General features: G+C 47.0%; 8 protein-coding genes across 9 annotated transcripts in view; all 8 read left to right on the plus strand.

Moving 5' to 3' along the window:
• Positions 1–10,797: 10,797 nt before the first annotated feature.
• KRT6A (keratin 6A) lies at positions 10,798–16,488 on the plus strand. The gene is made up of 9 exons (XM_058742675.1): positions 10,798–11,415; positions 12,614–12,828; positions 13,175–13,235; positions 13,393–13,488; positions 13,610–13,774; positions 14,271–14,396; positions 15,256–15,476; positions 15,697–15,731; positions 15,843–16,488. The coding sequence occupies exons 1-9, from the start codon at positions 10,876–10,878 to the stop codon at positions 16,094–16,096; spliced, it is 1,713 nt and encodes a 570-aa protein (XP_058598658.1). The 5' UTR covers positions 10,798–10,875; the 3' UTR covers positions 16,097–16,488.
• A 10,764-nt stretch (positions 16,489–27,252) lies between these two features.
• LOC131519550 (keratin, type II cytoskeletal 6A) lies at positions 27,253–32,924 on the plus strand. The gene is made up of 9 exons (XM_058742683.1): positions 27,253–27,849; positions 29,050–29,264; positions 29,611–29,671; positions 29,829–29,924; positions 30,046–30,210; positions 30,707–30,832; positions 31,692–31,912; positions 32,133–32,167; positions 32,279–32,924. Exons 1-9 carry the CDS (start codon positions 27,310–27,312, stop codon positions 32,530–32,532), a joined length of 1,713 nt encoding a protein of 570 aa, XP_058598666.1. The 5' UTR covers positions 27,253–27,309; the 3' UTR covers positions 32,533–32,924.
• A 15,289-nt stretch (positions 32,925–48,213) lies between these two features.
• Positions 48,214–53,069, plus strand: LOC131519551 (keratin, type II cytoskeletal 6A-like). Its single transcript, XM_058742684.1, has 7 exons — positions 48,214–48,807; positions 50,031–50,245; positions 50,578–50,638; positions 50,796–50,891; positions 51,013–51,177; positions 51,667–51,792; positions 52,639–53,069. The coding sequence occupies exons 1-7, from the start codon at positions 48,268–48,270 to the stop codon at positions 52,891–52,893; spliced, it is 1,458 nt and encodes a 485-aa protein (XP_058598667.1). The 5' UTR covers positions 48,214–48,267; the 3' UTR covers positions 52,894–53,069.
• Positions 53,070–72,116: 19,047 nt separating this feature from the next.
• Positions 72,117–82,955, plus strand: LOC131519552 (keratin, type II cytoskeletal 75). Its single transcript, XM_058742685.1, has 9 exons — positions 72,117–72,727; positions 73,243–73,457; positions 74,581–74,641; positions 74,997–75,092; positions 75,939–76,103; positions 77,989–78,114; positions 78,257–78,477; positions 79,825–79,859; positions 82,247–82,955. Exons 1-9 carry the CDS (start codon positions 72,230–72,232, stop codon positions 82,483–82,485), a joined length of 1,656 nt encoding a protein of 551 aa, XP_058598668.1. The 5' UTR covers positions 72,117–72,229; the 3' UTR covers positions 82,486–82,955.
• Positions 82,956–84,419: 1,464 nt separating this feature from the next.
• On the plus strand, positions 84,420–98,671 carry LOC131519564 (keratin, type II cytoskeletal 5-like). Its single transcript, XM_058742698.1, has 9 exons — positions 84,420–85,091; positions 86,896–87,104; positions 89,811–89,871; positions 90,947–91,042; positions 93,077–93,241; positions 93,966–94,091; positions 94,763–94,983; positions 95,546–95,580; positions 96,848–98,671. The coding sequence occupies exons 1-9, from the start codon at positions 84,612–84,614 to the stop codon at positions 97,048–97,050; spliced, it is 1,596 nt and encodes a 531-aa protein (XP_058598681.1). The 5' UTR covers positions 84,420–84,611; the 3' UTR covers positions 97,051–98,671.
• A 2,033-nt stretch (positions 98,672–100,704) lies between these two features.
• KRT82 (keratin 82) lies at positions 100,705–112,665 on the plus strand. Its single transcript, XM_058742690.1, has 9 exons — positions 100,705–101,146; positions 103,127–103,335; positions 105,623–105,683; positions 106,365–106,460; positions 106,818–106,982; positions 108,746–108,871; positions 110,409–110,629; positions 110,853–110,884; positions 111,430–112,665. The coding sequence occupies exons 1-9, from the start codon at positions 100,742–100,744 to the stop codon at positions 111,669–111,671; spliced, it is 1,557 nt and encodes a 518-aa protein (XP_058598673.1). The 5' UTR covers positions 100,705–100,741; the 3' UTR covers positions 111,672–112,665.
• Positions 112,666–120,752: 8,087 nt separating this feature from the next.
• On the plus strand, positions 120,753–128,877 carry KRT84 (keratin 84). Of its 2 annotated transcripts, XM_058742688.1 has the most exons (10): positions 120,753–120,979; positions 121,115–121,329; positions 122,510–122,718; positions 123,323–123,383; positions 123,868–123,963; positions 124,889–125,053; positions 125,225–125,350; positions 125,455–125,675; positions 126,130–126,161; positions 127,815–128,877. In XM_058742688.1, exons 1-10 carry the CDS (start codon positions 120,778–120,780, stop codon positions 128,156–128,158), a joined length of 1,671 nt encoding a protein of 556 aa, XP_058598671.1. In that variant the 5' UTR covers positions 120,753–120,777; the 3' UTR covers positions 128,159–128,877. The 2 variants fall into 2 exon arrangements, with proteins under 2 accessions (XP_058598671.1, XP_058598669.1); XM_058742686.1 differs by having other exon boundaries at positions 120,753–121,329.
• An 11,285-nt stretch (positions 128,878–140,162) lies between these two features.
• The window catches only part of LOC131519557 (keratin, type II cuticular Hb5), an 8,110-nt gene continuing 7,846 nt past the window's right edge, over positions 140,163–140,426 (plus strand). The window contains exon 1 of the mRNA XM_058742692.1: positions 140,163–140,426. This exon is cut by the window's right edge and continues 242 nt beyond it. Within this exon, the coding sequence (XP_058598675.1) occupies positions 140,249–140,426 (178 nt within the window). The 5' untranslated portion in view covers positions 140,163–140,248.

Raw genomic sequence — 140,426 nt, forward strand, 5'->3', positions numbered from 1 at the left:
GAATTAATGAGTGAATTTATCAAGGTTACCAGAAAATTAATATAAAATCAATTGTATTTCTATATATTAGCAAGAAACAATTAGAAAACAGAATTTAGAAGATCCCATTTTTAGTAGCATCAAAAATATCTGTTACAGGGGCGCCTGGGTGGCGCAGTCGGTTAAGCGTCCGACTTCAGCCAGGTCACGATCTCGCGGTCCGTGAGTTCGAGCCCCGCGTCAGGCTCTGGGCCGATGGCTCGGAGCCTGGAGCCTGTTTCCGATTCTGTGTCTCCCTCTCTCTCTGCCCCTCCCCCGTTCATGCTCTGTCTCTCTCTGTCCCAAAAATAAATAAAAAAACGTTGAAAAAAAAAAAATAAAAAAAAATTGTTTTTAAAAAAATATCTGTTACATAAGAATAAAGATATGCAAAACTTATACACAGAAAACTACAAAACCTTATTGAAAATGACTAAAAACTAATAAAGCAAGGTATATACAGTATTCATGGATTGGAAAACTCATTATTGTAAATGTGTCAATTTACCCTAATTTAACTATGGATTCAAAATCAACAATAGTGAAATTATGGAAAGAGCACAAATGTCCATCAACTGATGAATGGATAAAGAAGATGTGAGATATATATATATATATATATATATATATGTGTGTGTGTGTGTGTGTGTGTGTGCGCACGCAATGGAATACTACTCAGCAATGAAAAAGAATGAAATCTTGCCATTTGCAACAACATGGATAGAACTAGAGGGTATTATGCTAAGAGAAATAAGTCATTCAGAGAAAGACAGATATCTTATGACTTCACTCATATGTGGAATTTGAGAAACACAACAGATGAACAAATGGGAATGCAAAGGAAAATAAGATAAAAACAGAGAGGGAGGCAAACCATAAAAGACTCTTAAATACAGAAAACAAACTGAGGGTTTCTGGAAGGAAGGTGGGTAGAGGGATGGGTTAAATGGGTGATGGGCACTAAGGAGGGCACTTTTGGGGATGAGCACTGGGTTTCGTATGTAAGAGATGAATCACTGGGTTCTACTCCTGAAACCAAGACTACACTGTATGTTAACTAACTTGAATTTAAATAAAACAAACAAACAAAAAACAAAGCAATTTCAATCAAATTTCAGCTGGTATTTTGGGGAAATTGATAAACCTATTCTAAAATTTGTATGGAAATGAAAAAAATCTAAAATAGTAAAAAAAAAAAACCTGAAAAAGACAAAGTTCTTATAGTTCCAGATATTGAGACTTTTATAAAAATATACTAAATAAGAGTGTAGTGTTGTGAAAATGACTGAAAAATGGACCAGTGGAACAATATATGGAATCTAGAAACAAACCACATAGGGACTCACTTGATTTAGGACAATGTTGCCATTGCAGTGCAATCAGGAAAGAGTGGTTTTGCACAACAAATACTACAAAGTCAGTTGACTCTCCATATGGCAAAAAAAATGTATCATGAGTCTTAATTCAGATCATAAACAAAACTCAATTTTAGCTGTATTATATTGTCCTATATGTGAAAGAGAAAATGATTGTTTATTTATTTATTTATTTATTTATTTATTTATTTAAAATGTTTGTTTATTTATTTTGAGGGGGGGAGAATGCAAGCAGGGAGAGGGGCAGAGAGAAAAGGAGATAAAGGGATAAATTCCCCAAGAAGATATTACAATCCTTAATGTGTATGCACCCAACAAAAGAGCATCAAAATACATGAAGCAAAAACTGATAAATGACACAGAGAAACAGATGACTCTACTATTGTAGTTGTTGACTTTAACAACCCTCTATTATTAATTGAGAGATCTAGTAGGCAGAAAATCACTAGGACATAATTGAACTCAATAGCACCATCAGTCATCTGGATATAATTGACATCTATCAAATACTTCATCCAACAGCAGCAGAATACACATTCTTCTCAAGCTTACATGAAACATTGGCAGGATAGAAAGAATAGAAATCATACAATCTATGCTTTCAAACCACAGTGGAAGTAAATCAGAAATGAATGACAGAAAAATAACTGAAAAATCCCCAATTATGAGGAAATTAAACAACGCACTTCTAAATAACACAAAAGTCAAAGAAGAAATATCAGGAGAAATTTTAAAAATAATTTGAACTAAGTGAAAATAAAAATACAACTTACCAAATTTGTGGGATGCTGCAAAAGCAGTGCATAGAAAGAAATCTATAGAACTGAATGCATACGTTAGAAAAGAAGAACCATCTAAAAATCAATAATCTAAGCTTCTACCTGTAGAAAGTAGAAAAAGAAGAGCAAATTAATTTCAAAATAAGCAGAAGAAAATAAATAATAAAAACTATAGCAGAAATAAATGAAGTAAAAGCAACAAATTAATACAAAAAAACTCAATGAAACCAAAATCTCGTTCTTTGAAAAGTTCAATAAAATTAATATGCTCCAGCCAGCCTAACTAAGGAGAAAAAAAAGAGAAAAGACACAAGTTACTAATATCAGAAATGAATGAGTGGACATCACTATGGATCCCATGGACATTAAAAAGATAATAAAAGAATACTATGAACAACCCTATGTCCACAAATTTTATAACCCAGATGAAATGGACCAATTTCTTGAAAGACACAACCTGCCAAAATTCACATAAGAAGAAATAGACAATGTCAATAAGCATCTACCTATTAAAGTAACTGAATCAACAATTCATAATCTTCCAAAATAAAAACATCAGGCCCAGATGGGTTCACTAGTGAATTCTATGAAACTTTTAAGGAAGAAATTATACCAATTCTCCACAGTGTCTTCCAGTAGAAAGAAGCAGAAAGAATACTTCCTAACTCATTCTATGAGGCCAGCATTGTCTTCATATCAAAACCAGACAAAGACATTACAAAATAGGAAAACTATAAATCAAAATCTCTCATAAACATGGATTCAAAAATCCTCAGAAAAATATTAACAAGTTGGATTATAACAAAAAGAATTATAGACCATAAGCAAGTGGGACTTATTCTAGATATGTAAGGCTGGATAATTATCCAAAAATCAAGGACTGTAATTCATCACATCAACAGACTATAGAAGAAAATCACATGATAATGTCAGTAGATGCAGAAAAAGCATTTGACAGAATCCTCCACCATTTAAGATTAAAAACTCTCAGCAAGCTAGAAATAGAGAGTAACTTCCTCAACTTGATAAAGAACATCTACAAAAAATCTACAACTAACATCACAGTTAATGGTGAGAAACTAGAAGCTTTTCCACTTCTTAGTGGAAACAAGGCAAAGATGTCCCTTCTCACCACTCCTTTTCAACATTGCACTGGAGTTCCTAGCTAATGTAATAAGACAAGAAAAGCAAATAAAAGGTATATAGACTAGGAAGAAATGAAACTATCTTTGTTCACAGGAGACTTAATTGTTTATGTGAAAATTCAAATGAACTGACAAAAAATAATCCTGGAATTAATAAGTGATTATAGAAAGATTGCAGGATATGCAATGAATAACTGAAATTTGAAATGAAAAACCAAACTCCATTTACATTAGCACCTCCAAAACTGAACTACTTAGGAATAAATCTAGCAAAATGTATACAAGATCTATATGAGGAAAACTACAAAATTCTAATGAACAAAGTCAAAAAACTAAATAAATGAAGAGACATTCCATGTTCATGAATAGAAAGACTAAAAAATTTCAAGGTATCAGTTCTTCCTAACTTAATGTATAGATTCAATGAAATCTCAATCAAAATCACAAGTCATTTTTGGATATTGACAAACTGATTCTAAAGTTTACATGAAGAGGCAAAAGAACTGGAGTTGTCAACATAATATTGAAGGAGAAAAACAAAGTTGGAGGATGGACACCATCCAACTTTAAGACTTACTATAAAGCTATGGTAATGAAGACCATGTGTTATTGGTGAAGGAATAGATAAATAGATCAACAGAATAGAACAAAGATCCCAGAAGTATACTTGTACAAATAAAGTCAACAGGTCTTCGACAAAGCAACAAAGGCAATATACAATGGAGAGTCAGACTTTTCAACAAATGGTGATGGAACAACTGGACATCCATAAGCAAAAAGTGAATCTAGATATAGACCTTATGTTTTTCACAAAAATTAACTCAAAATGCATCATAAACTAAAATGTAAATGCAAAACTATAAAACCCTAAAAGATAAAATAGGAGAAAATCTAGATAATCTTGGCAATGACTTTTTAGATACAACACCAAAGGCATGATTCATGAAAGCAAGAATTGATCAATTGGACTTCATTAAAATTAAAAACTATTGCTCTGCAAAGACACTGACAAGAGAATGAGAAGTCAAGCCACAGACTGTGAGAAAATATTTGCAAAAGACATATCCAATAAAAAAAAAGACTGTTGTCTGAAATATAAAGAGCTCTTAAAACCCAACAATAAGAAAACTAATAACCCAATTAAAAAATAAACTAAAGATCTTAACAGACAGCTCAGATACAGATGGTAAATAAGATACACAGATTTCATGCTTTCATAAGCATATGAAAAGATGCAGATGGTAAATAAGATACACAGATTTCATGCTTTCATAAGCATATGAAAAGATGCCCCTACCATATGTCATTAAGGAAATGCAAATTAAAACAATGAGATACCACCACGCACCTTTTAGAATAGTGAAAATTCAAAACTCTGACAACACCAAATGCTGAGGAGGATGTGGAGCAACAAGAATTCCATTCATTGTTAACGGGAATACAAAATGATACAGCCATGTTGGAGACAGTTTGGCGGTTTCTTACAAAATTAAACACACTCTTAACTGTATTATCCAACAATCACCCTCTGCAGTACTTACCCAAATGAGCTGAAAATTTATGTCCATACAAAAACCTGCACTTAATGTTTATAGCAGCATAGATTCACCAGCTGTAGCAAACGTACCCCTCTGGTGAAGGATGTTGATAGTGAGGGAGGCTAAGTCTGCGAGGGCTCAGGGAGTACATGGGAACTCTGTACTTTCTGCTCAATTTTGCTGTGAACCTAAAACTCCTCTAAAAAATTACAGTATATTTTTAAGAATGGTACAATCATTTTGGAAAACTAAAATGTATTTACCATGTCAGGGGGGAAGGAGTAGGGGAAGGGTACATGTGAGATGTGCCTGGCTGGGCTGGCTGTACATTCCCTCTTGATGCAGCAATTCTATTTGTAGCCATTTATTTATGTAAAATGAAAACATATGTCCACACAAAGCCTCATGAGTATGTTGCTAACTGTTTTATAGATGGTAATAAACTGGAAATAGTTTAGGAACCTATCAGTCAGAATGGCTAAAGAAACTGTGGTATATTCATACAATGGCGCATCACTCAGCAATAAAAAAGAACGAACTATTAATTAGCAATGAACTATCACAACAACGTGGATGAATCTCAGAAACATTTTGCTGATTAAAAAATCCAGACGCACACATATAAATGACATATAAATATATAAAATAATAACAAATAAATATATGTATTTTTAAAGTGTATACTGTTTGGTTCCATTTATATAAAGTTCTAAAATAAACACATTAATCCAAGGTGGAAAAAATCTAAAAATAGTGATTGCCCAGGACAGCGGGATTATAGGAAAAAGGACACAAGGGAATGTCCTAGAATAATGGAAATGTTCTTTATCTTGATATTGTATGGATTATGAAAGTGCATGAATTTGTCAAATTTGATTGAACTCCACACTTAAGATCAGTGCATTTCACTGTATGTAAATTATGCCTCAATTAATTTAAAAACATTTTACAAGAAAGAATATTCCACCCTTCAAGTTTTCTATAGTGGATATGGGAGAGAAAGAAGGGAATTGGGAATGGAATCTAATTTACCCAATCAACAGTTTCTGCCACAGGGTCCAAGCATTCCATATTGAATGTTCTTCTTTGTCCTTCTGGAAAAATTCAGGCTGTTTCTGGAAGCAGCTGAGGAAAGGGCAGAGGAAAATGGGAAGGAAGTTAAATTTATCAGATCCCCTTGAGGTCTCCTTTGCCTCATAAATTCCATGGACTTGTGCCAGAATATTGATCTGTCACTAATCCCAACCCTAGGCTTAAAGTGAGATTACAAAGGATTAACAGATGAAGTTGCCACTAAATGCCAAGAAATCTCAGAGGAGAACGTTTGAGCTATGTTTGCTCTCTAGCATATTCACACTAAGACTCGGCTGATTTTGAGATGAGTTTTTTGGGTCAGAATTACTCCAAATTATCCTGAATTGGGGATAAATTAATTACCCAATGTATTCATCATTAACTAGACATTCTGCCTTTGCTGATATATGATCCTGTCACTGTGTTCTCTGCCAAAATCGTGTGTATAAACCTTGAGAAATACAAGGGAAGTCCTACAGTTTAGTGCATACTGTATGTTCACAACAGCCTAGTAACTAAGTAATAACAATTTTGAAAGTTTCAATACAGTCTGAACCTCTGTGTGGATCCTAGAAGGCTGCACTCTCTACTCCAACTTTGGTGCTACTGCCTACAATCTTTATGCATGTGGCTGCATGTGTTTTTTTCAGTGGGTCCTCTGTAGGTATGGGACTGGGTCTGTGGGATTCCCTCTGAACAGCATCATTCTGCACTGAGGCTTGCAGGATTAGGCACTTAGTATTAAACTTCTGATGGATTATGACAATATTGTATCCCTCAGTCTCATCTGCCAGCTCTCCACCCAAGGAGTCAGAAAGACAAGGCAGACTTTGCATGGGCTCCATCTTCAGGACTTCCCTCTTGCCTTCCTCCATGCTGGGAAAAATGCAAGGAGTACAAGTTAACCCCTGGGCCCCAGAACAAAGGCCTTCTTCATTCCATGATGATCAGAAGGCACCACGGAAGGGAGGCTGTCCTGGCAGAAAGAAGAGGCTGGGTTCAGCAGCCTGCTGGGGAGGAGGCTGACTGTCATCGGCGTTACTCAGGTTGCTTGCTTTAGTTTCTCTCACATAGTTGCGTGAACTATCACCCTTTGTTTGACTCTTGTTATGAAGGTCTGGCCTTCTCCACCCTGCTTCTCTGGGAAAACATAACTCCCCTGAGCTTCACCATGGGACATGATTCAGGAACACTGGGGAGGTTTCATTGAAGAAATCCATTTCTAACCACCCTGTGGGTCCCCACTACCTATGAACACAGCCCTCTCCTGAGAGTGGAAGCAAGAGGAGAGGGCAGAGGACAGGACTCTAGAGGAGAAAAAAAGCACAGCTTAGACCCAGGGCGGCAGTCTAAAAGTGGGTTCCAGAACACAGGACACCTCCTTGCAACCAAAGATATAAAGAATCCAGGGCAAATGAATCAAGTACAAACTTGACATTTTGAGTGTGGTGGGATTAGAAAAGAGTGAAATCACAAGGGGACTCACCATGGGGTCCCTTCTGTCTAACTCGCCCACCTCACTGTCACAGGAACCTGTGGCAGCTCTCATGAATCTTTCTCTAGCTGACATCACTCATGGTCAGGGTCACCAGAATTGATTCCTGGGGCATTATTCCCTGGCAGGTAGTGATGACAAATTTTGGGAAAGAGATCTTTAGATATATTAGAGAGAATATAATATAATATAATATAATATAATATAATATAATATAATATAGAATGTCTTATCAATCTGTAAATAGGAGAAATACTTGTGTTGGGAAATGAAACATAGTACTTTATACTGCTGGTGCTATCTGGTGCACATGGCAAGCTGGGAAGTTGATAATATGTTCAAGTTAAACCATCCTCTGACAGGCTAAATAGTTGAATGTAAAGTTCCTGCTGCAATTGAATTATACCCCATATTCAGAGATGAGTCTGCTCCTACGCTGGAAAAGCTATATAGTCAGTACCAAAGGAGGCACTGATCTGGTCACATGTGCTGCTTGATAGCAGCTTGTCCCTGCGTTCACAACCCTGAGGACAGAAGAGGACCGACCCAACAGCAGGTGGCTCAGAGGAGACTGACTCCATAGGACAGAGAAGGCAGCTTGCTGGGCTCCCACCAAAGACCCAGATCCTCCTTTTTTCTGGCCACAGTTTCCTTCCAGCCATTTGGGTAAGGAGCTGCTTCCACCCTGGAGCAGAGCTTTCCCCTGTCCTGCTGCTCTGAGTACCAACAAGCTTGCAAATCATACTTCTGCTACTGTTGCTCTTCTGGTTTCCATGGCTCTGAGTGGCTTCTAGGAAGAAGTGCAAATTCCACCTGTGACTTCCAGATCCTTACCAATATGACACAAATCTGCAATGCTGTTATCATTTTTTTTCATCCCCGCCCCCTCTGCCACACACACAGCTGCATCTGTGTTTCAGTTCTTGAAGATTCTCATGAGTTCCTGAACTCATCAAGCTTCTTCATACTTCCATTATAATAATGGTATTAGCTCATCTTCATTGAGGAATTCTGTGCAGGCACTGTGCTAACGCCTTTATGTTACTTCCTATAATCCTCACAACACTGTGAAGTAGGTACTATGTTCACCCCCAGGTTACAGCTGAAAAATGAAAGTTTTCAAAAACACATAGGAACCTAGTTATGAACCTGAGCACTCTGTCTCCAGAGCTCATGCTCTTTTTTAAAAAAAAATTTTTTTAATGTTTATTCATTTTTGAGAGATAGACAAAGTGCAGAGGGGCAGAGAGAAAGGGAGACACAGAATCTGAAGCATACTCCAGGCTCTGAGCTATCAGAATAGAGCCTGGTGTGGGGCTTGAACTCACAAACCGTGAGATCATGACCTGAGCCAAAGTCAGACGCTTAAATGACGGAGCCACCCAGGTACCCCTAGAGCCCATGCTCTTAACCAGGGGTTGAACAACTTTTTCTTTAAAGGGCCAAATAGATCTACTATTAGTACTACTAAAAAGTAGATCTTTTAGTATTTGCAAGCCATACATTCTCAGTGGCAACAACCCAACTACACCATTACAGTGTGAAAGCAGCTCTAGACATAAATATTGGGCAAAATGCATGCTACTGCCACCTGACTTGCCAACCCTTCCTACCCTTCCTGGCATCATCTGGCATTTTTTTTTAAATTTCAAAATCGATTTTATTGCAACCAAAACAGTGGAATTAACTGTACATAATAAACTATTATATATATATACACATTTTAAGTTATAGGGAATAAAGTTTATTTTGGCAGATAGTGTTAACCAAAATTAAAGTTGCATACATTAGTAACATAATTCAACATCCTTAATTTGGTATAAGTGTGACACATTTTCCTGCTTTCCTGTGTTCTGCTAAATCACCATAATCTGCCAAGCCTAAAGCCTTTATCCCAAGAGAGTAGAGCAGATCAGAACACTGCACCATGGGAAGGAACACATCTTTCCCAGAACTGGGTGGAAGCACATTTCTTGGTCAGCCATTGTGCAACCAGGGTGGAGAGAAGGGAGCCATTTCCATCATCTTGAGAAGGTATCTCTTTCCTGAAAGATGCTCAGATAGCACCTCCTTTGATATTGTGCACCCAAAAACACTGGGGAGATGGGACATTTATAAGATAGCACCAGGAGATTTACTCAGGTCATCTCAATGTGCAAGTTTCTCTTTTCTCTGCTGGTTGCCATTTCACCCTGTGTTTCTCACGGAATGCCCGCAATTGCTCTCAACACTCCTTGGGCTCAGTGCTTACTCTGTGGACCTCATTCCTCTCCAGACCAAATACCACACTCATTTCACAGCCTTATTTCCCTCTGAGGTGTGTAGCCAGTTCAGGTTGCAAGTGCTGAGATTAGAAATATAAATTTTGAATTTACTTGTGACATCATCACACATGTAAGGACACATTTGTATGATTCACTGTTTCTATATGCCCCTCAACTTTCTGTACACACCCCATTAAGGAGTCTGCTTCTTGATTCCTAAGAAATGTCAAAGTCTGTTGGAATCAAAATTCAGTGATTCCTCAATGATTTTTGTCCTTACTCACTTTCAATTCCTTAAGTTAAGCTCTAAGTGAACATTTCAAAACAGGACAGAAAAGGTGTCTATGGATTCCAGTTGGAGAGAAAATTTTGCATAATAATCAGATCAGTGGAAGACCAAGCATTGGGGAGACGGGTGCAGAGGTCAGGCCTCTGGGCAGAGTGGCCCTTGGTGATGTCTCCTGTCCTTTCAGGAAACTGCCAGTTGGGCAGCTTATCACACAGGACAGAGACAAAATGCTCATCTGGCAGTGTAAAAACTCAACTCTCCAGTTCCTTTGCCTTTCAAAGGGAGTTATGTCCCCAATATAGCCACCATTTCCATGCCCAGGCCATCAGGAGGAACAGCCAGAAGCTCCAGAGAGACAGGTACAAACATGGTGAAAAAACACTGCAGGCCACTTCTTGCTCAGGCCTCTGGGCAAATGCCTATAAGAACTCAGACAGTCGCAACCTGATGGGAAGGGTGTTGCTGGTAGAGGAGAAAACCTGTGTGGGAAGGGGGCACACAGAGGAGTGTCTGAGTAAGCAGAAGGAAGGGACAATTATCACAGATCAGCTCCTTGTCTCCTTTGTTTGAGAACATGACTAATTCCTGACTTCAGTGAATTCATACGCAGCCTTATTGTGTTGGGATCATCAAGACTGGAAGGCAGGAGAATTTCTCCATGACTAAAGGAAGCCAAAGAAGCAATCTTCATATTTCATACCTTTAAGAGGCTGGGAGTGATCTCACTATTTGTAAAGATCAGCCCTTCCCAATCTGCAAGCTCACCTTCCAGGACGGAGCCCAGCCCATTTTCACCATATATAAACTGCTGCCGGGAGGCTCATCTCACAGATCTGCTCCTCTCAGCTCTACCCTCCAGCCTCTCACGCTTTCTTCAGCCTTCCCGCTTCAGGAATCATGTCTAGCAAATCCACCGTGAGGAGCCAAAGCGTCAGCCACCGTGGCTTCAGCACCAGCTCAGCCAGAGTCCCAGGGGTCTGCCGCTCTGGCTTCAGCAGTGTCTCTGTGTCCCGCTCCAGGGGCACTGGTGGCCTCGGTGGAGTGTGTGGAGGAGCTGGCTTTGGGAGCAGGAGCCTCTATAGCCTGGGCGGCTCCAAGAGGATCTCCATCGGAGGGGGCAGCTGTGCCATCAGTGGTGGATATGGTGGCCGAGTTGGAGGTGGCTTTGGCTATGGAGGTGGAGCTGCCAGTGGATTTGGTTTTGGTGCCGCAGCTGGTGGTGGCTTTGGGCTCGGTGGTGGAGCTGGTTTTGCTGGTGGCTATGGGGGCTCTGGCTTCCCTGTGTGCCCCCCTGGAGGCATCCAAGAGGTCACCATCAACCAGAACCTCCTCACTCCTCTGAACCTGCAAATCGACCCCACCATCCAGCGGGTGAGGACTGAGGAGCGGGAGCAGATCAAGACCCTCAACAACAAGTTCGCCTCCTTCATCGACAAGGTGAGCCAGGAAGACCTGCCTCCACTGGGATATCAGGCTCCCCAGACTAGACAATCAATGAATGTCCTACTGGGGTGAGATTCAGGAGGGAGGGAGAAGGGGACTCAGAGGAGCTCTCCCCTGGGATGTCAGATGGCCTCCATGTTGACAACAGGCAGAAGGCGATGGAAATCACTTGAAACCACTGGGTCTCTTAAATGTCCTTCAACCCAGCCAGGGAACAATACTCAACTTGTGTTATCCATGAAGCAAAATAAGGCAATGAGAGAATAGAATCAGTCAGCTTTACCTGCTGAATATTCTAAGAGATTAAATAATAATTCCAGTGGAAAACTGTTCTAGGGCTCTGGACATGAGGAAAAAGGTGAAAGAAAAGAAAAAGATTTCTGAATGAATTTAAAAAAAGGGTCAGAAATATTTAGATAAAGATAGAAATAAGAAAAAGATTTCTGGCTGAATTAGAAAAAAAGTCTCACAAACATTTACATAAATATAGAAATGCAAAATGTGTAGAAATAGAGCATGACCATTAGGGCATTTGTTATACAGGGCAATCATGCACTAAAGCAGAAGTTAATGGAATCCAGTAATTAACTGAATTGGATTAAATCACTAGTTTCTGCACATTTAACAGTCCTTTACCTGAGGTACAATTTAAATATAACTTTCCACTTTGTAACAGAGAAATACTATGTTTTTAAATGTCTATTTAAGTATTTTGAGAGAGAGAGAGAGAGAGAGAGAGAGAAACTGAAAGAGAGAACAGGAGAGGGTTACAGATAGAGAGACAGCACAGAGCCTGACAGGGGCTAGATCTCACAACACAGAGATGATGACCTGAGCCCAAATCAAAAATCAGAAGCTTAACTGAATGAGCCACCCAGGCACCCCAGAAATATTTTTAACTAGATGTGTGGTTGTGCTTTTCAATAAAAAGAGAAGAAATGTTGAAAGATGCTGATAGGCCAAATAGCTTAGTTGGTGAGAAGATGTCACAGGTCCATGGAAGAGTTTCACACTAAGACCAGTGAGGTTGGAACGAAATAGGGTTGGGGGTGCAACACTGTCAGCCTGACCCTCTGTACGTGGTCTGTAATAGCCCAACCTGGGCGACTACCCAAAGTGCGTGGGCACCTGTCAGGTTACATCTCTTTCTCCCTGGCTTTCTCTGGCAAATAACAATCTTGTCTTCTTCCAGGTGCGATTCCTGGAACAACAGAACAAGGTCCTGGACACCAAGTGGACTCTGCTCCAGGAGCAGGGCACCAAGACCGTGAGGCAGAACCTGGAGCCCTTGTTTGAGCAGTACATCAACAACCTCAGGAGACAGCTAGACAGCATCCTGGGGGAGAGGGGCCGCCTGGACACAGAGCTCAGGGGCATGCAGGACATGGTGGAGGACTTCAAGAACAAGTGAGCACAAGGACAGAAAGGGCTCCATTCCCTGAAGTGCACACATCAAGACTATTGGGTGACTAGGTCAAGATGTGGGCCTGATTCCATAGCAAAACATGTGCATGGAAATGAAACTCACAATTGTTGCCGAAAACAACCCCGAATAGCAAAAAGGCCATAGAGGTGCATGGGGAGAGAAAAAGATAAAAACAATTTAGGGACCCCCAAAAATCATTTTTGTGGCTCACTGGCAGGAAGCTCTTTTTGGGTATATCTCTTTTATGGAAAGTTGGGATTCCAGGACACTTTTTCTGTATCATCCTTGCCACTGGCTCAATTATGTCTTACCCTCTTCTGTGTCTAGATACGAAGATGAAATCAACAAGCGCACAGCAGCAGAGAATGAATTTGTGACTCTAAAGAAGGTGAGCTGCTGAAGATCAGGGGTTCATGATCCTTTCTAGAAAGAAAGGACTCTTGGCCCCTGCACACATCCAAGAGGGGAGTAGATGGGGAGACTAAAAGGTGTTCAGACTGGGAAGGAAGGCTCAGCTGACTCCAAGGTGTTGGCTTGTTCCCCAGGATGTGGATGCTGCCTACATGAATAAGGTTGAATTGCAAGCCAAGGTAGATGCTCTCATGGATGAGATCAACTTCACCAGAGCCTTGTATGAAGCAGTAAGCATCCCCACTCCTCTTTTTTTGTTGTGATGGGGCTCTGCCAAGGGTGGAGGATCCTGGAGTGGGGTATGTCTGTAAGGCCAAGGGAAAGATGATCTGATGATCTTATGCTCTGCAGGAACTGGCTCAGATGCAAACCCACATCTCAGACACTTCCGTGGTCCTGTCCATGGACAACAACCGTAACCTGGACCTGGACAGCATCATCGCTGAAGTCAAAGCCCAATATGAGGAGATCGCTCAGAAGAGCCGGGCTGAGGCTGAGTCCTGGTACCAGAGCAAGGTGAGCCTTGAGTTGACAGGTGCCCAGGATTGCCTGTGTCCTCTTCCTAGACACCAGCAAGCCTACCCCCTTCGCTGGGAAAATCACCTCAAGGAAGCTGATGATTTCTCACAGGTGTGAACCCTGCACTCACAGAGCAGGCATTCACAGAATTTATGTGCTTTTTGAGTAAGTCAAAGAACCCCGCTGCAGGAGGCTAGCTACAGAGATAGGGATCTAGTGATCCTTGCTTTTGTCTTCACCCTGAGTCGGCTCCCTTGGAAACATAATACAGAACATTGAGGGCCTCCAACTGAACTAGGCAGCCAGCATTGCATGAAAAAGAGGGGCTGTGATCAGTGTACAGTATTCAGTGACCTTGCCCCGTCAACTTTCTCTAAAATGCCTTGGTGAGAAGTCACTAGCTCTGGGTGTGTTAAATGCCAGATTGAGAAGTCAGGTCACCATTAGCATGTGAAAACCCACATGCACCACCTTCTCTCCCTCTGGACTCCAGTATGAAGAGCTGCAGGTCACCGCAGGTAGACACGGGGATGATCTGCGCAACACCAAGCAGGAGATTGCTGAGATCAACCGCATGATCCAGAGGCTGAGATCCGAGATCGACCATGTCAAGAAGCAGGTACGGTGGGGGCTTCTGGAGAAGACAAGCATCGCTTCCTCACTCAACCACCAGGCAGCCATCAGCCACCATTTGGGAAATGCTGGGAATTGGGGGAAGAGCAAAGAGAGGGGTGCATGTGGCTCCCACCCTCAGTGAGTTCCCACATATGAGGACAGATGAGTGCTAACCCTACAGAATGACACAACCGCATGACAAGAGCAATCCCAATTAGTCAGAGTGTAGAAAGATCATCCAGGGACTTTTGAAAGAGATTACTTAAGGAGAATGCTTGGTTTAGGAATACAAGAAACAAGTGAGGAAAGAAAAGGGGAGGTCCAAAGTGGGGGGGGGGCAAGATTGTTCTAAATCTGCTCAACATCGAATTGAAACAGAAGTTGAGCAGTGACCCAGGATGAAGATCAGTGTTGCCCAAGCATGTTAGAAGACCTTAGGAGTGAGGAGGACAAGATCTCAATGGCCAGAAATGAAACTCATAGCTTTAAGTGAAGATGTTGGTAATTTTGTATAAATTAGGGGGCATCCACATGAATCATGAGAAAAGGTTCTGGTCTGGCTTTGGAGACAGCACTCAAAACAAACTGAGTGGGTCCATTTCTTTCAACTATGCTGGTATTTGGTCTAGTATAGGGTCTCCCACCCAGCCCTCAGAGAAGGTGGTTTAAAAAAGGCATATATGTCCTCATGTGGCTCCCAGACTACATAAATTGTGCAGAACAGACAAAGACTGGGAAAAAATGTGGTAGAAGTCCCTTACCATCGTATCTGGGCTCTGGAACTGTTCCTCACTAGAAAGAAGTATGGCTACTCTCCTGGAGAACTACATTACGAGTTCCTTCTGCCTATCTTCTTGCTCTAGTGTGCCAACCTGCAGTCCGCTATTGCTGATGCTGAACAGCGTGGGGAGATGGCCCTCAAGGATGCCAAGAACAAGCTGGCTGATCTGGAGGATGCTCTGCAGAAGGCCAAGCAGGACATGGCCCGGCTGCTGAAGGAGTACCAGGAGCTGATGAATGTCAAGCTAGCCCTGGACGTGGAGATTGCCACCTACAGGAAGCTGCTGGAGGGCGAGGAGTGCAGGTGAGTAACTCACACAAGCTCCTCAAACCTCTGAATACATGTCCGTGATGTCTGGCCATGAGCACAAGTTGAAGGCATTCTAGTTATGGCCACAATCATGACTCTCAGAGAATCTTAAAAGGCAGTTTGCTCATGGGTTATCCTCACATCGAGGCTTCCCACTCTGGTCCAGTGGTGGCTGTCTGAGGTCTCACGGTCCCTGTGTTTTCTCCCTTCCTAGGCTGAGTGGGGAAGGTGTTGGACAAGTCAACATCTGTAAGTACTTGGCTTGCCCCTCTCCCTTGCCCTTAGCCCTTCTGACGAGACTCAGACTGGCAGAATGAGCTCACTGTGTCCTATGTGTCCTTGTCTCCCTCCCCTTCACAGCTGTGGTGCAGTCCACCGTCTCCGGAGGCTATGGCAGCGCTGGCGGCTATGGCAGTGCCAGCGGTGTGGGCAGTGGTGCAGGCCTGGGTGGAGGCAGCGGCTACTCCTATGGCAGTGGCCACAGCCTGGGAGCTGGCTTCAGTTCCAGCAGCGGCAGAGGCATTGGGGGTGGCTTCAGCTCCTCTGGGGGCAGCAGTTCCACCATCAAATACACCACCACCTCATCCTCCAGCAGGAAGAGCTACAAGCACTAAGTCCTGCCATCAGCCCTTGGCCCCACGTTGTCCCATCTGCAGCTGGATTGCCCTCTCTCAGGCTGCTTCTCCTCTCCCGTCTCTGATTTCTCTTACTCTCTGAGCAGAACCTGCTGAGTGCCTTCATTTCTCATCACTGCCTATACCTGCTCCACCTGAGCTTCCACTACTCACCATCCAAAGGTCACTGCCTGGGTCCTACTCCAGGACACAGCAACTTCTTCTTGCTTCCACGGGCCCATGAATTCCCCATCTCTCAAGTAGTGAGGCCTTCCCTCACAGTGCTTGTGAAAGCATAAGTGATCAGCTCTATGATAAACAGGGTTTGTGTCCCTGTCATGTGTTCTTCTCCTTGCTCTCTTCCAATGCAATAAAGCAGATTTATAATATAATTCATGGTGGAGTAGTGACTTGCTTCATTACCTTTGGGTCCTGAGTGTTTTCATCAGCCAAATGCCTTATCATGTGAAAAATACTCCCAATCCCCAGTACTTACTCCCATCCTCTAGACTGCTTCATCAAACCTCAGTCTCGCATCCTGATGCACAGGATTCCTTGCCAGATTAGACTCCATGTAAATGCTTGTCAAGTGGAGTGGCAGGCATCTGGTTTACCATCAATGTAAAGTGTTTGCACTGCCTGTATTTGGGAGTAGCATCTTAGCCTCTTTGACTTGGTCTGTAAGATTCTCTGCCACCTGCTCAAGCAGCCACCCATAATGCCCAGAGAAATATAGTACTGTCCAGTTATAACCAAAGAATAGTGACAAGGGAATAAGAGGTTAGATTTTACTTGCAATTGCCTTCATGGCCCAGAAACGTGCCTGACAATAGCAATTAATATGTGTATACTGCTGAACCGGAAGTATACTTCTAGCAATATATCTTAAGAAACTAGTACAAATTCAGGAGGTTATATGTACACGGATGTGAATTCCAATAATCTTCACAACATGAAAAACTTGAAAACACTAGATTGGAGCAATTAAGGATCTACAAACTCAGGCACAAATCTCAGATGCTGACCTCTTGAAGTCTGAAGACAAAACAAGAATGGAATCTCCCTATTCCTTACCTCCTAGACCTCTTAACAGAGGCTCAAAGAAGTCAAGTTCTGTGCTCCGATGAGATGATCTTGCATCCCCTCTAGCTGTGCCCTGGCCTGCTCTGGTTTCTAAGAATGGTTAAGGGAAAACTCAGGATACAGTGCAAGGATGGTCTGTTAACTTCTGCTTCCCAACCACCAGTCACCGTTTTCAGTCCCTGTTTTCCCCATGCCCCTAACCCCAACTCAGCACAAGGGAAATTCTCATGGATTGGCTAATTTATAAAGATGTTTCTGGATCCTACTATATCAGTACCCTGCTGTGTTCACTTGTAACCATTCCCGCAAGGAACAGTGTCAGCCTTTCATTTTGACATAACTCCCTGCCCAGAATTTAATTAATACCAGATATGTGATGATTGCTTTCCAAAATCTAATCCCACTCACCACACATACTAATATTCCCATGTGGAATAATGGAAAGTAAAATAATTGACAAAGAAATTTATCTAGGATATAGGAATACACAAAAAGAGGATAAAGCGGTTCCTGGGTGGCTCAGTTGGTTAAATGTCTGACACTTGGTTTTGGCTCAGATCATGATCTCAAGGATTCATGCATTCAAGCCCAGTGTCAGGTTCTGCACCGTCAGCACAGAGCTTGCTTGGGATTCTCTGTCTCCCTCTCTTTGCCCCTCTGCACTAGCATTGTCTCTGTCTCTCTCAAAATAAATAAACAAACTTAAAAAAAATTCTTTTTAAAAGGACACTAAAAACTATATGGATTTAAATTAAAATTTTCTGATGCCTGGACATCAAAATTATAATCAAGAAAAACTCCAACAAACTGTATACTTACAAATTTGATAATTAAAAAAATTTTATATGTTTATTTATTTTTGAGATAGTAGAGACAGAGCAAAAGCAGGGGAGCGGCAGAGAGAGAGAGGGAGACACAGAATCGGAAGCAGACTCCAGGCTCTGAGCTGTTAGCACAGAGCCTGATGCAGGGCTTGAACTCAAGAACTGTGAGATCATGACCTGAGCTGAAGTAAGACACTTAACCAAATGAGTCACCCAGGTGCCCCATAAATTTGATAATTTAGATGAATTGGGCCAAAATAGAAATACAGAAAAGTGCTGAAGCTTACACAAGGAGAAATTTATAATCAGTATAGCCTTGAATCTATTAAAGAAATTGAATGAATAATATATAAGCCTCCAAAAAAGAAAGCACAAGTTAGGGGTGCTTGGGTGGCTCAGTTGGTTAAGCTCCAGTCTTCAGCTCAGGTCATGATCTGACAGTTCATGGGTTCCAGCCCTGCATTGGGCTCTGTGCTGACAGCTCAGAGCCTGGAGCCTGTGTCAGATTCTGTGTCTCCCTCTCTCTCTGCCCCTCCTCCACTCATTCTTTCTTTCTCTCTCTCTGTCTCTGTCTCTCTCAAAAATAAGTAAACTTTTTAAAAAATTTTTTAAAAAGCACAAGTCCTGGATATTTGCATTGGTTAATTCTACCAAACAATTAAAAAAGAAATGGTACTAATAAAATTAAAAATAAATAAATAAAATAAAACAAACACGCTAAAAAATAAAAAAATAAAAAAAAATAAAAAAGAAATGGTACCAATTCTTGACAATCTGTTATAAAAAATAGAAGCAGGAGGAACACTTTCTAACTCATTCTATGAGGACAGCATTACTCTAATACTAAAACCAGATAGAGAAACTCTATGATCTCTTATGACCATGGATACAAAAGTGCTCAACAAAATATCATCAAATTGAATCCTACGATGTATAAAGAGTTATACACCACAATGAATGGGATTTATTGCAGATACGCAAAGCTGATTCAACATTCAAAATCATTCAATGTAATTCGCCATATCAAAATTTTGAAGGAGAAAAATCATATGATTGTATTAGTTAAAGCAGAAAAAATTATATAATGCAATCCAACATCCATTCATGATTAAAAAAAAAAAAAAGGAAAAGACTCTCACCAAACAAAGAATAGAGGACAAGTTCCTCATCTTAGAAAAGAACATTAAGTTGAAGAGCCTGGGTGGCTCAGTCAGTTAAGTGGCAGACTTCAGGTCATGATCTCAGGTCATGATCTTGCAGTTCACGAGTTTGAGCCCCACGTCGGGTTCTGTACTGACAGTTCAGAGCCTGGAGCCTGCTTCAGATTCTGTGTCTCCCTTTCTCTCCCTATCCCTCCCCCACTCAAGCTCTGTCTCAAAAATAAATAAACATTTTAAAAAACTTTTTTAAAAAAGAACATTTAGAAAAAATCCTATAGAGGTGCCTGGGTGGCTCAGTCAGCTAAGTGTCTGACTTCTCAAGTAATGATCTCACAGTTGGTGAGTTCGAGCCCCGCATCAGGCCCTGTGCTGACAGCTCAGAGCCTGGAGCCTGCTTTGGCTTCTGCGTCTTCCTCTCTCTCTGCCCCTCCCCAGCTTGCACTCTGTCTCTCTCTGCCTCTCTGTTTCTCTCTAAAAAAATAAATAAACATTAAAAAAATTTTTTAATAAAAAAGAAATCCTATAGCTGTCATCACACTTACTGGTGAGATACTGGACCCTTTTCTTCTGAGGTCAAGAATAAGATAAGCGTGTATTCTCTCTCCATTTTTATGCAACAGTGTACTGGAAGCTCTAACTAGTGCAATAAGATGAGAGAAAGCAATATAAGTGATACAGATTAGAAGTGAATAAATAAAGCTCTTTATTCTCAGATGAGATGATAGTCTACGTAGAAAATCTAAAAACCTCCTCAAATAAACAAGTCAGTATAGCAAAGTTGTGGTACACAAGATCACTACCTAAAAAATCATTTGCTTTTTTATAGACCAGTAGTAAAGAACTGAATGTTGAAAATTTTTAAAGTATCATTTATAATAGTATCAAAATATTAAATTTACTTGGGCATCCATCTAATAAAATGTGAAGAGGATCTATGTGTGCAAAATCATAAAATATTGATATTGATGAAAGAAGTCAAAAGTGTAAATATATGGATAGATATTGCATATTCATGGATTAGAAGATTTGATATTATTAAGATGTCATTTCTTCCCATTTTGCTATATAGATTCAACATAATCTCAATTGAAATTTTAGCGAGCTTTGGGGCGTCTGGGTGGCTCATGCAGTTGGGCGTCCAACTTCAGCTCAGGTCATGATCTCACGGCTCCTGGGTTCAAGCCCCACGTCAGGCTCTGTGCTGACAGCTCAGAGCCTGGAACCTGCTTCGGATTCTGTCTCCCTCTCTCTGTGCCCCTCCCCCACATGCACATTGTCTCTCTCTCTCAAAAAATAAACAAACATTAAAAAAATAAAAATTAGTTTCTTTTTGTATATATATATACATATGTGCATACAAAAGTCACACATGTATATACAAAAAAGATTTATTTTAAGGCTCATGTGATTATATACATTAAATAATAAAACATTTATTTATTTATTATAGATTTATGATCTATATAATTATATGTATGTATTTAATTATATGTATTGTATATATCATAAGTCTACAATGATTTTTTGTACACATACGTATATACGTGTGTGTGTGTATACATATTTTTTCTGTCTCCTTGGTTCTATTTCTTTGGAAAACCCTGACTAATACCATTAGGAATTAAGAAGGCTCCCTGGAGAAGTGACTGATACTAGGACTGGGGTGGGAAATACACAAGATAATGCTATAGCATCTTTCAGTGACAAAAATTTAGGAAATAATCAAAAAGCCCACTGAAAGAGCTCCCAGTGGCAAAATTGGAATAATTTGTACCACGAAGGAAAGACAGAGGGAAGGAAGGAAGGAAGGAAGGAAGGAAGGAAGGAAGGAAGGAAGGAAAGAGGGAAGGAAGGAAGAGAGGAAACATGGAATCCTGAACATGTCCCAATGCATGGAATCACATCTCATGGTGAGGCAGGGGTGCAGCACAGTCAGGGGAGGGAATGTTTCAGAGAGGGGTTAAGAGCATGCTGCTCTTCTCTGCTCTGCTCCATGCCCCAGGAAGCAATCCCTACAGACTTCCTTGCTTGCTAACTAGTCATTGTATTTGGCCTTATGAAAAACTGGCAGTAGATCCAAGGATGAGAGGACAAAGAGTTTGAGGTGTCCATCTCTGGAAGTAGCTGTATCCCTCTTTGACCATGACTCCTGTTGGGCAGTTCCTTCTCAATGCTTTCACTTACTGGACTCCCTTTGACACTAAAAAGTAGTCACGGGGCAGGAAAACCATCCTCTTTTGGTCTTGGAGGCTCCACTCAGAGGCTCCATTTCCCCCAACACTGTTGCAGTCCCCACTCTCCTCATGCCCCTTTAGCAGCCCCTTCTGTAAGGCCGCTGTCATCTGTATCTGTATTCCTTTCACCTAAGAGACTCAGCTCCATCCATTGTGATAATGGAGGCCCTTGTGTTCCTGCTTCTGTCTGAAACTGCCAGCCTAGAATTTATCTGAATGCTCATGAAAGTTTTCTTTCACCACTTTCTCTCCATGCCCTTTGCCTAACTTGTTTTTCTTCACAGCACTTGGAGAAAGTAGTCACAAAGAAATCTTAACCTGTATTCAGTAGACTTAGTTTTAATACTAACATTGATATTGTTCTTTTGATACTACCATAGGTATATTGCAGGATAAAGCAAATACGTAATATATTTATGTCATTCAGGGCCAAGATTTCAGTGTGAGAAATAATAAATAAGGTATAAAACCATTCTTTAACGTTCTTTTTAAATTGAAAATATTAGCATAACTTCTGATTTGTTTTTTTAATATTTTTTAATGTTTATTTTTGACACAAAGAGACAGAGTGCGAGTGGGGGTGCAGAGAGAGAGAGAGACTGAATCTGAGGGAGTCTCCAGGCTCTGAGCTGTCAGCATGGAGCCGAACAACACAGAGATGGACAGCATGGAGCCGGATGTGGGGCTAGAACCCACAAACCATGAGATCATGACCTGAGCCGAAGTTGGAAGCTCAATCGACTGAGCCACCCAGGCGCCCCAGCTTCTGATTTGTTTTTAAATATATTCTTACATCTTTCCTAGTTCTGACCATTGAAACGACATCAAAGCAAAGACAACCCAGTAAAAGTGAGTACTCTTTTCATCCAAATTGTACTTTATGAATATTATTTCCCAATATAAGGAACTGGAGCTATTTGGCAGAATGATTGGTCCCATGTCAGTGACAAGGTAAGTACAAGGTAAGCTGGAGACAGATCGCCTCAGAAAACAAGGAAGCTGTAGAAGCTGAATGGGTCCTGTAAAAAGAACACAGAAGCCAATCTGAAGAACTCCCATTGGCTTAAGATGGGACAATTTAAGCACCCAAAGAACTAATGGCTGCAATGGACAAAAACATATCAAATATATAGATATTTTAAACTGTGAGTTTATAATTATACCAAAAATTCAAACAAAACAAATGACCAAACTAAAAATCTTGATTACATTTCTAATTGCTAAACTCTGAATCCGTTACTCTAAAAAGTGATTTAAAAGGGGAAAGGATGGGGGCCACTGGGTGGCTCAGTTGGTTGTGTCCAACTTCAACTCAGGTCATGATCTTGGGGTTCGTGGGTTTCAGTCCCGAGTTGGGCTCAGTGCTGACAACTCAGAGCCTGAAGCCTGATTCAGATTCGGGGTCTCCCTCTCTTTCTGCCTCTCCCCCCTACTTGTGCTCTGTCTTTCTCTCTCTCAAAAATAAATAAACATTAAAAAAAAAACAACAGGGAAGGATCAAGAACTTTGTTTGACTCTCCTGAATGAAGTTAGTATTAGGTTACCTAAAAAGTAAACATTAAGATTCCTTCTTTATAGATGAGTACTGACTAACAAATGCAGACACAGGATGATAAAATTGGAAAGGTGCCATTTTGCAACCCCTAATGAAATAGTGAGTCTAGGAAGTGCTCAATGAATATTACAATCTTAGATGAAATTTTATCGTGTACCTTTCAGTGGAGGGGTGGGGCTGAACCACAAAAGTCCCCTGATCTGTCTTAACATCACTAAGAATTAGACAACTAGCATTATGTACCTCGTGATACAATGCACTCAGGAGTACAGAGCACAGCCAGAATGCCTCTTGCTTGAAATAATGGAAGTAAATCTAATCAACTCAATACAAACTCTAGTACACAGAAAACCAAGGATGGAAGAAGTTATGTGATGCTGATGGGACACAACGAGACATGGCCTGGAGGTAGACATTCTGTAGAAAAAATAAGTTCTCCACAAATAAGTGACACATAGAAAAGGAAGGAGTTTCTTATCAAATAGAAGAATCTTAAGAGACATGCCTGTTAAATGCAATATGTGAACCTAGTTAGGATGTTGCATCAAGCAAACCAGGATTAAAAAAACATCTTTGAGATGACCTGAGAAATTCAAATACAAGTGGGTATTAGATATCATTAAAAAAAAAAGCTGTTTCTTAGGAAAGCTATAGTAGTGTTATGCAGTTGGATTAAAAAGTCATTATTGCTTAGACACACCTGCAAATATTTACAAGTGAAATGACTTGCTGTCTGGGTTTCCTTTAAGTCACTTCAACAAGAGTAGTAGAGGATTTAGATATAAAAAGTAAGGGATTAGATGAAACAATCATGAGAAAATGTTAATAAATGTTTAATCTGGGTGATTGGTACATGGTGGTTTATATGCTATTCTCTGCAATTGTATCCACTTGAAATGTTCAAGGATACAAATTTTGTTTAAAGTATTAAGTAAATCATCACACCGAGGAGAGCATTTAATTGAGGATTACATTTCTACTGACAGTAAATGTGATGTCTTCCAGAAAGCTTTCAGATGACTCCCAGCATGGCTCTAGAGTAGAGAGGCCCTTAGGACGAGGACATCTGCTTAGAATAAAATTGTTTTCATTAAGTGTGAGAGAGGAAAAAATAATATTTTAAATTGATTAGCTTGATATTTTAGTTTGTATGATATTTTAAATATAAATGTGTGAATGGGAGCCTTCTGAACTTAATTGTAGAGACAAATGGGAAGCACTTCCTCCTTCTCAAATACCCAAAAATGAGAAGAAGAAGAAGAAGAAGAAGAAGAAGAAGAAGAAGAAGAAGAAACAAAAAAGTAAACTCCACCTTCAACCACCAACATGAAACAATCTAAAATCCATTAAAAAAAAGGAGCATGTGGGCGGCTCACTCAGTTGAGCATCTGATTTCTGCTCAGGTCATGATATGGTTTGTGAGTTTGAGCCCCACATGGGTCTTGCTGCAGCCCAGAGCCCACTTTGGATCCCTTGTCCCCTTCTCCCTCTGCCCCTCCCCCTCTTGCACCCTCTCAAAATATATAAACCTTAAAAGAAATAGAAGAATATTCTCACAGACATAGAAAAATGCAAGACAGTTGTTCAGAAACTCAGAGAGAAGATGCCCACAGTTGCAAATCTCAGGGAAGAACACTCAACACCAACAAATCCAAACCAAACAACTCAATAACCACGAAGGAACACCAAACAAAGCCAACACAGGTTTTCCTACGTGCCAGACACTGTTGACTCACTGCACTGCTGCTAAGTCCCTGTAAAGGACACTTCATCAGGTGCACATCCAAGAATCCGTTGTTTGCAACAATCAGAACTGGGTGTGTGGGCTGGACCCCATTTGTCATGAAGTTTCACAAACCTGTGAAGGCTGGGCTGAATAAGGAATCCGTCCAGGCTTATTGGCAGCATTTTGTTGGTGAAGCAAAGAAAGCAGAGACGAAATTGTGAGCCACTCTGTGGTGACCTTTGTTGGCTTGTCAGAGTTAAAGCTTAGAGGAATTATTCACACAGCCCTGTGTCATAATGAGAAATCCTATTCGCCTGGATATGGCCCTGGCCCCCCTCCCAGAATACCTCCTGCAAATGGCAGGGCCAGAAAGGGCTTGCTTCATTCACAGATGAGCACTGGTCAGAAAGGAACCATTCCAGGGAGCCTGGGTGGCTCAGTTGGTTAAACGTCCAACGTCAGCTCAGGTCATGATCTCACGGTTCATGGGTTCCAGCCCCGTGTTGGGCTCTGTGCTGACAGCTCAGAGCCTGGAGCCTTCTTTGGATCCTCTGCCTCAGATTCTGTGTCTCCCCCTCTCTCTCCGCTCCTCTCCTGCTTCTTCTCTCTCTCTCTTCTCTCTCAAAAATAAATTAACACTCATTAAAAAACAAAGGCAGAGATAAAGGAAGCATTCCAGGATCACAATAGGCACCTTCCATTAAGTAACACAGGGACAAACAAGAGGCATGTGAAAAACACTCAACAGAAAAAAATTCCAATAGTATATTTCCCAAAATTCAATGAAATAGACACCATGATAAAATCAGAGAACAAATGGGGCAATTGAATGAGATAATAAAGGAGAAAATGAACTGGAGGAGCTCAGAAAAGGAGCCAAGAAACAAGACAAAACCACACTAGAAATGAAGGCCATGCTGAAAGCAGACAGGGAGGTGAAGGCATTGCTGAATGGGCAGTAATGGACATGGAAAGGGAGGTAGACAGAGGGGGAGAAGAGCTTGCAGGCATGAAACAGCCATCACTGAACATTAAAGGAGGACGAGGAGAAAACACATAAGAAATACAACACAGGCGTAACTGAAAAGAGGATATAAAGGTGGATATTATACAAACATGGATATGCATAAAATATATACTTTTTAACAATATGGGCACCCTCTGTACATATACACTCGCCCCAATATCTCTCTCCACCTCTTTCTTCTCTCTCTCTCTCTCTCTCTCTTTCTCACACACACACACACACACACACAGACACACACACACACACACACACCACATACCCCAGGAAAAACACAGAAACACCCAAATGAGGATACTACAAAGATACACAGGAACTGAGAACACCGCTTGAATCCATATATAGGAATTGGCTGCTTGGGGAATGACCTTGAATGTATATTTTATTCCTTGAACGTCTTCAACATTCTCCTTCAACGTCTAAACATTGAAGCAAGTGTGTAAGTAACAATATTCAATATATGAGTAGGCAGTCTATACATCTACATCTGGAATGTTTAAACAGATAGCACATTAAGTTTCTAGCTTTACCTATCACTTTACAGGATATACAAAGGACACAGTAAGATGTTCAATGAGGCACCATGAACATGCAACTAGAAAAATCCAAGGAATGAAACACTGCACCTGACAAAGAACCCAGTCTCTTTAACAAATAAATTGTATGGAAAAAATGAAGGAGGATATACTGACTTACAAGATTTAAAAGACATTGCACACACATATAATATGGATTGAGCTTATTTGGATCCTGATTTGGACAACCAAAATATAAAAAATAACACCAACAGGTATATTTGAAAATGGAATAGACACTTGGTGACATTAATGAATATATGTAAATTTTCAAGATAAGAAAATGATATTTTGGTTATATTTTTGAGTCTCTCGTTCAGACATAAATACAGAATTATATACAAACGAGACAACATGATCTCTGACATTTATTTTCCGATAATTTACAGTCGTTATGGAATAGAGTAGGAATATGGAAGCTATCATATTGGTCGTGAGATAATGCTGTTTATATAGCTGAGTGATAAGAATATAGGGACTGATTATGTTGTTATGTTACTCCTTTATGTGGGTGAAATTTCAAGTAAAAGCAAAAAAAGTCATATTTAACTATTGTAATAAAGCAAAAGAATGAGAATGTTACTATGAAGGCATATGAAATAGATTATTTCAGTCTCCTATCTCTGCTGGGTACAACATAAGTGGAGAGGAGAGCACTTAACTTCTGATACACATGCATAACATGCAGATCCTTTGTTTGAGACAGTGACTAACTCCTAGCTCAGTGAATTGAGAATAGTCTCATTGTATTGAGATCAAGTCAAAGCTGGAAGACAGGAGATATTTTCCCTGACTAAAGGAAGCCAAAAATGCAATCTTCGTTATTTCATAACTTTTCTAATAATCCAGATGTGACATCACTGTTTGTAAAGCCCAACCCTTCCCAATCTGCAAGCTCACCTTCCAGGACGGAGCCCAGCCCATTTTCACCATATATAAACTGCTGCCGGGAGGCTCATCTCACAGATCTGCTCCTCTCAGTTCTACCCTCCAGCCTCTCACGCTTTCTTCAGCCTTCCCGCTTCAGGAATCATGTCTAGCAAATCCACCGTGAGGAGCCAAAGCGTCAGCCACCGTGGCTTCAGCACCAGCTCAGCCAGAGTCCCAGGGGTCTGCCGCTCTGGCTTCAGCAGTGTCTCTGTGTCCCGCTCCAGGGGCACTGGTGGCCTCGGTGGAGTGTGTGGAGGAGCTGGCTTTGGGAGCAGGAGCCTCTATAGCCTGGGCGGCTCCAAGAGGATCTCCATCGGAGGGGGCAGCTGTGCCATCAGTGGTGGATATGGTGGCCGAGTTGGAGGTGGCTTTGGCTATGGAGGTGGAGCTGCCAGTGGATTTGGTTTTGGTGCCGCAGCTGGTGGTGGCTTTGGGCTCGGTGGTGGAGCTGGTTTTGCTGGTGGCTATGGGGGCTCTGGCTTCCCTGTGTGCCCCCCTGGAGGCATCCAAGAGGTCACCATCAACCAGAACCTCCTCACTCCTCTGAACCTGCAAATCGACCCCACCATCCAGCGGGTGAGGACTGAGGAGCGGGAGCAGATCAAGACCCTCAACAACAAGTTCGCCTCCTTCATCGACAAGGTGAGCCAGGAAGACCTGCCTCCACTGGGATGTCAGGCTCCCCAGACTAGACAATCAATGAATGTCCTACTGGGGTGAGATTCAGGAGGGAGGGAGAAGGGGACTCAGAGGAGCTCTCCCCTGGGATGTCAGATGGCCTCCATGTTGACAACAGGCAGAAGGCGATGGAAATCACTTGAAACCACTGGGTCTCTTAAATGTCCTTCAACCCAGCCAGGGAACAATACTCAACTTGTGTTATCCATGAAGCAAAATATGGCAATGAGAGAATAGAATCAGTCAGCTTTACCTGCTGAATATTCTAAGAGATTAAATAATAATTCCAGTGGAAAACTGTTCTAGGGCTCTGGACATGAGGAAAAAGGTGAAAGAAAAGAAAAAGATTTCTGAATGAATTTAAAAAAAGGGTCAGAAATATTTAGATAAAGATAGAAATAAGAAAAAGATTTCTGGCTGAATTAGAAAAAAAGTCTCACAAACATTTACATAAATATAGAAATGCAAAATGTGTAGAAATAGAGCATGACCATTAGGGCATTTGTTATACAGGGCAATCATGCACTAAAGCAGAAGTTAATGGAATCCAGTAATTAACTGAATTGGATTAAATCACTAGATTCTGCACATTTAACAGTCCTTTACCTGAGGTACAATTTAAATATAACTTTCCACTTTGTAACAGAGAAATACTATGTTTTTAAATGTCTATTTAAGTATTTTGAGAGAGAGAGAGAGAGAGAGAGAGAGAGAAACTGAAAGAGAGAACAGGAGAGGGTTACAGATAGAGAGACAGCACAGAGCCTGACAGGGGCTAGATCTCACAACACAGAGATGATGACCTGAGCCCAAATCAAAAATCAGAAGCTTAACTGAATGAGCCACCCAGGCACCCCAGAAATATTTTTAACTAGATGTGTGGTTGTGCTTTTCAATAAAAAGAGAAGAAATGTTGAAAGATGCTGATAGGCCAAATAGCTTAGTTGGTGAGAAGATGTCACAGGTCCATGGAAGAGTTTCACACTAAGACCAGTGAGGTTGGAACGAAATAGGGTTGGGGGTGCAACACTGTCAGCCTGACCCTCTGTACGTGGTCTGTAATAGCCCAACCTGGGCGACTACCCAAAGTGCGTGGGCACCTGTCAGGTTACATCTCTTTCTCCCTGGCTTTCTCTGGCAAATAACAATCTTGTCTTCTTCCAGGTGCGATTCCTGGAACAACAGAACAAGGTCCTGGACACCAAGTGGACTCTGCTCCAGGAGCAGGGCACCAAGACCGTGAGGCAGAACCTGGAGCCCTTGTTTGAGCAGTACATCAACAACCTCAGGAGACAGCTAGACAGCATCCTGGGGGAGAGGGGCCGCCTGGACACAGAGCTCAGGGGCATGCAGGACATGGTGGAGGACTTCAAGAACAAGTGAGCACAAGGACAGAAAGGGCTCCATTCCCTGAAGTGCACACATCAAGACTATTGGGTGACTAGGTCAAGATGTGGGCCTGATTCCATAGCAAAACATGTGCATGGAAATGAAACTCACAATTGTTGCCGAAAACAACCCCGAATAGCAAAAAGGCCATAGAGGTGCATGGGGAGAGAAAAAGATAAAAACAATTTAGGGACCCCCAAAAATCATTTTTGTGGCTCACTGGCAGGAAGCTCTTTTTGGGTATATCTCTTTTATGGAAAGTTGGGATTCCAGGACACTTTTTCTGTATCATCCTTGCCACTGGCTCAATTATGTCTTACCCTCTTCTGTGTCTAGATACGAAGATGAAATCAACAAGCGCACAGCAGCAGAGAATGAATTTGTGACTCTAAAGAAGGTGAGCTGCTGAAGATCAGGGGTTCATGATCCTTTCTAGAAAGAAAGGACTCTTGGCCCCTGCACACATCCAAGAGGGGAGTAGATGGGGAGACTAAAAGGTGTTCAGACTGGGAAGGAAGGCTCAGCTGACTCCAAGGTGTTGGCTTGTTCCCCAGGATGTGGATGCTGCCTACATGAATAAGGTTGAATTGCAAGCCAAGGTAGATGCTCTCATGGATGAGATCAACTTCACCAGAGCCTTGTATGAAGCAGTAAGCATCCCCACTCCTCTTTTTTTGTTGTGATGGGGCTCTGCCAAGGGTGGAGGATCCTGGAGTGGGGTATGTCTGTAAGGCCAAGGGAAAGATGATCTGATGATCTTATGCTCTGCAGGAACTGGCTCAGATGCAAACCCACATCTCAGACACTTCCGTGGTCCTGTCCATGGACAACAACCGTAACCTGGACCTGGACAGCATCATCGCTGAAGTCAAAGCCCAATATGAGGAGATCGCTCAGAAGAGCCGGGCTGAGGCTGAGTCCTGGTACCAGAGCAAGGTGAGCCTTGAGTTGACAGGTGCCCAGGATTGCCTGTGTCCTCTTCCTAGACACCAGCAAGCCTACCCCCTTCGCTGGGAAAATCACCTCAAGGAAGCTGATGATTTCTCACAGGTGTGAACCCTGCACTCACAGAGCAGGCATTCACAGAATTTATGTGCTTTTTGAGTAAGTCAAAGAACCCCGCTGCAGGAGGCTAGCTACAGAGATAGGGATCTAGTGATCCTTGCTTTTGTCTTCACCCTGAGTCGGCTCCCTTGGAAACATAATACAGAACATTGAGGGCCTCCAACTGAACTAGGCAGCCAGCATTGCATGAAAAAGAGGGGCTGTGATCAGTGTACAGTATTCAGTGACCTTGCCCCGTCAACTTTCTCTAAAATGCCTTGGTGAGAAGTCACTAGCTCTGGGTGTGTTAAATGCCAGATTGAGAAGTCAGGTCACCATTAGCATGTGAAAACCCACATGCACCACCTTCTCTCCCTCTGGACTCCAGTATGAAGAGCTGCAGGTCACCGCAGGTAGACACGGGGATGATCTGCGCAACACCAAGCAGGAGATTGCTGAGATCAACCGCATGATCCAGAGGCTGAGATCCGAGATCGACCATGTCAAGAAGCAGGTACGGTGGGGGCTTCTGGAGAAGACAAGCATCGCTTCCTCACTCAACCACCAGGCAGCCATCAGCCACCATTTGGGAAATGCTGGGAATTGGGGGAAGAGCAAAGAGAGGGGTGCATGTGGCTCCCACCCTCAGTGAGTTCCCACATATGAGGACAGATGAGTGCTAACCCTACAGAATGACACAACCGCATGACAAGAGCAATCCCAATTAGTCAGAGTGTAGAAAGATCATCCAGGGACTTTTGAAAGAGATTACTTAAGGAGAATGCTTGGTTTAGGAATACAAGAAACAAGTGAGGAAAGAAAAGGGGAGGTCCAAAGTGGGGGGGGGGCAAGATTGTTCTAAATCTGCTCAACATCGAATTGAAACAGAAGTTGAGCAGTGACCCAGGATGAAGATCAGTGTTGCCCAAGCATGTTAGAAGACCTTAGGAGTGAGGAGGACAAGATCTCAATGGCCAGAAATGAAACTCATAGCTTTAAGTGAAGATGTTGGTAATTTTGTATAAATTAGGGGGCATCCACATGAATCATGAGAAAAGGTTCTGGTCTGGCTTTGGAGACAGCACTCAAAACAAACTGAGTGGGTCCATTTCTTTCAACTATGCTGGTATTTGGTCCAGTATAGGGTCTCCCACCCAGCCCTCAGAGAAGGTGGTTTAAAAAAGGCATATATGTCCTCATGTGGCTCCCAGACTACATAAATTGTGCAGAACAGACAAAGACTGGGAAAAAATGTGGTAGAAGTCCCTTACCATCGTATCTGGGCTCTGGAACTGTTCCTCACTAGAAAGAAGTATGGCTACTCTCCTGGAGAACTACATTACGAGTTCCTTCTGCCTATCTTCTTGCTCTAGTGTGCCAACCTGCAGTCCGCTATTGCTGATGCTGAACAGCGTGGGGAGATGGCCCTCAAGGATGCCAAGAACAAGCTGGCTGATCTGGAGGATGCTCTGCAGAAGGCCAAGCAGGACATGGCCCGGCTGCTGAAGGAGTACCAGGAGCTGATGAATGTCAAGCTAGCCCTGGACGTGGAGATTGCCACCTACAGGAAGCTGCTGGAGGGCGAGGAGTGCAGGTGAGTAACTCACACAAGCTCCTCAAACCTCTGAATACATGTCCATGATGTCTGGCCATGAGCACAAGTTGAAGGCATTCTAGTTATGGCCACAATCATGACTCTCAGAGAATCTTAAAAGGCAGTTTGCTCATGGGTTATCCTCACATCGAGGCTTCCCACTCTGGTCCAGTGGTGGCTGTCTGAGGTCTCACGGTCCCTGTGTTTTCTCCCTTCCTAGGCTGAGTGGGGAAGGTGTTGGACAAGTCAACATCTGTAAGTACTTGGCTTGCCCCTCTCCCTTGCCCTTAGCCCTTCTGACGAGACTCAGACTGGCAGAATGAGCTCACTGTGTCCTATGTGTCCTTGTCTCCCTCCCCTTCACAGCTGTGGTGCAGTCCACCGTCTCCGGAGGCTATGGCAGCGCTGGCGGCTATGGCAGTGCCAGCGGTGTGGGCAGTGGTGCAGGCCTGGGTGGAGGCAGCGGCTACTCCTATGGCAGTGGCCACAGCCTGGGAGCTGGCTTCAGTTCCAGCAGTGGCAGAGGCATTGGGGGTGGCTTCAGCTCCTCTGGGGGCAGCAGTTCCACCATCAAATACACCACCACCTCATCCTCCAGCAGGAAGAGCTACAAGCACTAAGTCCTGCCATCAGCTCTTGGTCCCACGTTGTCCCATCTGCAACTGGATTGCCCTCTCTCAGGCTGCTTCTCCTCTCCCGTCTCTGGTTTCTTACTCTCTCTGAGCAGAACCTGCTGAGTGCCTTCATTTCTCATCACTGCCTATACCTGCTCCACCTGAGCTTCCACTACTCACCATCCAAAGGTCACTGCCTGGGTCCTACTCCAGGACACAGCAACTTCTTCTTGCTTCCACGGGCCCATGAATTCCCCATCTCTCAAGTAGTGAGGCCTTCCCTCACAGTGCTTGTGAAAGCATAAGTGATCAGCTCTATGATAAACAGGGTTTGTGTCCCTGTCATGTGTTCTTCTCCTTGCTCTCTTCCAATGCAATAAAGCAGATTTATAATATAATTCATGGTGGAGTAGTGACTTGCTTCATTACCTTTGGGTCCTGAGTGTTTTCATCAGCCAAATGCCTTATCATGTGAAAAATACTCCCAATCCCCAGTACTTACTCCCATCCTCTAGACTGCTTCATCAAACCTCAGTCTCGCATCCTGATGCGCAGCATTCCTTGCCAGATTAGACTCCATGTAAATGCTTGTCAAGTGGAGTGGCAGGCATCTGGTCTACCATCAATGTAAAGTGTTTGCACTGCCTGTATTTGGGAGTAGCATCTTAGCCTCTTTGACTTGGTCTGTAAGATTCTCTGCCACCTGCTCAAGCAGCCACCCATAATTCCCAGAGAAATATAGTACTGTCCAGTTAGAGCCAAAGAATAGCAACAAGAGAATAAGAGATTAAATTTGACTTGCAATTGCCTTCATGACCCAGAAACGTGCCTGACAATAGCAATTAATATGTGTATACTGCTGAACTGGAAGTATACTTCTAGAAATGTGTCTTAAGAAACTAGTACAAATGCAAGAGGTTATATGTACACGGATGTGAATTCCAATAATCTTCACAACATGAAAAACTTGAAAACACTAGATCTGAGCAAATTAAGGATCTACAAACTCAGGCACAAATCTTAGATGCTGACCTCTTGAAGTCTGAAGACAAAACAAGAATGGAATCTCCCTATTCCTTACCTCCTAGACCTCTTAACAGAGGCTCAAAGAAGTCAAGTTCTGTGCTCCGATGAGATGATCTTGCATCCCCTCTAGCTGTGCCCTGGCCTGCTCTGGTTTCTAAGAATGGTTAAGGGAAAACTCAGGATACAGTGCAAGGATGGTCTGTTAACTTCTGCTTCCCAACCACCAGTCACCGTTTTCAGTCCCTGTTTTCCCCATGCCCCTAACCCCAACTCAGCACAAGGGAAATTCTCATGGATTGGCTAATTTATAAAGATGTTTCTGGATCCTACTATATCAGTACCCTGTTGTGTTCACTTATAACCATTCCCACAAGGAACAGTGTCAGCCTTCCATTTTGGCACTAACTTACTACACAGAATTTATTTAATACCAGATACGTGATCCCAGATCATGGATATGCAGGGCACCAAAGTATCATCAAATTGAATCCTACAGTGTATAAAAAGTGTTCTACACCACAATCAATGAGATTTAATGCATATAAGCGAGGCTAATTCAACATTCAATATCAGTCAATTTAATCCGCAATTTCAAATGGCTAAAGAAGAAAAAATCATATGATTGTAATAGTTTATGCAGAAAAAAATTAAATAACATTATCCAATATCCATTCATGATTAAGTGAAAAACTCACCAGACAATGAATAGAGGCAAATTCCTCATATTTGAGAATAATATTTTTTTAAAAACATGTAGCTAACATCACACTTACTGATGAGAGACTGGACACTTCACTTCTTTTTGTTTATGTTTACTTTTTTTTGTGTGTGTGAGAGAGAGTGAGCATGAGCAGGGGAGGCGCATAGAGAGAGGAAGACACATATTCCAAAGTAGGTTCCAGGCTCTGAGCTGTCATCACAGAACCCGAAATGGGGCTCCAATCCACGAACCCTGAGATCATGACCTGAGCTGAAGTTAGACACTTCACCAACTGAGCCACCTAGGCGCCCCTGGACCCTTTAGTTCTGAGGTCAAGAATAAGATTAGCATGTGTTCTTCTCTCCACTTTTATTGAACAGTGTACTAGAAGTTCTAACTACACAATAAGATGAGAAAAAGCAATATAAGTTATACAAATTAGAAGTGAAGAAATAAAGCTCTCTTTATTCTCAAATGACATGACAGTCTATGTAGAACATCTGAAAACCTCTTCAAATAAACAAGCCAGTATAGCAAAGTTGTAGTACACAAGATTACTACTTAAAAAGTCATTTGCTTTTTTATTTTTGTTTTGTTTTGTTTTGTTTTAATATAATTTATTGTCAAATTGGTTTACATACAACACCCAGTGCTCATCCCAATAAGTGCCCTCCTCCATGCCCGTCACTCATCTTCCCATCTCCCCCAAACCCCACACACCCTTGGTTTCTGTATTTAAGAGTCTCTTGTGGTTTGGCTCCTTACCTCTCTGTTTGTAACTAATTTTTTCCCCTTCCTTTCCCCCATGGTCTTCTGTTAAGTTTCCCAAGATCCACATATGAGTGAAAACATATGATATCTGTCCTTTTCTGACTGACTTATTTCACTCAGCATAATACCTTCCAGTTCTACCCATGTTGCTGCAAATGGCATGATTTCATTCTTTCTCATTGCCAAGTAGTATTCCATTGTATATATAAACCACATCTTCTTTATCCATTCTTCAGTTGATGGACATTTAGACTCTTTCCATAATTTGGCTATTGTTGAAAGTTCTGCTATAAACATTGGGGTACACGTGCCCCTATGCATCAGCACTCCATATCCCTCCGGTAAATTCTTAGCAGTGCTATTACTGGGTCATAGGGTAGATCTATTTTTAATTTTTTGAGGAACCTCCACAGTTTTCAAGAGCAGCTGCACCAGTTTGCATTCCCACCAAGAGTTCAAGAGTATTTCCATTTCTCCACATCCTTGCCAGCATCTGTAGTTTCCTGATTTGTTCATTTTAGCCACTCTGGTGTGAGGTGGCATCTCAGTGTGGCTTTGAATTGTATTTCCCTGATGATGAGTGACATTGAACATCTTTTCGTGTGTCTGTTGGCCATCTGGATGTCTTCTTTGGAAAAGTGTCTATTCTTGTTTTCTGCCCATTTCTTCACTGGATTATTTGTTTTTTGGGTGTTGAGTTTGGTAAGTTCTTTATAGATTTTTGGATGCTAGCCCTTTATCTGATATGTTATTTGTAAATATCTTTTCTCTTAATGTTGAAATTTTTAAAAATTATCATTTATAAGTAGTACCAAAATATTAAATATACTTAAGCATCAATCTAATAAAATGTGAAGAGAACCTATTTGTGGAAAATTATAAAATATTGATATTTATGAAAGATACTGCATATTCATGAGTTAGAAGATTTGATATTATTAAGATGTCAATTTTTCCAATTTTGCCTTATTGATTCAACACAATCTCAACTGAAATTTTAGCAACCTGTTTTTTAGATTATCAACAAGTTGATTCCAAAGTTTATAGGGAAAGGCAAAGACTTTTGCAAGGTTAAGTAAGTGTACACAGAAGGACTTTAGTCCTGTTTGATACTGCAATGGTGTATTCATGAAACTCTGAATTTGTCAAATCTCACAGAATTTTGTAGCACAAGACTGAACCTTAATATGTGAAATTAAAAAGGAATAATTCTTGGGGCACCTGGGTGGCGCAGTCGGTTAAGCGTCCGACTTCAGCCAGGTCACGATCTCGCGGTCCGTGAGTTCGAGCCCCGCGTCAGGCTCTGGGCTGATGGCTCGGAGCCTGGAGCCTGTTTCCGGTTCTGTGTCTCCCTCTCTCTCTGCCCCTCCCCCGTTCATGCTATGTCTCTCTCTGTCCCAAAAATAAATAAAAAACGTTGAAAAAAAAATTTAAAAGGAATAATTCTTAAGATTGAGGAATCCTAGGTTGGAAGGTAGAATTTAAAAAAAAACTACTGTATTACAAATGTATGAAACAACCTCACGGAAAGGAATGGGGATAAAAAAGGCTGACCGAAGTAACTTTGGAAATGAGTGGAATCTGTAAGACTAAAGGCAACAGGAACTGTACACAAACATTGTAGTTGATAAGGTTGATTCCCACAGAGGTATGGTGTAATACTTGGGATACCACTATACACATACACAGTGATTGGAAAATCAAGTAAGTGGATGGCAGATGGTTGGAGCCTGGTTTCTCACTGTTGGTGCAAGTTTACATATAAGCAAAAGTTAAAAAGGTCCTTGTGATATTGAATTGGAACTGTAGACATCAACATGAGCTTATGGCTAGTTTAGGATAGATACAGATGGTTTTACATATGGTCACATTTAAAGATGTGTGTATACACAGGGAGGGGCTAGAATATATACATCGGTTTTCTGCTCTATCACCTAAGGGCACCTAGAAACAATGACACTCCAGGAGCAGTGAGCACATCTAGCACCCAGATCTTGGTTTCTAATACCGTGACCCAATATTAGTGTGATGGTTAATTTTATGTGTCAACTTGCCTAGGCCACAAGGTAGCCAGTATTTGGGCAAAAATTATTCTGTGTGTTTCTGTCAGGACTTCAGATGAGATTATCATTTACATTGGTCCTTTGTGTAAAGTAGATTGCCCTCCATATTGTGGGTGGTCCTCTCCCAATCCGTTGAAGACCTGCAGAGAACAAAAGGCTGACCCTTCCCTAAATAAGCAATTCTCTTGTTTTGATGGCCTTCGAAGTGGGACATTGGCACTTCCTGGCTCTGCAACAGCCTGGCTGCCCTCAGACTTGAACTGGAACACAGCTATGCAGATTTTGGACTTGCCAGCCTCCATAATCACACAAGCCAATGCCTTAAAATAAATTGTTTTTTGTATATATATACATGCATACAAAGGAAATATATATATACAGTTATTTATTATAAATATTCATATTTATTATAAGGAATGTTTATGTATTAGAAGATTTATCATAAGTAATTGGCTCACCTGATTATATATCATATATATAAAACTATTTATTTATTATAGATTTATGATATATAATTATTATGTATTTATATGCTATTATATATTGTATATATTATAAATCCATGGATGTTTATATATATATAAATATATATATATATATATATATGCACATATATGTGCATATAAATATATTTTCTTGTCTCCTTGGTTCTTTTTCTTTGGAAAACCCCAAGTAATACAATTAGGAACGAAGAAGTCTTCCTGGAGAAATAACTGATTGTAGGACTGGGGTGGGAAATATACAAGATAACCCTACTGCATCATTCAGGGCCAAATTTAGGAAATAATCAAGAAGCTCACTGAAAGAGTTCCAGTGGCCAAACTGGAACAATTTATGCCAGTAGGAAGGAAGGAAGGAAGGAAAGAGGGAGGGACAGAAGAAGGAAAAGAGGGAGGAAGGAAGGGAGGGAGACTGGGTTGTAATGCAAAATATAAAATAAATATTCATAAGCCCATACTGATATGAATCAATGATTAGATTTATTAGTGAAGGAAGCTAGACTACTCTTATGCAGAAGAATTCCCAATTATTTTCCTACATGGTCCACCCTCCAGCAGGTAGTGAATAACTCCTCCCCTCCCAAGTGGAGACTGGGCATAATAACTTTGTTCCAAAGAGTATAGAGGAGGAAATGGGTGGAGGAAGATGGCGGCGTAGGAGGATGCTGGGCTCACCGCATCCTGCTGATTGCTTAGATTCCACCCACATCTGCCTAATTTACCCAGAAAACCACCAGAAGACTAGCAGAATGCACTCTTCAGAGCAAAGCATAGACGAGAGGCCCACGGAAGAGGGTAGGAAGGGTGAAGAGGCAGTGTGCGCTACACAGACTGGCGGGAGGGAGCCAGGGTGGTGGAGGGGCAGCCAGCCCACCTGGCAAGGCAGAGCCCCCAAGTCTGGCTTGCAAAAGCGGAGGGGCTGGACGGAGTGTGTTCTGACAGCCAGTGGGACTTAACATTTGGAATGTTGTAAGTCAACAGCTCTGCTCGGAGAGCAGGAGGACTAAAGGACAACGGGAGGGAGAGTTGTTGAGCCCCGGAAGACAGAACTCAGCTTGGCAGGGAACAAAGGCACTGGGAAGTGCCATCTCCCTTGCCCATCCCCCAGCCAAAATCCCAAAGGGAACCAGTTCCCGTTACGAACTTGCTTGCACCGCGCAAACACCCAATGCTGTGCTTCTGTGGATACATCCCTCTGACGGGTCTGCCTCCCTCCCGGTGCCACAGGGCCCCTCCCAAAGCGCACCACCAAAGGCAAAGCGAGCTGAGCCTGTGCCTCCTACCCCTGTGCACCTCGTGGTTCCACCCGGCTAATACGCCAGATCCCATCGAAGCAACGCCACAAGCCTGGCAGTGTGTAGGTAGCCCAGACAGAGGCCACACCACTCCACAGTGAGTCCTGCCCCTGGGAGAGGGTAAGATAAGGTACACACCAGTCTGGCTGTGGCCCCAGCGGTGGGCTGGGGACAGACATCAGGTCTGACTGCGGCCCGCCCACCAACGCAAGTTACTCCAAACAGCACAGGTGAAGAGCCCTGCAGTTCCCCCGCCACTCCAGGGATTATCCAAAATGACAAAACGGAAGAATTCTCCTCAAAAGAAACTCCAGGAAGTAGCGACAGCTAATGAACTGATCAAAAATGGTTTAAGCAATATAGCAGAAAGTGAATTTAAAATATTAGTCATAAAATTAATTGCTGGGCTTGAAAAAAGTATAGAGGACAGCAGAGAATCTATTACTACAAAGGTCAAGGGACTAAGAAACAGCCAGGAGGAGCTAAAAAATGCTATAAATGAGCTGCAAAATAAAATGGAGGCAACAACAGCTTGGATTGAAGAGGCAGAAGAGAGAATAGGTGAATTAGAAGATAAAATTATGGAAAAAGAAGAAGTTGAGAAAAAGAGAGATAAAAAAAAAATCCAGGAGTATGAGGGGAGACTTAGAGAACTAAGTGACATAATTAAACGAAATAATACATGCATAATTGGGATTCCAGAGGAGGAAGAGAAAGGGAAAGGTGCTGAAGGTGTACTTGAAGAAATCATAGCTGAGAACTTCCCTGAACTGGGGAAGGAAAAAGGCATTGAAATCCAAGAGGCACAGAGAACTCCCTTCAGACATAACTTGAATCGATCTGCACGACATATCATAGTGAAACTAGCAAAATACAAGGATAAAGAGAGAATTCTGAAAGCAGCTAGGGATAAACGTGCTCTAACATATAAAGGGAGAATGATAAGGCTAGTGACGGATCTCTCTACTGAAACTTGGCAGGCCAGGAAGGAATGGCAGGAAATCTTCAATGTGATGAACAGAAAAAAAATGCAGCCTAGAATCCTTTATCCAGCAAGTCTGTCATCTAGAATAGAAGGAGAGATAAAGGTCTTCCCAAACAAACAAAAACTGAAGGAATTCATCACCACTAAACCAGCCCTACAAGAGATCTAAGGGGGATCCTGTGAGACAAAGTACCAGAGACATCACTACAAGCATGAAACCTACTGATATCACACTGACTCTAAACCCATATCTTTCTATAACACTGAATGTAAATGGACTAAATGCTCCAATCAAAAGACACAGGGTATCAGAATGGATTAAAAAAACAAGACCCATCTATTTGCTGTCTACAAGAGACTCATTTTAGACCTGAGGACACCTTCAGATTGAAAGTGAGGGGATGGAGAACCATCTATCATGCTACTGGAGGTCAAAAGAAAGCTGGAGTTGGGGCGCCTGGGTGGCGCAGTCGGTTAAGCGTCCGACTTCAGCCAGGTCACGATCTCGCGGTCCGTGAGTTCGAGCCCCGCGTCAGGCTCTGGGCTGATGGCTCGGAGCCTGGAGCCTGTTTCTGATTCTGTGTCTCCCTCTCTCTCTGCCCCTCCCCCGTTCATGCTCTGTCTCTCTCTGTCCCAAAAATAAATAAAAAACGTTGAAAAAAAAAATTAAAAAAAAAAAAAAAGAAAGCTGGAGTGGCCATACTTATATCAGACAAACTAGACTTTAAATTAAAGGCTGTAACAAGAAATGAAGAAGGGCATTATATAATAATCACAGGGTCTATCCATCAGGAAGAGCTAACAATTATAAATGTCTATGTGCCAAGTATAGGAGCCCCCAAATATATAAAACAATTACTCACAAACATAAGCAACCTTATTGATAAGAATGTGGTAATTGCAGGGGGCTTTAATACGCCACTTACAATATTGGATAGATCATCTAGACACTTGGTCAATAAAGAAACAAGGGTCCTGAATGATACACTAGATCAGATGGACTTGACAGATATATTTAGAACTCTGCATCCCAAAACAACAGAATATACTTTCTTCTCAAGTGCACATGGAACATCTCCAAGATAGGCCACATACTGGGTCACAAAACAGCCCTTCATAAATATACAAGAATTGAGATCATACCATGCATACTTTCAGACCACAATGCGATGAAGCTTGAAATCAACCACAGGAAAACATCTGGAAAACCTCCAAAAGCATGGAGGTTAAAGAACACCCTACTAAAGAATGAATGGGTCAACCAGGCAATTAGAGAAGAAATTAAAAAACATATGGAAACAAATGAAAATGAAAATACAACAATCCAAACGCTTTGGGATGCAGCGAAGGCAGTCCTGAGAGGAAAATACATTGCAATCCAGGCCTATCTCAAGAAACAAGAAAAATCCCAAATACAAACTCTAAGAGCGCACCTAAAGGAAATAGAAGCAGAACAACAAAGACACCCCAAACCCAGCAGAAGAAGAGAAATAATAAAGATCAAAGCAGAAATAAACAATATAGAATCTAAAAAAACTGTAGAGCAGATCGACGAAACCAAGAGTTGGTTTTTTTGAAAAAATAAACAAAATTGATAAACCTCTATCCAGGCTTCTCAAAAAGAAAAGGGAGATGACCCAAATAGATAAAATCATGAATGAAAATGGAATTATTACAACCAATCCCTCAGAAATACAAGCAATTACCAGGGAATACTATTAAAAATTATATGCCAACAAACTGGACAACCTGGAAGAAATGGGAAAATTCCTAAACACCCACACCCTTCCAAAACTCAAACAGGAAGAAATAGAAAGCTTGAACAGACCCATAACCAGCAAAGAAATTGAATCAGTTATCAAAAATCTCCCAACAAATAAGAGTCCAGGACCAGATGGCTTCCCAGGGGAATTCTACCAGACATTTAAAGCAGAGATAATACCTATCCTTCTCATGCTATTCCAAGAAATAGAAAGGGAAGGAAAACTTCCAGACTCATTCTATGAAGCCGGCATTACTTTGATTCCCAAACCAGACAGAGACCCAGTAAAAAAAGAGAACTACAGGCCAATATCCCTAATGAATATGGACGCAAAAATTCTCAATAAGATACTAGCAAATCAAATTCAGCAACATATAAAAGAATTATTCACCGTGATCAAGTGGGATTCATTCCTGGGCTGCAGGGCTGGTTCAACATTCGCAAATCAATCAATATGATACATCCATCACATTAATAAAAGAAAAGATGAGAACCATATGATCCTTTCAATCAATGCAGAAAAAGCATTTGACAAAATTCAGCATCCTTTCTTAATAAAAACCCTCGAGAAAGTCGGGATAGAAGGAACACACTTAAACATCATAAAAGCCATTTATGAAAAGCCCACAGCTAATATCATCCTCAGTGGGGAAAAACTGAGAGCTTTCTCCCTGAGATCAGGAATAGGACAGGGATGTCCACTCTCACTGCTGTTGTTTAACATAGTGTTGGAAGTTCTAGCGTCAGCAATCAGACAGCAAAAGGAAATCAAAAGCATCAAAATTGGCAAAGATGAAGTTAAGCTTTCACTTTTTGCAGATGACATGATATTATACATGGAAAACCCGATACACTCCACCAAAAGTCTGCTAGAACTGATGCATGAATTCAGCAAAGTCGTAGGATACAAAATCAATGTACAGAAATCAATTGCATTCTTATACACTAATAATGAAGCAACAGAAAGACAAATAAAGAAACTGATCCCATTCACAATTGCACCAAGAAGCATAAAATACCTAGGAATAAACCTAACCAAAGATGTAAAAGATCTGTATGCTGAAAACTATAGAAAGCTTATGAAGGAAACTGAAGAAGATATAAAGAAGTGGAAAAACATTCCATGCTCATGGATTGGAAGAATAAATATTGTTAAAATGTCAATACTACCCAAAGCTATCTACACATTCAATGCAATCCCAATCAAAATTGCACCAGCATTCTTCTCGAATCTAGAACAAGCAATCCTAAAATTTGCATGGAACCACAAAAGGCCCCGAATAGCCAAAGTAATTTTGAAGAACACCAGAGCAGGAGGTATCACAATCCGACACTTTAGCCTCTACTACAAAGCTGTAATCATCAAGATAGCATGGTATTGGCATAAAAACAGACACATAGACCAATGGAATAGAATAGAAACACCAGAACTAGACCCACAAAAGTATGGCCAACTAATCTTTCACAAAGCAGGAAAGAATATCCAATGGAAAAAAGACAGTCTCTTTAACAAATGATGCTGGGAGAACTGGACAGCAACATGCAGAAGGATGAAACTAGACCACTTTCTTACACCATTCACAAAAACAAACCCAAAATGTATAAAGGACATCTCTTTAGGGGAAAAACCTCTCTGACCTCAGCCGCAGCAATTTCTTACTTGACACATCCCCAAAGGCAAGGGAATTAAAAGCAAAAATGAACTATTGGGACCTCATGAAGATAAAAAGTTTCTGCACAGCAAAGGAAACAATCAACAAAACTAAAAGGCAACCAACGGAATGGGAAAAGATATTTTCAAATGACATATCGGACAAAGGACTAGTATCCAAAATCTATAAAGAGCTCACCAAACTCCACACCCGAAAAACAAATAATCCAGTGAAGAAATGGGCAGAAAACATGAATAGACACTTCTCTAAAGAAGACATCCGGATGGCCAACAGGCACATGAAAAGATGCTCAACGTCGCTCCTCATCAGGGAAATACAAATCAAAACCACACTCAGATATCACCTCACGCCAGTCAGAGTGGCTAAAATGAACAAATCAGGAGACTATAGATGCTGGAGAGGATGTGGAGAAATGGGAACCCTCTTGCACTGCTGGTGGGAATGCAAACTGGTGCAGCCGCTCTGGAAAACAGTGTGGAGGTTCCTCAAAGAATTAAAAATAGACCTACCCTATGACCCAGCAATAGCACTGCTAGGAATTTACCCAAGGGATATAGGAGTACTGATGCATAAGGGCACTTGTACCCCAATGTTTCTAGCAGCACTCTCAGCAATAGCTAAATAATGGAAAGAACCTAAATGTCCATGAACTGACGAATTGATAAAGAAATTGTGGTTTATATACACAATGGAATACTATGTGAAATGAGAAAGAAATATGGCCTTTTGTAGCAACGTGGATGAAACTGGAGAGTGTTATGCTAAGTGAAATAAGTCATACAGAGAAGGACAGATTTCATACGTTTTCACTCCTATGTGGATCCTGAGAAACTTAACAGAAGACCATGGGGGAGGGGAATGGAAAAAATGGTTAGAGAGGGAGGGAGCCAAAACATAAGAGACTCCTAAAAACTGAGAACAAACTGAGGGTTTATGGGGGTTGGGAGGGAGGGGTGGGTGGGTGATGGGTATTGAGGAGGGCACCTGTTGGGATGAGCACTGGGTGTTGTATGGAAACCAATTTGACAATAAATTTCATACTAAAAAAAACCAAAGAGTATGGAGGAAAAAGGGTAAAAGAATAACTTTATAATAACTTTCCAAAAATCTGACAAACACTTCCTCAGCCAGGTGATCAAGGTTAACAACAATAGTAATAAGACACATCAAAGCATGTACCCTTGATACGATGTGATGAGAATGGAATGTTACCTCTGTGGTCTTCCTTTCAAAACCCTGTAACTCAGTCTTATCTTGAGAAATCATCAGATAAGGCCGAAATCTGAAATTCTGGAAAATATCAGTCCGCTGCTCTCGAAATTTTCAAGGTCATCAAAACAAGGAAAACCTGACAACCAGCCTCAGGAAACAAGAGTTAAGGAGACATAATGACTAAACGTAATGTAGTATCCTGGATGAGAGCCTAGAACAGGAAGAAAAAAAAAAAAAAGAACATTGGTAAAAGCTAAAGAAATCCAAATAAACACAACTATTACTAATATATTTGTATTGGTTCCTTCATTGTGCCAGATGTACCATACTAACATGAGGTATTAATAAGAGAGAAATTGTGTGAGGTCTACAGGACCTCTCTGTACTACTTTTAGAAACTGTTTGTAAATCTAAAACTGTTCTGAAATGAAAAGTTTATGACAAAAACTGCTTAAGGTGTGGGGCTCAAAGTGACAGCCATATTTTTAACTAATACCAAATTTGTAAACAAAATTATACAACAACTAAGGTAGAGAAAGAGAGAGACAGAGACAGAGAGAAATAAACAAAGGACATATGCTAAAACAATATTGGTTATTTCAAGTTGTATTTCTTTTAATTGGTGCACTTTCTCAAAAATTATCCCAAAACAAGAAGAACAAGAAACATAAAACCAAACTCCACCTTCAACCACCAACATGAAACAATCTAAAATCCATTAAAAAAAAAAAAAAAAGGAGCATGTGGGTGGCTCACTCAGTTGAGCATCTGATTTCTGCTCAGGTCATGATATGGTTTGTGAGTTTGAGCCCCACATGGGTCTTGCTGCAGCCCAGAGCCCACTTTGGATCCCTTGTCCCCTTCTCCCTCTGCCCCTCCCCCTCTTGCACCCTCTCAAAATATATAAACCTTAAAAGAAATAGAAGAATATTCTCACAGACATAGAAAAATGCAAGACAGTTGTTCAGAAACTCAGAGAGAAGATGCCCACAGTTGCAAATCTCAGGGAAGAACACTCAACACCAACAAATCCAAACCAAACAACTCAATAACCACGAAGGAACACCAAACAAAGCCAACACAGGTTTTCCTACGTGCCAGACACTGTTGACTCACTGCACTGCTGCTAAGTCCCTGTAAAGGACACTTCATCAGGTGCACATCCAAGAATCCGTTGTTTGCAACAATCAGAACTGGGTGTGTGGGCTGGAGGCAGGACCCCATTTGTCATGAAGTTTCACAAACCTGTGAAGGCTGGGCTGAATAAGGAATCCGTCCAGGCTTATTGGCAGCATTTTGTTGGTGAAGCAAAGAAAGCAGAGACGAAATTGTGAGCCACTCTGTGGTGACCTTTGTTGGCTTGTCAGAGTTAAAGCTTAGAGGAATTATTCACACAGCCCTGTGTCATAATGAGAAATCCTATTCGCCTGGATATGGCCCTGGCCCCCCTCCCAGAATACCTCCTGCAAATGGCAGGGCCAGAAAGGGCTTGCTTCATTCACAGATGAGCACTGGTCAGAAAGGAACCATTCCAGGGAGCCTGGGTGGCTCAGTTGGTTAAACGTCCAACGTCAGCTCAGGTCATGATCTCACGGTTCATGGGTTCCAGCCCCGTGTTGGGCTCTGTGCTGACAGCTCAGAGCCTGGAGCCTTCTTTGGATCCTCTGCCTCAGATTCTGTGTCTCCCCCTCTCTCTCCGCTCCTCTCCTGCTTCTTCTCTCTCTCTCTTCTCTCTCAAAAATAAATTAACACTCATTAAAAAACAAAGGCAGAGATAAAGGAAGCATTCCAGGATCACAATAGGCACCTTCCATTAAGTAACACAGGGACAAACAAGAGGCATGTGAAAAACACTCAACAGAAAAAAATTCCAATAGTATATTTCCCAAAATTCAATGAAATAGACACCATGATAAAATCAGAGAACAAATGGGGCAATTGAATGAGATAATAAAGGAGAAAATGAACTGGAGGAGCTCAGAAAAGGAGCCAAGAAACAAGACAAAACCACACTAGAAATGAAGGCCATGCTGAAAGCAGACAGGGAGGTGAAGGCATTGCTGAATGGGCAGTAATGGACATGGAAAGGGAGGTAGACAGAGGGGGAGAAGAGCTTGCAGGCATGAAACAGCCATCACTGAACATTAAAGGAGGACGAGGAGAAAACACATAAGAAATACAACACAGGCGTAACTGAAAAGAGGATATAAAGGTGGATATTATACAAACATGGATATGCATAAAATATATACTTTTTAACAATATGGGCACCCTCTGTACATATACACTCGCCCCAATATCTCTCTCCACCTCTTTCTTCTCTCTCTCTCTCTCTCTCTCTTTCTCACACACACACACACACACACACAGACACACACACACACACACACCACATACCCCAGGAAAAACACAGAAACACCCAAATGAGGATACTACAAAGATACACAGGAACTGAGAACACCGCTTGAATCCATATATAGGAATTGGCTGCTTGGGGAATGACCTTGAATGTATATTTTATTCCTTGAACGTCTTCAACATTCTCCTTCAACGTCTAAACATTGAAGCAAGTGTGTAAGTAACAATATTCAATATATGAGTAGGCAGTCTATACATCTACATCTGGAATGTTTAAACAGATAGCACATTAAGTTTCTAGCTTTACCTATCACTTTACAGGATATACAAAGGACACAGTAAGATGTTCAATGAGGCACCATGAACACGCAACTAGAAAAATCCAAGGAATGAAACACTGCACCTGACAAAGAACCCAGTCTCTTTAACAAATAAATTGTATGGAAAAAATGAAGAAGAATATACTGACTTAAATGATTTAGAAGATATTATCTAAAAGACATTTCACACACAAATAACAGATATAGAGCATATTTGGATCCTGATTCTGACAACCAAAATAAAAAAATAAATAACACCAAGAGGTATATTGAAGACTGAATACATACCTGCTGATGTTAATGAATATATACATTTTTAATATATGAAAATGGTACTTTGGTTATATTTTAAGTGTCTCTCATTCGGACATAAATACAGAATTATATACAAACAAGACAATATGATCTCTGACATTTGTTTTCCAATAATTTACAGTCGTCAAGGAATAGGGTAGGAATATGGAAGCTGTCATACTGGTTTTGAGATAATGACTTTTATAAAGCTGAGTGATAAGAATATAGGGACCGATTATGTTGTTATGTTACTCCTTTATGTGGGTGAAATTTTACATAAGAGCAAAAGAAAAGTCATATTTAACTTCTGTAATAATGAAAAATAATGAGAATGTTACTATGAAAGCATATGAAATAGATTATTTCAGTATCCTATCTCTGCTGGGTACAACACAGGTGGAGAGGAGTGCACTTAATTTCTCATACACGAGCATAACATGCAGAACTTTGAGACAGTAACTACTCCTATCTCAGTGAATTGAGAATAGTCACATTATACTGAGATCAAGTCAAAGCTGGAAGACTGGAGATATTTTCCCTGACTAAAGGAAGCCAAAAATGAAATTTTCATTATTTCATAACTTTTCTAATATACAAGATGTGACATTATTGTTTGTAAATGCCCAACCCTTCCCAATCTACAAGCTCACCTTCCAGGACGGAGCCCAGCCCATTTTCACCATATATAAACTGCTGCCGGGAGGCTCATCTCACAGATCTGCTCCCCTCAGCTCTACCCTCCAGCCTCTCACGCTTTCTTCAGCCTTCCCGCTTCAGGAATCATGTCTAGCAAATCCACCGTGAGGAGCCAAAGCGTCAGCTACCGTGGCTTCAGCACCAGCTCAGCCAGAGTCCCAGGGGTCTGCCGCTCTGGCTTCAGCAGTGTCTCTGTGTCCCGCTCCAGGGGCACTGGTGGCCTCGGTGGAGTGTGTGGAGGAGCTGGCTTTGGGAGCAGGAGCCTCTATAGCCTGGGCGGCTCCAAGAGGATCTCCATCGGAGGGGGCAGCTGTGCCATCAGTGGTGGATATGGTGGCCGAGTTGGAGGTGGCTTTGGCTATGGAGGTGGAGCTGCCAGTGGATTTGGTTTTGGTGCCGCAGCTGGTGGTGGCTTTGGGCTCGGTGGTGGAGCTGGTTTTGCTGGTGGCTATGGGGGCTCTGGCTTCCCTGTGTGCCCCCCTGGAGGCATCCAAGAGGTCACCATCAACCAGAACCTCCTCACTCCTCTGAACCTGCAAATTGACCCCGCCATCCAGCGGGTGAGGACTGAGGAGCGGGAGCAGATCAAGACCCTCAACAACAAGTTCGCCTCCTTCATCGACAAGGTGAGCCAGGAAGACCTGCCTCCACTGGGATGTCAGGCTCCCCAGACTAGACAATCAATGAATGTCCTACTGGGGTGAGATTCAGGAGGGAGGGAGAAGGGGACTCAGAGGAGCTCTCCCCTGGGATGTCAGATGGCCTCCATGTTGACAACAGGCAGAAGGTGACGGAAATCACTTGAAACCACTGGGTCTCTTAAATGTCCTTCAACCCAGCCAGGGAACAATACTCAACTTGTGTTATCCATGAAGCAAAATATGGCAATGAGAGAATAGAATTGGTCAGCTTTACCTGCTGAATATTCTAAGAGATTAAATAATAATTCCAGTGGAAAACTGTTCTAGGGCTCTGGACATGAGGAAAAGGGTGAAAGAATAGAAAATAAAAGAAAAGAGAAGAGAAGAGAAGAGAAGAGAAGAAAAGAAGAAAAGAAAAGAAAAAAAAAGAAAAGAAAAGAAAAGAAAAGAAAAAGGATTTCTGGCTGGATTAGAAAAAAAAGACTCAGAAATGTTTATATATCATAGAAATACTAAATGTATAGAACTAGAGCATGACCATTAGGACATTTGTTGTACAGGAAAATCATGCACTAAAGCAGAAGTTAATGGAATCCAATCATTAACTGAATTGGATTAAATCATTAGAGTCTGCACATTTAACAATCCCTTAACTGAGGTACAATTAAAAAAAATAACTTTGTGCAGTGGAATAGGAAAATAATATTTTTAATGTTTGTTTATTTATTTATTTATTCATTCATTCATTCATTTATTTTGAGATAGAGCAGGAGAGGGGCAGATCAAGAGGCAGAGAGCCTAGAGCCCAACAGAAGGCTCAATCTAAAAACAGGGGGGTCATGACCTGAGCCAAAATCAAGAGTCAGACACGTAACTGACTGAGCCATATAGCCACCTGGAGAAATACTATTTTTAACTAGATGTATGGTTGTGCTTTTCAATAGAAAGAGAAGAAATGTTGAAAGTCACTGATGCACTATATAGCTTAGTCAGTGAGAAGACATCATAGGTCTCTGGAAGAATTTCACACTAGGACTGCTAGGGTGGGAAGGAAATAGGTTTGGGAGTGCAACACTATCAGCCTGACCCTCTGTACATGCTCCGTAATAACCCACCTGGGTGACTACCCAGACATGCCTGGGCACCTGACAAGTAACATCTCTTTCACCTTTGCTCTCTCTGGCAAATAATCATCTTGTCTCTTCCAGGTGCGGTTCCTGGAGCAGAAGAACAAAGTCCTGGACACCAAGTGGACTCTGCTCCAGGAGCAGGGCACCAAGACCGTGAGGCAGAATCTGGAGCCCTGGTTTGAGCAGTATATCAACAAGCTCAGGAGACACCTGGAGAGTTTAGAGGGGGAGAAGGTCCAACTGAACTCAGAACTCAGGGACATGCAGGACATGGTGGAGGACTTCAAGAACAAGTGAGTTCAAGGACAGAAAGGAGTTCAGTTCCCCGAAGTCTTCAAGATTATTGGGTGACCAGGTCAAGATGTGGGCCTGATTCCATAGCAAAACACGTCCATGGAAATGAAAATCACAATTATTACCTAAAACAAACCCAAAAGACAAAGGGTCATGGAGGTGGATAGGGAGAGAAAACAATTTAGGAACCACAAAAAGTCATTTTTGTGGCTCACTGACAGGAAGCTCTTTTTGGGTATATCTCTTTTATGGAAAGTTGGGATTCCAGGACACTTTTTCTGTATCATCCTTGCCACTGGCTCAATTATGTCTTACCCTCTTCTGTGTCTAGATACGATGATGAAATCAACAAGCGCACAGCAGCAGAGAATGAATTTGTGACTCTAAAGAAGGTGAGCTGCTGAAGATCAGGGGTTCATGTTCCTTTCTAGAAAGAAAGGACTCTTGGCCCCTGCACACATCCAAGAGGGGAGTAGATGGGGAGACTAAAAGGTGTTCAGACTGGGAAGGAAGGCTCAGCTGACTCCAAGGTGTTGGCTTGTTCCCCAGGATGTGGATGCTGCATACATTAATAATGATGATCTCCAAGCCAACGTGGAGGCTCTGAAAGAGGAGATCAACTTCACCAGAGCCTTGTATGAAGCAGTAAGCATCCCCACTCCTCTTTTTTTGTTGTGATGGGGCTCTGCCAAGGGTGGAGGATCTTGGGGTGGGGTACGTCTGTAAGGCCAAGGAAAAGATGATCTGATGATCTTATGCTCTGCAGGAACTGGCTCAGATGCAAACCCACATCTCAGACACTTCCGTGGTCCTGTCCATGGACAACAACCGTAACCTGGACCTGGACAACATCATCACTGAAGTCAAAGCCCAATATGAGGAGATTGCTCAGAAGAGCCGGGCTGAGGCTGAGTCCTGGTACCAGAGCAAGGTGAGCCTTGAGTTGACAGGTGCCCAGGATTGCCTGTGTCCTCTTCCTAAACACCAGCAAGGCTACACCTTTCGCTGGGAAAGTCTACTGCAAGGATGCTGATGATTTCTCGCAGGATATGTAACCTGCTCTCATAGAGTAGGCATTCACAGAATTTATGTCCGAGTTCAATTAAGTCAAAGAACTCAAGTGCAGGAAGGTAGCTACATAGATAAGGATCTAGTGATTCTTGCTTTTGTCTTCACTCTGATGCTGGCTCACTCAGAAAAATAATATAGAACATTGCTGGTCTTCAACTGAACTAGGCAGCCAGCATTCCATTAAAAAGAGGGTCTGTGATCAGTGTACAGTATTCAGTGACCTTGCCACATCAACTTTCTCTAAAATGCCTTGGTGAGAAGTCACTAGCTCCAGGTGTGTTAAATGCCTGGTTGAGAACTCAAGTCATGAAAGCCCATATGCACCACCTTCTCTCCCTCTGGACTCCAGTATGAGGAGCTGCAGGCCACCACAGGCAGACTGATGAATGATCTGCGCAACTCCAAGCAGGAGATTACTGAGATCAACCGCATGATCCAGAGGCTGAGATCTGAGATCGACCATGTCAAGAAGCAGGTATGGTAGGGGCTTCTGGAGAAGATAAGCATTGCTTCCTCACTCGACCACCAGGCAGCCATCAGCCACCATTTGGGAAATTCTGGGAATTGGGGGAAGAGCAAAGAGAAGGGTGCATGTGGCTCCCACCCTCAGTGAATTCCCACATGTTAGGACATATGGGTGCCAACCCTACAGATAATACAATCACATGACAGGAACAATTTCAATTAGACTGTAAAAAGATTGTCCAGGGACTTTGGAAAGAGATTACTTAAGGAGAATGATTGGTTTAGGAGTATAAGAAACAAGTGGGGAAAGAAAAGGTGAGTTCCAGAGTGGGGCAAGACTGTTCCAAATCTGTTCAACATTCAATTGAAATAGAGTGTTGAGCAATGACCCAGGATGAAGACCCATTTCCCAAGCATGTTAGAAGCCCTTAGGAGTAAGGAAGACAAGATCTCAGCAGCTAGCAATGAAACTCATACCTTAGGTGCAGATGTTGGTGATTTTGTGTAAGTTAATGGGGCATCCCCATGAGATAATCAGAAAAGGTGATGCTTTAGCTTTGGAGACAGCACTCAAAACAAATGAATGGGTCCATTTCTTCCAAGTATGCTGGTATTTGGTCCAACATAAGGTCTCCCACCCACCCCTCATGGAGGGTGGTTTAAAAACGGCACAGGTGTTCTCAAGTGGCTCCCAGTCTGGGTAAGTTGTGCAGAACAGAAAAAGACTGGAAAACATGTGGTAGAAATCCCTTACCATCGTATCTGGGCTCTGGAACTGTTCCTCACTAGAAAGAAGTATGGCTACTCTCTTGGAGAACTACATTACGAGTTCCTTCTGCCTATCTTCTTGCTCTAGTGTGCCAACCTGCAGTCCGCTATTGCTGATGCTGAACAGCGTGGGGAGATGGCCCTCAAGGATGCCAAGAACAAGCTGGCTGATCTGGAGGATGCTCTGCAGAAGGCCAAGCAGGACATGGCCCGGCCGCTGAAGGAGTACCAGGAGCAGATGAATGCCAAATTGGCCCTGGACTTGGAGATTGCCACCTACAGGAAGCTACTGGAGGGTGAGGAGTCCAGGTGGGTAACTCACACAAGCTCCTCAAACCTCTGAATACATGTCCATGATGTCTGGCCATGAGCACAAGTTGAAGGCATTCTAGTTATGGCCACAATCATGACTCTCAGAGAATCTTAAAAGGCAGTTTGCTCATGGGTTATCCTCACATCGAGGCTTCCCACTCTGGTCCAGTGGTGGCTGTCTGAGGTCTCACGGTCCCTGTGTTTTCTCCCTTCCTAGGCTGAGTGGGGAAGGTGTTGGACAAGTCAACATCTGTAAGTACTTGGCTTGCCCCTCTCCCTTCCCCTTAGCTCTTCTGACAAGACTCAGACTGGCAGAATGAGCTCACTGTGTCCTATGTGTCCTTGTCTCCCTCCCCTTCACAGCTGTGGTGCAGTCTACCGTCTCTGGTGGCTATGGCAGTGCCAGTGGTGTGGGCAGTGGTGCAGGCCTGGGTGGAGGCAGCGGCTACTCCTATGGCAGCGGCCACAGCCTGGGAGCTGGCTTCAGTTCCAGCAGCGGCAGAGGCATTGGGGGTGGCTTCAGCTCCTCTGGGGGCAGCAGTTCCACCATCAAATACACCACCACCTCATCCTCCAGCAGGAAGAGCTACGAGCACTAAGTCCTGCCATCAGCTCTTGGCCCCACGTTGTCCCATCTGCAACTGGATTGCCCTCTCTCAGGCTGCTTCTCCTCTCCCGTCTCTGATTTCTCTTACTCTCTGAGCAGAACCTGCTGAGTGCCTTCATTTCTCATCATTGCCTATACCTGGTCCACCTAAGTTTCCATTGCTCAGCATAGAAATTCAACCTCTGATTTATACCTTAATACAACCACAACTGGGGCCTCACTTTGTTACCAAAACGTTACTCTTGCCTCTTTGTTCCGTTAGTAGGCTGAGCATTAGTAGGATATTACCTCTGCCCATTTTCATTACAGAAACCTGCCTGGGTCCTACTCCTGAACAGTGCACTTTCTCCTTGTTTCCATGCACCCATGAATTCTCCCATATTCTCTGTTTTGGGCATCTCCTCTCTTGTAATGGTTGTGAAAGCACAAGTGACTAGTTCTACAGTGTAGAAATCTGTATCCCTCTGACATTCCCTCTGCTCCTTGCTCTCTTCTAATTGCTAAATAAAACAAATTTATTGTATAATTTCTCATTTTGTTGTCTTGATTTGTCATCAGTTATTCTTGAGCTCTTTCAGTGGACAAATGTATATTCATGTATTAAAGATTTTCCCAAAACTGGTGGCGCCTGGGTAGCTCCTTCAGTTGAGCATCCCACTCTTGATTTCAGCTCAGGTCATGATCTCACAGTTCATGAGATTGAGCCCTGTGTCAGTAAAGTGACAGCGTGGAGCCTGTTTGGGATTCTCTCTCTCTCCTCTCTCTCTGTTCCTTCCCCACTTGTGCATACATACTCTCAAAATAAGTAAATAAACTTTAAAAATAATAATAATAATAATAAAGACACTCCCAATCCCCAAGTACTTCACTGTCTTCCTTGAGAGAGGTGCAAAAGCCTATAGTTTGCCATCCTGACACTCAGATTTTCTTCCTAGATAAGATTACGTTTAAATGTTTGGTAAGTAGAATGGGAAGAATTTGGTGCACCATCATTGTATACTCTGCTTTTTATTGCCTGTACCAGAGAGTAGTGGCTTAGTCTCACTTCCTTCATCTCTAAGACCACTTTACTACATGGCCTGGAGATGAACTCTAAATTCTCAGTTGGGGAAATATATTTCTGGCTGATCAGAGCCAAATAACATTCAACAAGGGATAAGATATTTGATTTTTAGCTTGAAATTAGCTTCATAACCAAGAAACTTGCCTTACAAGGTGTATCAAGACAAATTAAAGTATACATACTTCCAAAGTGCAATGATACTTCTAGAAATGTATTCCAAGGAAATAGCACAAATGTCAGAAGTTGTATGCACATGGATGTGAATCCAAACAATCTTCACAACATGGAAAAACTGAAAATACTACAGGTTCTCAAATTAAGAATCCAAAGACTCAGGCATAAAACTCATATGCTTATTTCTTGAAGTGTAAAGGTAAAACAAGAATAGAAATTCCCAGGTTGTCACATCCTAAGACTCTCATGGAAATGGATGAAGCTGAGTCCTTGGTGCTTGGAAGAGATGCTTCTACATCTCCCCTCTGGTATGCCATGGCCAAGTTTGACTTCTATGAATGGGAAATGAAAACTCAGGATATGGTGCAAGGTTCATCCTTCAACTAGTTCTGCCCTTGGCCACATCAGTCCCTGTTTCTCTGTGAGTGATCATTATCTTCCTGGCTACCAGGCTCTCACATCACAAGAGAAAATTTCTTCACTTCAATAATACATATAGGGTGCTTCTGGATCCTTTTGTATCAGTATCTCCTGTGTTCTCCTCTGAGTATTCCCCCAGCAACATGGGCAACCCTAACATTCACACCTACTCATCCTCCGACTGAACTTCCCAACAACAGATAAAGTGATGACTGGGTTTCAAAATCTAAGCCCATTTAACTTTCATATTATCATGCACCCATGAGGAATAATGGAAAGGAAACAACTAACCTGGAAAATTGTATAGGATAAGCATCTAACAGAACATCTTGCAAAAACAGTATATATACATGGATTTATTTAAAATCTTACTGTACAGGTGATGATAACAAAGTGGCAGACTGGAAACCCCAATCTCTCCTTCTGCCCAGAAACATCAAAAAACAACCAGAAAATATCTGAGTAAACTCCATGGGAGCTCTAGGAAACAGTCAAAAATTTACAACAACCAAACAAATGCCCAATCAAGAATATGCACCTTCAAAATTATAGCCAAGTTTTTAAACATTTTTCTTAGCACTTGCCCTACACTCTACCTGTTTCAATTTTGGTCTTGAGTAGGCAGTCGCCTGTTCCTGAATTCTTTCTCAACCCCACTCCTACCCTTCAACCCTCTGCTTACTTCCCACCCTCCGCCTCTAGCCCCCTCAGCACATATGCCTTGAACCTGACAGAGCAGCTGTAGACCCTATGCAAGACCCTGCACAAGTCTCTTCAAACATGACTGGAGGATTTCTGAAGAACTAAGGCAAGGTTCTTTTCTTTGTGTCACATAAATTCAAATGTAGATAAGAGAAGCAAGAGACATAGCAAGGAAAAACTGCAAGATTATAACCCACAGAGACCTGGAGTAAGAGACTATAGGAGGAAACACACAATGGACCATCTAACAATCTGATGTCTAGCGGCTAAGCTGGAATGAAATTCTTTGGAAAATTAGGACAAATTTCCCAAAGTAGCTCTGTGTGTGAGAGAATTTAGCAAGTCATACATGTATCCAGGAAGACACATGCTCAGAAAAGTCTTGAGAAGATTTTGGGTATTCACCTCGTGCTGATTTCTAGGTTCAGAGTAAGCCTAGCTAAGTGGTAAAGGAGTGTCCCATCTCAGCGACAATAGGCAAACATCAAGAGATGAGGTTTTCTCAGTTTTGTTATTTTGGTTTTTTTATTGTTGTTATTTGTTTCAGCTCCTGGAACACAAAATATTATCTGTCAAAACAATAGCTGAACACAAGCTAAAGAAGCAGCCTGATGTTGAAGTTCTATTATGTGCCAGGCACTGTTGACTCACTTATCATAATTAAGTCAATGTGAAGGATAAGTCATCAGGTGCAAATCCAAGAATCCCTTGTTTGCAACAGTCAGAACTAGGAGTGTGACCTGAGGCAGGAAGCTTCAAGAAGCCTTGAAGGTAGAACTGAATAAAAAAATCAAAGACAAGGGGCACCTGGGTGGCTCAGTCGGTTGAGCGTCCAACTTCGGCTCATGTCATGATTTCATAGTTCATAAGTTTGAGCCCACATTGGGCTTAATGCTGCCAGCCTGTCAGCACAGAGCCTGCTTTGGATCCTCTGTCCTCTTCTCTCTGCCCCTCCCCCACTTGCACTCCACCGAAAATAAATAAATTTTTTTAATGTTTTATTTATTTTTGAGACAGAGAGAAACAGAACATGAGAAGGGGAGGAGCAGAGAGAGAGGGAGACACGGAATCCAAAGCGGGCTCCAGGCTCTGAGCTGTCAGCACAGAGCCTGACACAGGGCTTGAGCCCACAAACCACAAGATCATGACCTGAGCCGAAGTCAGACACCCAACTGACTGAGCCACCCAGGCCCCACAAATAAATATTTTTTTAAAAAAAATCAAAGACAAGGCCTATTGACAGCATTTTGTTGGTGGGGAGAAAAAAAAGTAGAGAGACTGGGAACAAGCCACTCTGAGGTTGTTGGGTAGGGTGTTTTAAGGAGTAAGAATTATTCATCCAATCTGTTAGCCTACATATTGCCCACCCCATTCCCCCAGAATACTTTCTATAAATGACTGGTCAAGAAAGAGTTCATCTTATTCATGGATGAGCTGTAGTCAAAAAGGGACCATTCTAGGACCCCAAAAATATAATACATGTTCAAAAATGAAATGAATATGGAAAACAAAAGGCAGATAATGATCACTTATCAGAACAAAGTCACTATAAAATGTTGCCAAAATTAATAAAATAAACCCTTTTTAAAATTTGAGAATAAAAGCCATATAATGAGAGGATAAGAACTAAAACATTACTTATAGAAGTCAGATATGGGATACCTGGGTGCTCAGTTAGTTGAGCATCCTACTTTTGATTTCAGCTCAGGTCATGATCTCAGTTATGAGATTGAGCCCTGTGACAGCTCCATGCTGAGCATGGAGCCTGCTTGGGCTTCTCTCTCTCTCTCTCTCTCTCTCTCTCTCTCTCTCTCTCTCTCTTTCCCTCTGGTTCTCTTCCCCACTCATGTTCTCCCTCCCTCTCTCTCTCTCAAATTAAAAAAAAAGAAGTCAGATATGAGACAGAGAGAAAAATAAAACCACAATGCAAATGAAGTCCAAATTAATATCAGTACAAAAGGCAATAGGTGTGCTAAATGCACCATAAAGAACAAATGGGAGAATATTGAGAAAACAGAATAGCATGAACTGAGGGGTCAAAGACAGTTAAAGGAGAGTCAAGGATGTACAATAAAGGATATACAAATAAAGAAGCCAAGCAGGTCCAACACAAACATAATTGGAACACCCAAAGGAAGTGTACACACACACACACACACACACACACACACACGCACGCACACAGTCCTTCCAAAGCACAGAAATATCTTCAGTTACATGGCAGGGGACTTGTCTTGAGCATTTCTTTTTTTCTTTTTTCTTTTTTTTCTTTTTCAATTTCTAAGTGGTTTTCAAGTTGGACTTTTTAAATTTTTGCTTAGTTAACATACAGTGAAATATTGCTTTCAGGAGTAGACTTCAGTGATTCATCACTTACATACAACACCCAGTGCTCATTATAACACGTGCTCTTTTTAATATCCATCACTCATCTAGCCCATCCCTCACCTACATCTCTCCTTCAACCTTTAGTTTGTTCTCTATCATTAAAAGTCTCTTGTGGTTTGTTTTCTTCTCTCCTCTTTTATTCCTCCTTCCCTCACGTTCATCAGTTCTGTTTCTTAAATTCCACATATGAGTGAAATCATATGGTATTTGTACAGTGGCTGCTGGAAGCCACTTCATGTTCCTCCTCCTCTCAACTCCACCCTCCAGCCTCTCACACTTTCTTCAGCCTTCTCTTCAGGATCCATGTCTAGCCAAATGAGAAAAAATATATGAGGTGCACAAATATTTATAATCTATTAAAAATAAACTTATTCTAGAAGCAGGCATTGGCTATCTATCAAGAATGTTTTAAAAGAGGGGCATCTGGGTGGTTCAGTTGGTTAAGCATCCAACTTCAGCTCAGGCCATAATCTAACAGTTCATGAGTTTGAGTCCCACATCAAGCTGTTAACAGCTCAGAACCTGCTTCAGATCCTCTGACCCCCCTCTCTCTCTGCACCTCCCCTGCTCTCTCTCTCTCTCAAAAATAAATAAACATTTAAATAAAAAAGAATGTTTTAAAAGAGATACTTGCACTAAATGGAAGTTTAGATTAGAATTGAATCATTAGGTAACATTCAACATCCCTCTACTGACATCTTTGTAAAATAGAAGTTTTGAACAGTGTATCAGATAAAAACTATTTTAAATTATATTTGGGATTCTGCTTGTCAAGAGAAGGAGAAGAAGTGATGGGCATGGTAACTTTTAGGGAAGGAACGTCTCAAAAGTCTGTTGGGGGAATTTTATCAGTGAGATCTGTGGGTTGAGAAGGAAAAAGATTGGAGGGGAACATACTTCCCAAACTGACCCTCTCTTAGTAGAGAGAAAACTGAGCATTGTCTTAGTAGCCCAATACCATAGAGACCACCCTGGCCTGTTTGGAAATAGGATTGGTCTAAGAGAAATAATTGTATTGAGAATTGCAAAGGAGCAAAGGGAAGGAAAGGCTGGCCATAAGAGTTAAGAAAAGATGCTGAAAATCTGCTCATGATTCAAGAAAAGAGGGAGGAAGGAAACAAGAGAACAGTTCTCCCCAAAGTATATGTAATTATGAGGTAGGAGGAGGGCAAGGTTTCAATAGTCTCATGGAAAGTTCACTTTTTCAATGTACCATATTTGTAATGTGCAAATTTGGTCATGCCAAACACAGCTGTCTGTGGTCCAGATTTGACTTTGGAGATAACACTCAAAAACAACAACAAACTCAGTTATCCATTTCTTCTAATGTGTGGACTGTAGGGTTCTGCATCAGTCACCACCCACATTCTCATGCAGGTGGTGAATACAAAATGTGTAGGACTTTGATAACCGGCTCAGAGACTTGAAAAAGTAAGCAGATAGTCAAACATCTAGACAGGAAGATTCAGAGTTCCCTCTCCATCAATTCTACACCCTAGGACTCTTCCTCACTAGTCTCCCCTGGAAGTCCAGATTGGAAGTTCATTCTGTCTATTCCCCTTCCAGTGTACCAGCCTGAAGCCCACCATTTCTGATAGTGAGAAACATGGAAAGATGGCCCTCAAGAATGCTAAGAACAAGCTGACTGATCTGGAGGATGTCCTGCAGAAGGCCAAGCAGACACGACCCGGCTGCTGAAGGAGTACCAGGAGATGAATGTCAAACTGGCCCTGGATGTGGAGATTGACACTTACAGGAAGCTGCTGGAGGGCGCGGAGTCCAGGGGAGTAACTCACACAAGCTCTTCAAACATCTGGATGTATGTCCGGGATATCCAGCCATGAGCACAAGTTGAAAGCACTCGCGTTATGGCCACAGTACTACTCTCAGAGAATCATTTAAAAGGTAATTTCTCCATGGGTTATCCTCACATCAAGGCTTCCCACTTTGGCCCAGTGGTGGCTGTCTGAGGTCTCATGATCTGTGTGTTTTCTCCCTCCCTAGGCTCAAAGGGGAAGGTGTTGGACAAGTCAACATCTGTAAGTAACTTTGCTTGCCTCCCCTTCTTGCCCTTGCACTCTTCTGACAGGACTCAGGCTGGCAGAATGAACTCACTGTGTCTTGTGTGTCCTTGTCCCCCTTCCCTTCACAACAGTGGTGGAGTCAACCATCTCTGGTGGCCATGGCAGTGCCGGCAGTGTGGGCAATAGCTTAGGCCTGGGTGGAGACAGTGGCTACTCCTATGGCTTGGCTATATGCTAAATAAAATGCAAGAAAAACTTCCACAAGAAAAACAATAACCAATGCTGTTCTAATAATATTTTGCTAAATTGAAGCCATGGCAGAGACCCATCCCCCTGGGTCATGAATCAAGTGGCAGTCTAACCTTATTCCATGGTTGTCCACAGGTGGGCAATGGTCTGGCTGCTGAACATGTTGTTAGGCAGAAGTTTTGTAACTGGGAGAGGCTTCTGAATATCAGTTACCTCCCTACCACTCTATTATGCAGCTCTAGAGTTTGAGGACAAGGACATGATGGAAGAAAAACTTAGGAACTGCCATGCTACAGTTCCTGCAAAATCCCAAAAGCTGACAGGAAACTTCCCAATGAGCCAGGCTCAGACTCTGGTTCTCCCTCCCCATGTGAGAAGTTCCGGGACAGCAGTTACCTACAGGCCTCCTTCACACCCTTGAGTAAAGACCAGATGAGTCCCCGGTTCTATAGAGGCCAACTATATGCCAGCAGGCATTGTTATTCCAGTCGCCTATGAGTAGGCCACGCAGACAAAATACACAATATACAGTTAAATTTTAATTTCACGTAAACCACATAAAAAAATTTAGTATAGGGTGGCTGAGTCAATTGAACATCTGACTCTTGATTTCAGCTCAGGTCATGATCTCATGGTTTGTGAGACTGAGCCCTGCATCGGGCCCTGTGCTGACAGCATGGAGCCTGCTTGGGATTCTCTCTCCCCTCTCTCTCTCTCTCTGCCCCTCTCCTGCTCATGTGTTCGCTCACGCTCTATCTCAAAATAAATAAAATAAACATTAAAAAATGTTATAATTATGTCTCAAATATTACATGGAACATACTTATGCTAAAAAATTGTTTGTCATTTATTTAAAATTCAAATTGAACTGTACATCATGTTTTTATTTGCTAAATCTGGCAACCTTACCTGTGAAGTAGATCTGCCATTATATTGAATTATAGACAAGGGCACTCACTAGTGGATGGGTTGCTGTTCTGAATTTCTACTGTAAAAGGGCAGACAGTAGGCGAGAACCAAACTTTAGGCCTTTCCCTCCACCCTACCCTCTCCTTGCCACCTCAGGCTTGGGCTCCAGGCTGCAACTACCCACCTGCCCCTATAATCAGCTCAAGTAACTTCGGGCCCTCCCTGGGCTTTCTCACAGTTTTTGCAATTGTCATTGGTAGTTCTTAGTATCCATGCCTTCCATGTGTTTCTATAATTTCTTAGCATTGATCCTGAGGGAGACAGACAAACCAGGACCAGCTGGTTGGCCATCTTAGCAGGAACTTGAGTCATGAATTGTTTTTAAAGGACACTGCGTTTATTTATTATGTATATGATTTATTAAAAGATGTTAACATGGAGGGCACCTGGGTGGCCCCAGTTGGTTAAGCATCCGACTCTTGATTTTAGCGTGGGTCACAATCTCATGGTTCATGAGATCGAGCTCCGCATCGGGCTCTGTACTAACAGCACAGAGCCTGCTTCGGATTCTCTTTCCTCCTCTCTCTGCCTCTCCCCCCACTCTCTCTCTGTCTCTCAAAATAAATAAAACACATTAAAAAAAGATGTTAATGTGGAAAAAAGGATGAAAGCAAGTAAGTTAAAATAATAATAGTGATCGATTCTAAAAAGTGGGAATTTGGTAATTGCTCTTTTCCTTTTTGTACTTTTCTGCTACATGAAGATAAACATCCTCATTCCCACTCACACATATTTTTTAAATAAAGTAAAAATTAAATTTTACTTTATTTAAAAGTGAAAAATACCATTTTTATTAGATGCTTAATTTATACATTTTCTCTTCTGGTCATTGGTCTCTTTGTATGACCACACCACTGTAATTACTAACGCTTCCTATTCCATGATGCTTTCTAACCCAGCAATTTCTACTCTTTGTGTATTGTTTGCTTTTAATGTTTTCTGGTTACTCTTGAGCATTTTGTTTTATTGTAACTGTTACTGTCAGATATCCCTAGGTACCTCCCAGTTTTTGTGATGAATGAAAACCCTTTCTTTTCTGTCATATTTTCTAATTACTGAAAGGCAGTGCATGAGAATTACTGATTTCTGTACTCACTTACATCACTAAACTTTATCCTGGTTACAGTGATGAGGTTAAATGAGTAAGAAGTAGAACCAGCATCCAAGGAACGACCTGCCCCCTTTCAGAACCTGTCTCTTCGCTGGTGTTAGGGAGGTACGTGCAGTCTTGCCCAGGACTCCAGCTCCATCAGTTCCCCCTCTGGCCACAGGGACAGGTGCAGGAAAGGAGGAACCGACCTGGCATTCCCCCACCACTCCAGCCCTTCCTTGCTTTGCTCGCCCTCTGGTGGGGGTGCCACTACCCTGGGGTGCTGCCTCACCTAGTTGGGGCATCTGCCCCCATCTACCATATGATGACATCAGCTAGTGACATATTCACAGGCTGAGGGCAAACACCAAGCAGTGCTGCCCTTGAGCTTGAGAATCCCAGCCCACACTGGAAGGAAGAGGAATGACTGCTTTTGCCCAAGCTGGCAAGCTTACTGGTCTCTCCTCCCCCAGCTCTGGACTCCATCCAAGCTTTATTTTGCCTTGTCTTTTCCTGAGAGCCCTTATGAGTCTCTAAAGCATTATGTCCTCTACTCAGACTTTTCATTCATTCTTTAGTGATGAGGGAGTGATGAGTGGAATGTGACTGTCTTTAGCCAGTGTTACCCTTGCCTCAGATAGTGTCTTCCAAACCGTATATATGTCCCATGTGACTCAGCAACCCAGCAAAGTTACCCAGCAATACAGTTTAAGATGATCTGTGGCATAGCTGGGTTGTAGACGCTGCAAATAATTTTTAAAAAGGCGGATACACATTAAGTTCATGTTGGATTCAATGGAATTGTGTGCTTACCTTTCAAAAAAAGCCCCTCTTACTCAGAAGAGAGAGAACACTTCCCCCCCCACACACACACACACGTGCACACATGCACACACACACACACAAACCAGAAGGCAAGGACAATATGTGCAAAGTATGAAGGTGTGTGAGCCATGGCAGATCCACTTTGGAGAGGCCAAGTGGAGGTCGGTTCCTTCAAGGGGGAATTTTTAAAGATGTAGGAAAATCATATTTTAAAACTAAATCCTTAAATACCATGATGTCTAAAGAACCTTATCAGGGTACAGAGTATAGGTACTCATAGAGACATCAAATGCTTCGAAAACTAAACAAAACAAACAAAATTCCATTTGTTGCAGAATCACACCTTCTAAATCATTCCAGAAAGAATCTACAGAAACCTCACCCCTTCTCTGGAGAAAGGATTTCCCTGTTTACCATCAAAGCACAGAGGCCCTTTGATTCTGAGTTGAATTCTTCTCACTGAGGTTTAAGTGTATTCACTGGTGGCTCCAACAACAACCAAGAAACTGACTGGTCTCCTACCCTGATGTCCTTCCCTGCTCCCCACACCTCCCATTTCCCAATTCCCTGCTCATATTCATTAGACTCTGGGCTCACTCCAAGTTGGTCAACTCTTGCTTAATAAACCAGTCCTCACAGGGGAAGGGGAGGAGGGAATGAAAAGCACTTTGACACATTCCTTTAAAGGAGTTAGTGTCTCTCATTGGCCCCATGGGAGCATATCCAGAATACCTACTGGAGGAAATCACTTGGAGGCCGCTGAGACACCTGCCTGTGAGGTCACACCCCTTTTCAGTCCTTTTCCAGGAAGGGAGGTGACAGCAGTGTCCTGGCTGCATCACACACGGTGCTGGCCCGTTCAGTGGAACCTGCTTCATCCCATTGGATTCCAGAAATCTGCCTGGTTTTGCACCCGAGAAGCCCCTCTGCAAAGCTACATATCAATCCATTGCTCTTTGAGTGCACACAAAGAGAGCCAGCTAATTCAGAGTCCTCCGCTGAGTGGCTCCTCAAAGAGATGAATTCTTTTGTAATAATGAGTCATTAATTGGGCCTAAATTTTCACCCCCTGTCTCTGGGCTTTTGAATGTTTACCCCTCTTAAAACAGAGCACAGAGAGATACCCACTCTCCAGTTTACCTTGAGTCAATCACTCCCAGCTTAATGGCTCTCGGTTTCCTGACATCATCATCATTGTCACTGTCCTCATCATCCGTGTGTGCTCACGTGGGGCCCACAGGTCAGCTGGGTGTCAGGCAGCCCAGCATGACACACGTCATGAGGCAGGGACTCCTAGGCCACAGATGGATGCACCATGGGCCCGGCCCTCCAGAGGATGGTGGAAAACACAGTCCCACATCCAGAAGCTCCTGCCCATGGAAAGTCCCAGGTAAATGATGCATCAGAGATGTCTCAGACAGGAACACAGCTTTACAGACAAGGTGGGTGTGTGTTCAACAGATAAATGCAATCCCACCTTAAGTATCCATGGATGGATTCACTCTGTGATTTGTCCATGAGAAATGTTAAACCAAGCCAGTTCCCCCAGCCTCTCCTTTCGTGCTCAGGCTGTATCCTCATGTGTGTGTGCCAGAAACGTGGCTTTTGGAGCCAACAGGGAGAGTAAGGCACATGTGAAACCCTCAAGGTCCATCCTGCGATCGATCAGGACACTCACTGTCTGGACCGCATTTTTTTAAATATAATTTAATGTCAACTTGGCTAACATACAAAGTGTACAGTATACTCTTGGTTTTGGGGGTAGATTCCCGTGATTCATCACTTACATACAACACCCAGTGCTCATCCCAACAAGTGCCCTCCTCAATGCCCATCAGCCATCTTCCCCTCTCCCCCACCCCCCATCAACCCTCAGTTTATTCTCAGTTTTTAAGAGTCTCCTATGGTTTGCTTCCCTCCCTCTCTGTCTGTAACTATTTTTCCCATCCCCTTCCCCCACGGACTGCATATTTTAAATTCTGTTATATGGCATCTAAGACGACTTTCACTGTGCCATATGTGTCCATCTTACCTTTCTCACAGCCCGAATTAAAATATTGTCTCCTGGACCTACCCTATGACCCAGCAATAGCACTGCTAGGAATTTATCCAAGGGATACAGGAGTACTGATGCATAGGGGCACTTGTACCCCAATGTTTATAGCAGCACTCTCAACAATAGCCAAATTATGGAAAGAGCCTAAATGTCCATCAACTGATGAATGGATAAAGAAATTGTGGTTCATATACACAATGGAATACTACGTGGCAATGAGAAAAAATGAAATATGGCCTTTTGTAGCAACGTGGATGGAACTGGAGAGTGTGATGTTAAGTGAAATAAGCCATACAGAGAAAGACAGATACCATATGGTTTCACTCTTATGTGGATCCTGAGAAACGGAACAGAAACCCATGGGGGAGGGGAAGGAAAGAAAAAAAAAAAAGAGGTTAGAGTGGGAGAGAGCCAAAGCATAAGAGACTGTTAAAAACTGAGAACAAACTGAGGGCTGATGGGGGGTGGGAGGAAGGGCAGGGTGGGTGATGGGTATTGAGGAGGGCACCTTTTGGGATGAGCACTGGGTGTTGTATGGAAACCAATTTGACAGTAAATTTCATATATTAAAAAATAAAAACATTAAATAAATAAATAAATAAATAAATAAATAAATAAAATATTGTCTCCTGGTTTTGCAAGTTATCCCAAGAGGTCAAAATTTTATTTAAAAAATATAAACAGGGGCGCCTGGGTGGCTCAGTCAGTTAAGCCTCCGACTTCAGCTCAGGTCACGATCTCACGGTCCGTGCGTTCGAGCCCCACGTCGGGCTCTGGGCTGATGGCTCAGAGCCTGGAGCCTGCTTCCGATTCTGTGTCTCCCTCTCTCTCTGCCCCTCCCCCGTTCATGCTCTGTCTCTCTCTGTCTCAAAAATAAATAAATGTTAAAAAAAATTTTTAAAAATATAAACAGAATGAAGATATTGTCTCCTGGTTTTGCAAGTTATCCCAAGAGACCAAAATTTTATTTAAAAAATATAAACAGATTCAAGATATTGTCTCCTGGTTTTGCAAGTTATTCCAAGAGGCTAAAACTTTATAAAACAATATAAAAAGAATGATCTTCCTTGAAGCCCAGCAGGCCCCTGGGGGTGAGAAGCATACAGAACAAGGACTGTATGTTTGGCACACAGGGAGCATTGTGGCCCAAGCTCTGTGCGGGGGGCAGGAGACAACAGTCTCAGCTCCAGCTTTACTCTCAATTCTTTATGGGACTCTGGGCCTCACTCTCCTTACCCAGAAATAGAGAACCTCTTTAAGGTGCACTTCGTGAGCTTTTCTGGAGCTGAAGGTGAAGAGCAAGGGCCTGGGATCTCAACCCCAGATCACATCTGGCCTCTGAGGAGGACGTGTCCCTACCAGGTGTCCCTGAGCTCCCCATGCACATGCTGCACCTACTCGTATGCATATGGTAACCCTCTGTCATAATGGTTTATTTCCCTGAAACAGTGCTGATGATGGCGCCTCCTTCACGGTCCTTTTCCAGGACCTCACACATCGTGGGTCCCCATGAAGATTTGTTGAACGAATAAATGAGCAAATGAACAGATGTATGTTGTATGAAGTCTCCAGTCAGCAGTGCCTCCCAGGGATCACTCAGGGTAAGAGAATGACACTAGAAAGCAAGAAGGAGGGAAGAGCTTCTGTAATGTCCAAGTTTATGAGATACAAAGGTGATGCCAAGCCCGGTATGGCTTCTGGCTGCTACTGCCCAGCAGATTACACACACCCCAGACCTCAATGGGCACCCCCGAGCCCTGGAAGGAGCCAGAGGATGGTGTCAACAGCCTCCCGCCATGCACCAGTATCACCCAGACCACCCAGCCTATGTCCACAGGCCAAGGCTGCAAGCCATGTCCATCTTGCCGGGGTCTCTAGGTATCGAGTTCTCTGTTCACAGAGGCCCAGGAAGAGCTACAGGGGTATTCCTTTTGTCCCCCACTTTCCTCTCGCAATAGTGTCCCTGTTTGGAGGCTCCTCTTCAGCACCAGCCAGAGAGACTTGGTGAAGCACCCTGATCCTGGGAACAAATGAAGCCATTAAAGTGGTCAGAGGCAGCTGGCCAAGACACACCTGAAGCCGTTCTTGTCTAAATCCCTTCACCTGCTTTCTGCGGGGGCCCACGGTGGGGGGGTGGGGGCCCTTGAGACGCTGGCATCACACCACTCCCTCCCTCCAGGAGGGGCCCCAAGTATGCTTCCCAGGCAACAGGTAATTTTTGCACTGGCTATGATGTGAGGGAAGCTCCAGGCAAATGTGAGCGTCCAAAGGAATCAGAATTCCAGCCTGGGTACCAAATGGCTGCATGGCTTTTGACAGTTCTTGCCCTGGGTTTCCTTCCTCATCTCTAAGGTTCCTTCAGGCCTCAAATGCCTGACTCTGCCCCTTCATGTCACTTCTCTACCCAGATGCACCCAACTGCCACCATGTTGCATCTAGACCATTGTTTTGTGAACGTTCTTAAGACATGTGTGTCCATGTGTCCATGCTTTGCATGTCTGTTGGATGTGCCTGAAGAACTTGATTGTGGAGGGAAGGGGGCTGATCCATCTTCTCTCAGCCACAAGCTTGAATGAAAAGAACACCCCATTTTCTTGCTAAAATTGACAGAAGGGGACTTGAGGGCTGCCTGCCCACCTGCACAAGGCTATGCATCTGCCCATCAAACCACAGCCTGGTTATGTTGGCAGAAGGGAGCAGGTCAAATGAGGTTTTGTCCCAAGTGGATGTCCCAAGTCATGAATCTTGGTGATTTCTTAAGATTGACTGCCACATGCAGTGCCCTTTGGAGAGCAGTTATTGCCACTGAATGCAGGAGCAAAGGGAGCCGTGGGGTGGAGGGTCTGACCCCCTTAGAGGCAGGTCAGGTGGTGCCTCTTAGAGGTACCAAACATGAAGGAAGTCAGCTGTCCTGGCATGCATGAATAGCTAAGGTGGGAAAGTGTTCCTGCTTGCTTTGTCTCAGGCACTGCGACAACAGAATTATCTTTTCTCCTCTCAGCCCCTGGGGGCTGTAACTGGCAGACCCACCTATGACTGCCCCTGCAGCCTCAGCTCCCCTCTCTGCCTCAGTGTATACTCCAGGAAGAAGCGATTGTGCCTGCTTTGTTCACTGATGTACTTCCCATGCATCCGGCACGTAGTAGGTACAGGGAGCATCTAGCACGTGGTAGGGACTAATAAATAGTCATTAACTAAAGGTGGGACTCCCCAAGATAGTGGGAGTGGTCCATCCCAGTGTATTGAGCCATGGGGCTGGGTGGCTTGGGGCCTGGGTCCTCTGATACTGTACGCAGGGACTTGGCTCTGTGCATCAAAACAGTCTGCCCTAAGGAATGACTTAATCCTCTCTGTCCCCATGCAGCCTGCCCTTCTCTGACCTTGGCCTGGTTGGAAGCCAAAGCTCCTTGGGGTGCCCCTCTCCCCACTCCTTTGGCCTTGGGAGGCGTGCCTCCATGTCTTCCTCTCCTTCTCTACCCAACTCCACAGCCCAGGTTGCCACCCCAGCCCAGTCTCCTTGAAATTCACCACAGCCAAGGGCCTCCGTGTCACCCAGGGGATGGGAGAGACTACCCTGAGCAGGATGGGCAGGGAACAGGGAAATCAAAGAGTTTGGCCTCCCAACCTGGGGCACCAGAGCACACACCATAGCTCTTGATCCAGCACTCCCCAAAACTTCAAGAAAATTCCTCCGGACAGACCCAGTAACATTGAGTTGGAGAGACCCTGGAGAATCACAGAACAGAGACAAATATGTAGCTCTTCTCTAAACTAGAGAACCTAGGGGAGCCTGGGCAGTTCAGCGTCTGACTCTTGATTTCGGCTCAGGTCATAGTCTCATGGTCATGAGATCAAGCCCTGTGTCGGACTCTGTGCTGACAGAGTGGAGCCTGCTTGGGATTCTCTCTACCGCCCCCCCCCCCACCCCTCTCTTTCAAAATAAACTTTAAAAAATAAAAATAAAAATAAAAAAACTAGACAACCTTGCTTGGGTGAACTTCTGCCACACTCCATTTAGGGTGTTAGGAGGCAAGTTGGGGAGAAAGAAAAATACCCTTAACCCTCAGAGGTAAACCAGCCCCCAGATCACCAGAAAACCATAGCAGTGGAAAAATACACTGACTTGCAAGCCAAGCACAGAAGGTCTCAGGAAACAGGCATAAAGGGGTCAGTACTTGGGTGCAGTTTATCTGAGAAGCCTTCTTGGGGGTGAGTTTTGGGTGGAATTATAAACGAAGTGAAAATCGAAACAGAAAACTTCCCTTGGCAGAAAGGAAAGAAGAAGGTATTAATAGTCTCAAGTTCTGAGGCTTTAAAGGGGATGGTGACGCAGGCCGTCAGGGAGTCCGGGGTGTCCTAGGTATTCATGTCAATGTTGTTCACTGGGGAAAAATGTCACACTGAAGGTCAAAGGTCATAGACAAGGGAGTGAACCAGGAAGAGAAGTGAAAGACTTATCCATTTCCTTCTATGTCACCAAAGTCAGTGAGCGAGACAGTCCAGCTCTGGAAACAACAGTCCGAGTAGAAAAATTAGAGAGAGGAGGAAGAGAAAGAAGTGGGCAGCCCTGGATGAGAGGCAAATGGAAACAAAATGTGAGGGCAATGCCTGGGAATAGGGCTCCCAGGAGAGAGCATGGGGAAGAAAGGAATGATCCAGGAAGGAAGGCAGATAGGAGTCAGCTCCCACACAGGAAGCGTGATGGGAAAAAGCGGTGGTGGGACCCGTTCCCATGGGCATGGGCTAGGCACTCCCTAAGCCCTGACCCTCCACCGGCCTTTGTTCCATGGAAAGCTCTAGCTCTGAAGGGCTTACTCAGCACAGGTCAGGAAACAAATGCCTCTTCTCTGGGAGAAAAATTATCATGCAATGAATACAGAAAACAAAGACAATTATTTTTTCCGCCCCAGATGCGTGCACCACCCGGCTGGGACCTAGGCACACTGGCAACCAGGTGAGAGAGCGCCTATGCTCCTCTTGCCCTGTATCAACAAAAGCTATGATTCATAGGTTCCCTGTGGAAACTGAGACTCTCAAACAATCTCTCGATGGAGGCGAGCCTCCCCCCCACCCCTCCCGCCTCAGCCCCAAGGAGGAAATAGCTCAGAGAACAGAGAGCCACCGCTCCAAGTGCCAAGCTGCCATTCCAGGCAGGTGAGAGTCTGCCAAGCCATCATCCCATGCGTGTCTCTGGAAGGACACTTGTGTGGGAAGATCATGGAATCTGGATCTGCTTCTCCATAGCTAGGCACCACAGGTTCTGCTCGATTTACCATTCAGGGGCTCAGTTTCAAGCAGACTGAATGCATTTCGGTTCCTCTCTTGCTGTGCTATCTCTCAAAACCACTTCAAGTAGCAAGAAGCCAGCAAGATCAAAGAAAATCCAACAGTTTCTCTGTCTGGCTTCCCCCTGCGGTAGAGGCAGGGAGATGAGGCACAGGAAAGGAGGAGATAAGGAGCTTGGAAACTTCCTATTGGTTTAGACTGACAGGGAGGTGCAGCTCGGTCAACAAGATGAACAGGGGAAACAACACAGGTGTCTTGGGCCCCCTCCACGCTGCAACCACTGGAGCTCTTTTGGTGAAGATTGAGTGCCAGGGAGCAGGGGCCAGTCTGGGAGGCTTCTGGAATAAGGCAGCCTCAGACAGAGCTGGGGGGGGGGGGTAGAGCTTTATAAACACCTTTATTGAAAAAGCACCTTTTTATACATTAATGTGCTTCAGTTCTGTCTTCCCAGCAGGACCACGGGCCTGTTACTAAAGAAAAAGAATGTATATTGTGTTCCTTTTGAATCCCCACCAGAATTGCCATGGGATGGGCTCTCCTCTCATCTGTGCTTGATGGTCCCAGAGGGAGAGAAGACTCACAAGCATTCACTCAGCATTTGCATGCCCCTAGGCCTTGCAGAAGCTGTTTTCACACATGAATCCTCATCACAGACCCCACTTCACAGACACCAGCACTGAGGCTCGGAGGAGGTTCGTGACTGGCCCAGGGTGTCACAACTAGTAAGTGGCGGGCCAGGATTCAAACCTATCTCGGTCCACCCACAACCTTTCCCAGCAGACAGAGGGTCTGTTCCCCAGAGCACCATAGTGGAACAGACAGGACGTACGTGTGCGTGCACGCACAAGCTCCTGCTCCAGAAGGTCAGGTGTGACCTGCACAATGGAGAGGGCAGCTTCTGAGGAAAAGAAAGGGGCAATCAAAACCGGGTGCTTTCCCAAGAAAGATATGTGCAGCGGGCCTTTCAGGACCTGGAAGGCCAGCTGCTGGAGGGGGCACAGGCAGTAATTCCCGAGGAAACACCCAGGAACAGGACACCGGGCCAAGGAAGAAGGCCTGGGAAACGGGGAAGGGGAATCGCAGTCACTTGTTTTGACACACAATGTTTGCACAGGAGGGAGTGGGTCCCAGGCCTAAGAAAGCGGTTTAGAAATGAGGTGGTGTTTTTAAAGCCCATTAGGAGATGCATGATTAGGACATGACTGAAAGCAATTAGCGTGCCTCTCATTCGTCTGCTGATCAAGTTGCGACTGGAAAGCAGTTTCCACGTGGGGGAGGGATGCCAGGGAACCAACCAGTGGCCTTGCCGGCGTTTCCGAGGGGCGCTGAGGGTGAGCTCAGGGTTGGCGAATGCCTGGGGGATGCCATCAGAGGCCTCCATCAGCAGTGCCCGCCCCTCCCCGAGACCCATAAAAGCCCGGGCGGCCGGGGGAGCCCCAGATGCCCGGTCTCTTCCATCCCCCTTCACGCGCACCTGTGTCGGGAGCTGTCGTTGCCAGCCTCGCTCAGCCACCATGTCCAGGCAGTCCAGCATCACCTTCCAGACCGGCAGCCGCAGGGGTTTCAGCACAGCCTCGGCCACCACCCCTGCCACCGGCCGCTCCCGCTTCAGCTCCATCTCCGTGGCCCGCTCCACGGGAGGCAGCACGGGGCTGGGAAGAATGAGCAGCGCTGGGGCAGGCTTCGGGAGCCGCAGCCTCTACAACCTGGGGGGCACCAGGCGGGTCTCCATCGGGGGGTGCGGCGGCAGCTTCCGGAGTGGCTTTGGCGGCAGGGCCGGCAGCGGGTTTGGGGTCGCCAGTGGATTTGGCAATGGGGGCGGAGCCGGAGGAGGCTATGGGGCCTCGGGCTTCCCCGTCTGCCCCCCTGGAGGCATCCAAGAGGTCACCGTCAACCAGAGCCTCCTGACTCCCCTCAACCTACAAATCGACCCCTCCATCCAGCGGGTGCGAAAAGAGGAGCGGGAGCAGATCAAGACCCTCAACAACAAGTTCGCCTCCTTCATCGACAAGGTGAGGCGGGGGACTGCATCTGTGCCATTGGGTCTGGGTAGCAGGAACTCTTGGACAGGCCCCCACCAGCACACCCTATGGAAGAGCCGTCCGCAGGACAGGTCCCTTGCGAGTGGGGCCAGATCACCCCACAGGTCTTTGTGGAAATTTCCCTCATCCTCCCTGGGAGCCATCTGGCTGGTTCAGCCAACTCTGAAGGAAGAGTTAACTTGTTCTCCACATGAAGTTTCCACTGAGCAAACTAACCTAACCCAGAGCAAGTGTTGTCCAGACCCTCAACCCAAGAGTAGAGTCTCCCCAAAGAGACCTCTGAGCTGAGCACACCAGTTCTATGGAAGCCCCAGAGAACTGTGGGGGTAGCTTCAAGGGCTCTCTCATTTCCATTTGGAGATGTCAATTATATAGCTGACAGATGGGTATCAGGTAAAAAGCATATTTTTCTTCTCTCCCTTATTAACTGGAGGGTCTGGCTCTGCCTCCCCAGTTTCTCAAGATTTCCTGCTCCCTCCCTGCAGGTGCGGTTCCTGGAGCAGCAGAACAAGGTCTTGGAGACCAAGTGGGAGCTCCTCCAAGAGCAGGGCTCCAAGACGGTGAGGCAGAACCTGGAGCCCTTCTTTGAGGCCTACATCAATGACCTCCGCCGGCAGCTGGACAGCGTCACCACTGAGAGGGGCAGGCTGGACGCTGAGCTGAGGAATATGCAGGATATTGTGGAAGATTTCAAAGTCAGGTAAGTGGGAGATGGGCTCCTGGTCACACACAGTCATCCCAGGGCTCCTTTTTATAAGGACCAGCTGGGTGCAAAGGAGCCAATGCCAGTGCCAGCAGGGTGATTTGGAACCTGCAGTCAATATCCTGTGAGATGAAGACAGCATGGTGTGGGATAACAAATGGACTCCCATCTCATGCATCACTATTAACAAGAAGTCTATTTTAATCTGTCCACATGACCTCAAAGGGATGTGTGCATCATCAAACACAACATTGCTACTCTGGAAAGCATAATACTATTTCACAGCCAGCATATTCTTTAGTTCTGCTGGATGTGGGCTCTACTATTGAAATGGTGCATTTCCAGGGCAAACGCTTTTGAGTGTAAACAAGGCAATCCTCCTGGGGGAGGCAAAAGTTCACTGGCCATCATCCAGGCTGCAGTACTTGAGGTATCCAACAAAAAGGGATGATCCTCCCTAACCCTTTAGCTGGCTTACCCTTGGCTTCCGAGGTGGAGCTACTACTCTACTTACTAAAAGCATACTACTTACACAGCTGCTCTGAGGTTTGGTGAAGATTCATCAGAATCTTCCAGAAGTTTCCTGAACAGACAAATTTTACCTCATAAAATTAACTTTTTTTCTTTCAGAGAGAGAAAAAGCAGGGGAGGGGGCAAAGGGAGAGAGGAGAGAGAATCTTAAGCCCGACGCGGGGCTCCATCCCACAACCCTGGGATCATGATCTGAACTGAAATCAAGAGTCAGATGCTCAACTGACTAAGCCACTCAGGCACCCCTACCCCACAAATTTTTTTTAAATATTGGAATTGTGCATCTCTAAGACGATGGAGTTGCATAAGTACACATTTCTGTTCCTATAAGTTCCATGCTCACCTTCTAGTCTTACAAAAGAAAGAAGAAAAAAAAACTTCTGGCAGAAGAAATGATTTCCCCTTTTATAGAAGGAGAAATAGAGGTTAAGTGAATCACCCGAAGTCACACACAGGTCAGTGGAAGAGCTGGAAAGTCTTTGAGGTCTCTGAACTCTTGCTACACCAGAAGCAAGGGAAAGATTTCAGCCTGGAAGAATTCAACCGAACACTTGCTCAACATCACGCCTCCTCTTCTCTGTGCTTACAGGTACGAGGATGAAATTAACAAGCGCACCACTGCTGAGAATGAGTTTGTGGCCCTGAAGAAGGTAGGTGGAAAAGTCTCTCAAAGGAGAAGATTCGAAACTGAATCTTGGAGTGTGGGGTGACTCAACCCTTGGGACTCCCAAGAAATGTCCCATAACCCTTGACAGTATCTGGAGAGCTCAAACCTGCCAAAAGGCTCCCTCTGTATTTATGGTCCCACTGACCCTGCTTGGGTTTCTGTGAGCTCAGGGAACTCAAGCTCCCATTCTCTGCAGTCGCCCACCCCAACCCCAAACCCCAGACTCAGAGTTTGCTAAAATCCAACCCGGAAGGGCCAGGGAGGAGTCCGTCCAACTTCTTCTGGACTCACTTCTTGGGGCTGTGGTGTCAGAGAAGGATCCTGTGCTGTTGTTCTAGGACGTGGACTCAGCCTACATGAACAAGGTGGAACTGGAGGCCAAGGTCAATTCTCTGACAGATGAGATCAACTTCTTACGGATGCTCTTTGAGGCGGTAAGAGCCTGCAAATGTTTTTGTCCCTCCTAGGTCTGGAGCCTGGAAAGAAAAAGATGCTGCAGACAATGTTATCTATATAGGGACTCCACCCAGCATCTTGCCCAGATACTCTAAGATGGGGCTGGGGTGATCATGGGGACCTGGGAGAACTGCTTGAAATCTTGCCACCTTAAACCCTACTCCAGCTCCAAGGCTTCAAACCTCCACCCCATAGCATAGCAAGGAGGGAGTGCCAATTCTCGAATCCCAAGTCCCTGGGTATCATTCCCACAGAATTAAGACCACCTCTCCCTCTCCCCTCCCAAAAAAGTTCAAAAATGCCAACTGCCCCTCAGCTCATTGGTCAGGGTGCTTCTTGCCCTCTGAAGATGCCTCATTCTCAGCACTGCCACTGTGAAGGCAGAGACCTGGGTCTTTAAAGGGGAGAGAGAAGTAGAGAGTGATGAAGTCACATTGTATGGGGGGCAACAGGGTCCTAAACCTCACTCTATCCTAAAAAAACATTTTATGCTGGCATATCAATCAACATGTCATATTCAGCTTAGTATAATTTGGACCAGAGAACACTGAGCCACCCTTCATGTCCAAGGAAAACACACAGGTAGGGGTCTTGGGAAGCTATGCTGGGGGACACACCCCCATCACACTGATCTGTGACCCAGAAACTTCTCAGCAATTGGCATAGGAGTCCATAAATAGCTGTGAGTGCCCAGGGAAGGGTTGGAAGAATCCCTGCCAAGGATGCCAAAGAAAGGATTCTTGACCTAGATGGGTAGTCAATTGTGTGATTTCAAGATCCCTCCTTTTCATGCCTTGGTGACGCTGAGTTTACTGGCTCTGCAGGAGCTGTCCCAGATGCAGACCCAGGTCAGTGACACATCTGTGGTCCTGTCCATGGACAACAACCGCAGCCTTGACCTGGACAGCATCATCGCTGAGGTCAAGGCTCAGTATGAGGACATTGCCAACCGCAGCCGGGCCGAGGCTGAGTCCTGGTACCAGACCAAGGTGAGTGTGGGCACCTCTATGATAGGTTCTGGGACTAGTATTATCAGAAGCCCCAAATAAGCATGTAACTATTAGCCACAAACCTCGGGAAATACATGAGCATTTCTGTTCATTTCAACATGGCAGATGTGTCTGGTGCTATGCAAAGTCAACTTGAAATGCGTATGGAAACCCAACCATACACATTAATATGTGGTCAGGCAATGTTGAGTGCTCAGGACAGCCATCGTCCCCACGTCACTTATGATTTCGTTGGGGCTGGGTGAGACTCCGAAACAACCAAGAAATAGTCATAAAGCTATTTCTAAATGGCTTATTCATTCGACACATGTATGTCAAGTAGGGTTACAGAGTTGTAACTAAATAAACTGCAAACAGTTTACTTTTGGTGTGAGAGACCATGAAGTAAATGGAAGGGGGGCGTCAAGAAAGGGAAAAGACCATGTTAATAAAAAGCCTCCAAGAAGAGGTGGGTCTTCAGTCCATTTGGAAGCATCCAGGGACAATAGCTTACCAAGGACGGAGATGGTATTTAAGGCTGAATAAGCAGTCCTGTGGGGCTAGAAGGCAGAAATGGGCAGTTAGCCAAGCAAGAAAGGTTGTATCAGGAAGAGGGGTGTGGGGATGACCATGGAGAGCTACTGTCCAAAGTCACAGATGGCCAGAAGAAGGTTTGGCTTTGGAGGGTGTGGGAGACTGGATAGTCCAATCCATGAGATCAGCTCCCTGACAAATCCAGACCCCTTTCAGACTCAGGAGCTCACTTGCATGTGGCATTCCATCTTTTGCCACGCTCAGTGCACTGCCTTAGCCCCTATCCCTGCAACGTGGTAGGAAGGAAGGAAGAGGGTGTCAGGTGCCACGTGTGCACAGAGTGGAGGCAGAGACAGACAGTGAGTGGAGGTGGGATGCGCTTAAGCTGAAATTCATAGTAGCTGATTTACAGTGAACAATGCTCTTTGGGGGCGGGGCCTGTTGTTCCCTTTAACTGTGTATATCTAGAAACAGAGCAGCTGGGCCACTCAGCGCTTTCAAAGCCAGACAGATCTTCCTTCCAGCAGGGACTCTTCTTCCTTGGTAAAGGTGTGGGCAAGAGATAGGGGGCGTTTGTTTCTCCTAAATGACTGCATCCTGGATATGCACCACCAGATGGAGAGCTCCCTCAGATGCGGGATTTTGTTGCAAAGTCTTCAGAACTGTGCCCCCCAGCCCGGCTCCATCCAACACGGATTCCCTGCAACACACCCCTGCTCCCCCAGCACTGACATCTGGAGGGCTACCAAAATTCATGGTCACATTGGTCTGGATGTATGCCCCTTGACTGAAAGCCCCAAGGACAGTGACCAAGTCACCTTCCCACTCCTACAGTTCACCATGCTCTTTCCTGCTGTTGGGTCTTCACACAGGCTATTTCCCCTGTCTGGAATGTTTTCTCCCCAGCCTGTGACTTAGGTCACCCCTTCCCATCTTCCAACACGCATCCGGAGCACCTCCATCTTTGGAAGGACTTCCCTGGGCCCATCCCCACAACTTCCATATCTGGGTCAGATTCCTTTGTTACACTCCCCTGTTCACTTCCTAAGGGGAACTTATCCCAATTTGGAAATATCAACTCAATAATATGCTAATTTATTTAAGGTCTATCTCCCCCAATAAACTCTAAGCAAGGGTCTGATTATGCTGTCTTTGATATTCCCAGAGCCTAGCACATGCCTGGCAAGTAGATGTGCCTAAGAAGTAGCACCTCAGTGAATGAGCGAGGGAATGTGTGAATGATTAGTGAATGGGTGGGCCTGCTGGTGGCACTGAGAGCCAGGCTGTGCACACAGGGAGTGCCCAGCCCAGGCGTCCAATGCAGTGACTGAGTCTGCTCTAATTCCATCAGTACGAGGAGCTGCAGGTCACAGCGGGCCGGCACGGGGATGATCTCCGCAACACCAAGCAAGAGATCTCGGAGATGAACCGGATGATCCAGAGGCTGAGAGCCGAGATCGACAGCGTCAAGAAGCAGGTGGAGTTTGGGCAGAGCCAAGAGCTCCTTGCACACTCATTTCTCCTGGGTCGTTCTGCCATGCTTCCAGGACCCCTGCCCAAGAAGCGCTGCACCTCCAGGGGCTGTCAGTAAAGCTCACGGCTTCCTCCTTTTCTTATAGTGTTCCAGCCTGCAAACGGCCATTGCTGACGCAGAACAGCGTGGAGAGCTGGCCCTCAAGGATGCGCGAGCCAAGCTAGTAGAGCTGGAGGAGGCCCTGCAGAAGGCCAAGCAGGACATGGCCCGGCTGCTGCGGGAGTACCAGGAGCTCATGAACGTGAAGCTGGCCCTGGATGTGGAGATCGCCACCTACCGCAAGCTGCTGGAGGGCGAGGAATGCAGGTGGGGGGCTATGCACCTGCTCTATTCCAGCTACCGGAGCATTTCTAGGGGCTCGGGTTGCTGTGGCCCCCTTCTCTCCTGGAAAAGGGAGCAAAATGCAGGTGGAACTGGACTATGAGAAAGAAAAAGAAAACAGGCATAATTTCTTTCCAGGCCAGTAAATCATTATTTTAAGTACAACTGCTTTGGGCACCCTGTAGAAATCTAGGATCTGATCAGGTCCTAGGTAATCAAATTCTATCAAAGGAGAATTTGGGTTATGTGACAGGTCTGGATATGTGGTATGAAAGGCTCTGGGCTGAGAATAAATTGTCCCGGGATCTGGGCGTACAGACCTACCACAAACTAGCTGCATAACCTTAGGGAAGTTAGTATCCCTTCCCTGGTCCTCAGTTTATTCAGTGATGGAATAAAGAGGCCAAACCATCAGAGCCCCAAAGCTCGGTGGGACCTTTGCGCTCTGCCAATTACCAGCTGTGTGACCGAAGGCAGATTACTTTACCATTCCATTCCTCACCTGTAAAATGAGGATAACCATGGTTTCTATCTCGTACGTTATTCAGAGGGTTGAAACAAGGAAATGCACATAAAGTTCTTGGAACAATGCATGGTACATAGTAAGTGTTGAGAAAATCTTAGCAATCAATCAGTTTAGTGGCCGGAGATACGGCTTTGGACCCAAATGAGTCTGGCTTCAAAACTGGGCAACTTTGTCAGCTTCTCTGTGCTTCCATTTCCCTATCCATCAAACTGAGATCATAATACCTACTTAATGGGGTCACTAAGAGAATTAAACAGCATAATGTAGGTAACAGGTCCTTTTAATGTTCTAAGTATGTGTTTATGAATGAATGCCAGTTCTGTCCTTAGCATGGTAAAGCAAAATTACTCTAGTTGCTACAATAATAGGCTGATTATTGTTATTGTTATGTTTATGACTCAGACCCTTCTCCACACCTATAATCACTTCAGCACTGCCCAGTGCATGACAACAGTCCATTGTTGAGAGAAAAATCTCCTTGTTCCTTAACAAGCCCTGCCTTTCCAACTGACCCTAGTGTATGATTAGCTTTAATTTTCTCCAGGTGTCTACCTAGTTTGAACCAAAAAAATGTGTCTTTGAGATTACAGGGTTTACTCCTAAGAACCTCAAACTCCACATTATTTCATTCATTAGATTATTGTTTTCAATACTACTAGTATTTAAATAATTTCAACCTCCATTACTTCTGCAATAAAAATAATAAAGGGTTCTTGAATGCACTTAATTGCAGAAATGTTGTTTCAAATGCCCACAAGCTGCTGGACGTGATAGTAACCTTCCTTCTCCCCCTTCCTCCCAACCAGGCTGAGTGGTGAGGGTGTTTCTCCAGTTAACATCTGTGAGTATGACATCCTCTCACGTCATTTGGTGTGCATGTGGTTGGGGACAGGCATCGTGTGGGAGGGTGGAGGGCGTGCATGTGGCATTGGAGGAGAGCCCACGAATCAGGTTCATTTTGAGGTCTGAGGTCTTAACTTCTTTAAAATGAGAGCCATATTGGGAGTCTTTTTTTTTTTAAGAGAAAGTGTGTGTGAGCATGCAAGGTGGGGAGGGGAGGAGAGAGCAAGACAGAGGGTCCAAAGCGGGCTCCCCACTGACATCAGAGAGCCCACTGTGGGGCTGAACTCCAGAACCATGAGTTAATGACCTGAGCTGAAACCAAGAGTCAGATACTTAACGGTCTGAGCCACTCAGGCGCCCCTGCAATTTTTTTTTATACTTATTTATTTTTGAGACAGAGAGAGACAGAACATGAACAGGGGAGGGCCAGAGAGAGAAGGAGACACAGAATCTGAAACAGGCTCCAGGCTCTGAGCTGTCAGCAGAGAGCCCGACGCGGGGCTCGAACTTACGGACCGTGAGATCATGACCTGAGCCGAAGTCGGACACTTAACTGACTGAGCCACCCAGGCGCCCCTGCAATTTTTTTTTAAGAGAGAATCTTTGATGTCCCAAGTCTAACCTCTTTGCAAGTGAAAGACACCACAGAGAGGGTGATAGGAGGTTTGCTGGAACTCTTCTGCATGGGTTTAGAAAACACACAGCTTCCACCCCCCACCTCCCGGGATTCCACACCTTTCTTGCTGGGGGTGCAGGTCTAGCTCAGAGATGAGCATTTAGCACAGACGGGATTTATGAAACCCTGGTCTGCCCTTGGCCCTCAAAGGGAGCCTTCGCACTGGGTCCAAGGTCCTTGCTGTAAGGCAGCCCCTTTCCGGAACAGTGTAGAGAGAAGCCCTACCACTCAGTTATGCTCTGCAGAGGATAAACGACAGAAGGTTACCAAGGTTTTCCAAGGTAGCGAGAGCACATAACACAGGGCATTTGGGTGCCACTGCTCAGGAACAAGGAAGGGTGTTGGCAAGCTGGAATGGCCCGGCAGTGTGAAGAACACTCATTCACAGAGCTCAGTGCTGGCATCGTGAGGCTAACAGACATGACTTTCACAGTGTACGAGTGAGTTTGGTTTTCATTGATGCGGGATTCACAAAAGCACTGATTATTGTAACCGATGATTCTAGAAGCCAGAGCCCTCTGAACTACCCAGGTGTCCTCCCTCACTGATACCCTTGGCTAGTGGCTCCAGAGACCCCCAAAGCCAGTTTTGGGGATGAATGGTGTAACCTCTAAAGTTTCTTTTCTCTTGAAAGCACCTGAAAGTGTTTGTTATCTAGGGCTGCAACACAGTACCACAAACTGGGTGGCTTAAAACAGAAATGTAGGGTCTCACGGTTCTAGAGACTAGCAATTCAAAGCGGAGGCGTCAACAAGGCCTTGCTCCCTCTGACACTTGGAGGGGACTCCTTCCTCACCTCTTCCTAGCTTCCAGAGGTGGCTGTCAACTCTTGGTGTTCCTTGCCCTGCATCATTCTGATTGCTGTCTCTGTGATCACCTGACCCTTTCTCTATGTGTCTGTCTTCACGTGGATGCCTTTCCTCTTCTTAGAAGGACACCAGTCATACTGGGGTAGGGCCCTCCCTAATGATTTTCTCTTAACTTGATTCTGTCTGCAAGGTCCCATTTCCATATAAGGTTTCATTCACAGCCATTGGGGGTTAAGATTTCAACACATTTTTTTGGAAGACACAACTCATTCTATAGCAGAGTCCATTTTTATTTTAGTTTCCCTTCTGAAGAGCCCCAGATAGGGTACTGAATATTGAAGGTGATTGGGTGGTTATAAAAGTTAGGAAAAGACAGGTTGGGGGTAGAATGGGAGCAGAGTTGGCCAGCCAGTGGCTCATCTGTCCCTCAGTCTATCAAGATGACTCCAGCCCCACTCTGGGATTCAGGGTGTGGGGGCTGGGGACACTAAGGGAGGCATGTACATGCCGTTGAGAAGGAAAGGAGACACCAGAGCCAGGCCCACGGAGAGAGACGGGGACAGAGCCACAGGTGAGTGTGATGGGATAGCGGCCTGGAGGACAGAAATCTCCATTAAGTTCTGGAAGGAAGCGAGGCACCAAAGTAGCAGAGGGGAGGCAGGAAGCCATTCCAGACTGGAAGGCTGCCTGGCATTGCAGCCCAGGGAAAACCGGGCTGAGCACAGGACAGAGATCTCACCAAGTGGGCAGGGAATAAAGCAGCCGCCTGACCAGACAACCCTATCCCCACCCCCACCCCCACCCCACCCCCCACCCACAGACTTAAGGGCACAGGCCCTGACACCCTAGGTGTCTTCTCTCCTGCCCTTGATTCTGACTATGTCTCCTCTCCTCTGGCAGCTGTGGTCACCTCCACCGTTTCCAGCGGCTACGGCGGTGGTAGCAGCACTGGAGGTGGAAGCCTGGGTCTAGGTGGGGGCAGCGGCTACTCCTTCACCACCAGCACCGGGCACAACTTGGGTGCAGGCCTGGGTGGCTCCAGCTTCAGTGCCAGTAGCAGCCGGGGCCTCGGGGGCAGTGGCTCCAGTGTCAAGTTTGTCTCCACCACATCCTCCAGCCGGAAGAGCTACAAGCATTAAGTGCGGCCACCTCGCTTCCTCACCCCTGCCCTGAAGCCTGCCTGCTTGCAGACCTGGCCTGCCTGTACCCGTAGACAGGATACCTGGGTCCTTCTCCTTCTTCTCCCCTTCCACAAGGCCTGCCCGTGCTGCTGGGAAGGAAGCCTGGTGCCCTGGCTAAACCCTATTCCCCAACTTAAGCCAGCCTCTGCCCTCCTGGCAGTCCCCACAGTGCTCCTGTCCCCTCCCTGTGCCACTGCCCGCCCTCCTTCAAGATTCATATTCAGCTTATCATGCAGAGACCTCCCCCGCTTCAGCTCCTCCTTCCTTCTCCCCACCTTCCAGTTGCAGAGTTAGGGAGTCAGTGTTTTCCAGGCCATCTCAATGCCAGGTTGTCAGCCCCACCTGTCTCATGGTGCTTATGAGCTGCCTGCTGGGAGTGAGACACATTCCCTCCCTGGAATGTGTCTATTAAATGCATGTGGAATGTGTTCGGTGTCCAGCCCTCTGTTTGGAATGGGGATGCAGTCCCCAGTGCACATCAGACCCTCCCCATTTCCCTCAGAATGGAGAATGCTGGACTCAGGAGATGGGAGGGATGGAGGGAGCACCAACTGCTGGCTAGACTCCTTCCTGGTCTTTCTGCCCACTTCCTCTGGCCTCATGCTGGGATGCCTTCCTTGAGAAGCCCAAGCCCCTGGGCAGAAGCTGTGTCCATCCTCCCTACTCTGTATGTCATTCAAGGTGATACTATCCCCTCCCAAAACCAGACTGTTTTCTGAGGACACTGACGTAGGGTGGGTGGCCCAGCCCTCCTCCAGCAAAGGGGCTGATTGTTCCCTGACAGCTTCAAACTTGCAGACCTGAGCAGAGAAATAACAGGCCAGGAGAGGAGTTAAAAGTCAGCCCTGGGGGCAATGCTTTCACCAAGCAGGGGAGCCATTTAGGCCCATAATTGCAGGCAGCAGTGAGACATCCAGGATGTCTAACCCACATTCCTGAGTTTAGTCTGCTGAACCCCTCCCATAAGGCCTGAGCCCGGCATCACCCAGACTAGGGACAGCCCATGTGGGCTCAGAGGAAGTGGGCTCCAGGCTCAGGACCACGCGAAGGACTGGTGGGAGCTAGAAACTGGGAGTCTGAACCACAATCAATGAGGGTGCTGTGCAAGAAGTTAAGTGGCAGGAGGGGAGAGGCCATGAACCAAGACAAGAGAAGACGAGTCTAAAACCAGGGGCTAAATAAAATCAGGAAGGGCTGGGAGGGATGGCAGGAAGAAGAGAAATGACTCTGAGGGCAATTGTTAAATGTCCCTGGTCCTCACGGATGAGAGAAGACAAAGGGACAGGAATGTGGCAAGAAATCCTGTGCCTGCTACCCTCAGATAAGCCACCTCTCTTCCACCAGTGTCAGGTGCAAAGATCCAGAGTAACCTGCTGTCAGACCACTGCGCCCTAACATCGGCTCAGCAGGCATGAGCCACGTGACCTCAGCCAAGTTTCTCAATGACTCTATGCAGCTTCATGAGCAAAACAAGAATAATAACGGCTACCCCTGGTGCTGCATGGTGATTAAATGAGAAGACAGGTGTAAAGCAGCCACCTCTAGCAGCTGCTCAATACACATTGGCAATTATTACTCTTGTCATCCACACTCACAAGGTTATTATGAGAATCAAGTGACATAACGCTGGCAATGACCAACCACGTGGCCTGGCACAAATGGAATCCTCAGTAAAGGAGGTTTCTTTTCCTTTCCCGGTGACAGGAAGGGCCTAATCAAGTTCAGAGTCTAAGACCTGGGAATCCAAAGAGAGGAGCAGCTGGGAAAGAGTGGGAGTGTCTGCAGCATGAGCCTGAGAACCTGGGTGGGTGGGGGGCTCGGGACCTGGTCCTGAGCAGGACCTGGACCAGGCCTGGTCCTGCCCTGGGTAGGGTGTTCCCCATGATGATTAGGGGGCAGGAAGATGGGCTGTGACCAGACATGCCATTGAGATGAACTCAACAGAGTGGTCTTTGATGTTCTCTGGCCAAGCCCAGTTCTCGAAAGGCATAAAAGTGAAGGAGAGCCTGGGACAGCTAGACTTGGAAGGCTCCTCGTTCCTTTGATACTTTCGCTCCTCTGCCTCTTTGGCACCAGCTCCCACCATGACCCAACGATCTTCTGTCACCATCAAGTCAGGAGGCACTCGGAACTTCAGTGCTTCCTCGGCCAGCCTCCTCCCAGGCTGCCGGCCCAGCTTCAGCTCTGTCTCTGTCTCCCAGGGTGGAAAGAGCTTTGGGGGTGGCTTTGGGGGTGGCTTCGGGACCAGGAGCCTCCACAACTTTGGAGGCAGCAAGAGAATCTCCATCAGTGGAGGCTACCGCTCCAACCGGGCCAGCGGTGGGGGCGCTGGCTATGGGCTGGGTCTCGGAGGCATGGGCTACAGGGTTGGGGGAGCCTTCAGTGGGTATGGATTTGGAGCCGGGATGATGCCTGGCTCTGGGGGCATCCAGGAGGTCACCGTCAACCAAAGCCTCCTGACCCCCCTCCACCTGGAGATAGATCCCTCTCTCCAGCGGGTACGAAAGGAGGAGAGGGAACAGATCAAGACCCTCAACAACAAGTTTGCCTCCTTCATTGACAAGGTGAGAGGCAAGTGGTCCCCACTGGGAAAGTTGCTGGTGCCCAGGGTATGTGTCTTTTCTGTGCTTTTCTGAGGTCTACTGTGACTTGCCCAGGACCTGTGATCCTGGGGGCTGGGGAGACTGCCGGCCAGATGAAGGAGGGAGTGATTTCCCACCCTGTTGCGGTGGGAGCAGAAAAATGTTCATCTCTGCACTCTAGAGCTGTCTGACCTACTGCAAGGACATTGTTCTTTTGATGGATAATGAATGTGTACTTGGCTTAAAATTAGACAGCAAAAATGGATCGTTTTGAAGGGAAAAGGACAAAGGAAAGAAAGGTTATGAGTTCAGCTCATAGAAGTGGGCTGGGGTCACTTTATCCTATGCAGTTAATAGAGGCAGTTCCTCCTGTGGTGGCCTCCCCGGTGATTTGGGTATGTCTGTGACTGGCGAGGGGCCGGCTTTCCCACTTTTCTTCTGGTGAGAGCTAAGCTGTGATATCAGCCCTGAGTGCACCCTGCTGGATGCCTGGACTCTTAGGGGTTTCCCCAGGTCCAGGGAAAGAAGCTATTTTGTTTTGCACCACCACCGGTTTACATCTGAGCTGGTTGCTTTTGTTTGGGAAGAAGCCGTTCAAAGGTCTGGAAAGAAGAGTGCCAGACTCTTCCAGCCCAGGCTCTACTGCTAGGAGAATGTTCCCTAACTTCTTGGGCCTCGGTTGGGTTGGATAGACAGACTCCAAGGTGACTGTGCAGGTCTAACAGGCTATGAAATGCTTCATCATATGGTCCCATATCTGACCAAAGGGACTGTTGAAGCAGTGCTTCTTGAGTTTTATCACCCATGCCAGCCCACTTGGCCTGGGGTTTGCACCAAAAGATGTGAGATTTCCAGGAGGCCGGCTCTGAGGGGAACCGTGGGCCCTCCTTTTCTTGGTTTATCTGGAGGCTAGTGGAGAAAAAGGGATGTGCTATGGAGGGACTTGGAGTCAGGATTGCCCTCTGGCCTGTGATAAAGGAAGAGAAAGGTGGGAAGGGGAAGTAGGGTGTTTGTTAGAGGCTCTCTGTAGGCACACTGCCATCTTCTCTGTTTGGGAGGCTCCTCTGTTCCTTCATTCTGAGACTGCGTGTCATTCCAGCTGCTCCCAAAGGAAGGACTTTGTTTAGCGAGAAAGTATTCACATATTCACAGGACTGCCTCCCAGACAAAGGAGCAGATGAGTGCAACTTAAGAAAACCAAATAAGTAGCACAAGACCACAAGGGACCTAGGTGCAGAGGGGGCTTGGCAAGGCCACACAGCTGGCTGTCGACATGGCTGGGATCGTGCCCAGTTCCCCTCAACACGACGTTAGAGTGACCCATTTCAGCATTCTTGGACTGTATGGGCAACTGAGTTCAGATTCTAGATCTAGAGAAATCACGTAAGAAAGGAAGTGGACAGATTACACTTTCTGCCAAGAACCTCCTGCCCATTTAAGGGGAATCAAAATCCCACTCAGGAACATGGTGGTGGAGTGTTCTTTCCTTCAGCTACCACACATCAGCATGATTTGGTGTATATGGATGATTTCTAGCCTCTCTGGTCCTGGTCTTACTTCTCCCATCTCCAAACCAAGCCACCACCTGCCTCCCAGGCCATTGCACCAACATTTGGGTGGCTTTTGACATTCCAGGCTCCTTCCAGAATGAAGAAGAGGAGCCTGCTACCTGGACTCCAAGGTCTTTCAGGGCCTCTCTGCACTGTTGGTGGGTCCTGTATCCCAGAGCCCTCTGGGGAGGCTGCACAAGGCAGCCCTCACAGTTTCTCTCCTCTGGCTGGGACAGGTACGGTTCCTGGAGCAGCAGAACAAGGTCCTGGAGACCAAATGGAGCCTCCTGCAGGAGCATAAAACCACCAGGGCCAATATCGAGCCCATGTTTGAAGCCTACATCAGCAACCTGAGGCGGCAGCTGGACTGCCTGGGTGGAGAGCGGGCACGGCTAGAGACGGAGCTCAAGAACATGCAGGATGTGGTGGAAGACTTCAAGAACAAGTGAGTGGACCCTCCACCAGCTTCTGGGAGGTCCCTGCCCTGAGGCTCCTGGGAGGCCCTGCTCTCTAGAAGTGTCCAGTCCAGCAGAGAAAGGGGACACAGGCTCAGGGCAGTGAGATGGAATCAGAAAAAGCAAGGGGACCCTGTGGTCAAGAATGTTGAGGCTCTGGGGAGGGGTGGGGCTATAGAGGGTGGTAACTGACATGGTCACAAACAGCAGGATTTGAACAACAATCTGGTAAAGTCTGCAGACAGGAAAGTAAGGCTCTGAGATAGCAACTATTTTATCCAATGTGAACAAGTGGCAACTCATGAGTTAGGACTTAAACCTCTAGAATCTCACCATCACATTTGTTCCACTTAGTCCCACGGCTAACTCGCACAATGTTTGGGCATCCACCCCAATCCTGGCCAAGACCAGGATCAAAGCAAGAGGAGACCTATCTTCTGCCTCCTCCACGGAACCACACACACACACACACACACCACTAAACATGATGGCATGCTCATGCCTATACATTCAAGCAGCTCCTTATTTTTATTGATTTCATTTATTTCTGATGTTCTTGGTCCACACAAAATAAGTAATTTCATAAGCAGTTTCGGTTATGCTTTGTATAATGTAATGAGAGTTCAGGTCTGAACTGAGTTGAGATGGTAGCCACTACCCGCATGCAGCTATTTTAATTTAAATTAATTAAAATTAAATAAAATTTGAATTTAGCTCCTCAGTCACACTAGCCACATCTCAAGTGCTCAGTTGCCACACGTGGCTAACGGGTCCCGTAGCGGATGCAGATATAGAGCATCTCTATCATCGCAGAAAGTTCTACTGGACAGCACTATAGACTCTAGAGTCAGTGGATTTAGAATCTTGGCTCAACTGCTTACTAACTGAATGACCTCAGACTCTCTGAACCCAGGTCCTTTGTCTGTTAAAGGGGATATTAACAGTGCCCACCTCATAGGGATTGAGAATATTATATCAAAACTTGCATATGAAATACTTGGTAGGATGACCAGTGCCTGGCACATAGTAAGTGTTAACTATTTTTATTATAGAGATGATTAGGTATGTAATGATGCAGACATAGGCAAGAGAAGCAATTGCAGATGGCTAATTTATAACATGTATGCAAACACGAGGTAACCGTGTTTCAGTCCAAGAAGGCTTCCCGGAGGAGGAGATAGAAAGGTGGAGAAGGAAAGAGACACAGGGGAAAACTACTGGGGCGGGCGGGCTGGGGATCTGTTGAAGAGCATGCTCCCGGCTGATGGACAGCCATGTTCCTGTGGCAGGTATCTAAGAGGCATGTGAAGGGAGAGTGACTGTGAGCTGGAAAACACAGAAGACAAGGACAGTTGCGTGGAGTTAGGTGAAGAAAACATGTTCAGGGGCACCTGGGTGGCTCAGTCGGTTGGGCAACTGACCTCGGCTCAGGTCATGATCTCACAGTTTGTGGGTTGGAGCCCCATGTCGGGCTCTGTGCTGACAGCTCAGAACCTGGAGACTGCTTTGGATTCTGTGTCTCCCTCTCTGCCCCTCCCCTGCTCGTTCTCTGTCTCTCAAAAATAAATAAACGTTAAAAAATTAAAAAAAAAAAAAAAGAAAACATGTTCAGATTTAATTAAAAGGCAGCACGAGGAAGCAATAAGGAAAACCACAACAGTTCTCCCAGAGGACTTGGGAGAAGGCATAGTATTGGAAATTCAATGGCAGGAAAGAGCTTCCCTCAGATCCTACTGGACAGCTGAGGCAACATCAAAGCGGGGAGATTCTGGTTATATACATAAGGCGGGATAGTGCTTGGTGGTTTTAAAAAAATAAGGACAAGCCATTCAAAGATGAGAAAAAGCCTCTGAGAGGTTAAGTGACCTGCCCCTGGTGACTCAGCTGGTAGGTGGAGGAGATAAAGCCCCAACCCCAGCTGCCCAGAGCTGCTAAAAAGGGTGGGGTTCACTGATGCTCAGGAGGGTTGGGAGGAAAAGGATCACCTAGAGCAGAAGGGGAGCTTCCTTCCCAGAGGCCAGTGTCCACAGGGGGCGGGGCGAGTGGGGCTGCTCTTGAGGGCCAAACTGAAGAATGAGAAACCTGGGCAGCTGCTGGTGGGAGGGACTGCTTCCTCTCCATGGTTCAGTGCAACTAAGAACAGAGCGGCAAGGCCACATGAGGGCAACACAGGCCACAGGAGCCAGCCAAGGCCTGGGACTGTCTGCCCTGGGTCAGACCATCCTCTCTGTTCTTCTCTTCTGTTTGGCTTGGGGCGATACCAAGGGGGTGAAAAAGGAGGCATGCTGGCCCCTTTATGCAGCCTCAGCCCTCTAAAGATCAGAGCACTGAGAAATGCAATCTCAGGAGGAATGAGGGGGTGACTCTGCTTCATTGTTGTTTTGGGTTTGAGTTTTGTTTGGGCAGAGGTGGTTGTGTGATTGATTTGGGATGGGAGTGGGGCATGTGTAACACAGGAGCTATGCTTCAGTAGCACGTTCTCCATGTCCGTTCTGGAGACCCACACTATCTACCCACCTACAGCCCCCACTGTTTGACCTCACTCCCAGAACCCTGCTCCTAACACCAATCCACATTTTTTAATTGATTTATAATTAGCATACAATATTAGTTTCAGGTATACAACATGTTAATTCCATTTTTTATATGTTACAAAATGGTCACCTTGACAACCCACTTCTTGATCCTTCCCGCAGGTACGAAGAAGAAATCAACAGGCGCACGGTAGCAGAGAATGAGTTTGTGGTGCTCAAGAAGGTAAGGGGACAGGGTTTCTCCCTCCTGGCGCTGAAGCCCAGGTAGCCCCTTCTGGGAGTGCCAGCTGCCACTGAAGCCAGTGGCCTTACAAGTTTTAATCTGTGCAACTAATTTTTGAAGCAGGTTTTACTTCATTTTTTAATGTTTTTTAAAGAGAGGGAGAGATTTTGTGTGGTGTACACACTCATGGTTGCGTGTGCACGCACGTGCACGTGTGAGTGAGGGAGAGGCAGAGAGAAAGGGAGAGAGAATCTCAAACAGGCTCCATGCTGTCAGCGCAGAGCCAGATGTAGGGATCAATCCAACCAACTGTGAGATCACGACCCAAGCCAAAATTAAGAGCCAGACCCTTAACCAACTGAGCTACCCAGGGGCCCCAAAGCAGGTCTTACTTTAGAAGTGAGAAAACTCAGGCTCAGGCAGGTTAAGTAAGTTGCCCAAGTTTACCCAGATCATCAGCAGTGAGTCAGGATCTGGGACTCCAAAGTCCCAGCTGTAAATCATGACACCAGCTCCTCCCCATGTGGAGTCCCTGTGGGGAGAAACAAGCAAAATGGACCCTGTGCTGAGCTGAGTCTCCAGGACATCAAGTCAGGCTCAGGAGGACAGGGGCAGGACAGGGATCAGCTCCATGGAGTTATGGATCTTCCTGCTCAGCAGGGGCAGGCAGAGGGAAGGGATACCAGCCAGAGCAGGGAGAATGGAGCAGCGGTGTGTAAGGTGCAGGGAGCTGCTGAGAGTGTGAGGAAGGGGGGAGGCCACGGAGGGCGTGGGGAGAGGCTGAGAGAGCCCAGAGGCAGCAGAGGCCCAACAAGCCAGGATGGAGTTGACCTGATCACATGCAGGTGACAAAAGATATCTGTTCATGTGGCACCAGCTGATGAGTGAGTGGGCATTCCCCAAGAGCCCTGGTCCCCACAAAGTATGGGCCCTCCTGCAAGTTCCACTCCATATCCTGGAACAAAGAAACACCCTCATCCCCGGAAGATGAACTTCTCCAGCCTAACTCCCAGTCAGAGAGGCTGGCTGACCCACGAAGGATGGGATTCAGAGTGACAGCATGTTCTATGCCCAGGACGTGGACGCTGCCTACATGAACAAGGTGGAGTTGGAGGCCAAGGTGGATGCCTTAATGGATGAAATCAACTTCCTGAGAGCTTTCTATGATGCGGTAAGCAGTGCCAGGTGCTCTCCCCACAAGCGTTGGAGGCTGGGGTCCTGGGCTGGGCACAGAGCCTGACACCTCCTTCCTTCATCTCCTCTCTGCCCTCCACCCCATCCCTGGGCTGGAATTCATGGAACAGATGCTGCCTTCCCTACTAAGGAACAAAATTAGGTTCCCTAAGGCAGCTGGGGGCTCAGATGAGGTGAGAAATTCCACCTTGACCATTTGGACCAAACATGTCTGTTGGTCAGACAAAAAATCCCTATCATTGAATTATACATGATTTCCACAGACATATCTGAGCAGCCAGGCTCACCCAGTCCAGCTCAGACTTATCAGCTACTCTTCCTAGAGAGGCTGTAGGGTGATGCAATTTCACAAACCAGGTGGCAATTGATGAGCCCTTGGGTGCTTCTAGAAGCACACAACACAACTGCCTGGTTCTTCTGAAGACACATGTTGTCATGCACTGATGTATGCCAGATACTGTTCTAGGGGCTACAGGGGCAGTGCTGAGCAGACACAACAAGGCGCCTACGTTTTTGGAGCTTCTGTTACAGTAAGAGAGACAGGCAGCACAGAGAGGATCGAAAACTATACCGTTTAAGGCATAGCAGGGGCAATGGAAAGAAACAACAAGGAACCGTAGCAGGTAGGAGGTGGGTGATAGTTGAAGAGAAACTGAAGAACTGAGGATCAAAGAATACCAAGAGGAGGCCATGGTGGCTGGAGGAGAGTGAGTGAGGTAGAGTGGTAGAGATGGGGTCAGTGATGTCAAGGCAGGGGTGCAGGGTGCATTGTGTGCCTCCAAGTGGGCCTGGTAAGGACCCGTGATATGCCTGTGCATTGCATATGTTTGGTGCCCAACAGAAGTTGGTCATGTTCTGGGAGCAGAAGCATGGGCTCCATGTATTTGGACAGGCTCAATGACCACCCTGCAGCCCACATAAGGCAAAAAGGCATCATTTTTCTCTTTTTTTTACTCACTTCAATGCTGACAGCTGCAAGCATGTGGGCTGAGACCCCCTGAGCTAGGTCAGCTATCAGAAAACTACTTGGGAAAAACAGATTGTGAAACAGCAATGAAATAATAATTTCTTAAAGCAGGAAATACATGAGCGGGGAGAATGGAGCAGCGGCGCTGTTTAATAACAAAGGAAAGGAATAGTTTCACTTAGATTTCTGCTTTGGACCCATGACTCTCAGGTTTCAAAGTGTGTCAGAATCTTCTAGACATCTTGTTAAAACACCAGTTCTGATTCAGTAAGTCTAGGGTGGGACCCAAAATGTTGCATTTCGAGCAAGTTCCCAGGTGCTGCTGCTGCTGCTGCTCCTGCTCCTGCTGGTCTGAGGATCCCATTTTGGGAACCACCACCTTAGATGATCCTGGAAAGTGATCATTAACAAACTGATTGTGGTTTACCTTTTCAAAAATCGTGTTATGTGGATATGAGTTGATTTAATCCTCACGGAAAGCATATGAAGCAATTCTAGGATGAGCCCCTCTGAGACTCAGAGAAGCCATCTAACCTGCTTGGCAGACCTGAGACTCGAATGTGTTGTTCCGGTGCCCTTTCAGCTGTCTCGAGCTGATTTCCATTTCCCATCCCTGAAGGGAGGAAGGAGCCAAGTTGGGAAACAGGATTGAGATGCAGCAGAGTTTCTGGCTCCTCCTGACTCAGTGTTCTGTCATGAGAGGATTTCTTTACCTGGTGTGAAAGGCTGTGTTTTCTCAGAACATGAGACATCCTGGCACTGACAGGTCACAGCAAGGTGCACTCCCTTGATAGTGGGAGTGACTTCTGGAGGATGGTGGCTAGAGTTACTGTGAGGCTGCTCTCTGTCTGCAGATGAGGTGATGATAAGGCTATGGCATAAACTCAGCCATCTCCCTAATGTCCCTCCCATCCCTTCGGGCCTAAACAAGGTGCTGCACCCCAACAGTGCAAGTGAGGTCCTTGATGCCGGGGTCTGTTCCCCTGGCCACCATCTCCCAACACACACACCCTGCTTCAGCTCTTTATTTTGCCCCCAACACAGGAGCTGGCTCAGCTTCAGGCCCAGATCTCAGAAACCTCCGTGGTGCTGTCCATGGACAACAACCGCAAGCTGGACCTGGACAGCATCATCTCTGAGGTCAAGGCCCAGTATGAGGACATCGCCAACCGCAGCCGGGCCGAGGCCGAGTCCTGGTACCAGATCAAGGTGAGGGGTCAAGGCCAAGTCCATGAAATAATCTTAGAGAACTGGGATTTCAAAGGCAAGTTAGGTCAACAGCCTTGTCCTCTCAGGTGTCCCAGTCTGATGGGGTCAAAGGGATAGGTGTTCAGCCTGGGGCTGTCCCTCCATCAGGAGCACCCCTTGGGCAGCACTGTCGGGACCTGAGGGAACAGCCAGATGAAGGTGCCCTGTGGAGGACAGCAAGGGACAGCTGGATGGTACCACCCATCAGCGCCAGCAGGAGCAAGACAGGCAAGATGGGAACAAGAGCAAGGCCTAGTCTCCTGGATCCAGAGAAGAGAGGTTCAGCTGGCAGTGGCTGAGGGACTGGGAGCAAAGGCTGGACATGGGCTACACAATAAGATCTTCCAGGTTAGAGCTGGGTGGGGGTCACAAATGTGAAAAAAGCTTTAAAATCAGAGAGTGACAGGCACCCCTGTATGCTGCTGAGCTTCTGAGGATAAGACCCCTGATGTGGAGGGTCTTCCAGGCACAGACAGGAAGGGTCCAGCTGTGGGCTGGAGCCCGCGGACATGGAGAGTGAAGGACAGAGCCAAGAGACCATGCAGATGGAATTAGATGGAAAGTAGCAGTGGGGGCAAAAGGAGGCACCGCCAAGCAGTGTGCTGGAAGCTGTTGGGCCCTGAGAAGCCACAGCCATGCTTTCTCTGGCCTGACGGCCCCTGCCTCTTGACTCCCCTGCCCCCAGTACGAGGAGCTGCAGCGGTCTGCTGGCCGCCACGGGGACGACCTCCGCACCACCAAGATGGAGATCTCTGAGCTGAACCGTGTGATGCAGAGGCTGCGCTCTGAGATTGATAACCTGAAGAAACAGGTAAAGCTGAGCTCCCAGAGGACAGTCTATTCATGTGCCTGCCCGCCGGCAGACCTGGGCCTGGTCCCAATTCAGCCCATGCACAGAGAAGCCTCCCCAGATACGTGACTGCCCAGGAATGTAACTGTGCAGTCTTCCACCACTCCGGGGATGTTGGGCCCCCCTCTAGGGAAGAGTCTGTCCTCTGGGGGCATACAAGACAAAACTATCCAGAGAAGTGTGGCATTGGAAAGGACCCCCCCGCCAAATCATTTTATCCATTATAGCTAAGTCTCAGATTATCCAAGGAGGACAGAGATTGCTCTCATTTTTATTTTTTATTTTAATTTTTTAATGTTTATTTTTGAAAGAGAGAGATAGAGCATGAGTGGGGGAGGGCAAGAGAGAGAGGGAGACACAGAATCCAAAGCAGGTCCCAGGCTCTGAGCTGTCAGTACAGAGTCCAACACTGGGCTCAAACTCACAAACCACAAGATCATGATCTGAGCCAAAGTCGGACACTCAACTGACTGAGCCACCCAGATGCCCCAATTATTTTTAAAGATGATGAGGCTCCCACCTCCTTTCCATGAAATCCATTTCAGGAAATCCTCCCATATTTTTAACCTAAAACGCACATCTTACTGCACTGTCTGTGGGCAAGCTCACAAACCCCTGTGTGCTCCTGGTAGTGTACCACGCTCCAGAACGCAATCGCTGATGCCGAGCAGCGTGGGGAGCTGGCCCTCAAGGACGCCAAGCACAAGCTGGCCGAGCTGGAGGACGCCCTTCAAAAGGCCAAGCAGGACATGGCCCGGCAGCTGCGGGAGTACCAGGAGCTCATGAACGTCAAGCTGGCCCTGGACATCGAGATCGCCACCTACCGCAAGCTGCTGGAGGGCGAGGAGTGCAGGTGAGAGGCTCAAACAGATGCCACTAGGGCAACAAACACCACAGACACCAAGAGCCCTACAGTGTCGGCCCCAGACAGAAAGTGCAAGGGCAGAAACGAGGTTAAAATGCAGCTGCTCCCCAGAGGCACCCTGCAGTCTCAGCCATTCCCATAGTTCCTTTTGGACCCACGGCAGAGGGTCAAAGAGACAGGTGTCGGGGAGAGGTGGCCCACGACTACCTAGAAGGCCATAAGCAGAGCCATTCCAGCCCACGCCCATGACAAATGACGCCACACAGTTGTTGAACCTCAGGGGCTCTGTGTTTGCCCAGAGATACCTACAATCTGACTATCCCTTTCTAGTGAACACATGTCCTTCCCCATTTCTCTATGTACTTTCCCTTGGTTTGTCTTCTAGATTTCCCTCATGGATTCATATTAGCTAGATGAACAAAAGGCTTGCTAAGCACAGCGCCTGGCACACAGAAAGCACTCCGTGCTGACAGCTATAAATGCAAAGAGCCCAGGGCTCATCAGCTTCTCAGCAAATTAAAATGTCTCTCTCTCTTCCCCCCTGCAACAGACTCACTGGGGAAGGTGTCGGACCTGTGAACATCTGTGAGTAAATGTCTTGGGATAATAGAAAAGTGGGAGTCAAAACAGAAAGCAATAGCATCAGTACCAGGGATTTGGTGATAGATGTGGGCAGGGATGCCTTTAAGACCCTCTCAAGGGCTCTGTGAAGACCCCTTTCTTCTTTGGCCTTTCCTTTCTGGGGGGTCAAGAGAGACCTGTGGTGATACCTCACCCCCCAGGGCCTGTCCCAGTGTGGTCACGTGTCCACAGGAAGGACTCTACTGTGGTCTCAGAGGACCTGAGCTACAGGACAGGACAGACAACTCGCAGAGTGGTGGCTTAGCTAGTTCTGGCAGGAAATCAAACGCACCCAGCTAACAAGAGGCTACCAAGCTGGTTAAATGGAAGGAGGCATATCTAGAATTGAAGCAAATTCACCAAACAAGTAGAGCAGTGACTGACCCGGCTCGGCCTCGGCTCGCAGAGGGGAGAGCAGGAAGAATCATCTCACGGAATAGTCCAGCAGGATGAGGGGACATTCAGGGAGCACTGAGTCCTGGGCACAAGAATTAGAGTCTCCTTGGGCCCGTGTGGCTCAGACCACCAAGGGAGGCCAGAAAGCCAGGCTGGGGAGAGCTCAAACCCAGCTGATAACAGGGACGGGTTTGCTTCACCTGGAGAAATGGACACACAGAGGGGAGGTCAAAGAGGCATCTTCAAATGTTTGACAGGCGGTGGAGAGCCACATCCCAAGGTAGTGAGCTCCCCATCACTGAACATATTTGAGCAGGTACTACAAATCATTGACTTTCAGTGATGTGGCATAGGTGATTCCAACTGGGGGAGGTGCATCTGGATGGCCTTTGGGCCTGTTCCAGTGGGGAGCTTAGGATCCCGCCTAGGAGAGGAGAACTCGTGCTCCATCCAATAGGAGAGGCCCATGGAGAGGAGGAAGGAGCACAGAGCAGGGGTGACCCTGGGCATGCTGCCTGATGTCTCTGCACCTCCGTTTTTCCTCTGTGGCACGGAGGTGATGGGAGTCATAGTGTCCTCTCGGGCACGTTGAGATCAACGTGCTCACAGCTGTGAAAACTGCGCAGTCCCTCAATTGGAATGCTCAGTGTGGAGCAATGTGTGACGGGGACAGCGAGTCCGTGCCCACCCTCTCTGACCCCTGCCCCGGGTCCGAGGAGTCTCCTGTTCCCTAAGAAAGCACCGCAGGAGGGAGCCCACCTGGGCTGAGAGCCAGGGAGGGGGGTCTTGGGGACTCGGAGAGAGTGCCAGCGTGCCCTGTGCCTTCTCTCCACAGCCGTGGTCTCCTCCACCGGAGGCACAGGCTACAGTGCAGGTGGCGGTGGCCTCTGTGTGGCTGGAGGCGGCTACAGCAGCAGCCTGGGCTACGGCGGGGGCGGCGGCTTTAGCTCCACCAGTGGCCGCAGCATGAGTGGCAGCAGCTCCAGCATGCGTATCATCTCCAAGACGTCATCCACCAAGAAGAGTTACAGGACCTAAAGGGCCCCGCCAGCCTCGGCTGCCCCCTCAAGGTCCCCAATGCCCAACCCTAAGGCTTGCCGCTTTGCTGATGCTCCATGCACACAATCAACAGCCAGAGGCGAGGGGAGTAGTCTGTGAGTTCTAAGGTCACCTTGCCCATCCCTCTGTCTCAAGGAGGTACCCCCCTTGCTCCTCATCCCAGAGCCCTCCAAAGTCCCCGGCATCCAATCCAACTAACGCTGACTCAACTGCTCTGTGCCAAGACCCAGGCTAGGACTTTGCCCGTCGGTGGCTTCCAGAGCAAGGATGAAGAAGTAGGGTCTTCCTCTCCCCATCCGAGCCGAGTCCACTGCACCCATACTCCTTTATGGGGGAGGGGTGAGCTTAGGATTGACCTTGGTACCCCCAAAGAAGTTGAGTGTAATCTCGGCCAGAGTTCACACGTGTGTGCTCTCTCACCGCACACAGAACCGTCTCCTGCATGCCCCCCTCACACCAGGGAATGTTGCCAACCTGGCCGGCATATTGTGTCCTCACCTCCTGCCTTCTTGTCCCCACCCAGCCACCAGCCACTTCCCCTGACAACTCCCACCATCAGAATATTGGAATAAGAAATCAACACCACACAAAACATTACCAACTCAATTATTCATGCTAGAATAGAATAATTTTATCAAGAACCCAAAAGTTCTCCATGGCCTAGGACTATGTTCCATGGTCGTTCATAGCCAAACGCCTTCAAATCAGCCTCATTGAAGCCAATATTAGAATTACTGCCCCACACAGAACCGCCCTGCTGCTGAGTGGGAGGGAGGCAGGCTCATGCCAGGCTGTGGGAAGGCAGCGAGGCAGAAGGTGCACCAGGTAAGGGAGTCCAGTTGGCCTGTGTTAGAACTGCCCTGGGAGAATCCCCCTGCAGAATAATCCTCCGGGCTCAGGAGTCTTTCTCCATCCTCTGTGGTAGCCATATCCCTTTTCTGGAAAGTTCTCTTTCCTGCTTACTTTTCTCTTTCCACCTTCTCATCCACCCTCCCTCCTTATTCTCCTCCTTCCCCACCATATGTGACTCCTCTCCCGATCCCTCCTCTCCGCCCCTTTTTTTTCTCCCTCTCCCACTCATCCGTTTGGCAATAGATCTCCTGCTCCCTCTCTCCTGACCTTTCTTTCTCTATCTCCCTGTCTCTGAAATATCTACAGTGTGGATTTTCCTGTCCCCAGCCTTGGCTACAACCACAACTCTTAAGGCAATCCACCAAACCCCCTGCCCCACAGGGAAGACCTAAGAGGGCAGACACGGGAGAGGAGCAGTCCTCCCCCTGTGTCTTTCCTCACTCTCAGAGGATGCTTGCTCAGGCTGTGAAGGAAGCAGAGGTAGGGGAACAGTGGAAGAGGGGAGCCACGTAGGCACAGAGATCTTTCCCTACTTGAGGAACTGTGAGCCTTCCCAATACCTGCCACGTATTCAAGACCAAAATGCATTCCAAAACCAGGCAGGGACTGGCTGCCAGCTGTAGACATGAAGACAGGAGAGAAAAAAGTCACCCCGCTCTGATCGTCTCAAACCCTTCTGAACTGCCTGCTCCCCATGCCTGCCTATTTCCTAAAATCGCTTCAATAAAGTGTCACCGAGCTCTCTAGGTCTTGGTGGAGTCTGCGTCCTATCTCACATTCTGGGCAACATTGGACCTGGTGTTATCCTGGAGCACTTGCCTTCCACCCACAACAAATCCAGGGAAGCATCCTACTCTCTGTTCCCAAGCTCTGGTCCTGGGCTCCAGGGAACCCAACGCATCATGGCAACATACTCTGGTCTACCTAGGGGTGGAGGGGGAAGGCTCTCCAGTCTGGCTTCTTGGTGTCTCCAGCACTGTCTCCTGGGCCCACCTCTGGGACTCTTACCCGAGGGTGGAATGGGAATCCCCTTTTTCTGACATCATGCAACAAGACCCACCCCACCCCACCTCTGCCTCCCACCATTGCCCACAGCCCCTTGTTATACCCCTGACATCCCCAAGCCCTGCTTGCCCTCCCCAGCACTCTAGGACCCAAAGTTAAGACTATGAAAAAAGGAACTGTGTGAAATGTCACAGTTAAACCAAAACTGTGGGGTCCCAATCTCCTAATTTACAGGTGGAAACAAGAAGTCATAGGCATATTGGCAGGAGCCTGCATTCTTTTTTTAAATGTTTATTTATTGTGAGAGAGAGAGCACATGTGGGGAAGAGACACAGAGAGGAGAGAGAAAATCCCAAGCAGACTCCATGCTGTCAACACAGAGCCCCCATGAGGGGCTTGAACTCACAAACTGAGATCATGACCTGAACCGAAATCAAGAGTGGGACACTTAATTGACTGAGCCACCCAGGTGCCCCAGGAGACCCCCATCCTTAACCAGGCTTCTCTCCACCAGAGCAGCAGAGCATGGTGATGTCAGAAAGAATAGGATCCAATCCCAGACTACCACAGATAAGCTGTGTGGTTTGGGGTACTTTAATTAAGTCCTTTAATCACTCGGCTCCTTACTTTCCTCATCAGTAAGGCAGAAACTGCTTCACGACGTCATCATACAATTAAATGAGATAATGGATATAAGGCTTATGGTGGTCCCAGCACACAGTAAGCACCCAATAAGTTGCTATTATTATTGTTGGCTTGATTTTGACCTGGAGAACAGCCAGTGAGGGAGGGAAAGACAGCTGGCCCCAGCAGAGGTCTCACTGATGGAACTGACAGAAAGGGAGGAAGGAAGAGAATCGGGGGGCATTTCAAACAACTCCAAAGAGCTGTGACCTGGGTGCTGGGGAGAAAGCCTGTATCCTGCATCCACCTGAACAATTCCTGAGGGCAACAAATGTCCCCAGAAATGTCCTCAGGCCAGAGCAGACTCTGGTCTACCTCAGGGAGGCCAGGGACAGTGTGAGGAGAAAAGGCAAAAGAGTAGTGACACAATAGTATTGATCTGATGGTTGACCACAATGCGTCCTTGAGGGCCCAGAGATTCTTGGGGAGAGCATCCCTTCCTCTCCCCTCCTCAAGCACAAAGCATCTCCTCTGGAGTCCCCTGTAGGCCTTTTTTTTTTTTTTTAACTAAATGGGCCCAAAGACAAGAGTCAATGTCAGGAGCCCTCGTGGCACTGAGTCGGAACCAGTACCCGCCTGGCCTGAGCCTGTTTGTGGAAGCTTCCCCCACCCCAAATCCTCCCTCCCAGAAAGCCTCTAGGATCACCTAGGAGCCCATGATGAGCCTTGCACATCAGCAGAGAAGCAGAAAAGCAGCCTTGGGGAAATAGAGCATCCCCAAGCATAGTTAATTTGGCCTCTAGTCCTGGGGCAACCGGAGGGTATAATTCATCCCCCACATATACCATGAAGTGACGTAAAGTCCCAACTCTCCCTTTCCTTGAGGCTGAGACACCCAATATGCCCACCGTCTGGCTGGCTGGCCCCTTTCATCACCCCCATAAACGAGGAAAGGGGACACCAGCACTGCCCACTGGCTCCCTCCCTTTGCTCTCTGCTACCCTAATTATCCACCTTGGTACTTAGCTGCTGCCAACAGCCCAAGCTTATAAACCTGTTAATGGTGGTTTGGGCTTTGACCCTGCCCAGCCCTCCATCTCCCACCAAATAAAAGGGCAGAAGCTGGGCTGACTTGGTAACGCACACCACCCGCTCTCTGGGCCAGCCACCTCTCTGCCTCTGTCCCGCCATGTCGTGCCGCTCCTTCCAGCAGGGTTCCAGGTGTGGCAGCCGGAGCTTCAGCTCGTGCTCAGCTGTCCTTCCCCGGATGGTCACCCACTATGCAGTGAGCCAGGGGCCGTGCCGGCCCGGGGGTGGGGGGGGTCTCCGTGCCCTGGGCTGCCTGGGCTCCCGGAGTCTGTGCAACGTGGGCTTCGGGAGGCCCCGGGTTGCCTCCAGGTGTGGCCTGCCTGGCTTCGGCTACCGCACGGGGGCCGCCTGTGGGCCCTCAGCCTGCATCGCCCCCGTCACCATCAACGAGAGCCTGCTGGTCCCGCTCGAGCTGGAGATCGACCCGGCCGTGCAGAGGGTGAAGAGGGATGAGAAGGAGCAGATCAAGTGCCTGAATAGCCGCTTTGCATCCTTCATCAACAAGGTAATAGGCAGGCCCCACACTCTGGGGCTGTGGGATGCAGAGAGCACCTTGTGTCAGGTCCAGGCAGGCAGGGACAGACCGGTGATGGAGAAGCCACAGTTGATTGATTGGCTCTCCTGAACTATATGACCGCTAATCATTGAAAGCTGCTTACATCAGGCTCAGCACTAGACATCTCTGCCTGCTCTCTCATTCTTTTTTCACGATGTCATTTCTCTCTCTGAATATTATCTGGTAACATCACCAAGGCTGCCTGAGGTCAGACTACAAGAGGAACTTCCAAACAATGACAGATACTGAAAAGAAAAACCAAGGAGGTAGATGAGGCTTTAACAATAAAGCCACCTTCTGGGGCACATGGGTGGCCCAGTCGGTTAACCATCTGACTTCGCCTTAGGGCATGATCTCCCAGTTCATGGGTTCAAGCCCCATCCTGGGCTCTGTGCTGACAGCTCCAAGCCTGGAGCCTGCTTTGGAGTCTGTGTCTCACTCTCTTTCTGTCCCTCCCCTGCTCACACTCTGTCTCTCTCTGTCTCTCTCTGTCTCTCTCTCTCTCTCTTAAAAATAAATAAACATAAAATTTACGAAAAATACAAGAGAGCTGTCCTCTGAGTGCCTGAGCTGGCGCGAGACCCTTGGGCCTGGATTTACCACCAGCAAAGGCCCAGGGTGAGGAGAAGACGGAGAAGTCAGAGCTGGGAACACAGGGAGCTAGCTGTCACCAAAGCCTTGTCTCTTTCGTCCTCAAAGCCACAGCTCTAGAAGACTACAAGGAATAATGGTGTGCTGCCTTTGAAAGGCACTGAACTGACCAAGTAGAAGTTCATGCAGCTGCCTCCGTACCTGTCCGCATACCCCAGGGAGGCTCTCGGGATGACGATACATGCCAGGGGCTGAGTCAGCGTTTCTGCTGACCCCAACGTGTAGGGCAAAGAATCCTGGGTCAGCAGTCGGGAGGCCAGGGCCCTGGTGTTGGCCCTACTCCCGCCTGACCCCCTGAGGCCCCGTGCAAACCTCTCACTTCCCAGCCTCAGGGCCCTTGCTGCCCAGCAGGGAAGGGGGCCGTGATGGTGGAGAATCAAAGGTGGTAATACACATAAAAGTGCTCCAAAAAGAAACTTATTTCAGTAAATGGGAACTGTTACACTTACAATTTTATCTTTAAAGCTCCTTAGGTTCTGGGCTCTGAGCTTCAGCAACATCACTCTACCTTCTGTAGGTCCGGTGACCAGAAGTAGGGCAACATTTCTTCCTCTGCAGGTTTCTTTTGAGGATTGGATGCCGTCTTCCCTCTGCCAATGGCTAATGGGGTGGCAGTGATCAGCTCACCCAGCTCCTACTAATCTTGGTTTCCAAGCCACTGAAAGGGAGAAGCTGAGCCAGCAGATCTCCCCATTGCTGTGACAGGGACACTTTTTGGATGCAGCCACGCAGGGTGCAGCAGAGTTGGGGAAAAGAGCTTAGAGCCCTAGAACGAAGCCTTTAATCTGACCTCCCTGAGTGCCCCTGGGCTGTGACCAAAGAAAGCCTGAACTCCGAAGCATAATGTCACCAGCTGATATTAGTAGGAAGATTTCTGAAGTGCTTCCCATATACAATACCAAGCAGGAAGCTTAGGACCAGGATGTCTCGGCCAAGGTTACCAGGCTAGTGGGAGATAGGCAGGCAGGGCTGGAAGGGGGACCTGTCCCAGGCCTCTTGGGACAGTAGCCCTCCCATGACAATATGCAACCCCTGGGTGGAAGGTGGGGGGGGGGGTCCCATAAGCTCCCCGAGGCAGGGGAGAGATGGAGATATGCTGTGGTGCCAGTCTACGCGGAGAGCCTCATCTGAAAATGTTAGCACACTGGCAGCAGTGTGTTGGGAGTAAGAGCACACGCTGATCCCACCGCCCGTCCACCCCACCACCACCGCTTACTCTCTCCCAGCCGTGGTCCCCAGGCTCCCTGCTCTCCAGTGATAGCCTGTTCTTGGCTACAGGTGCGATTCCTGGAGCAGAAGAACAAGCTGCTGGAGACCAAGTGGAACTTCATGCAGCAACAGAGGTGCTGCCAGAGCAATATAGAGCCCATCTTCGAGAACTACATCAGCACCCTGCGGAGGCAGCTGGACTTTGTGGCGGGGGACCGGGCCAGGCTAGAGTCAGAGCTCGGCAGCCTGCAGGACGTGCTGGAAAGCTACAAGAAAAAGTGAGTATGGCCCACTTTCACCCTGCCAGGGGACCTGGAGCAAGCTACATAAACCACCTGGGCCTCAGTTTCCCCATCCACAAGATGAGAAGCCTAAAGCTTAGTTGATTAGGTGGAGGAACAGTGCAGTGGATAAGACAGGCAGGGCATTTAGACACGGCAGAAGCTCTGAAATGGTGTTTGCCTTCACCACCCTTCCCGCCACCTTCCCTCAGTTAGGCCCTCCTCACGTCTATGTGATACAAGCTCTTTCTCCTGCCTTCTTCCCGCGTTTCAGGGCTCTGTTCTACCACTCGTCCTGCCTTATCTTCCATCAGTCCCCATTCAGATCCGGAACTACTTCTTATTCCCCGAACAGGCCCCCAAACCCTCTTCCCTCCAAACTTTTCCTCCCGCTGTCCCTTCCCCCTGATAGGCCCCTCTCGGCATCTCTTCGGACCACATCCAAGCTAACGCAGCCCACAGTTCCTCTCACTCCCCGACGCTCAGCTCCCGGACTTCCTGCCCACAGCTGGAAGCCACCACCCATCGGGGCTCCACGTCCCCAGTTCTTGTGGTCAAGGTTATGTAGACCTGCTACACTCGCCCTCCCTGAGGGCAGCTCCTGGCCTGACTCACAGGAGAAGGCAGCTGAGAAGCAGATGTTAATTAAGGGTTTGCAGGCTACTAGGTCCAATGCCCGCAAGAGGCTTGAGGCCCAGATAAACTGCCTCACGGGTCCTAGGTGGGTCTATCCAGGTCTAGGGTCCCATGGGACCACATGTTGGGGGGAGGGGGGTTGAGAGAGACACATTTCCATAGACAAGAGGCGGTGAAAATACGCTCAGAGCAATGGTTCCTAAGGGATGTGGGTCAGTGGAACGGAGCCACATGGGGGACACTTGTGCTACAAGTGTCAGTCATATGCTTACTTGGTGCCAGATGCTGTGCTGAGCTGGCTCCTTCCCTCACGATACCCCAGTCCGGCACAGACCCCCATGCACCCCCACCCACAGCAACAACAGGGTACAAGGCAGAAAGAGAGAGGAATACCCAGAGAGTGAGAGAGCAGGCAGGGCCCAGGGAAGCTTCCCAGAGAAGGTGCCATTTGCTTGGGGCCTTGATGAAGTTTCATTCCAGTTGGGTCTTCCAAAATGGGAGTCCAAAGTAGACCCTAGGGAAGGGGAAGGGACAGGAGCAGGTGACAGGAGAGCCAGAGTGTGCCAAGTGACACAGGACAACTCAAGCAGACTGTGACAGGTGGGACATGGCAAGGCCAGCCCTCTCAGCAGGAGCAGTGCCTTTCTCAGTGGGTAAGACACAAGATGGTCAGGAGACATGGTTTGCATCACAGGATGAAGACTTTGGATTGGGAAGGTGGGGAAGCATAGGAGGAGTTAAATGGTGTTAACTCACAGCAGCTTTATGAGGCTGCACAAGTGTTCGTCTCTTGCTGTACATGATGAATGCGAGGCACCAAGAGGCCAAGTCCCTTACCCCAAATCACATGACTAGCACCTGACTGAGCTGGGGCTCACACCCAGGCAGCAGGCTCCAGCTTCCGGTGGCCGTGCTAAGGCCAAGCTCTGCCACCAAAAGGAAGGATGGGCGTCAAGAAGCAACGTGAAGCTTTTAATGGATCAGTGTCGCTCATCAGACTGAGTCATTCCAGCCAGACTGAACCTAACCCCGATTCCACTGCCCAGGGGGGCACTGAGTGGGCGAGGAGCTCCCTGGGAGCCTAGAGGAAAAGGTCAGGCTGTCTCTCCAGCTCTGGTAAATGGGTCATTGCTACCTCTGCAAATGAGCTGCAGGTAGAGGCCAGGCTCCGAACTCTCCTGGAGGGGAGGGGCCCCGGGTCGCTGCAATTTCAGTGACTGTAGCCAACCCTCAGAACAACTCAGAGAGGACAGCAGAACCAGCAGCAGACAGCCCAGTCTGCACCACCTTCCCAGAGGAAACAACTCTGGGACGAAGTGGGCTTCCTTAGCAGCAAGATAGAATGCAGGTAGCCTTAAGAAGGACTTCCCAGAAGATGACTGATCATAGGAACAGGCTACTGGGGAGCAGGGAAGGAAGTAAACATGCAAAGTGGCTAAAAAGAGGCTATGATGACAACCCTCTGTTCTGAGTGGCTGGAAGAGCCAGAGGTGTCCAGTGACGGGGACTGGACTTGGCGGTTCCTTAGGGGATTAAGCCAGTGAGAGGCAGATCTGTCCCAAAGGCCCCCTCCCTCAGTCTGGATGCCCAGGCAGCTTCCGAACGGCCCCAAGACAGACTAAAACATTTCTTCCTGCTCACCCGCCAGGTACGAAGAGGAGCTCTCCTTGCGGCCTTGTGCTGAGAACGAGTTTGTCGCCTTGAAGAAGGTGAGGGAGGGCGGCACAGGGAGAGAGAAGGCCCCCAGAGCTGGCCCAGCCGGCCTTGCCACACTCGGCCCCTGACCGTGTCCAAACATGCCTGCAGCCCACCCACCCACCCCTAACAGGGTCTCTCATCCCTCAGCCCCTGGGGGCCATCCCCATTGACCCTGGGAAAGAGGAAGGCCAGCCCCCACCCACTTCTTGCAGAAGGGCAGAGATTGACCTGGCCTCCACCTCCCAACTCATGGGGGCCCAACCTGGCTAAGGGTTGTGTCTACACCTGCCCAAGAAGCTGGAGATATGGCAAATGCCAAATCAAAAGCAAAACAAGAACTCTGCCTCTAACCACAAAAGATAAAAACAATAGTGATGGTTTTTCAGACAGATGCCTAGGTACTTTATGGCCCATGCCCTGCATGGTGGGCTTTGAGAAGCTGCATTCAGGGCTCCTTCAAAATGCACTCCCTCAAATCCTTCACCCTCAGGGTGCCGGGCCCAGGCATGGGGTCCTGGGACTGGGACCCCTCCCCTTATCCTTGGCTCTGTCACCTTTTCACTTCCACGTGGGCCTACACATGGATCCCACACTGCCACCAGCTTGCCTGGGAGGTGGCCCAGTTGGTGGACGGGGTGGCCTTCGCATGTTCCCCCGGCCCCAGGTTATGGCTGTCACTGCTCTGGCTGCAGGACGTGGACACAGCCTTCCTGATAAAGGCTGATCTGGAGACCAACGTGGAGGCTCTGCTCCAGGAGATCGACTTCCTGAAAGGCCTGTATGAGGAGGTACCCACAGCCCCACTGCCCGCAGGTGCTCAGTCGGGGCCAGTTCCGTGGGCAGGACAGAGTAGGGGAGCTCCAGCAGGGACGGCCCCGGGCTAGCTGACTCCAAAGTAAGATGGGGAGGAATCAAGCAGACAGCTTGTGAGACCCCCAGAAGACACAGGGCCGAGACCTTGGCTCTTAGGTCTACGTAACTAGAAGGGGAACAAGGAACAGGTCGGTGATAGAAGGCTCAGGACAGCCTTTCAAAGGGCTGTGCAAATCTGCTATGGGAGGATCAGAGTTGCTTCCACCTCTCCCCCGCCCCCACCTTTACCCTCAAAATGCTCACACATTCCCATCTGGGGCCCCCACCCCCAGGAGATCTACCTGCTGCAGTCTCAGATCTCAGAGACCTCCGTCACCGTGAAGATGGACAACAGCCGGGAGCTGGATGTGAATGGCATCGTGGCTGAGATCAAGGCCCAGTATGACGACATCGCCAGCCGCAGCAAAGCCGAAGCCGAGGCCTGGTACCAGAGCCGGGTGAGGCCCAGGCAGGGCGAGGCCGGGGGGTGGGGCTGGGGGACCCCAGACCCCCTCTCCCCCAGGAAGTGAGTGAGGAGATAATGAAGGCAGAGGGAACCCCATAAACCCAGTTCCTGTTGTTGCTGCCAGGCCCCAGGCCAGGGCCCTGCAGAGCGTGTGGGAGGGGATCCCACAGACAGCCCAGGCCTGTCATCAGGGTGTCAGTGCACCCCAGCTTTACCCACCCACAGACCTACTGCAATGTTCCTCTAAGCAGCATTCGAGAAACGCTAATTGGCAATGACTGCAAAGAGGGGCTGTGGGCACTAATGGCAGGGCAGGAGCCGTCATTAAGGCGGCCCCAGACTTAGGGAATTAGGGGCTGGCTGGGAGGGAAGGGGATGCCCCCAAGGGCAACTTGACTTCACAAATATTTTCATGTCTTTCTCACCTGCCCTGTCTGAGAAAGGCACCACACACTCATTCACTCATTTATTCATCTAGTAACTTTATTGCCACGCACTGCTCTAGATGCTGGATTCCAGCAGAGAACAGAATAGACAGCAATCCCTGCCTTCATGTCACATTCATCCCAGAGGCAGGGGCGGGGTGGCGGGTGCAGACAAGAAATGAGGTGAGTAAGTACAGTGGATGTACGTTAGATGGTGATGTGTGCCATGGCGTTACTGAGGCACGTGGCACCAGGATGATGCTAAGAGTCACACCATCCCTGTCCTCAAAGAGGTTACAGAAATAGACCATCCACAGGTGACACGGCGGCTCTATGTTGCCATCAGGAACACAAGCTCCTTCTAGCTTTTTATGCTGCCACCCTTAACATGGCTTTAATCCTCACTGTTGCCTCATGTCCCAAGAAGGCTGCCGTAGTGCTAACTTCACATGTTCATTCCAAGGAGGAAAAAGCACACAGGGCAAAAGAAGCATGCTGAATGAGTCATCTCCCACTTTAAACAGCTTTCCTGAAAGTATTACCCATAGAATTCATTATGAAAGGGCCAAGAAATACTCTCTTAACTGGGCTCACTGCCACCCCAAACAAAAGGAGAGTTCTGCTTGAAGAAGAGGAGAGTGGATATTTTTTAGACAGCTGCGGGCTTTGTCACAACAGCCAAACAACAAAAGAGCCAAAAGAGAGTGATATGTGCTTATCACTTGTTTTGCCTTCTCTATGCAAAATGCTCCCATCCATTATGTGCAGAAAATCTAAAGTTGGCTGCTTTTTTAATCTATACGTGTAGTCGATAAGACATTATTCAGAAATTGAATTCAGAGTTGCATAGGTTTAAAAAAAAAATGTTAAGCCAAAGTAGGAAGTAATATTGCATTTTGTCTTCAATTGTTTTGAAAGAGAATAGACAAAGGTACTCACCTTGGTGGTCTGTCCTCACTCCCAGATGTGTTAGGCATCCCAGGCTGAGCACAGAAACCCCTTCTCAGGTCCAGAGGGAAATCTAATAGGGAAGGAGCCCTCAGCAGACCCCCGGGGCGGGGGGAAGATGAGCCACAGAACAGCTAAAGAGAGAAAAGGAGAGCTTGGAGAAGCATTTAATAAGGCTGAAGGTTCAGGGCTGGGGAAGGAAATAAGGAGAAGCCCAGAAAAGGGCCAGAAATGGAAAAAGGAATGGGGGAGAGAGCAAGCATAAGAATCCAGAGAGCCCTGAGCTAGGAAACCACTGGAGAGACTCAGGACAGTGAGAAGGGGGGCTGTGAGGCGCTACAGGGTGGGTGTTGTGGCGTTCTGACCTCCCCGGTCCTGGCAGTATGAGGAGCTGCGGCTGACAGCGGGGACCCACTGTGACAATCTCCGCAACCGTAAGAACGAGATCCTGGAAATGAACAAGCTGATCCAGCGGCTTCAGCAAGAAACTGAGACCGTGAAAGCCCAGGTGAGGCCAGAAAGATCTTGTTTCGAGACCCCTGTTAGAGGCTGCCCTGCTGGCTGGGCGGGGGGGCGGGGGGGTGGGTCCACTTTCCCTGGGAGCACCTCAAAGAAGCCATGAACTTGTGCTGCCCTCGCTTAAGAGGGAACAAGCCCTTTCCACGAAAGCTGACCGACAGCAGGAACAGCCTCGGGAAACAGCGAAATCCCAGCATAGGCTAGGCAGCCTTTGGTCACAGATGAAATAGCAAGGGTGCTTCACTAGATGGGGGCTTAGAAAAGATGCTCGCCATGGCCCCTCCCTACCCAAAGTCTCCAGTCCTAGGATCCTACAATTCATGACTCCCAGGAGTCCATACACGTGGCCCCACTCCATTCTCCTAGGCTGGTGAAGACCAGCCAGACACTCCAAATCTATTAGCCTCTAAGAATTCGCTCGGACCTCCTTGAGGTGTTATAGATGGAACTGGCCCCAGTTCTCTGGAGTTCAGCTGTCACAATCCTAAGATGAAACGCACAGCAGCTGTGAATCTGGCACATCACCATGACTGAGAAGGAAACCTCCCTCCTCCTCCTGTATGTCCCTTTTACTGTCACATTACTCCCACATGCATGAAGTTGCTCTCACAGCCAATTCAGCCACCCCAGCTAGTGCCCAACAGTTCCATTCAACTCTGACACTACCTACCTGGAGAGAAGGTCAGATCCCACAGGGTTAGGGCTCAGTCCCACACAACTGGCCTTGTTTCAGATGCTGATTGTGGGTCCAGGTTGTCCCCTGTGCTTCTGATCCATCAGCTGTAACTCGGAGGTTCCCATGACCCCCTCTTCAGGTTCCATTCATTTGCTAGAGTGGCTCACAGAACTCAAGAAAACAGCTTGCTTATGTTTAGCAGTTGGGATAAAAGGATATGATAAAGAATACAGATGAACATCCAGAGGGAAGAGACGCACAGGGCAAGGGAGGGAGGTGGGAAGGATCCAGAGTTTCTGTGCCCCTCTCTGGGCACGTGATGCTCCCTATACCTCCTCATGTACACCAACCTGGAAGCTGCGTGAACCCCATACTTCAGGGACTTTTATGGAAGCCTCCTCTCGTAAGCATGATCCATTGTTAACTGCATTTCCAGCCCCTCTCCCTTCTCCAGTGAAGGCAGGGGGGAGTGGGGCTGGAAATTCTAAGCTTCTAATCATGGCTTGGTCTTTCTGGTGACCAACCCCCTATCCAGGAGCCATCCAGGACCCACCCAGAGTCACCTCATTAGAACAAAAGACATTGCTCTCATCCAGGAATTCCAAGGGACTCGGGAATTCTGTGTCAGAACCAAGGGTCAAAGACCAAGTATTAGAACAAAGGATGTTCCTAATGCTCTTATCACATGGGAAATTGCGAGGATTTAGGAGTTTTGCACCAGGAACTGGGGCAGAGACCAATATACATATGTTTTATTATCTCACAATGGCCATGTTCTCCCTGTCCTTCCAAAAGTCAGCCTCAGGCTCCAGGGGCCCCCAGTAACGTCTTTCTGTGCCCGCTCCCCCAGCGCTGCAAGCTGGAGGCCGCGGTGACCCAGGCAGAGCAGCAGGGCGAGGCGGCCCTCAGTGACGCCAAGTGCAAGCTGGCAGGGCTGGAAGAGGCCTTGCAGAAGGCCAAGCAGGACATGGCCTGCCTGCTCAAGGAGTACCAGGAGGTGATGAACTCCAAGCTGGGCCTGGACATCGAGATCGCCACCTACAGGCGGCTGCTGGAGGGAGAGGAGCACAGGTTAGTCAAGGCGAAGCACAGAGGACTACGGGTTCCCCCGCCCTCTGGTCGCTGGGGCTATGATTGCACGTCCTGCTAGTCAGGGAACATCCGAGACAGTGCATAATCCACAGGCCCTTCTCCTTAACATAGTCCACAGTGGGGGCAGGAGAGGGGTGCCCCACATTCATTGACTTTGTTCTCTGTGATGCAGTGACCTTGTGCCTTCTTCTTTCCACTCCAGGCTGTGTGAAGGCATTGGGCCGGTGAATATCTGTGAGTAGACCAGCACTCCTGTGGGGCTCTGGGGTTGTGGGGGCTGATCAACCCAACAAGGACAGACCACTGTCCTGCCCAGACTTCAGAGTGCCTCCCCCACCCCCAAGGAAGGGCTCTGTCTGCCAGGAGCTCCTGGGCGGACAGAAGCTCTACTTCAGGACTGTCCAAGTCTTCGGGAGTCAGAAGTAGGAGCTGATATGCAGCAGGGCCTCGGTGCTTTGGGACCCAGACGCTGCCAGGAACCATCATGACAAGGAGACGCCTCTATGGAGGAAATAGTTCTGAAGCAGGCTCAGACAAGTAGAAACTGACGGCATGAAGTGGAGGCCAAGGCTTTGGGAAACAAGGAGAGGCAGAAGGGGGGCAGAAGGGGAAGAGGCAGAAGGCTAAGCACTTTTTATGGCTAGAGTGGGAAGTCGGTGGCTGGCACGGAGGTGTCCTTATTGGTGAGTGGCAGCAGGTGGGGGGCATGGGCTGGTCTAGGGCAACGCCCTTCCAGCCGCCCAGTGCAGGACCCTGAGCATCCTTCTCTGTTCCCACAGCCGTGAGCAGCTCCAAAGGCGCGGTCCTCTACGAGCCGTGTGTGGTCAACACACCCGTGCTGAGGACCGAATACTGCCCGGGGGGCACCAGTGTCCTCAAGAGCAGCGGGGGCTGCAGCGTCGTGGGCACCGGTGAACTCTACATCCCCTGCGAGCCCCAGGGGCTACTGGGCTGTGTGAGCGGGAGGAGTTCTGGCATGAAGCTGGGGGCTGGGTGCGGCTCCTCCCGCCACAAGTGTTAGCATTGCCCCAGAAGCTGCAAGCCCAGTGACAGGGCGCTAGCCCCCAGCCTGGATGTTGTCCACCGATCAGCTGAAGACAAGGATATTCTTAAACCCCTTCCTGTATTGACCACACGTTTCCCTCCTGTTTTCACACTGGAAGCCGCCCCTTGGGTATCTTTAAGAGTCACCTTTCACTTGGCTATGTGCAGAACCTGAGCTAGGCCTTGGGGGTGGACACATTAAAGTTCTGCTTTGTGGACTATCCCCTGGAAGATTCCCTACAAAGCCAGTCTCCCACCCCCTACTCCTGGAACTTCCCCACCTCCCTTACCTCTGGCTCTCACGCACTTAAGAAAAGAGAACTTCTTTTAACCCCAGCTAACACGTGCACTGTCGCAATTATCAAAAAGAGGCACCCCCAAATCTCCCATTCTGAATTCCAAAGCCAAGTGCCAGCATTTCAGGATCACTCCAGACCTGTCAACGGTCCTCTCTGGTACACAGAATCAAGAGGGGGTTCTTTAGGGCAGTAGATTTACCTGCCCGTGTGTGCTAAACTCACACTATGAAAATACATTTTTTCCTGAACCACATCGGCAGCTGATGGGCAGGGAAATGTCTAGAACAAGGGCAAGGGAACAAGGAATACTTACTAGACGGAGAGATTCAAGACCTCTTGACTTGACAAGAGTCAAGGACAAGCCCTTCCCCCACCTTCTGTATATAGCCCTCCGCTCCACCACCCCATCTACCTCCAGTCCTGCTCCTTCTCCCCTTAGGTCCTCTTGCTTTGGGTCTGTTATAAATGTGTTTTCCTGGCTACGGTGATGTGGGGCTGCCCAGAAACTTGGAGGCTTTGGCTCAGGGGCCGTCGCAAGGGGTTGTGCTGACCCCCTCTCCCCAGAGGCCCCTAGTGCTGCATCAGGCAGTAGCATCACCCATCTAGGGAGACACCACCTCTGCCATGAGCCTCTGGGTTTGTCTGTTCCCAATAAATGGACTGTTCACAGGCGGCAGGAATCAGGATTATTCCCCTTGCCCTGTGGGGTACGAGAAGGCTGAAGGGGAACCAATGAGCAGCCTTTGGGGTCTGGGTGCTGGGAGGCTTGGGAGTGGGAACCAAGGCTAGTATACAAATGGAAAAGCTACCTATGAATAATTTGCGAGTAGCCTGTGGAATAAAGGTGGATCCACACACATCACATTTAAAACCGGCATATCCCACCCCTATAGACTGTGAGTCACTTGCCTTGCTGAAAACCATGTGCACAGCCTTGTGCACATAGGCTTCCTCACCACATGGTCGCCTGCACACCTCCTAGAGAAAGCCTGTGGGCCCCCTATCATAGCTACACTCAGTGGCCTCCAAGCCTTGGGCTCTGTGCCCCGCCCCATCCTGGACCAGTCTCTGTGCAGATCAAGTGATGGCCTGGGGACAGCAGTGTGGATGGGCAGTAGCCACCCAGTGGGGAGGACCCCCTAGTCTCCTCTCCCTCCTAGGGAGCCCTAAGACCTGGAGCTGAGGCTTGGTGTTAGCATTTCCACCCTCTGTGGGGCCCCCAAACCCTTCCTGCTGCCTCACTCATGCCCTGTAACAATCCCCCCACCACAATCCCCTCTCCTGAGTGTTAGGGTGCAGCTCCCCTTTCCCCACAGCCCCATGCAGAGCATCTATTCTGTGCCAACCCCTGCATTAGAAGCTGGTGATACAGAGGTGACTAAGACACTCTCTTAACCCTGGAGGGACTCTTGACCTCATTGAGGAGTCATAGATAATGAGAGGCAGCGAGCATGGAAACAACAAGAAAAGACAACTAATGATCATGCCCAGAAAGGGGGTCAAGAGAGACGCTCACAGAGAAGATTGTAAGGATAGAGCCTGGGTGAAAGCATAGGGCAGCATATTCAAGAGAACCCGTTCATTCACTTTTTCATTCCTTCAATACACACTTAGGAATCACCTGCTATGGGTCAGGCCACCCAGGGGTGCTGGTGACACGGTGATGAGCAAGACAGCTCCAGTCAGGGTTGACTTACTCAGCAGACAGGGTAGATACAGTTCCTAGAGCCCACAGCAGGGCCTGTAAAATGGTGCAGGCACTTTGGAAAACAGTCTGGTGGTTTCTCCAAATGGCAAATACAGACCTGCCATTCGACCCAGCAATTCCTCTCCGAGGTATATACCAAGGAGCGATGAAAACACGCGTCCACACAAAAACTTATATGTGAACACTCATAGAAGCATTATTCACAACAACCAGAAGGTGGAAACAACCCAAACGTCCATCAATGGACAAACAGATCATCAAAATGTAGCGTATCCATACAATGGAGTATTATTTGGTCATGAAAAGGCATGAAGTACTGATCCGTGCTACCACACGGATGATCCTTGAAAACATCATAGTAAGCAAAAGAAGCCAGACATAAAGACCACGTGTTCTATTACTCCATTCCTATGAAAGTCCAGAATAGGGAAATCTATAGAGACAGAAAGCCAACTAGTGGTTGCTTGGGCTGGAGGGAGGAGAAGATGGGGGGCAGGGGGTGATAGCTAAATGTTTCCTTCTTAGGTGGTGAAAATGTTCCAAATTTGGCAATGGTGACAGTTTTGTGAGTCTGAACATATACCACCACACTGTGTATTTTTAAGTGAGTGGATTCCATGATATGTGAATTATATCTCCATCAAGCTCTTTGGTTTTTTTAATGAGGCCCTGGCCCCAGTCCGTGCCTCCCAGGGCGTACAGCCTAGCAGGGCATAGAGACCTGGAACGGGAGATTACACATGTGAGAACTGCTGTGGAGGGGGTCATAACTGAGGGTCCCACCCAGCCCCAGGTTTTGGGATGGTCCCAAGGAGGAAGGCAGGCAAACTGGACCCTGAAGGGAAGTAAGACTCAGGGGAAGAAAGCCCGGTGGCAGTTCCAGGCCAAGGGCCCGGCAACTGTGAGCCAGAGCGCACCGTGCGTGAGCCGGTGAGAGTCAGGAGAGTGGGACATCCGCACAGGGGGCAGGCAGGCGGGCACGCAAGAGCAAGGCCTCCCAGCATCCATTCCCACTTGCAGCCCCGTCACTCTGGGCCTGGCCCTAGAGCCCTGCTAAGAAGCAACTTGCTGATGAATATACAAAGCTCTGAAAACTACAGGGGTGCTTTGGCCTGGAGTCAGCAAAAACAGAGATTCCAATAGACCACCCACCTCCAGCTCACAGATGGCTCCCTGAGGCCCAGGAAACACCCCACCGGAATAAAGGCGGGGACAGGTTCGCCACCCTCACTGTGAGGTGGGCTCCCACATGCCTACGGTCCCTTTGGGACTTCCCTTTCAGAGGGCAGAGGCCCAGGGAGAGAGGAGGCTATCTGAACAGTCCACGAGGCAAAACTGGCCCCAGTGGTGGGAGACCCAAGCTCTGTCCTGGAAGGGAGCCCGGAGGCATGGGCCATCCCCCTCCAGACTGCCCACCATGCAGTCCCCCTCAGTGTTGTGCAACACCACCCCCATTCTTCCTCCCTCCTCCCACTAGGAGCTGACTCAAGGCAGATGGGACAAAAGTGCCTCCTGGTGGTGGCCTGATGGTTCACATTCCATTCACCTAGGCACCTGCACCCAGGGCCAGCCCTGTGCAGAGAGGGTGCTGGGATACAGACAGAGAGGATCTGCGAGACCATCGTCTGCCTGATGTCTGAGTTTCACTGCATCCTTCTGGGCCTCGGGAATCCAAATCCTGGCCTCTTCCAGAGCACCCCTCTGAAGACAGGACGGAAACAGCCCAAAGGGGCCTGGGGACAGTGGAAATACCCAGAATGAAGCTCCTTGTTTCCGTGTCTGTCTCCCCAGAATGTCTCCCATTTCTTTGTCCCTCTCCTCACCAGGACCTCTCTTCTCCCCATGAGACCATTCCCAGCCCCACCTCCTCCTCCCTCAGGTCCCCTCTGCCCTGCCCCGACGGCCCTTGTCTGGCCAGGATCCCTTCCTCACCCCAGTCCTCTCAGTGGCCCCAGTGCACCCGCCACTGCTGCTCTCCACCAGGGCTTGGACTGGGGGAAAATGGCCTCCGAAGCAGCCCTGCGAACAGACCAGGGAACAGGATCGCTGTGTCTGCTGGAAGGCACCCAGCTGGGCCCCAGCCATCCCAGGAGCTAAACGCAGTGCCGGGCACACAGCAGTGCCCAGCAAGGCTGTAGAAGCGCCTTGACCGGTGCACCTTCCAGGAGCGGCATTTTCACCCTGGTCAGGTGACAGCTGCCTGGGCAACGTAAGGAACTGGGATTACACCTGAGAAAAATCCTCTTGCCTGGAAGAGTGGGGATCCCCAAACAAGAGGGGTGCTCTGTCTCTCCGGGGGAGGTGTTTAAATTCCATCCAAGTGTCATTAGTCTGAGAGGGTAGAGGGGTGGAAGGCTTAGGCAGGGGTGGGCTCAGCCTCTCCCCACCACTCCCCTCTTTCTGCTGGGGGACTCCCAAGCTTCCCTTCCCACGGGGGGGCTGCAGGTCCCAGCATGAACACCTCCCAGGGAGTGTCTTTTTCCAGCACAAACTTGTCTCGGGGCAAAACGGAAACATTTGGAAGAAGGCGGCTTTAAGCAAAGCCTCTCAGTCTCTGGGATTTCCCTGTCCTTCCCTCCCACACGCACACACAGCCACAGCATGCCCAGGGTTCCCAGACCCAGGACAGGGCCTCTCCTCACGCTTCAGGGGCTCTGCCTCCCCCCACGGCACAGAGGGCAGATCGCTGGCACCCATCCCACAGCCATCCTGGGAGGAGCCGTGGCTGGGCTCAGGCCCCAGATCTGGGGATTGCACCCGGACTGACTGACAGCAGCAGGAAGGAACTGTCAGGGCAGCAAAAGCTCCCGCCAGCCCAGAGTTTCCAGGGCACCTGCTGCCTACGTGCCACCCCCCTACCCTGAAGAACCTGCTGAGGGTTGTGTTCTGCATCATCTGGTGGAATGACACTTCAGAACTATAAACTGCTGATGGTGATAGCTCATTCCAGAACCGGAGTTATGCCTGACTAGTCCCACCTGCCCCGCCTGGTCAGGCCCGCAGGAAGCAGAAGCCAAGGACAGCCCCAGAATGGCTGGGCTGGCGGGTGATGAAAGTGAAGTGTGACTGTGGTGCAGGAAGAGGCGGTTGCTGGATAGGAGCAGGGGTGGCCGTCTAGCAGGGAGGGGAGGCTTGTGCAAAAGAGACAGGAGGAGCAGAGAGAGGGAGGGAGGGAGGAGAGCGAGGGGGAGAGATGGACGGCAGTGACCACACCAGCTGCCACAGCGTTGCCCCAGACATTTTCACATGTATCTCCATAATACTGTGAAGGAAAAGGAGGTGTCAGTACATTTTACGGATGAGAAAACTGAGGCTTAGAGAGGTTAAAGGACTTCCCCCAGGTCACCGGTATACCCCAGAGGGGGCATGTTTGCTGCCCAACACTGTTCGAAATGGCCAGTGAGCAGTGATAGTAACAAGCAGACTGACATTCAGTCAGTTGTATTATAGTTTTGAAGTTCTCTACAGACAAGAACCCGCAGCAGAGCCCTGTTCTCCATCTGCCCTCGGTGCACCACCGTCCAAGGTCACTCTGCTGGCAGGTGGCAAAACTGGGAATGAACCCAGGTCCATCTGACTCCAAGGACTGTGTCAAGTCCCTGTCGTTGGCCTGGCACACTCACCGGTGTTCTCAACGCCTCTTTCCCATTTTCACATCCCCAGGGGTCCTCCATTCTCCTTCCCAACCACCTAGATCCCCTTACTCACAGCCCCAGAGGCCAGACCTGGAGGACAAACTGGGTTGGGTCCCCAATAAGCACTTGAGATTCTACCCCGCCATCATCCTCAGGGCCATGCCTGTCCATTTTGGAGCCCGGAGTCTCCTCTTCATGAAATATCCCCAAAATCAAATGCTCAAATTCCTCTTCTTCCTACTTCCTGCTCCTTTCTCCCCCTTGTCCTGCTTTGAATCTTTGAGGTGTATTCATGCATTCTACAAAACTAGGCACTCCCATCATGTGCCCCACTCTACTAGGCCCTGGGGACACAGAGTGCACAAAATGCACAAGTGCCTGCATCCTGCAACTTGCATTCCAGCCAGGAAAGGCAGAAGACCAGCAAGCAGACCCATACAGGAGAGGCCCCCTGATGGCAACAATGAGAGGAGGGATCAGGAAAGCTTGGGGAGGGGACTTTAGGGGATGACCTATGAACAAGGACCTTGAAGAGCTGAGGGACTGGGCCACGAAGCTATTTGAGGAAAAGAAGTTCCCAGTGGAGAAACAGCAAGTGGGAAAGTGTCTGAGGCAGGACTTTTCCTGTCTGTTTCATGGACAACCAGAAGGTCAGGGTGGCTGGAGCCTGGTAAGCACCCAGATGGATAGAGGGAAATGAGGTCAGTGAAAGGGGACCATAGACTTCTGCATGCCATTTACTCAGTGGGATGGGAAACCAGGAGGGCATAGAAATGACATGAACTAACAGGTTTTTAAAGGATCACTCTGTGCTGTTAAGAAAGACTGAGAGGGAAAGGGAGACTAGCTGGAGGGCACACCAATGGGCCCTGTGAGAAGTGATGGGCTTGGGCAACATGGTAGCAGTGGGGTGGTGAGAGGGAGTAGGAATCCTGGAGTAGGATTAGCCAATGAATTGAATGTGGGCTATGAAAACAAAGCAGAGGAAGCAGGATGACGCTCAGATTTTGGGCCTGAGCTACTAAAGGGATAGTGAGCTTGGCAAGTAGAATGTATTTAGTGGGAATGGCATTGGGAAAACAACATTGGATACATTAGATTGAGACACCTATTTGATATCCAAATAAAGATGTGGATTATTAAAATGTAAGTGTGAAGGACAGAAGGGATGTTCACCATAGCGATATGTCTTGGTAGTCATCAGTGGATAGACAGTTTTAAAGACATGAGACTTGGGGTGCCTAGGTGGCTCAGTGGGTTAAGTGTCTGACTTCAGCTCAGGTCATGATCTTGCGGTCCATGAGTTTGAGCCCCGTGTCGGGCTCTGTGCTGACAGCCCAAAACCTGGAGCCTGCTTCCGTTTCTGTGTCTTCTCTCTCTCTCTCTCTCTCTCTCTCTCAAAAGTAAATAAACATTAAAAAAATTTTTAAGACATGAGACTGTGTGATGTCACCAAGGGAATGCATGTAGATAAAAATGTGAACAGGTACGAAGCTTGGGCCCAAGGATGCTGCAGTGTGTAGAGGTTGGGGATACGATAAGAAACTGGCAACTGAAAAGAAGCTGTCAGTAATATGGCAAGACAGTCAGGATAGCATGGTGTCTGGAAACCAAAAGAAGAAAGGATTTCAAGGAAAGAGGAATGATCAATGACGGCAAATATAGCTGAGAAGGTAAGTGAGGGCTGAGGACAGACCACTGAATTTAGCAACATGGAGATCACCAGTAATCTTCACAAAAAGAATTCTCTCGTTATTACTTTCCTGCTTCTCTCTTTACTCATGCACCTGATAGCTGGGTCTATGGAATGGAGTAGTAAACTAGGAACAGAGGGAAACTTCCTCAATTTGATTTTTAAAAAATCTACAAAAAGCCTACAACTAACATCATACTTCATGGTGAGAAACTTGAAGCTTTCCCACTAAAATTAAAAATAAGGCAAAGATGCCCCCTTTTACCCCTGCTTTTCAACATCATACTGGAAGTCCTAGCTAATGCAGTAAGACAAAAGGAAATAAATCCTGTAGAGATTGGAAAGGAAGAAAACAGTGAAGCCTCAAGCTAGATAGCTCAGGGCAAAAGCACACACCTCCCTCCAAGTAGAGCCCCAAGCATCCTAAATGATCCCAAGCATCCAGTCAAGCACAACAACCACCAGGCACAGGGCAAGTAGAATGAACCATGTGTCACACTACAATAGAAATGGCAAACACTTGGTTTTGGATCCTGAAAAAGCTGCAATATTGATAACAATGATAATATCCAGTTGCTTATAACTTTCATTTTCTGTCCAGATGCTTATTCTTTGTCTCCCATCCAAGTACTAACCAGACCTGACCCTGCTTAGCTTCTGAGACCTGATGAGATCAGTTGTATTCAGAGTGGTATGGCCATAGGCCAGACACTTATAGCTTTGGATCTCTCCAGCCTAACCAAAGATTCATCAATAATGCAAGAAACCTGCACACAAGACTATAGATCAGTCCTAATGTGTATTTGGGGGGTTCAAAATCATGTGGTTAACTTTCCACACAGGTACATGGCCAAACCATTGGCATGCTTTGGCCTCATATTATGCCATGGAAGTATTGACTAGTGGAAGTCCTTAAGCTAAATCTTCCCCCACCATTGAGACTGTCTATCTGTGTTCCCTCAGCATCATGCACATTGCCTGGGACAGAGTAGGCAACTGATAACTTTTGAATGAACTAAAAATTAGTGAATTAATCTCTTCTGAGTATCTCAAATCAGACATGCGTCTGTACTAACCCAAATGAGCTTTCCTGAAGGTTCAGCTCTTACATAGGCAGCCAGACTGGAGCATGGAGAACAGATAAGGCAGTACAAAAGGTTTTTGGCCTATTTAATCCATCTATAGGGATGCAATAAACCGTATTCTTGCCATACCATTTGTTACTCGGAACTGTGCAGACCCTGTCTTTTCTGTACACCCCCATCTATTCAGGAGTTTATATCTGTATGGATGCATCCTTTTGAACCTCTTGCTGGAGTTGTTACCAACCTAACTTTCTGGTGGTTAGCCACAGTAACAGTGAAAAAGTCTATTGGATTTATGACCAAGGCAAATTAATGTCCCCATAATGGCAATTGTGGTGGACTTGTGGGAAAAAATAAGACCATAATGTTTGTGTTTATGTGTTTTTAATGTTTATAGGTTTGATGTTGTAGCCCTGATCTTGAGGAGAATAGGTGTGTCTGAGATTAGCTCATTATTAATAAACTTACAGGCATGAAGAGTTTCTGCTAACTACCCAAGCTCATAAATGTGTCCAAATGGATTTTTTTTGTTTTTATGGGGCCAATCCTCAGATCCCCAGACACATAAAAGGGGAAAGAGGGATCCACTAGCCTCAGAGGGACTCCCAGCTCAAGCTTGCCCCACTCTGCAATCCCTGCTCTGTCCTCACCCAGGAAGTCATCATGTCTTGCCGCTCCTACAGAGTCAGCTCTGGTCGCCGCATGGGCAACTTCAGCTCTTGCTCAGCAGTGACCCCCCAGAACCTGAACCGCTTCCGGGCCAGCTCTGTCTCCTGCAGGAGTGGGCCCGGCTTCCGGGGTCTTGGCAGCTTTGGTAGTCGGAGTGTCATCACTTTTGGATCGTGCTCACCCCGGATGGCAGCAGTATGCCCTCGTCCCATCCACTGTGGAGTTGGCTTTGGTGCTGGCAGTGGGATGGCCTTTGGCTTTGGTGATGGGAGTGGTGCTGGTCTGGGCTTTGGGGCCAGCGGTTGTGTTGGTCTGGGATTTGGAGCCCACAGTGGCCTTGGTTATGGCTTTGGCGGCCCTGGCTTTGGCTACAGAGTTGGAGGAGTTGGAGTCCCAGCAGCCCCATCTATCACAGCAGTGACTGTTAACCAGAGCCTGTTGACCCCCCTCAACCTGGAGATTGATCCCAATGCCCAGAGGGTGAAGAAGGATGAGAAGGAGCAAATCAAGACCCTTAACAACAAATTTGCCTCCTTCATTGACAAGGTACTTATAACAGCTCAGTCTCTGGGTCTGGGATGGTGAGAGCTAAAATGCATTGGGGTGTCCTCTCCCTTAAGAAGAAACAGCCCAGGCCTGGGGAATCAACCTTGACCCAGAACCTTCAGGCACTGCAGTATGATTTCTGGGTCACTCTGCTGCAAAACAAGGACAAACTTGAGGAAATGCTGCAAGGTGGAATAGACTAAGACAGAGATTGTGTCTTCTTGAGGAGAGAGGAGCATCCAGCCAAATCTGAGGGAATCTGGACAAACTACGTCCTACCATCTAGTCACTTAGAAATATCTCCCAAATAAGCTAGAAATTAAGACTTTGGCCAGATGTTGGCTACATGTTTAAAAGGTTTTATCCTTTGAGATCTTGGTGCCCTTTTTGAGATTGTCATAGCTTCTGAGGCTGTGTGACCACATCTGTTCAGGCTCAGGAAAGTGGAGTATGGAGTAATTTTTGCACAAAACAAATAACGTATACTCCCCATGTGGGGTACCCAGGTTCAGCTGAGTTGCCTAGATTGAGAGAAATAGTAGGGAACTACCAGAGGAAGTCATGATGGTCAGACTCATGAGAGAAACAATGATGTGGAACTGACATCCCACAAACCATGTCTCCATGGAGCAGGAATGCTCTGTGTCTGAGAATAGAAACTCACCTCTGTGAGCTTCAGGTTCCTCATCTCTGAAACAAAGTGTTGGAGCAAATGATCTCCAAGTTCTCCTCCAGCTGATGGAGCTCTTCAATTCTCAGCTGATGGAGTATCCGGGATGGTGGGTATGACTTATGACCTGAGAATTCCTACCTCCTAATGCTTTATCCCACTTCAATATACTTTACTTTTCTCCTCATTCCCTGTGAGAGATGGCCAATATCAGTTTTTAGATACAGGTAAATCCCTGCTCCCCTTTCTTGGAGGGTAGAGGCAAAATGGTACTGTGGTGCTTTGGTTCGAAAGTTTCTGTTTAGCTGAGCCTGGCTGAGCATGAGGAGAGGGTCACAGACCTACTCTTCCAGCTTTTACTGAGCTAGAGGATGAATGAAAAGCCAACAGGCAAGAGGACAATGTCAACATGGGGCTGAGAGTCATCTATGGCCACCTGAAGAGCCGGTCAACATGTAGGTGACTCTATCAAGCTCTTCAGGTGCCATTTCTTTGACCCTGTGGATTTAGGTGCGGTTCCTGGAACAGCAGAATAAGCTCCTAGAGACCAAGTGGAATTTCCTCCAAGAGCAGAAATGTGCCAGGAGCAACCTGGAGCCCCTCTTTGAGAACTATATCACCAACCTGCGGAGGCAGCTGGACATAGTGAACAGTGACCGGGCCCGGTTCGAGGCTGAGAGAAACCACATGCAGGATGTCCTAGAGGGTTTCAAGAAGAAGTAAGTGGCATCTGGACTGCATAGACCAAGGATAGGCAGGGTTTGGTCCCCAAAGCAGCTGCCAAGTTCAGATAATAGCAGCTGGACAGATCAGAGTTGAATGCTGGTTTCAATACTCAGCCTAGAGATAGGAGTGGGGAAAATGATATGTAAGACAGGAGGGGGACGCCCTCTGTGGTTCCTGAGTAAAAACTAGTCTTGGTATTGGGCATGATTTGTCCCTAGTCTTGCCTGTGGGAATGGGTCCGTTGACTCCAGAAAAATAGTACTCAGGTGCAACAATGAGTTGGGTCCTACATCCTCTATGTTCAAGTGCAATGACTCCAAGTCTTTTCTAGCAGAGGAGCATAGCAATGGTCCACATTTTCAGACCCCAAATCTAATTTGAGAAAGTAAAAAGTATTTGGAAATACTGAGGGTCACAGGCTCATAAAAGGTCTTAAAGATGAGACAAAGATGAGATGTGAACATGTAGGTGCCAACAAGGACCTATGCTCCTGGATGCAGCAGAGATGTTTTAAGAGGCTCACTAGGAAGAGGAGAGTAACTGGCTCTCAGCTCAGAATGAGAATGAGAATTCACCCTCTCCATCCTTATCATCCAGGTACGAAGAGGAGGTAGGATTCCGGGCCAATGCTGAGAATGAGTTTGTGGCTCTGAAGAAGGTAAGGGAGAGCCATAGGTCCAAGCAAACTTCTCCTCCAGACAGCAGAATGTTCCAAAGACACCTTCTGCCCTGGAAACTGCCCAGGCAGCCCTGTGGAGTCTGGGACCACTCGCACAGAGTGGGACCTCTAAGGTCATAACAGGTTCCCTTTGGAGTTCCGATTTGGCCTCAGATTATTTAGGACTGGGTCTTCACGAGAGCAGAGGTCTGAAGAGATGACCTTTTAAGAGTCTTAGATTATCCAGATTCTCCTTGCCTCTAAATAAGCATCAGAAAATGTCTACAGCCCCCAGGGGAGTTTTCATGTTGTAGTAGGGAGAAGAACAGTGGTCACTAAGCTGCATTCCAAGGACTCCACCATCCATCGCAAAGCTGGCCTGGCCCAGTGGGGACTGGCCTGATTTTTCCACCCATCTCCAGACCCTGCCAAGCTTAAACAGTGTACAAGTAATGGCCATTTTATCCTTCTTTCTTTTATGTAGGATGTGGATACATCTTTCTTAAATAAGTCTGATCTAGAGGCCAACGCAGATACCCTAACTCAGGAAATTGACTTTCTCAAAGCCTTATACATGGCGGTAAGCATTCATCCCCTTCTGAGCTAAACAAGGAGATCAGTGCTTGGCCTGAACTCCCAGGAGGAGGTGGGGGAGGGGGTTCATCTGGACTGGCATAATTTCTAACATTTGGTATTACACATCTTCCTCCCATTCAAATCTATATCCTCTATATGTTGATGTGTCTACAAATGGATAAGGGAAGGTAAGCAGGCAGGCTTCTTGGCTGCCTGACTCAGCTCTATGATAAATTCCTTGGATCTATGATCCAACTCCTTATTGGCCAATCCAAAGACTGGGGTCTAGGAGTTTTACTTCCTCTCTACTGGTCAAAAGACTCCAGAAAACTGATTTGCTAGGAGGTGTAAGAAAAATTGTGGTTGACCTACTTAGCTGGATGAATTAGTTACGTTTTGCTTTGTAAGTGGTCTGTTTGGTCAGGTACAGAGCCAGCCAGTGCTAATGTCTGGCTCCGAGTGGAAAGGCTGAAGAAAGCTCCCTCTGGAGCCCTTATAGTCCAAGCCACTGGTTCTATTAACGACTTGGGATATAGGAATTCCTAGACCACCATGTTCTAGAATATTATCAACTCTCAATGATCCACGAGCAGCACAGCCACTTTGTGGATATGCCAGGGAGAAGTTTCGGCCCTAGCACGGCTCTCACTCCCCTCCACTGAGCTCCTAGGCACCGTGTATTCACCTAAGCAAATGAAGTGTGAAAGGGAGTCTTCAAGTATATAATGAGGGTTTAAATTCAAACTGAAATGGTTTGCAGTTCATGTCCTTTCCTTTGCCCTCGGTTTGGATGGTCCACTCCGTTGCTTTGATCTGAAAAAAAGGAGCAATGCTCTCTGCTCCTAAAGCCACTCCTGGGGCCCCTGGGGCAGAGTCCCGGCCACTGATGGGATGCTGAGCCCATCTGTCTCACTGATCCCCCAACACAGGAAATCCAATTGCTGCAGTCACACATCTCGGAGACATCGGTCATCGTGAAGATGGACAACAGCCGGGACCTGAACTTTGATGGAATCATCGACGAAATCAAGGAGCAGTATGAAGAGGTTGCCAGGCGCAGTCGGGCTGATGCTGAAGCGTGGTACCAGAACAAGGTGGGTGGCGGAATGGGGTGGGGGGCACTGAGGAAGAGGTGTGGGCAGCCTCAGAGTAAGACTCATGTACAATGGAGTAGATGCAGCGGAGGTCTCAAGCCCCCATCTCAGCTGGGGCTGTGGTCTTGACTCAGACTTTGGATCCTCATAACATCCCTCGCTTGCCCCCAGTACAAGGAGATGCGGGTGACAGCCGGCCAGCACTGTGACAACCTGCGCAACACACGGGATGAAATCAATGAGCTGACCCGCCTGATCCAGAGACTGAAGGCAGAGATTGAGCACTCCAAGGCTCAGGTGGGCAAAGGAGAGGGGAGGAGAAGGAGGGGCAGTGTTTCTAGTCCCACCTGGGGATCTGCTAGTCCCCGCCAAAGCCCACCTGCACCCTGCCCTTCCTGCAGCGGGCCAAGCTGGAGGCCGCGGTGGCCGAGGCAGAGCAGCAGGGCGAGGCGGCCCTCAATGATGCCAAGTGCAAGCTGGCGGATCTGGAGGGCGCCCTGCAGCAGGCCAAGCAGGACATGGCCCGGCAGCTGCGAGAGTATCAAGAACTGATGAACGTCAAGCTGGGCCTGGACATCGAGATTGCCACCTACAGGCGCCTGCTGGAGGGCGAGGAGATCCGGTGAGAGTTCTCCGCGGGAGTGAGGTCAGACTTAGGCATCTAGAAAGACTCAGTGGGGGAGGGGACCAGGTGAAGAACCGCTAACTTGAAGTTAACAGTCTCTTCTCTGCAAATATTAGTCCCTTTGCCCTCACCAAGGAGTTAGAAGACGGTTCTAGATTTTCGCCCCCCAAATGAGAGTTTGTAGACAGGCTGCACCAGAATCACAGGGAGTTCTGCTTCACTGATTATCTGTTTAAAAACAATAATAATAACACATTTCCTCAAATATTTTGATTCAGTGGTTTTGGGGCAGAGTCTAGGAACGTGTATGTTTTTTCAAAGCTCCCGGGATGCTTGTACAGCTAGGGGTAAGAACCACCGGTCCACTCTGCCAAGAAAGCCCTTCAGAGAGCAAGTGGGTTTTCAGGGAATAGCACTGCTTGTGAGCTGACTTATTCCTTTCCATCCCCAGGATCTGCGAAGGTGTTGGACCAGTAAACATATGTAAGAACCTTAAGTCTTTTCCTCTTCACATTTCTCTCCTGGGGCTCTGCAAATTTCCTTTCAACCCAGGCCCACGTTGGGATCAGGAGTCCATGGCTGGGCTGGCCATGACAGTCAGGGAAGCAAGGACCAGCAAGCCCCTGGACTGGGGACATCGCCTTAGCTGAGGTCCAAGATCTCCCCAGAGCCTTCCTTCCCCAGGGTTAAGCAATCACAAAGGTTTGCAGGGCCTAACAGATGGGAGAGGGTTCTGGAAGAGAGTCAACCTTTTTCCTTTGAGTGGTGTTGCCCTTCAGGGACAAAGGCCAGAGACAGAATGAAAAGATCTGTGCCAACGAGTTGCCCCATGCCCATGGCTGGGGATGGGACAAGAATGAGCGAGTGTCTCCCTGCTGCTGCTGCTGCTGCTGCTGCTGCTGCTGCCAAAGTATTGTTTGTGGCCGAGCGTACAGGGGGTTATGCTGGGCACTGCAAGGTGGGGGCACAAAGACCAGGAAAGACCAGCCCCTGCTCTCTAAAATTCAATCTTCTTTGGAAGTCGAGCCCTCTCCACTGTCCACCTAACCCTCAAAGCCCTGAGGAGATGAACAGGCATTAGTACCCCTTTTTTATTCACTTAGAGAAAATAAGTGGTTTGCCAGAAGCCACAAAGCTAGATTTCTGATCCAAAGGTTTAAATCTACACAGGTGCATGGTGGAGCTGAATGCTATCCTGGGTGGGTCAGGTAGTCACAGCTACTTGTCCTCGGATGTCCCTGCCCTCAGAGAGGGGGAGGCAGCAGGGAGTGGCTTTCTGCAAGAGGTCAAGCTTGAGTGAAGGTCACAGATGGTAGGAAGGATTCTGGTAAAAGGAGAGGAAAGGAGGGGCGCCTGCGTGGCTCAGTTGACTCAGCATCCGACTCTTGATTTTGGCTCAGGTCATGATCTCATGGTTAACGGGATCGAGCCCCGTGTTGGGCTCTATGTTGACAGAACAAAGGCTGCTTGGGATTCTCTCTCTGCCCCTCCATCTCTCTCTCTCTCTCTCTCTCTCTCTCTCTCTCAAAAATAAATAAACATTAAAAAAAAAAAAGGAGAGGAAAGGACCGGGAGCCCTCTCCACAGACGGGGCTGAGCTAAGGAAGCTTTAGTTGGATTGGCATCCTGGGGTACAGAGGCAGGCCCAGGGGATACCAGAAGGCTACAGAGCAGAGCCATCAGTGGGTGGGAAGAGACCTGACTAGCGACTCTTGTTGGAGGGACAATGTGGGGACCACCAAGGGGCATGATATAATCGGGAGAGAGAAGCCCCAAGCTTTATAGGAGCTACTGCTCCGGTATCTGGATAATCCAGCTCATGCCCAACCTGACTTCAGCCATATATAAATGACAGCCAATTTATGGCTATATGCAACCTGGGGGATTGGCTGAATTCTTCCATTTTAATCTGAATGTGCACCTTCAGTTGAGTCACGGCCTTTGAGTCACCCAGACAAGAGAAGGGGAAAATGGGTGTCATCTGTGTGGACGATAGGGACCACTTGCCCAGGCCACTTCCCCTGATGTCGCCAGTCCTGTCCCCTCCTCCACCCCCCTCAGTGGGGAGACCACTGGAGGACTGGGCCCCAGGAGTGGGCAGCCCACCTCGCTGACAGTTTCCCCTCTCTCCTACAGCCGTGAGCAGCTCCCGGGGTGCCGTGGTGTGTGGGCCTGAACCCCTGGTCGCCAGCTCCACCCTCTCCCGCGGTGGGGTCACTTTCTCGGGCAGCAGCAGCATCCGGTCCAGCAATGCCTGTGGCTCCAGCCTGGGTGGGACCCGGATCATCACGGCTGGGGGGGACCTGCTGAATGTGGGCTCCCGGGGTGGCTCCGTGCTCACGGGCGAGGCCTGCGTCCCCAGCGTCCCCTGCCCGCTGCCTACCGAAGGGGGCTTCAGCAGCTGCAGTGGGGGCCGTGGCAGCCGCAGCTCCAGCATCCGCTTCGTGTCCACCACCACCTCCCGCCGGACCAAGTACTGAGAGGCCAGTGCCAGCCAGCCACTGCCCAGGGAAGAGCCATCTCAATGTCACCTGCTTCTGTCCCCAGAGGCATCTGGACTCTGGGCCAGAGGGGATTCCAGCTACCCCTCCTGCCAGGAGGCCGACACTGCCCTCCCCAGGGATTGATCCGCCCAGCCCCTGTCCTCTGGGGGGATTTTCTCACTACCTAGATGCTCTGTCCGCAGTCCCAGTACACTGGCTTCTCCCTGACTCCCCATTCCTGTCCTTTGAATCACTCTCCACCATTGAACAGCCTGAAGAAATGCACATTCAATACAGTCACACAAATCAGTGCGCCAGGGAGAAAAGGAACCGTCCAAAGCCAAAAAGAATGTGCTTGGGTAGCATTGCCACCTTGGACTAATTTGGAGAATGGAGAGTTGGCTGTCCACACTGCAGGCGTCTTTAGCCCACTGTCCTTTGCTTCCTTCTTCTTTCCCTGGCAGGAGAAGGTTCTTTCCTTCTCTTCCTCCCCCAGAAGGACTCTCAGTCCTTCGTGGCCCGAGGATCTCTAAGTCCCCTGAGATGGTTCTTCTCCAAGTGGCAGATGTCCTAGCTGCTTCTCTCCCAGGGTCATTGGTTTAATTCCAGCATGTGAGTGCACGAGGTGGGTGGGGTGCAGATGGGGAGGTGGGCTCTGCTGTGCTGCATGTGCCCCGTCCCTGTGGGTGGTGTGAAGGAGGCCCAGCCCTGTCCGCTGTAGCGGGGTTTATGTCTACAAGCTGCAGGGAGGGCCTGGGTGGGGGCACAGGGTGCCTGTTTATACTTTTCTTTGCGTTGCTGGGTTTTCAATAAACTTGCCAAGCTAACATCACCAGGACTCTGGCCTCTCCTTCCAGATCACACTGCTGATGGGGGGAGACTGCCTCCTAGACTCCACCAGCCCAGCCCCCTGGGGACTTGCCGAGGGCAGAGGCTGCTGTCATGGGCACAGAGGAGGCACAGAGGAAAGAGGGCTCGGGACCCTCCCTGGAGGACCTCGCAGCTCAGGGAGGGAGAGGAAAAATGCAGCAAAGGCCCTGAGAACAAGTGCCCAGCAGCCCACTTCTCTCCCGGAGAGAAGTGCCCTGTACCTCACGACCAACACGAACCCTTCTACCTGTTCCCCAGCCTCCCCAGCCCCACTTCTTCTGGAATCATTACAGGACCCTCATCCTTCTGTCCTCACTCTTGTCTCCAACTGGCTCACTCACCACGGCACTGTTAGAAAGCCCCTACTCACATAGAAAACTGATCATGGCTCTCCCCTACTTATAGCCCTCAGTGGCTCCCCATTGTCTTCTAGTGAAAGCCCAAACTCTTTAACATGGCGGAACATGAGCGTTCTGCACATATACTTCCTCCCTCGCCATCCGTTCCATGCACCCCACGCTGGCTCTCCTCCTTTATTCATTCATCCACCAGACTTTTGATAAACGCTTAATACACATCAGACACAACGCTGAGAAAACAGCAGTGAACAAGACTTTGTCCCTGCCCTCAAAGAGCTTATAGTCCAGGCTGTGACAGGTAAACAAGCACTTATGACTTGATATGCTAAGCGCTGGGTTAAGAGTGGAATCCATGCTGCGATGCACAGAGGAGAGGCCCGACTTAGACCAGGAGCATTATTAAAAGCTTCCTGGAAGATGTCATGTCAGAGCAGAGATGTGAAGGATGATGAATTAGCCGTACTGACAAGGAGGAAGTACTCCAATCAGAGGAAACAAGGTGTGCAAAACCCAGGAGGTCGGAGAAAGCACGCCCAGTTTGGGGATCTCACTGGGGCTGAATATAGCATAGCCTGCAAGGGACAGCACAGGTGGGGGCAGGAGGCAGCCCAGGTGCGCTCTCACCTTGAGAGTCCTCCTTCTCAGAGAGCAGGAAGCACACCCTTCATCTTTATAGATACTGCCTTGCCCACTCCTCAGCCAGCAACCTGAGAGCTTGCATGTTGCTCTGCTCACAGCTGAAGGCCTATCTGGCCCTGGACTCACCAGCCACCCACCCTCCTGCTTGCAGGAGCTCGATACCACCTCCACACCTGTAGGCATTTCCAGAGACACTGGAGGCACATTGCAGGAGTAGGACTTTCCTTCCATTGAGCTCTCTCAACAGCTTCTCTACTGCCAGATTCCTGCACCCAGACAGCTGCTGTAATGTCAGCCTCCCACAATGCACAGCAGCAGCACCCAGCAGCCAGGAGCTTCCCCAGCACCCTTCGTGGGAAGTTTCATAGCCAGTGCCCCCTGAAGAACACCTCTTCCTAAAAAGCTTTCCCCAGCACCCTAGAGGGTAGATTTCTCCTAAGTTCTGGGTGGGAGATTTCCAGCAAGTTCCATTGATGTGGCATCTCAGTGACTTCCCTGGAATACAGTGAGCAGCGGCTGTGCCCTCTCCAATGAGACCAGGAGCTCAATAATGGTTTTTCCTTGGGGCCCTAGAGGTAGTGACTGTCCCTTACATCTGTCATTCTATACTCTCTAGAGTTCTCTGGACTTCTTACTAGCCACTCTCTCATGACTCCAGTCCTAATATTATCTATATTAAGCTTCCCCTGTTCAAGTTGCTGTGCAGTATTATCCCCCGATTGGACCCTGACTAACACATGCCACTTGGACAGCATGGCTTCCAATCTCTAAGACCAGACAGCAAGACAACATGGGGAGTCCTCAGGCTCCAGTCATTAGTTTCGTCTCTTCTCTTTCTATCCTACCCCATAGGTGATCTCACCCAGTCAGTGTTATGGCTTTAAATGTCATCCATAGGTCAATGACTCCTGAGTTTATATCTCCAGTCCACACCTCCCATTAACTACAGGCTGGTATATAACAGATTGCTTATTGACATCTCCATTTGTGTATCTAATGGGCATCTCAAACTAAACACATCCAAAAACAAGCTCTTCTCCTTCCTTCTTTCCCCTCCATACTGTTCCTTCCATATTAACAGCATCTCCTTTCAGTTGCTTAAGCCAAAAAAACACTTAACAATCATCTTTAAACCGTTTTTCTATCTTGTATCCCCATATTAAATCCATCAGCAAATCCTGTCCGCTTAATCTTCAAATAATATCCAGTATCCAACTGCTTCTCACCACCTCCATGACTACCACTGAGGTCCAAATCACCACCATTCTTGCCTGGACTGCTGCAGAAACTTCCTGTCTGGACCCTCTGTTTCTCTTCTCATCTCCCCTCAGTATGTTCTCAAAAAGCAGCCAAGGTGATCCTGTTAAAACTAAGTTGACTTTCAGTTGTATCCATGATGAAGTAAGCCTATTATAGCCTGTCTCTCCCACTGATAACAACTAAAATCTCTGGATAAAATCCAACACACTAGAGGACTCTGAAAAGTAAATAAAAGCAGGTAGATCATGGCAGGAAGACAAAAGTGAAGAAGCAACCATGTTTTTCTTTCCCCTCTGCCCACATGGCAGGCCCCCGTGGTAAGGCTGTGAGTCATCAGCACAATCAACTATAACTTTAATAGAAATCCCATCTTTCCAGCCAGAGGAAGCAGGAAATGGGGCCACTGTGGACAGGAAAATATGAAGGGGTAATCTTCAGGTTTTCCTCTTTTCTCTCATAGGTTTGGCCTGAGAGCAGATTCCAGTCATGAAGCCATGCAGCAGCCATGATATGGCAGCAGAGACTCCAAGATAAAGCTGATATTTCTGGAAGGAGGAGCCAGGAAAAACAGACCTCACAGAGGAAGGATTGAGAGAGGAAAGCTGGAGAAGGGGATTCCTCTGTGTGTAAATCCACAACTCGTATAAGTCTTGGGTTCTCCCTTGAGCAACACATGCATGAAGAGACCCAAATAGCAAGCCAAAGCCTTGAGAACTGAAATAAGATTGAAATCATTGCACATGTTTCAGACACACCCCTAAGTGGAACAGACACAGGACAGACACAAGTCAGCAAGCAAAGAAAGGCTTGGAAAATTGGACTAAGTTTGGAACTGCTTCCCGCAGATGGAGAACATTCAGTCTGAACCTAAGTAGGCAGATGCCCTACTAAAGCAAACAAAACAAAACATAAACTTCTTCAGAAGATTTTAGCAGGACCAAGAGTCTATACATCATAATATTTAAAATGTCCCAGATTCAATCTAAAATTTTTTTGATATCAAGGAAGCAGGAAAATGTGACCAAGTTTTAAGGGGTAAAGAAAATCAACAGATGCCAATCCCAAGGTGATACAGATGTTGGAATGATCACACAAAGATTTTAAACTGCTATTATAATGGTGTTTCATTAGATAAAACTAAACACATTTGAAGTGAATTAAAAGGTAGGAAATCTCAGCACAAAATAGAAACTATAAAAACAGAATGAAAAGGAAATGTTAGAACAAAAAAAACACTACATATAAAATTTAAAAACTATTAATGGGCTCTACAACAAAAAGGAGAGGACAAAAGAAAGTCAATAACTTGAAGACAGATCAATAGAAATTATGCAATATGAAAAATAAAGAGAAACAAATATTGAAAAAATATTTTTAAGTTAGAGAAAATGGGCTATTCAGCAAGAAGACATAACAATTCTAAATGCAGATGCACCTAATAACAGAGCTTCAAAACACATAAACCACAAACTGATAGAACTGAAAATCAACATGGGCAAATCCACAATCATACTTGATTTAAACACTTTTTTCTCAGTAATCAACAGAACAAGTAGACAGAAAGTCAATGGGAATACAGAAGACTTGAGCCACACTATCAATGAACCTGACTTAATTGACATTTATAGAACATTCCACCCCAAAACTTAAAAAAAATACATATTCCTCTCAAGTGACAACAGGGAACATCTACCAAAATAGCCCATTTCTGGGCCACAAAACAAATCTTAACAAATTTAAAAAAGCCAACCCCATACAAAGCATGTTCTCTAACCATATGGTATTAAATTATAAATCAGTATCAGAAACATCTGGAGTATACCTCCAAATAGTTGAAAATCAAGCAGCACACTTCTAAATAACACAGAGACCAAAAAGGAAGTCACAAGGACAATGAGAAAATATTTCCATTGAAAGACAATGGACACAGCATATCAAAATTTTAAGATCCGGCTAACCCAGTGCTTCGAGGGAAATTTACCACATTGGATACTTAAGTTAGAAGTAGGGTCTCAAATCAATTATTTAAGCTTCTCTCTTAAGAAAGTAGGAAAAGGATAGCAACATAAACATAGAGAAAGCAGAAGAAAGGAGATAAGAAAGATAAAAGCAGAAAACAGACATTGAAAAGCAGAATGACAACGTCAGACAACTGAAAAGCTGGTTCTTTCTGAAGACTGGTAAGATGGGGAAACCCCCAGCCAAACTGAGCAAGGGGCAGGAGAAAGCAGACAAAAATTAGCAATATCGGGAGTGAAAAGAGGGACATCTCTACAGACACTGCAGATATTAAAAGGATAATAAAGGAGTATTACAAACAGCTCTATGCCCATAAATCTGGGAACTTGGAGGAAATGGATTAATTTCTTGAAAAACACAAGTTCCCAAATCTCATTCAAGATGAAATCAATAACCCAAATACAGGGCTGGCTTTATGGGCACGTGTGGTATTGTGATTTATAATAAAAAATAGATATTTGGATTTGCCCCTTCCTGGCTTAGGGATCCTAAAACCCTTGGAATTTCCCAAGCGAGGAGAGTGATAAAGTTGTCTTTTGTTATGTTAGTAACCTGACTTTTAGGCTGTACCTAAGGAGAGAGGCTAGTTGCCAGGAGACCAAACCAGTGATTACAGGGTTGAAACTTCCCAGAGTCGGGATAGGGGCTGGAGGTTTAATGGATCAATCAGGACGAGGTACTGAAGCCTCCATAAAAACCCAAGAGGACTGGGTTCAGAGAGCTTCCGGGTTGGTGAACGCATGGAGATGTGGGGAGAGTGGCGAAGCCCTGTGCCCTAGCATCTCTTCCATCTGGCTGTTCCTGGGTTGCATCCTTTTATAATAAAACAATAATCTAGTAAAGAAAATGCTTCTCTGACTTCTGTGAGCTGCTCTTGCAAATAGAAGGGATCCAAAGAGGAGGTCGTGGGAAGCTTGAATCTATAGTTTAGCAAGGTTGCAGAATGCAAGGCCCAGATACAAAAACCAACTGCCTTTCTATGTCCAGGCAAAGAGCAGTTGGAAATTAAACATTCTTTATGTATCGTTTGCAATAGCACCCCCAAAGTGAAATGTTTTGGTATACATAGGCCTTTACGAAGTATGGGAAGGATCCATCTGTGTGCTGAAAATCACAAAACAACAATGAAAGATATCAAAGATGACAAATAAATGGACAGAGACGCTCTTCATGAACTGGAAGACTCAATATTGTTAAGAGGTCAATTGTTCCCCAAAATTCTCCCCCAAGGATCACATAGGGGTCAAACCCGTGGACTCTGGTATGGGCAGAGCCACTATCAGGTGCTCCAGGTACCAGCTGTGTGGCCAGTGGTCCTAAATAATAGGCAGGAATTTTTCATGCTTTAACTCACTTCATTCTCTCAATAACATTATGTGGTAGGTACTTGTATTATTCTCTCTTAAGATCCTTCATGATTATTTGACAGATGACAGAAGCAAGTCCCGGAGAGGCTGAGTGAGTGGTGGACACAAAGGCGCTCTGACTCCAGAGCCCATGCCGGTCACCACATAGTTGTTGTGTCAATCTCAATAAGCCTCTTGCCTCGTCTGTAAAGTGGGAAAACATTCCTTCCTTCAAAGAGTCGTTGTGGAGGTGACACACAGTGACAAAACTGAGGGGCTCAGCACCCAGCCTGGCGCACAGTGGGTGCACAGCAAATGGCTACTGTTTTCATGATGGCGGTGGCGGTGGTTCTGGTTTTATAACTAATGGAGAGTAGCTGTGTTCAGCAGTTCTGCCAATCCAGTACCAGACATGGGCGGGATGCTGAAGTGTCAGCAGACTCTTTTTAGCATCTTCTCGCCGGCCTCTCCCATTCTGCATCCTGGGCTCAGACTCGCGGGGCCAGTGGTGGGGGTTTGCTGCCCTCTGCTGGCCACCAACCTTCCAGGAGGCGCTGCATGGGATTTTCCAACTACATTCCCCTAATGCTCTTGTGGGCAGTTTAGAATCTTTTAAAACAATTTTGTCCTCCAAAATCGTGCTTGCGACACAAATATTACAACAACGCATAGCATTTTTAACAAAGAAACCCACCCTCTCTCTCACCAGCCCAGCATAGCCCTGTTTACACCATTCTGTGTCTCTGTAAGTCTTTGTTCCTTACAGGCGTTCAAGAAACCACCACCTCACACAGGAAAAAGCCTCGGTGGGCTCTGAACCCTGAGGGCTTCAAACTGGGTGTGCTCCTTGGGGCTGAAAGGCCAGTTCTTCCCACAAGGCTTCATTTTCTGCCAACATTAAATATCTAACATATCCAAGGTATCTATTCGCTTACACAGTCAGTCAATAAATATTTACTATATTTACTATTAAATATATAAATATATTTACTATTAAATATATAAATATATTTACTATTAAATATTTACTATTTACTATATTCCCAGTACTGTTCTAAGTGCTTGGGGGCCACCAATGAACAAAACAGACAAAGTCTCTGCTCCTGTGCACTTTTGTTTTCTTGTTTGGGAGAGTAAGAAGAAAGACTGGCAATAATCAAACAGAATAAATAAGTCAATTACTGAGTGTTAGAAGGTGTTAAGTGCCATGCAGAAGAAAAAGATCAGAACAAGATAGGCCTGACAAAGAATGTCCTGGGGATGGGAGGCCACAGTTGCCATTTTATAAAGAACCATCAGGGAGCCTCTTTGAAGGCAAGAAAAGACCCACCGGTAACAATGGAGCAAGCCTGAGACTGAGGGAAGAACATTCTGGGCAGAAGGAACAGCCAGTGCAAAGGCCCTGAGTTAATAGTGTTGCAGGGGTGTCCAGGGAGCAGCGGAAGGCCAGTGTGGTGGCCGAGAGTGAGATGACGTGAAAAGGGGGACAACAGGGTCAGGTGGTACAGGACCCTGTTGGGCATCCTGAGGACTATGTCTTACTCTGAACAAAATGGGGAATCACCAAAGCATTTGAACAGAGGAGTGACAGGCTCCAACTTCCTATTTTAAGGGGATCACTCTAGGTGTTGAAAATGGAGCAGAGGGGAGCAGGGCAAGCAGAGAAACCACATGCCAATCTTACCTGTTTTATAAATAAATATATATGTGTATACAGTTACAGAGTTACATACTTATAGCTTTATATAGCTGTTTTCCTGTTGTGATTTAGGGAAATGGTTCTAGTGCCAAAAAAAAAAAAAAGTCAAGAAGGGGGCACCTGGGTGGCTCAGTCGGTTTAAGCATCTGACTCTTGGTTTCGGCTCAGGTCACAGTCTCATGGTTCGTGAATTCCAGCCCCATGTCAGGCCCTGCACTGGCAGCTCGGAATCTGCTTAGGATTCTCTCTCTCTCCCTCTCTCTCTCTGCTCTTCCCCCTTGCACTGTCTCTGTCTCTCTTGCACTGTCTCTGTCTCTCTCCAAATAAATAAATAAACTTTAAAAAAATGAGTAAAAGAAAAATTTTCCAAACCATTACTAAGGTCCGATTCTGAAATTAGAGGCCCTGTATTAATTGATGAGCTGACCCAGAGTGGCCACAGGCAACAGCAAAGCCACCAGGGAAAGCCACCTGCAGGAAGGCACATGGATGGGGTTTAGGAAGAAACTACGGGGATTCTTGCAGTTCCTGTAGGGAAGCCTGTGAGAGGGAAGGTGGGCAGGCCTGGGAACGGCTGTACTGACTGCATGGGCCCTACAGGGCCCTGTCCTGGATGCACTGGGGACAGCACAGTGGGTCATCCAGCTCCTCCCGGCTGCTCAGACCTCACTCCTCTCACCTAGGGTACTGAGTCATGCCCAAGTTTTATAAAAGCCAAAGAAAGTGTCACATGGCTAGAAAACCCTTAAAGATCGGTGTCCCAGCACCAAGACATGGTGTTGATTCAAAAACTAAAAAGTGTGGAGACCAGCAGAGATGATGGACGATGCCCAACTTGAACGGGCTGTGCGGGCAGTGGGCAAGTAGCCTGGGTCTCCAGGGTGGGGTAAAGCACCTCTCTCACTCAATTAGGTCTCAAAGACTTCCTGGAAGAAGTGACCTCTTAGGAGCATTTCACGTTGCAAGAGAGATGTGGGTTATTAAGTGCACATTCCTGACACTGGGTGTGGCCTTCAAAAGATATGGGAGCAGGAGGGGACAGGACCAAAGAGGGGATGAATGACAGCACCCAAGACAAATGGGTGTGGAAGGAGATAATTGGAGTTACCTGGGAAGCCCTGGAAACGGCATTTTACAAGCTGTCTGCTGAGACAGGAGGAGAAATCACAGCCTCCCTCTGACTAGTTCACAAAGGCTTCCTGGAAGAGGTGGCCAGCCATTTAGGAACATTCCAGGGAAAGGTGTGACCAGAGAGGAGGCTTGGGAACCTATAGGGCTCAGTGGCAGTAAAAGAGAAGGAGGCCGGTGAAGGGAGGTCGACCCTCACCCCAGAGTTGGTCCCACAAGCAGAGGTGGTCATGGGTAATGAGTAGAACCAGGCATGGGTCTATGGCTTCTCTGTCCCTTTCTTGGTAGAACCAGACAGCAAAGACCCAGGTCCCATGGGTCTACGTAACCCCCCACCCTGCCCCAACCAGGGCAGCTGTGCCAGACTGGCCTGGTGGCTCCAGTCCAAACCACCATGCAGACAGACTTCTCCAGCAGCCCCGGCCAGCCCTGGGCTCGGCTGCCAGCTACAGCAATGCAAACTTTGCCCAGTTCCCATGCACACATCCCTATGCCAGGCTGGAGCCTGGCCTCACTCCTGAAACACTCAAGCCCTTGTTCCCCACATCTCCTGAGTCCCCCAGCATCCCCTTCCCCATCATCAGTGCCCAGGCCCAATTCAAGGTGGAGGTTTGGGAGGGGTGTGTGTGTGTGTGTGTGTGTGTGTGTGTGTGTGTGTGTGTGTTGGAGGCATGGGGAGCAGCTGACTCAGGAGCCTCCCTCTGGGACAAAGCCTCCACTCCCTCCTGCCCCCCTGCCCCCATGGAGAGGCAGAAATGGATCTAGGTCCATCCTTTTCAACAAGCTGAAGGAGAGTAGAGGCTTACTAGAGTTGAGAAGAGTTTTGTGGGCTTTCCAAGCTGGCTGAGCAGAAAGTCCACCCACCTTCCACCTCCCACACCTGCCCATCCTCCCTCCCCCTGGCCCCCCACCATGTTCAAAGGGCCCAAATCCTTTTTGGCCTACACACCAGATCCAGGTCTACACAACAGGCAGTCAGGAGCTTACTGTCCAAGGTGCCAGAATACATCCCTGGACCCAGGACAGCAGCACCCCCACTAAGGCGGGGTGGGGGGTGGAATCAGCCCCTGAACTCCTCTCTCCGCCCCCAGACTCCACCTCCAATTTTTATACTAGTGAAATCAGGTTAAAGGAAACATTAAAAGCAGCCTTGAAAGGGTAAAGAAGTCATAAATGTGCAGAGGAGGTGAAGACCATGGGTGGGGCAGGAAGTACACCCACTCTCTGCTGGGTGCAGGGGTGTGGTAGGGGCATTCCCGATGGGAAGCAAATCTGAAGATCTTTTGGGGCCAGCCGGTAAGGCTGCCTGCTCCTCTCCACCAGCTGCCCAAAGTCTCTCTGCCCTCCTGAAAGAACACATGGGGGGTGTGGAGATAAAGGGCAATCAGCCTGGTCCTGGGTAAAGACTTGGGGGGGGGGCATCTGTGGAGATGAGAGCAGGCCCAGGACAGACCTTCAGGCACCTGAGGGAGGATGCAAGCGGTGGCAATGACTGGCTCTGGGAGGCTCCCTGGAGGGGTTGTCACCCCTCCAAGGAAATTCCTCTGCCCTTCTTCCCTTCTTCTAGAAGCTCCTAACACCTCGGGTGCCTAGCTGGCCTCCCTGGGGGCAAAGACCACATCCTCCAGCTTTGTGCTCAATGAACCTTAAAAGAATAGCAATCATTATCCTAATAAGTGGCTCCAGGATAAACAGGAAAGCAGGGACGTTAGGAGGAGCTAGGCTCCCACAGCCCCTAGGAGCCAGAAATCACGATGTCCTCTGAACAGAAAAAAGCCTCTTTCCCGCCCCCATCTCTAAAGGTTTCTCTAGGGATGACAGTGACAAGATGTGCCCCTCCTCTGGCTGGTAGTCTTGGCAGGAAGAGAGACTCAGAGAACCCGTTTCTTCTTAAAGAGCCAAGAGAAGGTGCCCAGAGCAAGTTCGCAGAAGCCAGGTTATCCCAGGATTGGCTTCTTCCCGCCTTGCCATCCCTTGGGAGAAAGTGGCTAAGAGGGAAGGTTCCCCATTATCCGCAAGTGGCCATTATTGTGGCCACTGAGAGTTGAGTGGTTTGCAAATTGCTGGGTGAGAAGCAAAGGCTCTGAAACAGAGCCTCTGGGCCGGAATCCAGAAGGTTCTAAGAGACCATGTGCTCTAGCCCTCTGTCCTGCAGGGAGCATGGTCAAAACGGTCCCACGGATCTGAACCACCTTCCAGGCAATCACGCCTGGGTGGGTTCGACTTGCCCAATCCATCACAGTGATTTACTTGAGAACGTGTCCTGCGTGGAGCCCAGAAGGACAGAGGTAATGCGTTCGCGGGATCTCGCCCCAAATAGGGCCCTAGACCTCCCCGCCTTGAGACAGCGGCCACAGCCTCGACCCCAACGCCAGCCACCTCAGACAGTTATGGAGTTCAAATCCGTCTCCAAGTGTGGGTTGGGGCCATCTGAGACTGAGAGAAAATTAATTACTTAATGTACATAAATGAGCTTTGAAGATGAAAAGTGCAAACACAGTGTCCCTAATAACATCTTCAATACTTTTACGGAGGCCCCGAGTCGCCGCTGAGCTCACCTTTAAGATGAGTCTTTGGGGAGTTGCTGGCAAACTCCCCAAGCCAATAAACAACATAAAATGGCTTTTCACTCCTTTTATGCAGCCAACCCCAGCTCTCCCCACCAATAAAAGGACCAGGGAGGATCAGAGAGGCCAGAGGATCCTAAGCAGCGCACCGAAGACTTGGCTCATTCCCGCGGCACTCAGCCTCTGCTCAGACCCGCACGATGTCCTGCCGCTCCTACCGGATCAACTCAGGATGTGGGGTCACCAGGACCTTCAGCTCCTGCTCGGCTGTGGCCCCCAAAACTGGCAACCGCTGCTGCATCAGCGCAGCACCCTACCGAGGGGTGTCCTGCTACCGGGGGCTGACGGGCTTCGGCAGCCGCAGCCTCTCCAACCTGG

Source organism: Neofelis nebulosa, chromosome 8 (assembly GCF_028018385.1).
Source record: "Neofelis nebulosa isolate mNeoNeb1 chromosome 8, mNeoNeb1.pri, whole genome shotgun sequence".
NCBI lineage: Eukaryota > Metazoa > Chordata > Mammalia > Carnivora > Felidae > Neofelis > Neofelis nebulosa.

What these genes read in the sequence shown, in the direction of transcription:
- KRT6A (XM_058742675.1), top strand. Translation starts at nt 10,876, where the DNA reads ATGTCTAGCAAATCCACCGTGAGGAGCCAAAGCGTCAGCCACCGTGGC. An exon ending in AGTCCTGGTACCAGAGCAAG is followed by an intron (nt 13,775 to 14,270) that starts GTGAGCCTTGAG and finishes TCTGGACTCCAG; the next exon opens with TATGAAGAGCTGCAGGTCAC. An exon ending in TGTTGGACAAGTCAACATCT is followed by an intron (nt 15,732 to 15,842) that starts GTAAGTACTTGG and finishes TCCCCTTCACAG; the next exon opens with CTGTGGTGCAGTCCACCGTC.
- LOC131519550 (XM_058742683.1), top strand. Translation starts at nt 27,310, where the DNA reads ATGTCTAGCAAATCCACCGTGAGGAGCCAAAGCGTCAGCCACCGTGGC. An exon ending in GTGGAGGACTTCAAGAACAA is followed by an intron (nt 29,265 to 29,610) that starts GTGAGCACAAGG and finishes TTCTGTGTCTAG; the next exon opens with ATACGAAGATGAAATCAACA. An exon ending in CCAGAGCCTTGTATGAAGCA is followed by an intron (nt 29,925 to 30,045) that starts GTAAGCATCCCC and finishes TATGCTCTGCAG; the next exon opens with GAACTGGCTCAGATGCAAAC.
- LOC131519551 (XM_058742684.1), top strand. Translation starts at nt 48,268, where the DNA reads ATGTCTAGCAAATCCACCGTGAGGAGCCAAAGCGTCAGCTACCGTGGC. An exon ending in AATTTGTGACTCTAAAGAAG is followed by an intron (nt 50,639 to 50,795) that starts GTGAGCTGCTGA and finishes CTTGTTCCCCAG; the next exon opens with GATGTGGATGCTGCATACAT. An exon ending in AGTCCTGGTACCAGAGCAAG is followed by an intron (nt 51,178 to 51,666) that starts GTGAGCCTTGAG and finishes TCTGGACTCCAG; the next exon opens with TATGAGGAGCTGCAGGCCAC.
- LOC131519552 (XM_058742685.1), top strand. Translation starts at nt 72,230, where the DNA reads ATGTCCAGGCAGTCCAGCATCACCTTCCAGACCGGCAGCCGCAGGGGT. An exon ending in AGTCCTGGTACCAGACCAAG is followed by an intron (nt 76,104 to 77,988) that starts GTGAGTGTGGGC and finishes TAATTCCATCAG; the next exon opens with TACGAGGAGCTGCAGGTCAC. An exon ending in CTGGAGGGCGAGGAATGCAG is followed by an intron (nt 78,478 to 79,824) that starts GTGGGGGGCTAT and finishes CCTCCCAACCAG; the next exon opens with GCTGAGTGGTGAGGGTGTTT.
- LOC131519564 (XM_058742698.1), top strand. Translation starts at nt 84,612, where the DNA reads ATGACCCAACGATCTTCTGTCACCATCAAGTCAGGAGGCACTCGGAAC. An exon ending in TGAGAGCTTTCTATGATGCG is followed by an intron (nt 91,043 to 93,076) that starts GTAAGCAGTGCC and finishes CCCCCAACACAG; the next exon opens with GAGCTGGCTCAGCTTCAGGC. An exon ending in TGTCGGACCTGTGAACATCT is followed by an intron (nt 95,581 to 96,847) that starts GTGAGTAAATGT and finishes TTCTCTCCACAG; the next exon opens with CCGTGGTCTCCTCCACCGGA.
- KRT82 (XM_058742690.1), top strand. Translation starts at nt 100,742, where the DNA reads ATGTCGTGCCGCTCCTTCCAGCAGGGTTCCAGGTGTGGCAGCCGGAGC. An exon ending in TTGCATCCTTCATCAACAAG is followed by an intron (nt 101,147 to 103,126) that starts GTAATAGGCAGG and finishes TCTTGGCTACAG; the next exon opens with GTGCGATTCCTGGAGCAGAA. An exon ending in CTGGAGGGAGAGGAGCACAG is followed by an intron (nt 110,630 to 110,852) that starts GTTAGTCAAGGC and finishes TTTCCACTCCAG; the next exon opens with GCTGTGTGAAGGCATTGGGC.
- KRT84 (XM_058742686.1), top strand. Translation starts at nt 120,778, where the DNA reads ATGTCTTGCCGCTCCTACAGAGTCAGCTCTGGTCGCCGCATGGGCAAC. An exon ending in TTGCCTCCTTCATTGACAAG is followed by an intron (nt 121,330 to 122,509) that starts GTACTTATAACA and finishes CTGTGGATTTAG; the next exon opens with GTGCGGTTCCTGGAACAGCA. An exon ending in CTGGAGGGCGAGGAGATCCG is followed by an intron (nt 125,676 to 126,129) that starts GTGAGAGTTCTC and finishes TTCCATCCCCAG; the next exon opens with GATCTGCGAAGGTGTTGGAC.